The 121,896-nt window shown below is 49.0% G+C and overlaps 3 protein-coding genes and 1 long non-coding RNA gene across 7 annotated transcripts; 1 reads left to right on the forward strand and 3 right to left on the reverse strand.

Moving 5' to 3' along the window:
• Window positions 1-15,175: 15,175 nt before the first annotated feature.
• On the reverse strand, window positions 15,176-27,629 carry TBX21 (T-box transcription factor 21). The gene is made up of 6 exons (XM_014833801.3): window positions 26,900-27,629; window positions 19,256-19,410; window positions 18,575-18,696; window positions 17,794-17,952; window positions 17,604-17,665; window positions 15,176-17,362 (listed from the first exon to the last, which is right to left on the reverse strand). Exons 1-6 carry the CDS (start codon window positions 27,388-27,390, stop codon window positions 16,744-16,746), a joined length of 1,608 nt encoding a protein of 535 aa, XP_014689287.1. The 5' UTR covers window positions 27,391-27,629; the 3' UTR covers window positions 15,176-16,743.
• Window positions 27,630-47,976: 20,347 nt separating this feature from the next.
• Window positions 47,977-65,522, reverse strand: TBKBP1 (TBK1 binding protein 1). 4 transcript variants are annotated; one of them, XM_070483108.1, is made up of 10 exons: window positions 65,397-65,522; window positions 63,215-63,474; window positions 62,704-62,826; window positions 62,336-62,434; window positions 61,172-61,352; window positions 60,395-60,570; window positions 60,163-60,224; window positions 51,460-51,578; window positions 50,498-51,219; window positions 47,977-49,539 (listed from the first exon to the last, which is right to left on the reverse strand). In XM_070483108.1, exons 2-10 carry the CDS (start codon window positions 63,437-63,439, stop codon window positions 49,411-49,413), a joined length of 1,836 nt encoding a protein of 611 aa, XP_070339209.1. In that variant the 5' UTR covers window positions 63,440-63,474; window positions 65,397-65,522; the 3' UTR covers window positions 47,977-49,410. The 4 variants fall into 4 exon arrangements, with proteins under 4 accessions (XP_070339209.1, XP_070339208.1, XP_044601328.2 ...); XM_070483107.1 differs by having other exon boundaries at window positions 60,395-60,567; window positions 62,336-62,440; XM_044745393.2 differs by having other exon boundaries at window positions 62,336-62,440.
• Window positions 65,523-72,429: 6,907 nt separating this feature from the next.
• KPNB1 (karyopherin subunit beta 1) lies at window positions 72,430-99,613 on the reverse strand. The gene is made up of 22 exons (XM_044744434.2): window positions 99,176-99,613; window positions 99,016-99,074; window positions 96,688-96,870; window positions 93,174-93,374; window positions 92,075-92,227; window positions 90,200-90,259; window positions 89,485-89,574; window positions 89,017-89,127; window positions 88,123-88,224; window positions 85,879-86,103; window positions 84,854-85,045; window positions 83,958-84,088; window positions 82,688-82,835; window positions 82,283-82,354; window positions 79,877-80,021; window positions 78,628-78,710; window positions 78,111-78,218; window positions 77,521-77,664; window positions 77,303-77,408; window positions 76,551-76,665; window positions 75,745-75,906; window positions 72,430-74,614 (listed from the first exon to the last, which is right to left on the reverse strand). Coding segments are annotated over exons 1-22 (2,631 nt in total). The 5' UTR covers window positions 99,216-99,613; the 3' UTR covers window positions 72,430-74,613.
• Window positions 99,614-100,024: 411 nt separating this feature from the next.
• Window positions 100,025-121,207, forward strand: LOC106826545 (uncharacterized). Its single transcript, XR_011493811.1, has 2 exons — window positions 100,025-100,289; window positions 120,906-121,207. It is a non-coding gene; the product is annotated as an uncharacterized lncRNA (long non-coding RNA).
• The last annotated feature ends 689 nt before the right edge of the window (window positions 121,208-121,896 follow it).

The raw sequence follows: 121,896 nt of genomic DNA on the forward strand, positions 1-121,896 counted from the left end.
CATTTTTCTATCAAATCCCCAATAATTCCAATGCCATTTGGAATGTAGTCTGAACCCTAAAGTACAACAGCAGGTGGTTAAACCAGCTGATGCGTTTCCGTGAGGAAAAGTATCTCCCCAAATTGCAAAGAATGGTTTCTCACCGCTTTCCACACCACTTGGCCAGGTCCACCATTTAAATTCTGTTGCTTACAACATCCCACTTCTGGTACCAGTTCTGTATGGTCAAGATTCTTTTAGTTGCAAATAAAGCAATCTCACTCGAAGTAATTTAAAGAGGAGGGGCCTTATTGGTTCGTGGGATGGGAAAGGCAGGGGTATATTGGAAACAGGGACCAAACACTGCCCACTCTCTCTCTCTCTCTCTCAATTGTTGTGGTTTCATACTCTGTTTCAGCTTCATTAGCTTCCAAATTAGAATGGCTTTCTCTATGCAATTAGAGAAAATTGGCTACAAAGGGCATCCAGGATTGCATCTGACAACTCCATGACCAGAGAAGAAACCTCTTCCCAGTGAACTCAGCCATAAAAATCCTAGGAAGGGTCTTGATTGGTTTGTCTTGGGTCTCGTTCTCACCTTTCATCGAGGAGCATGAGATGCTGTGATTGACTTGTACTGGATGGTATGTGCATTCTTATAACTGTTACCAGAAGAAATGTGAGGGAAGAGGATGCTTACCTGAGAAAAAAAGAATAGCCACTGAAAGAATTTGATGAAAAGATTGAGTACAATGGCCAGATACAAGATAAATATATAGAAACCAATGACTCTTACCAATTAGAAAGTGCTAGTTAATAATATCTCATTTACAATTTTAAAAAATCTGTAACTGTAAGAATAAATCCAACAAGAAATGTTCAAGAAAACTATGAATCTTCAATGAAGAACATAAAACACAGTATGAATAAAAAAGTAAAGAGATGTTGGTCTTAGAATGACAATATTTTAATAGAGTGGATACCTCTCCCTAATTAATCTATAAATTGAACATAATCCCAATCAAAAGCCCAATGGGATTTTTAAAAGGGAATTTGAAGTGCTGAGCCTAAAGCTAATCTGGAAGAAAAGTCAAGAGTATAACCAAGATAATTAAAAAATAAATTAATTAAGTAATAAGGAAAGGGCTGCTACCAAATGTCAAAACATTAAACTATAGTAATTAAAAGTATATTATGGGGATGGTTCAGTTTCCAGATGGAGTAGATGGTTTCCAGATGATCTAGATGGAGTAGACATAATTTTCTCCATTCCTCCTGCTAAGTACAACTAGAAACCTTGGATCTTATACATAAAACAACTCAAGAAGGTTCTGAAAGGTGGCGAGGAGAAGGTGGGCCAGCATAAGGACCTTGGGACCAGAAAAATGACACAGTGGTGAGTTCTCTGGGTTTTCTTTTTGCCCCATACATCCCAGACTGGGTGCTGGAGAAGCCAGCAACCTGGAAACACAAACAAACAAACAAAAACCCTATGAAAGCCTGCTCTCTCTAGCTAAAAGATCAGGAAAAGGCATCTTAGCAATACAGAAAACTTTTGGACAATTGTCACTTTACTACAGCCAAACAGTACCAAAAAATCTGTGGTCTGCTCCCCATACATGCCAGCTAAAACCAAGTGGGGAGTCTACATCCATCCTTGCCAGGATGCAGGGAGGGAACTAACCCTCCCTCCCCCCAACCCACTGGAGTAATGTCAAGGAAAGGCTGAATAAGGAATCAGGACTTTCATCCCTACTGATGGTAGTCCCCACCATCACCCCCACAGTGTCAGTGGAGATGATGTGGAGAACCTGGACTTGACACTAAGGAGAGATGCCAACCCTTTCTTTGCCTGAGCAGTGTAAGAGGAAGCCAGCTAAAACAGAAGATTTAAATAAGATCCAGGATATCATAATACAATAACCCAAAATGTAGTAGAAAGTCACTGGTCTTATCAAGAACCAGGAAGTTCTCAAACTGAATGAAAAAAGAAAATCAATAGATGCCAACACAGGTGACTGGTATGTTAACACTGACAAAGATCTTAAGGCAGGCATGATAAAAATGCTTCAACAGGGGCCAGCCCTATGGCCGAGTAGTTAAATTCTCATGCTCCGCTTCAGTGGCCCAGGGTTTCACCGGTTCGAATCCTCGGCACAGACATGGCACCACTCATCAAGCCATGTTGAGGTGGCATCCCACATGTCACAACTAGAAAGACCCACAAGTAAAAATACACAACTATGTACCAGAGGGGGCTTTGTTGAGAAAAAGGAAAAAATAAAATCTTTAAAAAAAAGAATTCCTCAACAAACATGCTTAAAACAGATGAAAAAATAGGAAGTCTCATCAAAGAAATAGAAAGTTTCAGCAAAGAAATAAAAGACATAAAGAAGAACCAAATGGAAATTTTAGAACCAAAATATGATAGAAATAAAAAACCCTCAATGGATGCATTCAACAACAAAATGGAAGGAATAGAGGAAAAAATCAGTGAACTGGAAGATAGAAAAATAGAAACCACCAAACTCAACAACAGAGAGAAAATAGACTGAAAACAAAAATGAACAGAGCCTCAGGGACCTGTAGGACTATAACAGAAGATCCCGTCATCAGAGTCCTGAAAGAGGACAGAGTTGAAAAAGTACTCAGAGAAATAATGGTTGAAAATGTCCCACGTTTTGCAAAAGGCATAAACCTATAGATTCAAGAAGCTAAGTGAGGGGCTGGCCCCATGGTCCAGTGGTTGGGTTTGTGCACTTCACTTTGACAGCCTGGGGTTCACTGGTTCAGATCCTGGGCACGGACCTGTGCACCACTTGTCAAACCATGCTGTGGTGGCATCCCACATAGAGGAACTAGAATAACTTACAACTATCATATACAACTATGTACCGGGGCTTTGGGGAGAAAAAAAGAGGAAGATTGGCAACAGATGTTAGCTCAGGGCCAATCTTCAAAAAAAAAAAAAAAAAAGAAGCTAAGTGAACTACAAATAGGAAAACTCAAATAAATCCACACCAAGACATATCACAGTCAAACTTCTGAAAACTAGACAAAGAAAAAGCATTAAAAGCAGTGAAAGGGAAATGACATCTTTCCCATAGGGGAAAAACCATTCAAATGACCATGGATTTCTCATCAGGAGCCATGGAGGCCAGAAGGAAGTGGCATATTTTCCAAGTGCTGAAAGAAAAGAACTGTCATCCCAGAATCCCAAATTTAGCAAAAATATCCTTTAAGAATGAGGGGGGACATCAAGACGTTTTCAGATGAAGAAAAACTAAGAAACTTTGTTACCAGCAGACTTACCCTTAAAAAGATGACTAGGGGCCAGGCCAGTGGCGCAGTGGTTAAGTTTGCACATTCTGCTTCTTGGTGGCCTGGGGTTTGCTGGTTCGGATCCCGGGTGCAGACATGGCACTGCTGGCAAAAGCCATGCTGTGGTAGGCGTCCCATGTATAAAGTAGAGGAAGATGGGCATGGATGTTAGCTCAGGGCCAGTCTTCCTCAGCAAAAATAGGAGGACTGGCAGTAGTTAGCTCAGGGCTAATCTTCCTCAAAAAAAGAAAAAGATGACTAAAGGAAGTTTTCTAAACAGAAAGAAAACTACAAAAAGAAGAACATCAGGAAGGAAAGAAGAGCATGATAAACAAAACATGAGTAAGTTCGATAAACTTTCCCTCTCCTCTTGAGTTTTCTAAATTACATTTGATAGAGGAAGCAAAAATTGTAACACTGTCTGATGTGGTTCTAAATGAACATAGAGAAAATACTTAAGACTATACTAAAAATGGGGAGGGTAAAGGGACATAAAGGGAGGTAAGTTTTCTATATTTCATTCTAACTGGCAAAATGACAACACTAGTAGACTGTGATAAGATATACATAATATATAATGTAATAACTAGAGCAACTACTAAATAAACTATACAAAGATATACTCAAAAACACTATCAAAATGGAATTCTAATTCAAAATCAAAATGGAATTCTAAAATATGTCTAAGTAATCTACAAGAAGGTGGGAAAAAGAAAGCAGAGAAATGAGAAACAGAATAATTCTAAAACAAAAAATAAAATGGTAGACTTAATCCATAACATATCAGTAATTACATTAAATGTAAATGGTATAAATACACCAATTAAAAGACAGAGATTGGCAGAGAGGATGAAAAAATATGACCCAACTATATGCTATCTACAAGAAACACACTTCAAATATAACGCTATAGGCAGATTGAAGGTGAAAGGATAGAAAAAGATATATCATGCAAACATCCAAAGAAAGCTGGGGTGGCTATGTTCATATCATATAAAGTAGACTTCAAAGCAAAAAAATTACCAGAAACAGAGATAATGAAAGGGTCAATCTACTAAGAAAACATAACAATTCTGAATGTGTATGCACCAAAGAACAGAATACAAAATATGCAAATCAGAAACTGATATCACTGAAAGAAGATATAGACAAATCCAAAGTTATATTGGAGACTTCAACATCCCTCTCTCAACAATTGATAGAATGACTAGACAGAAAATCAGCAAGTATACAGAAGAATTTAACAATACAATCAACCAACAGGATAGAATTGACATTTATAGAACACTCCACTTGACAACAGCAGAATATACATTCTTTTCAAGTGCCCACAAAACATATACCAAGATAGACCACATCCTGAGTCATAAAACAAACTCAACAATTTTAAAAGAATTGAAATCGTACAGAGTGTGTTCTCTGATCACAGTGGAATCAAACTAGAAATCAATAATAGAAAGATAACAGGAAAATCTCCAAACACGTGGAAACTAAACAACACATATCTAAATAATCCTTGCATCAAAGAGGAAGTCTCAAAGAAAATTTTAAAAATACATTGACCTAAATGAAAACAAAAAGATAACATATCAAAGTTTATGGATGAAGCAGTGCTTAGAGAGAAATTTATAGAAAACAGGAAATGATTTAAATACACCAATTAAAAGACAGAGATTGGTAGAGGGAGTAAAAAAATATGATCCATCTGTATGTTGTCTACAAGAGACTCATTTTAGGTATAAGGACAGGAAGAGGTTGAGGTGAAAGGATGGAAAAGATATTTCATTCAAATATTAACCAAAAGAGAGCTGGGTGGCTATATTATTGTCAGACAAAGTAGACCTTAAATTTTTTACAAAGGTTGCAAGAGACAAAGAAGGGCATTATATATTGACAAAAGTTTCAGTGACAATAATAAACATATACACATCTAATGACAGAGCCTCCAAAATACATGAAGCAAAAATTCACAGAGAACAAGTTAGTGGGTAACCCCTTAGGGTTAAGGAAGGGGTGGGGTCTGGAAGGAAGTGAGTGTGGCTATAAAAAGGCATCATGAAAGATCCTGTGGTGATGAAAATATTCTGTCTCTTGATTGTATCAATGTCGATATCCAAGTCATGATATTGTATTATAGTTTTGCAAGTGTTACCAGTGGGAGAAGTGAGTAGAGGGTACGTGGAATCTCTCTGTATTATTTCTTAGAACTGCATGTGAATCTACAATTATCTCAAAGTAAAATGTTTCATTTAAAACATGTATTATTGGCATAGTAATAAACAAATAGATGAATAAAAGGCAGAAAATATCTAGAAAGATGGCCATATATATCTTGGAATTTGACATATGATAATGATGGCATTGCAAATAAGTGGGAAACTAATGGACTAGTCAAAAAACGGTGTTATGATGATGACTATTCATTATCTCTTCTTGTTGTTGTTGTTTTCTGTTTGTTTGTTTTTGGTGGGGTTTTTCTTGTTTGTTTTGATGATGAAGATTGGCCCTGAGCCAATATCTGATGCCAATCTTCCTCTTTTTGCTTGAGGAAGATTGTCCCTGGGCTAACATTGGTGACAATCTTTCCCCATTTTTGTATGTGGGACGCTGCCACAACATGGCTTGATGAGTGGTGTGTAGGTCCATGCCCAGGATCTGAACCTGTGAACCCCAGGCTGCTGAAGCAGAGTACATGAACTCAACCACTACACCACTGGGTCGGCCCCTATTCAGTATCTCTTATGTGCATATTTCCCTTGATGAGCTAGTGGGGAAGTGGGTGTATTGATTAGGATCAGTTAAGCTGCTGTAACAAAAAGACCTCAGAGTACAGTAGCTCAAGGAAAGAAATGCATTTCTTTTTCTTGGAGACCTCTAGATTCAGAGTAAGTGGGTGGCCCACGAGTGGGCACAAGTAGAGGCTATGTATTGTTCAGGTGTCCCAATCTTTGAAGATATGACACTAGTACCGGCCTGAATTTCATTTACAATTCCTTTCACTATAGTGTTGGTCAACGAGTTCTAGCTAGACAACCAGACAGGGTGTGCGTTCCAACGTGCATTCTAATGTAAAACAATGTGACCGTGCACTCCAGAATGTGATTCTAGAATTTGTAGAAAATGAAGGGGATGGAAAAACAAGTCAAATGATACCATGAAAAAGCAATTGGTCAGATCCAGAAAGTGGGATACTCCTCTACGGAACAGCTGATCTGGCTCCCTAGAAAGTGAATAGCATGAAAGAAAAGGCAGGGGACTGTACATTAAAAGACGTTTCAGGGGAGTGTAAGTGTAAGGTGTGGACTTTGGGAGCTGTGCAAACAAGTCAGTTGTGAAAGATATTTGAAGGGAGTTAGGTGTGAATGGGAGCAAGCGGATGTGAATAAGGACCATATTAGAAATTACTGTGGATTTTGTTAGGTGTGATAATGGCATCACGGTTATGTAAGAAACTGTCTTTATTTCTAAGAAATGCAGACTGAAATATTTGGAGGTGAAATCTCATGGTGTTCATAATTTACTTTAAAATATGTCTGAAAAAAATAGATGAAGCAATATGGCAAAATGTTAAGACTTGTCAAGTTTGGGGTACTTTTCGTATGTCTGAAAATTTGCATAATATAAAGTTTGAGAAGAATAAAGTTGTCAATGAGTCCAGCATCCAAGAAAGCCCTGGGTGATGCTGAGGGGCCACCTTGGAGTGTGCCCTCTGCCCCTGACAACCTGCTACCAGCTCCACAGGCTTGATTCCCATCTAGGTGAAGCTCACTCAGACTTCTCTCTTTTTAGAAGGCAACTCACTCTTCCTCCAAAGTCACAGCATCCATCCAAATGGATGCTTACCACGTTTTCACTGACTACAGCCCTAGGTTTCTCTGGCTGGTACTGAACATGAGACGCAGGCAGGCCCTGGCTATGACCCTCCCCTTCAGACTATGGTTGTGGTTCTCATCACCAACCCAGGAGCTTTGTTTGCTCTTTCTCACCTTTAACTCCGTGATCAGGAAATGGCCATAGCCTAAGCTTTTCAAGTTTTTGATACTTCTATGGAACCTGCACCATAACACTCCAGCAAAACCTAGGAATGGCAGGGTCAACCTTTTGATAAATCAGAAAATAACTTCCACAAGGGTAAAATGAGGATAGGGTCTCCCCACCCTAACCCACTCCTACACCTTTTCACTTTGTTTCGCAACAGTCTGATATTACTTTGGGATGAGCTGGATACACGTCATCCCACTATAGGTACAGAATGTGCAGCATCTTCTTCATCCTCTTACACTGATGTGATTTGCTTATTATGACTGGAAGGGATGTCTTAATTAGGGTTCTCTTCATCGTCCCAGGCTCTCCCTCCAAACTAAAGGGAAATTGTTGTTAGCACATGGGTGTGGCTCAGAGGACAAAGAGAGGAAGTTCAGTAGGACCTCAAGAGGAACTGGAACCAGGAAGTTCATTCTCACTCTCACTGTTGCTCTTGTTATCACTCACTCCCTCTCTGATATCTTATTACTGTATCTTTTTGTACATCTTCTTCTGCGGCTGTCTCCACAAACTGCATTCTCTGCATTTTCATATACTTGGCTGCCTTGCTGAACCACAGCTTACACAACCCGAACACAAGCAATACCCGAAATTAACCAGTGACTCTCAACCCCAATTCCTTCATGTGTCAACCTCCTTCAATCAGCTATGATGGGATATAGGGGTGGGGGCAGGGCCACATCATATAAACTTGACCTTCAGGGGCTTACGTCTGGAAAGGAGACGGTGTGGTCTGAGTCTTCATAAACGAGGAATATAGTCCAAAGACAAAGTATCTATTATTTTGCCCAAAAAGTGCTATAGTTCAACTACTCATTTAGCTGATTTCTAGCTAATAATCCCACATAACAGGTTGTCTCATTCGATTATCTTGCCATTTCAAGATCCAAAAGAAAATCCCATGGACTATTCAGCATCCTCGATGAAATAAAAGAAATCTGTTAGGAAAGAACTGAGATACAAAGATAATAGGCCGAGATGAGTGGGACATAGGTGAGATAAGACAAAACTGGAAAAGAAACTAAAATCCAATGGTAGAAATCAAACTCCTGATGAAGACTCTAAAGAGCACAACTGAATTGAGGGAAAACCAAATCAGTGTAGACAAAGACTATTCTGATTTGGTGTGTTTGGACGTGATTCAGCCACACATCTGTGCCACAGTGTCTCTTTTATCACATAAGGACGCTTGTCATACAAGGCTTTGAGCACAGGCAGCTGTGTTTCCTCAGCTATTTCCCGAGGCAATTCCTGTGTCCCTTTCCCTATTGGGAGGAACCATTGGTAATCCAGGTAGAAGTGACTCAAACAGGCTCAGTTTTGCTGAGTCCGAGAAAAGATTAAATTAGTGTTTAATATACTTTCACATCTTGATTCCAACAGTTAGATTTAAACCCAGCTATTTATAACTCTTGTGATTATCAACTCTTACAAAACAACATATTAAGACATAGCTATAACCATAGACACTCACAAAGTCATCTTATAAATTCTCGTACAGGTATTTAACCTTCTGATCACTGTCTCCTTAGAAATCAGTCTTCAGTCATCCCCAAGTTAATATTCCATTACTAAGATAAATTTGGAAATCTCTCCCAGAGTACAGAATATAAGTTTTAAAAGGTGAAAATAAAATACAGTTATGTACCACATAATGACGTTCAGATCAGTGACAGACTGCATATGTGACTGTGGCCCCATAAAATTAGTATGATATAGCCTAGATGTATAGTGGGCTATACCACCTAGGTTTGTGTGAGTACACTCTATGATGTTTGCACAATGATGAAATCGCCTGACACATTTCTCAGAACGTATTCGGATTGCTAAGCGACACACGACTGTAATAGGAAGAAAAACAGAGAGTAGAGATCAAGTCAAAGAATTACACATGTCCCTGAAAACTAAGTACTAACTAAATGAGAGGTAATCAGAGACAAAATTAAAACTTTCCTATAATGGGGGGGGGGAGAGACAATTTGTGAAGTTGGAAAGATTTACAAGTTTCCATTCAAAATCGATGAAGAGTATTCATTTTAAAATTTGTATATTGGTTACTGAAATGATAATATAATAATTTTCTTAACATATGGAACCACAGAAGCAAACAGAATAGCAGAGACAAAGGAAGCAGACAACACATGTCAACAAATTTTTGGAATATAGAAAGCAGATGGAGGAGTAGTATCTGATTAAGCGAGATGGTACAACAACCTAAAATGCAGCTACACTATGAAATGCCTACAAACAGGATTAACAATAAGTGAACTGATTTACCACCAAATAACCCTTTAGAGGCTCAGGACGTGGGAGTATTAGGCACAGTGAGAGGCAGAGTTGAGGCACGGTGCTGAAAATTGGTAGATTGGCTAAAAGTCTGAAATCACGGGTATCAAGATACTCATGATTGCTTCCCATGCTGAGTAACCAAGCAACCATCCCATTAGCACCACCAGCTAAAAGGACAGAGTGTTATTCTCTGAAGAAAATGAGAACAGACATGGGACTTGGGGATAGCAAAGACAGTGGCCAGGAGGGGTGAGGCAAAGCTGAAAGCAGAAAGTTTAAATAAAAGTTTGTAAAAGAAAAAGTTGGACCCCCGATTTCTCTTCTCATATCCCACTCCTAGAATGCTGTCAGTCAGGGAGAAATTCGGAAGTCTCCTTAGGAGAACTGAATAATATCTTAGGAGAAAAGACCTCTATATGCTCCTCTTAGGTTTCATTGTAAGGGTCCCAGCCTAATAAACCCGGGAGTATGGCAGCAAATATTTAACAACCAGCAATCTGAGAGGAAGTGTGCCCTCACTTATAGCATTTGCTGATTTCCATGGTATAAATATTCCCACAGACAATTTCAAGCTATGAGCATGATGTTGCTGAATGCAGAGTTGAGAAATATACGCACTTTCAGCCTTTGCAAGCTGGTACAAGCCATTTCCAGCACATCATTGCCAGTCCCCCCATGGGATCATGCTATCATATCGCCCTAAGGTGAAGCCCACCAGTTGATTAACCCCTCCTCATATACACACAAGAGCTTTCATGTAAACCATTAGTGTCTTGCTCTTTTTAAATTATTTTTATTTTTATGGTGCTTTCTTCTTAAACGTGAACAGTCAAGAGTCACCAAATAATGCCACAACTAGAAGGACCTGCAACTAGGATATATAACTATGTACCAGGGGGGATTTGGGGAGATAAAGCAGAAAAAAAAAAAAGAATCACCAAATATTTGAGCCAAGCCTCCAATATGAAAGAGAGAGTCTGAAATAAGCAGAGAAAGGAAGTTTAAAAAGAAGAGAGATATGGCAAGAAGCAAAAGAAAAACTCCCCCTTCCAACTAACATATTTAGAGATGTGAGAAGACATCTATAAAACAAGCAGAGGGTGCTATAGAAACATCTGGAGAACAGGAGAGAGTTCTTGGAATTAAAAACAAGATAGGAGAAATTTAAAAGTCAGTAGCAGAATCAGAAGATAAAGACTAGACTCTCTGAAAAATCATAAGAGAAAGAAAAAGGATTAATGTTAGGAAATAAAATTAGAGATCACCCAAGGATATCTATCATATGATTAAAAGAAGTTGGGAAAAAATAGAGAAAAGGGAAACTTTCTAAGAATAAAGAACAGAGTCTCTGAATTGATAGGGCTCAATGAGCACCCTAGAGTAATAAATGGGGTGGGGAGGGAGGCTTCAGGTGAAAGTATATAATCTGGAATGTTCAAAACACTTGGGACAAAGAGAGCATCTAAAAACCTAACACAAAGGATCATGAATCAAAATGGCATCAGACTTCATAAGAGCAATACTGAAAAGTAAAAGAAAATGGAAGAACGCCTTGAAATTTCCAAGAGAAAATTATTTCCAACTGAGGCTTTTATACCCAGTCAACCTATCACTCAGCTGTGCAAGTGAAACAAAGACATTTGCAGACATGTTAAAAATTCAGGGGACTGGCCCTGCAGCTGTGTCACTGGATTTGCATGCTCCAGTTGGGCGGCCCAGGGTTTCACGGGTTTGGATGCTGGACATGGACATGGTACTGCTCATCAAGCCATGCTGAAGCAATATCCTACATAGCAGAGCCAGAAGGACCCACAACTAGAATATACAGCTGGGGGGCTTTGGGTAGAAGAAGAAAAAGAGAGAGAGGAGAAGATTGGCAACAGATGCCAGCTCAGGTGCCAATCTTTAAAAAAAAAAATTCAGAAGTTTCACCTCATATGCACCAGAAACTCCTTCAGAAAAAAAAAAATCTTTCAGAAAAACAAGATAATGAACAAAGAAAGAAAAAGACATTTGATCCAGGAAACAGGAGATCCAACACAAGAAAGACATGAAGGAAATCTCCAGGCTGATGACGAAGAAAACATCCCAGGACAATGGCTAGGCAGCACATGCCATTTCTCCATCCAGAGGGGAAATTACTTCCCCTCCCCTTGTATACGGTCTGGCCTTGACCAACAGCATGTAGTGGGAGTGATGCTGTCCCAGATCCAGGCCCAGCCCTTAGAGGCCTGGAAGCTTCTGTCTCACTCTTTTGGATCCCTGAGCCAAGAACTTGACTATATTGCTGGAGAGAAAATCCCAGCCACAACTTGGCATTCCATATCTGTTGACTGCAGGTAACATCTGTGAAAGAAATTTTCCCCAAGTTACTCTTACGGGACTCCCATGGGTTAAAAGTCAAACATGACTTACGAACAAAGACCACCAAGCACACAAGAAGGCAAACCCACTATGAGTGAGGAGCAGAAGAAACAACATCTTTAGACAACGCCCCTACCACCACTCTCCACAAAGACAGCGGATGTTGGAAATGTCAAATATGAAACTCACAATGGCTGTGTGTAGAATGTGCACAAAAAGAAAGAATTAAATTATGTGAGAAAACGTATAACCGGAAATCATCAGGACTGCACAAATTGGAAAAAATAGAACTTATAGAAATGCAAAGCATAACTGAAAAAAACAATGCACATATATAAAATACTTATGAAAAGTACTTTGTAAGCTGTAAAAAAAAAAATCAGCATATTAGATACTATTGAAGGTAGGATTAAACTCAAAGATATATCCCAGGAATTTATCTAGAATGCAGCAAAGAGAGACTAGGAGAACAAAATATAATAGAGAGTTGCAAGACATGAATAAGGATAGAACAGGAGTGTCTGACATCCATCTGACTGGAGTCCCAAAGGGTGAAGTTGGAGAGAATGTAAAGAATTAATATTTGAAGAGATAATGACTCTTTCATCAATTTCAGAATTGATGAAAACCATGAATATACCAATCTAGGAAGTACAACATATCCCAAATATGATCCAGAAAAATAAATGCATACTTGTCACATCATAATGAATCTGTTGGACATCAACTATAAATAGAAGATCTGGAAAGCAGAAAGAAAAGGACAGATGGCCTACAAATGAGTGATAATGAGAGCAGCAGATTTCTTAACAACAGAAGCCAGAAGACAGTGGAATAACTTCTACAAAATAAGAAGAAATTACTACCTGCTTAAAACTGTTTACCCAGCAAAACTACTGCTCACTAATGAGGGGGAAAATAATAACCTTTCTCAGAAACAAGCACACGTGGAATTTACAAAGAGATCTTCTCTAAAAGAACTTATAAAGGATTTAGTCTACAAAGTAGGAAAATGATCCCAGAAAAAGTGTAATAAAAAAGGGAAAAGTGGACAAAAGAATGGTAACATAAAGGTAAGCCCAAATAAGTACTGTCTCAATAAAGTAATACAGGCTTCTAATCTTGGGCATTAAAAAAGAACCGAAATGTTCAAAGTCGGTAAATTGAGAGAGAAAACAATAGTAAATCAGAGGAGGAAAGATCAGAGCTAAGGTGATTAAAATTGTTTTATTGACCAGAAGAGTGGACGAAATACCATCCAACACAAAGATTTTGTTAGGTTAAATATGCATATTACAATTCATAGAGTAACTACTAAAATAACAGACATAAATGACAGAGATGGCAAACCAGCATAAGAGACAAAGTGGAATAAAGACATGGGACATCGTGCCCAAAACGCAAGAAACTAGCACTTGAAGTTCGGGCCACTGCAATAAGGTAAGAAGAAGAAATTATAAGCGCTAAGATTAGAAAGGAGGAAATAAAAATGTCATTATTTGAAATAATCTGATTAGCCATAGAGAAAATAATAAACTTATAGCAAACCACTAAAAAGTAATGAAAGAGTTAGGAAGGTGGCCAGATCTTATGATCAGCATACAAACATCGATTGTAATTCTGTATACCAGTAACAAACAATTAGGAAACATATTTTATAGAGGAAAAAAACTTGGTACCTAAGAATAAATCTCATAAAAAATGTACAAGACATATACCTATAAACTGTAAAACTTTACTGAAGGACCTTAAGGATGACCCAAATACATGAAGAAATAGTCCATGTTCATGCAGAGAAAGACAGTATAAAGATATACATATGCACTATATATACGTATATATACACATGCACACATATACTTTTTATAAAGTTCAAAATGGCTAAAACTGAATAAGATAATAAGTAGATATATAAAGTGCTAACAATTTTAAAAAAACAAGAAAAGGACAAACACAAAATTCAGGATACTAGTTATCTGTGAGGAAAGGCAGGATATGGGATGGGGTAACATGTAGCTAGCTATGATATCACTAGTGCTTTCATTCTTGAGTTGTGTGGTGGGTTAATGAGTGATCATTACATTTGTAAATAAATAGAAAATATTTTAAGTAAAGAATCCTAAGATGTGTTTTTAAATCCATTAGTTTGCTGCTTGACGAACACATAACTACAACAAAAATGAAACTAAGACATTATCCACTAAAAATGAGAAAATTTATCAGATGAATTCAAATAAAAACAAAGCACAAGTTAGAACATTAATGCCAGGCCATATAATATTTAAGGTAAAATGCATTACATTAACTAAAAACTGCATACATATATATATATAAATATATTCATATATATATGAATAAAATATATTCATATATATATGAATAAAATATATTCATATATATTCAGTAAAATAAATGTTATTTTGTTATACATATACATATTCAGTAAAAGGTACATTTAATAGTGAAGAAATAATAGTAATGAACATTTATGACATGGCATCAAAACACACGCAGCCACACTTCTGGGAAAAACGGTGGAGTATGGCTTGATCACAACACCCTTCACTTCATATCTAGTGAAGTGAACCAAAACCATTTAAAAATGGTGGGGGAGAAGAGTATTATAATTGTCAACAGCAGTTCCCCAAGAAAGGAAACAGGCCCCACTTAATACCATTACCTTCAGAGAGTGACAGCCAAAGGGTGGGCAGGGGGAGAAACAATCCAACTCTCCAAGGGCAACACCGCAGAATTCCTAAAGTCATTTACAAAACTATGAGCTTCCAAATCCAGAGAGGATGGAACCAAATCTGTCCCTATCTTTTCCTTCTTCTGACTAGACAGTGATGAAGATGACCTCTGGGCAGCGGCCGGTAAAGGAGGGATGTGAGCTGTGTAACAAAGTGCAGTTTTCCAGGCTTCAGACAGAACTGGGAGAATACGCCGAAGCCCACAGTGGGGCACCCCCATTAGAATGGGGTGTGCCCTGGGCCGGGCCGAGGCTCACACAGTCGTCCGACCCCTTCGCCTTTCCCACCAGCTCCCTTCGTAACCTGAGGGTGCTCTTTCATGAAAGGTTTCTTATCATGAAGAAAAACGTATCTTGAATTCAGCAATTCCCTTTATTCACTTGAGAGTTTTGGGAGTTTTGATGGTTTGTTTGATGTTTTTTTTTTTTCCGTATTATTAAATTCTGTTAAGTAAAATTCAATAGTTTTCACTAAGAAAAAGCATTTTCAGTATGACTCCAATTTTATGAAAGTATTCTTGTCTATCTATCTAACCCATCTAATGTTAATGATAATTATTGGTGGGTGGTAAGATCTGGGATAATTTATTGCTGTTTCTACACTTTTCTGCATTGCTTAAATTCTTTAAAAGAAGGACGTATCACACACAGTTCAGGTGTGTACAGAGAGAAGCAGAGCTGGAGCATGATAATGACAACAGTTTACACACTGAGCACTCACTGCTTATCAGACACTGTTCTCAACCCTCTACACATGTTAGGTTGAATCATATAAAATTGCCAATATTTGGCTGCTCTTAACCTACGAAAACAGCACTTTCATGGGGTCCAATTTATACTTACGCCTTTAATCCTGGAACAACCCTAAGACAAAAATGGAGAGCCAAAGCTGCTAGAAATGCAGAGAGATATCGAGCGCCATCCTTCCCCCCGAGAGCCCCCCCAACCCCGCCCTCTGGCCTTGCCCTCTCACCCCCTCCACAGGTCAGGGGGCACACACAGGCCCAGGGATGGTTCTCTATCCCAGGAGTCTGAAGAGCTGGCATCACCCATCAACAGGAGCACTAAGGCATGACTCGTGGCCTTGCTGTAACTCAGTTCATCCCAAGTGAAGCCGCTTCAGGTTTCCAGGTGTCGCAGGTTCTGTTCACGAGCCAGCAGAACAGCTTCAGCGCACTCGCATTTCCCAGTGGAGTCCCCACCCATGTCCCTCACCTGGGCACTGAAGCAGGACACGCTCAACAGTTTCATGTTTATTTTCAGAAAGTGATGAAGACAAAAGAAATATATCCAGACACCACTCTCCGTACAATAAATAGCCTCCCCCATTCCAAAAAAAGAAAAAAGAATCAGAAAAGAGTGTGCGCACAAACACACAACCCCCCCCCCAAGACTTTGCTTCTCAAGATGGGCAGCATCCCCCCTTCCCAGCCCCTTCCTCAGGACCCCACTGTCTCTGAGCGGGTGGGGCCCAGGCCAGCTGCCCAAAGTCCCTGGAGTCCTCCGCCTGACCCTGGCTGGCTGGCTGATAGAAAATCCATGTATCTTTATTTTCAGATCAGGGATTAACACAGACACAAACAAAAATGCTCAAAGTTACTCTATAAAGGAAGAGAGTTTCCAGTTCTAGGCCTTTGCCCCCTGACCCCCGCCCCTCAACTGCCCCAGAAGAGAGGAAGCTGGTTCCTGTCCAAGACCTCCTGTCCTCTGTTCTCTGTTCTCTGTTCTCCAGCTGGGAACCCACAGCCAGAAGCAGCACCAGGTAAATGACTGTAGTCAGGGCGAAGGAAAGAGAGGGACGCACCTCTCAGCTTTCCTTGTGGGCCAGGAAGCAGCAAGTGAACTCCAGAATCCTTCTTGGCCCCCCTCTTCCTCAACCAACTACGAAAGGAGAAGAGACAGAGGATGCGGGGGCCGCTCGGTCCTGAGTCTGTTGCCAAGTTAGTTGGTGTCCTGCAACCTAATAACAACGTTTCTGTCCTTTTCACATCATCTGCTCAATTGGGAAAATAGTTATAAAACTGGCCTTCAGTTTCCTTATTAAAAGGAGAAGGGGCCCCAGCAGGGGAGGAGCTGTCGCCGCTGGAAGGATAGGGGGACACACGCCTCCTCTTAGAGTCTCCTTCGCCCAGCCCTGAGTCACTGGACTCTGGCCGGATGGAGGTGATCTCAGTCCACAACAAGGGGAGGCCCTGGTCCTCTGGCCCCCGCCCCTCTGAAGCGCCAGGACCATGTTCCATGGGTAGAGTCCGCATGGGGTGAAACCAGCTGGCTGGGCCCATCTTGGGAGGGTACTGGGGGGCCACAGGCCAGCCAGCTCCAGGTGCCAGGACTTCTTGGCCTCGGTAGTAGGACATGGTGGGCCCGGGGGCAGAGGGCAGGAATGTAGGTTTCATGCTGACTGCTCGAAACTCGGCCTCATAGCTGTGGTCCCGGGGAGCCCCCAACCAGTAAGGCTGGGGAACCACATCCTTGGCCTGGCCAGGAAGGTCGGAGTAGAAACGGCTGGGAACAGGATACTGGTTGGGTAGGAGAGGAGAGTAGTGGTCTCCCCCAAGCAATTGACAGTTGGATCCAGGTGGGGAGGGGACGCTGGTGTCAACAGATGCATACATGCTAAAAAAGAATAGGAGGCAAGAACACAGGGGTGATGAGCAGAACCTGTCACCTATGAGCCTACCCGTTGCATATCCCTCCCCGGACTCAACTTCCCTGGCCTGCCCTCCAGCACACACCCCACCCTCTCCCATCCTCAGGGGCAAAGAGGGAACGTGCTGAGCACACGTCTAGAGTCCCAGTCTCAGGAGAGACCAAGAAGAGGCCTCTGCAAAAGTGAGTTGAACCCAGTGGCACTTACGACTCAAAGTTCTCCCGGAATCCTTTGGCAAAAGGGTTATTATCAATTTTCAGCTGAGTAATCTAGAGAGAGGGGAAACAGAGTCACCTGAGTCTGGCCTAGGGAACTTCCAAAATCGCTCCCAAGGGAGACTGGGGGCCACACACCCCCACCCCAGTCTCAGGCCCACATGGGACCGGGCAGCCCTCACCTCGGCATTCTGGTAGGCAGTCACAGCAATAAACTGGGTTTCTTGGAAAGTAAAGACATGCGTTTTGGAGGTAATGCAGGCCGGCTCTGGCTCTCCATCATTAATCTCCACAATGTGCAGCCGGGGCTGGTACTTATGGAGGGACTGGAGCACGATCATCTGAGAGAGAGAGCAAGACGGTTATGGGGGTGGGGAGGAGGGAATCCGAAGGATCCCCCACCCCCACCAAAGGCTGGCCCTCTGGCCAGGCTAGAAAGGACCCTGAAGTCATCAGGTCCATTCCCCTGCCCTGCCACCTGCCAGGTAACTGCTCCCAGGCCTTCAAACTCCTGTCCCCAGCCTCTTCACGGCACCAATTCTGTCTTCTTGCTCCGTTTCCTACCCCCAGATGTCCATTGTGGCCAAGGTATTAGCACAAACAGCTTTTCAGGGATAAGGATACTTGTAATAGGATTCCTCAACTTAGAGAAACTCTGCAACCATTCCTTGGGACCGCTGGTACCAACTTGACGCCTAGCACGGTACACAAGCGATAGCAGCTTGGGATTCAGTGAAGAAACTCCAAGGCTGGCTTAGCCCAGGTTGGCCTGAATGTGGCCCCCTGTCTGTCCCTGAGATTCAGATTCCTCCCACCTCATCCTCCCCACAAGGTAGGTAGAAAAGAACCAGAGTCAGAGAGGAAGGAAAACAACTCTTACAGAATAGAATCAGCCCTCGGGACCCCTCATGGCCTTGGGGCTGGGGAGGGGGGGCAGAGCTAGCCTGTGGGGAGGAGTCCCACCTGGGTCACATTGTTGGAGGCCCCCTTGTTGTTTGTGAGTTTTAGTTTCCCGAATGAAACTTCCTGGCGCATCCAGTGGGCTCCAGTGTTGGGCGAATCTGGGTGCACGTACTGGTGGTTTCCTGTGGAGAGTTAACCTCTTTGGCACACAGACCCCTGATGATGTGGGGCTTCTTTGCCTGTTCTGATGGAGATGTCAAAAAGAATGCAGGGAGAGGACCAGACAGGACAGGGCAAGGGGAGGTGTGGACAGAGGACTAAGCAGAAGACATGCTAGTGCAAAGTAGAAAAGAGATGACAAACAGAACAGAAGCCAGAAGTGGATGGATGGGGTGGGATGGGATGGAGGGAATGGGGTGGGATGGGGTGGGGAAATGGGATGGGGTGGGGTGGGATGGGATGGAAGGAATGGGGTGGGGTGGGATGGGATGGGGCGGGGGGATGGGATGGGGTGAGATGGGGTGGAGAGATGGGATGGGGTGGGGTGCGATAGGATGGAGGGGATAGGGTGGGATGGGGTGGGGTGGGATGGGATTGGGTGGGGTGAGATGGAATGAGAGAGATGAGATGGGGAATTAAATCCTGGGGTGGGGCAGGGACTTGGGGGTTCCTCCTGGATCCACCAGGGGGCGCCCAGCTTTGGAGAAAAAGAGTGCCTACCGCTCCCAAGGGGGCGCATACCTGGCATGTTGCCCTCGGCCTTTCCACACTGCACCCACTTGCCGCTCTGATATCGCCAGTGGTGCTGGTCCACCAAGACCATGTCCACAAACATCCGGTAATGGCTGGTGGGCTCCAGCCCGGCCACAGTAAATGACAGGAATGGGAACATTCGCCTGGGGAGGACACAGAGACCCCCCAACATTCATCAGCCCCCAGCCCCATGGACAGCCACCCCTTGTGCAAAAGCCATCAGTGGTGTGCTGGAGCCAGCTTCCACACACACAAGAGACAACCGAAAATGTTCAGGAGGTTTGCCAACCAGTCATTAAACACGGACATAATTAAAGATAAAATTATCTAAATTCACAATTAAATACATTATATTATAAACCAAGGAAGTAAATACTTAAAAGTCATCACTTCCCAATTCTTTTACTACATTTTACTATTATCTCTGCTCTTGAGGTTACTTCCTGCTATTGTACCTGTATGGTGGAAATACTAGATAATGTGAGCTACTGCATGTCTCTTCCCAACCCCATTCAGTGCCACCATGTAGGGAACTTGAAATCAGCCATCGTAGGAGTATTTACACCACAGAAATTAGCAAACATTATGAATCAGGGCTTTTTTAAATGTTTTTCTTTCAGAGAGTTAATTGCTGGACATCAGCTGCACATCACTGTCTCTAACCTAAGGAAGGAAGTGTGCTTCCTACGGAGGAGCAAAGCCACAAGCCAGCCCCCTACAGGCAGTTCCTAATAGGTCCTGCCTCAGTCCCCTGAGTCCTGGTCTGGCCTGAGTCCACCATCCATCCTCTCCACCATGGCTCTTACGGTGCTAACACACTCCTAGTCCCACGGCCTCCATTCAGGCTCTCCCTGACCCATCCTCCTGGGCCTGATGTCTGTAGTATGGCCTGCCCCAGGCCTGGGCCTTCAGAGAAGAAGCTAAAGTCCCAGGTGGAGCTTCCCATTCACCTGAAAGAGGACTCTCTTGAGCACAGTCCTCATGCACAAAGTCCTGCTTCCCAAGAAAAGCAGAGGAAGTTGAGGTTGGGGTGCTGCCTTATTGTGCCAGAGTAATAGATTCAGAGAAAGAAGTACTCCCATATCACAACCATCACCACCATCACTACAACCACCGCCTCCACCATCGCCACCCCCATCACTACAACCATCACCACCACCATCACCACCATCACTACAACCATCAGCACCACCATCGCCAGTCATCACTACAACCACCACCTCCACCATCAACATTACCATCACTACAACCATCACCACCACCATCGCCACCATCACTACAACCACCACCAGTCATCACTACAACCACCACCTCCACCATCACCACCACCATCACTACAACCACTGCCTCCACTATCAACACCACCATCACTACAACCATCACCACCACCATCGCCACCATCACTACAACCACTGCCTCCACCATCAACACCACCATCACCAGTCATCACTACCACCACCACCACCACCATCACTACAACCATCACTACCACCATCGCCACCATCACTACAACCACTGCCTCCACCATCACTACAACCATCACCACAACTATCACCACCCCCATCACCATCATCACCTCTACCAGCACCAGTGCCATCACCAGCTCCAATGGCTTGGCCTTTCTCTTCTAACCCAAGCAGGAAGAGCTTAGTTTTCAGGATGGCAGAGTCAACCCTTATCAGAATTACTCTTCATTCCCAAACACTTCTCCCCTCCTCCTACGAGAAGCAGGGCAGGATGGGAAGAAAGGCACTGGTCCATTTATCAGGAAACCTGGGAATGGGAGACTTCCTGGGGCCTAGCAACCCTTTTGGTGGATCCTGGTCCCCAGAGGGTCCCAGAGCAACACACCTAATAACCTTGGGAAGGTGTCCCAGGAGGGCACTATCACATTCCTGTCTTCCCCCAGACTCTCCTGGACTGAGAAAAAGAGACTTATTTGCCTTATGACCTTGGATAAGTTAATTCCCAAACCAAACCTCAGTTTCTTCACCAGTAAATGAAGATAATAACTCCTGTCTATCTTTCCTCTGAGAGCTGTTAAGAAGTTCAAAAGATGTGAAACTCAGCATACGCTCTCTCCTTCCCACTCCCATCCCATCTTCTCCCAGGCCCAGAGCTGTCAAAGCCCTCTGGCCTGGCTGAAGAATCCCAAGTAAGAGTTCACACTTCTGGGAGCCAGCCCTGTGGTGGAGCGGTTAAGTGTGCACACTTTACTTCAGCAGCCCGGGGTTCGCAGGTTTGGATCCTGGCCAAGGACCTAGCACCGCTTATCAAGCCATGCTGTGTCAGCATCCCACATAAAATAGAGGAAGATTGACACAGATGTTAGCTCAGGGCCAAGCTTCCTCACAAAAGAGAAGAGTTCTCACTTCTGGTTCCAGGCCCTGGGTCCCAGGGGCTCAGCAGGCCAGTCAACTCGAGAAATCAAAGGTTAGGGATGAGGCCTTGAGCAATGGAGGGTGGAGGAATGTTTTCAACCCATTTCTACCACCAACTCATTCTATGACAGTGTCATAGACAGTGTCATTCTATGACAGATCACTCACATGTTACCTATATCATAACAGGTTCCTAGCCAAACTTGACAAATCAAGGAAGAGAAGAAAACATATTCATTGAGCCTCTACTTATACAGCAGTCAGTTCACTGAACCAGTCCTTTGAGATAAAAACTGTTACTTCCAATTTTATACTTGAAGAAAATGAGGCTTGGAGAGGTTTGGTGACGGCTCCTTGGTGGGAGAGCGGAGCCGGGGTCTCCTGATGGCAGAGCGCATGCCATGGTCCCCACCCCCCACCCTGCCGCTTACCGCGGGAGAGGGAAATGGAGGAGACACAGGAAGAGGTTGGGAAAAGAGAGACGAGAAGGGAGGCCTCAATTTCACCCTAAAAGTCTAGAATCACCACCAGCTGGAATCCCAAAATAGCCCCTGATTTACATGACACCCAGCTGGGAAGGGACAGGGAGTACAGATGGGCCTGGGACCCCAGAAAGACCACTTACTGCTCTACCCTCAGAAGACAGGACCCAAACCCCAAAATGCTCTCCCGCCCCTACGTACCAACCCACCTTGAAATGATTCTCAGGGTCGTCATATATCCCTCCCCAATCCTGAACACTGCTGACATGCTCCAATTCACTGTCATTAAAAGTGCAAATTAAAAGGAGATGGTTTTGGGGCTGGCCCCGTGGCCGAGTGGTTAAGTTCATGCGCTCCGCTGCAGGCGGCCCAGTGTTTCGCTAGTTCGAATCCTGGGCGCGGACATGGCACTACTCATCAAACCACGCTGAGGCAGCGTCCCACATGCCACAACTAGAAGGACCCACAACGAAGAATACACAACTATGTACCGGGGGGCTTTGGGGAGAAAAAGGAAAAAATAAAATCTTTAAAAAAAAAAAAAAAAAAAGGAGATGGTTTTTGGGGCCAGCACAGTGGCACAGCAGTTAAGTGCATACGTTCTGCTTCGGCTGCCGGAGGTTCACCGGTTTGGATCCCAGGCGCAGACACGGCACCGCTTGGCACGCCATGCTGTGGCAGGCGTCCCACATATAAAGTAGAGGAAGATGGGCACGGATGTTAGCTCAGGGCCAGTCTTCCTCAGCAAAAAGAGGAGGACTGGCAGCAGATGTTAGCTCAGGGCTAATCTTCCTCAAAATAAATAAATAAAAATAAAATAAAAAAATAAAAGGAGACGGTTTTTGTCAGACATGTTGACAAAATATTTAAAAACTGATAATATCTAATGCTGATGAGCCTCCCGGAAAATGGGTCCTCTCAGGCACTATCAGTGGGGGGGTGTAAATTGGTCCCAGTTTCTAGGAGGGTATTTGGCAACGCCTTGCACCTATCAAAATGCAAAATGCGCTCGGGCATCCCAGGATCTCCTCTGCCCACCGCCCCAGACCACTTAATAGATATCAGACGGCCACCAGCTAACAGCCAAACAGAAAGCAAAGCAGTTTTCACCTGCTGCAGGAGAAATGAAGCCGGTCAGCCCTAAGAAAAGCTAAAAAAAAAAATGTTTTAAAAAGTCTAAAAAGTTCTTGGAGTTAGAACACGGAGAAAGGAAAACCACAATGGCTGTGAGGCCAGTGATCGAGGATCGAGGATCGAGGATCGCGTGGGACTGAATGGTTGTATCAACTCCTAACTTCACACATACAGACACAAATGCAAACTGAGCTCCTTAACAACGGAGCTACCCAAAGTTATCTTAATTATAATAATCAACTAATCACACTCAGAAAAGTGGGGATTGCCAGCAATTAATGCACACCCACACACCCACACTCACAGAGACACCGGCTCTCTCTTCCTCTACTGAGAATGTCTACCATCGACTCTCGTACGCCCGCCAACACATTCATAGCACACGTACACTGCCACGCAGAAACACAGCACAAGTCCAGGTGGGCACTATCGGGCACCCCAAGTCTCCACAAACGTACAGACTTGGACATCGAAAGTCTCTAGTCGGCCCACTGTCATTTTGTCCTCAATTTCCCCTCCCAGACCCATCTGAACTGCCTGGGTCAGTCTTTGGACTCAGGAATCACCCCCATGTGCCCCATCCCATTCCTGACCATGGGGGACAGCCAGGCTGTGTCACTTGTCCATACCAAGGGAGGAGTCTAGGGTGGGTGGGAGAGGAAGGATCTGGGAGAGAGTGAGTCAGCCCAGGGCAAAAGGCTGTGTGGCTGTGGGTGCGCCTGGGCTGGAAGGATTTTTCAAAAAGGAAGAAGGCCGTGGGTGATGTGGTGGTGACTGGCAGGTCACTGGAACCCCCGGAGGGACAGGCCAGCCCGCCAGAGCAGGAGGACAGAAAGGGAGCTGCTCTCTGAGCCCAAGTCTTGCTTTTCAGAAGCCAGTAACAGGAGGAAATGGCCGCCAACTTCCCAGATCACTGGAGCCCAAGCTGAGATATGGGGGTGATCTGGGGCCGGTGTGACTAAACTGGGGGTGATTTGTCCTCTCTCCTCTCTGCCCCAGCATGGGGCTCCTGAGGCCTGATCCAAGGGGAGGCAGCAAAGGAAATGGTGAGGGGCTACTGCCCCCTATCAACAGGGACCCCAAGGTGCCCGAAGTAGCCCCTCATGACGGATCGAAAGGGTGAGGATTGTAAAACACACACGCTTGTGAAACAATCAGGGAAATCTGATGATATTCGGGAATTTCTTTTCAGGTTTGCTAACATGTTTATTTTTAAAAAGCCATCTTTAGAGGTGCACAAGAGAAATATTTCAGACTGAAATGCTGTAGTGTCTAGGACTTACTAGGCACTTTATCACTAACAGAGCTGCAGAGCGGAGGGGTGGAAGTGAGTGGGGATAAAGAAGCAAGATGGGGTGAGCGTTGAGCTGGGTGATGGGGACGTGGAGGCCCGTCACCTCTCTCTCTTCACTTCTGTATATATTGGAATTTTTCATAATAAAACAAAGTAAATGCATGGATCTAAAAGGGAGACAGCACAACTCATCGAGAGAATTGTTCAGCAGGAACATAAAGGAAAGAAGGAGGCAGTGAGCGGAGAGGTGGAGATCCACACTCAGAGACGCAGGCCCCAGAGATACGGCCCTAAACAGCCTGTGCGCAGACCTGCAGCCAGCCCCGCGCCCACCAGATCCCTGAAGTTCTGGGTGGTGTTCCATCCACCCCATCCCTCGAGACTGGAGCGACAGGGCCCAGCAGCAGGCTGTGGGGAGACCCCGGCCAGGCCCCAGGATGAGAAGGCTTCCTGACCACACGACAGAGGGGAGGCCTGAGTTCAGGTCTGTTGTATGACTGAGCACAAGTCGTGAGATAGCCCTGCACCCCAATGCCCTCAGCTGTAAAATGGGGAGACAAATGCCTAGCGCACAGTGAAATAATGGAAGTGAAAGCTGCTGAATGCATCAAGGCCTTCGGACAGTACGGGTGGCGGTCTTAACTCCTGGCTGAGGAGGGGGCCAAGAAAGAAACCCAGGCAGACACCATCTGGGTTCTGGTACCAGTTCTGCCGGCAAGAAGTATGCTCTGTAGCATCAGAAGAGTCTCTTACCATCTCTGGGCTCGTTTCCCTATCTGTGCAGGGAGGGGACTGGACAGGATCTTCTGGGTCCCCTCCAATTCAGACATGATGGGACTAGAAGCCTGGGCTGTGCCTGGGTGTACCCAGAGGAGGCTAGGGCTGGGGGGACAGAGAGGATGTAGGAGGAGGTGAAGGCTGTGCCATCAAAGAAAATGCCAACTGTCCTGGGTTCATCCCAGGGAACGAGGAACAGCTTAGCCACTGGAAGGCGACTGCAGTTGGTGGACAGGCCCCTCAATCCCAGGCCACCCCACAGAAACCACTGAGAGGGAAGAAGTTTCCAGCAATGCCCAGAGTGAACGGCAACCCCCAGGCCCCACATGGCCTCTCTCTCCCTCCCAAGCCCCACGCTTGGAATCCACACTTCAACACTTCCTGAGTCCACTGATGACACAGCCCCTCCACAGAGGTCCTCCCTGGTCACCTGCCCATACTGGCCCCCAGCGGGAAGGGGAGGCGCGCATTCTCACACACCAGACACAGGCAGGGCCCACTCAGAGTGTTGCTTACTAAACAAATACCACACAAGTCAAGAGTTTCTCTTTCTTACCCCATGAAGGAGGCTCTCTCCGGAAGCAGCACCCTCAGCCCCAAACTCTATTCTACATGCACCGGGCTCAGGGGACCCTCATCCACCGAGCCATGGGGCTCCCCCTCGCAACTTCCCCCAGGCTGACTGGTGAATATCTGGACAGGGGTGTGGGCAGGCTTTCAGGGGACAGAGCTCGAAGGGTGCACAGTGTGGGACCGGCTGCCAGCTGGGACCTATGGGTTAGCTCCACCTGCTCAGGCCCATGAGCATCTGTGCCCTCAGGCAGGGGCCTGTGCCTGGAAGGGATCTGTGCCCCGACACACTTTACCATCCCCCAAACACACACACACACACACAAACACACACACACAAACACACACCAAGCATATGATCTCAAAGTACTACCGGAAGGGAAACTTGGCGACTCCTTCTCGGTGTCACCAAATCCCAGCCTTACCCTACCCCCAAAGCTGACCTGTGCACAGCAGCAGCACAGGCCGGGGAGAAGTGGGCACAGCCCCCGCCCCTGAGGGCTGGGGTACCGTCCGTCCCCACCCTGCAAGATTCTGCCCTCCCTTCCCTTTCCACACACACAGGGGCTAAGAGCCATCCTGCCCTGTCAGACTCACAGCCCACACTCCCCCTCCGCCCGCGGAGACCCCCGCTGAGGCAGAGCGCAGGGGCAGGGGCACACACCAATTCGGGGTGAACCACAGGCACCCCTCCCCTAACCCACGACAACTCTCATTGCGCCCACTCTCATCCACCCCCCTTTGGAGTTCTGCCTGTTGGTGTCAAGTCCTGGGAGTAAACAAACCCCGGAACCTTCCTGTCTTCACTACAACTCCCTCTCCCTCCGCCCAAAGCCGAAGCCCAAACTGTGTGGGACACGGAGACACTAGCAAAGTCTAGACAGAGAGAAAGAGAAAAAACACGTCCTTGTTCCGGGCGCCGGCGGGCGGGCGCGGCCCGAGGCTCCCACCTGCTGGCGGAGCCGCTCGCGCTCCCGGCGCGCCGCGCACTCACCGCCCCTGCTTGGTGATGATCATCTCCGTCTGGTGCTGATTAAACTTGGACCACAACAGGTGGTTGTTGAGCGCCACTCTCAGCTTCCCGGACACCTCCAGCCCCGCGGGCAGCGCATAGTCCTCGCGCGGCCCGGGGTAGAGGCCGGGGCGCGGGTCCGGGGCAGCGTAGCCGTCCCCCTGCTGGTAGCCCTCGGCGCCCGCCGTCGGCGGGAAGGGCTCGGCCGCGCCAGGAAAGACGGCGGCCTGAGGCCGGGGCGGGTAGGCGTAGGCTCCGAGGAAGCGACCCGGCGGGGCGGGCACCAAGGCGCCCCCGGCGTAGGGCGCCCCCAGGCCGGCGCCCCCGCGACGGTCGGCCGCGTCCTGCGAGCAGGGCTCCGAGTAGAAGTAGCGGTTCTGCGGGTCGGCGCCAGGCGCCCGGCCCTCGTCGCTCGCCGGCATCGGCTCGGTGCCCGTCAGCATGTCTCCGCAGCCCGGCTCCACGATGCCCATCCGGGGAGGGCTGGTACCTTCCCGTAGCCGTCGGGGACTGGCCCCTTTCCGCGCGGGGGTGGCCGAGAGGGTCGCGTGGGCCGAGGTGGGCGGGGGTGGGGCGGGGGCCCGGGGGCGGGGACCCCAGCGGAGCCCGGGGTCGGACGCCTGGGTCCTGCGCCCGCGTTTGGCGGGCGCGCGGCTGCTCCCGGGCTCCCTCTCCAGCGGGCCGCTGTCACTAGCATCGCGGCGCCTTTGCTGTGGCTTTATGAAGCTCTCCGGGTCCCCCCTCCCCCCCCAACCCCGCCACCTCGGCCCCGCCCCGCCTCACCCTGCCGCCTCGTGGCTAATACTCGGCAAATACCACACGGCCGGCAAGGACTGGAGGGCCCCGTGGTGGAGACGAGCGAGTCCCCGCGTGCCTCGTAGTTCGCGCTTAAAGATCTTAGCTTCTGAGGGAGTCAACCACTCTACCTGAAGCGCCAGCCTTTTTCTCTCCTCTGGACCCTCGTGGAAATTCCACCCCATCCTTGAAGGCTCAGCTCAAAGGTCCCCTCCTACAGGAAGCCTTCAGTGATGGCCGCGATGGGACTGGGGCCTTCTCAGAGCACCCGCAGGCTCAGAGCTGCTTCGACCATGAACATTCCACAGATATTCATTGATGTCTATTGTGTACTCGGGCCCTCTGCTAAGTTGGCTTTGCGTGAAGTGTTCGTGGTCTTTCGCCTGGCCAGAAGCCCAGGTGGGCTGTCTGATGCAATTTGTTCCTCCAGCCCCAGGGCAGACCTGGAACCGAGTGGGCCCCAGGAAGAGTTCCTTGAAGCGGATTGCAACCGCAACAGCGACCGATTTGCAGGGCTCTGGGCTGGGCCCACCAACAAAAGCTCCTGGACCTGGGCATGGCAGCGGGGGGCACTGAAGTACCCTGGGCAGCCGGGGCTCAGAGTCTCAGGACTGGCTCTCCTATCACTCAGGTATGTGTGACCTGGGCAAGTCACTTCTCCTGCCTGAAAGTCAGCCTCAAGAGTCTGTCTGCAGACTGGGGAAACAACCTGGTGTGCGAGGAGCTGAGAGCTTTCCATGAGAGGGGGTCCATGTGCAGCCCCCTCCCATCCATTATTATATCTGGACTGAAAAGCTGCTTTGAAGAGATTCGGAGCGCCTAACAGGAAGGAAACCCACCACATGTTCCGAAGGGCTGCGGCGGCTGATAGGACCACGGGAGCTTCTCTTTCTCTATTTTCCTTTTCTGTAGACTGATGAGGTTATATTCCTTTTATGATGAAAACAATCCTTTTTCCCCCCAATTGAAAATAGCATCATTGAGAGTATTCCTGTGTGTATAAAGATAAAACATACTCATATAGAAAATTTAAGCAGTAAAAGTAAAAATAGGACTGTATGAAACACCCCAAATTCCACCCCCCAAAGGCAAACAGGGTTAACATTTCAGTGGACACCGTTCCAGACGTCCGTCACTCCCTGCACACCGCCTCTGTGTCAGTCTTTGGCACACACATACACACAAATACACAATTTTATATAAACATTACACGTGCTGCTTTGTAATGTGTTTTTTTCACTCAACAAGGTGTCATGGAATTTTTTGCATGTCAATATACAGATAAAGATTTACATTCTAAGAGTGTTTTGAAAAAGACTGTCAGATTTTCGTTGTCTTAAAGGTTATCCTCTCCTGCCCCCGCACCCAGCCCTCCTCAGTTCTCCCCTGGGGGCTGGCCCCATCTCCACATCTCTGTCCCAGCCCAACAGGGCTTCACCCTTAGGGGCCCATGGGGACCCTCTGCTCCCAACTAGAGCTGAACCGAGAGGCAGGCTGGCAGGTGAAGGCGAAGCTGGAGACCCCAGGAGGCGGGCATGACCCAAGGAGGGTGGGAGGAGAGAGAATCAACGCCTCCCCTGAGGATGGAGAACAGATCCACGACAGCCCCAGAAGCGGGACTGGCCTCCCCACCTCTTTACCCACCCCCCCTCCCCCCACCTTAAGGAAGGGGAATTTTCTGCCTGTTGTTCCAAGCAGTGAGCATTGCTTGAAAGAGAGGATGACCTTGGAACTCTTAGCTACTTTTGGGGAAACATGAGTTATTTCAGTAAGACTCCCCCTGAATGACTGATTTCCCCAGGAGACATGAGACTGTTGAATGCTGAAACCTCTTTGGGGGGACGTTTTTGCTAAGTGCTTGGCTGTAGAAGGCCAAATGGAGTCTTGTTCCTCCTTCTTTCTCCCCGTCCTCTTTTCCATGCTAACCCTCAGGTCAGGTGCTCCATCCCCCTGCCTCTGAACATGGTGACCTGAGCTCCCACCTAGCTTCCCGGGGCAGGAAGGGTTATGAATCTCAGAATCTGGTGGACCTGGAGCCATGTCGCTGGAGGAAGAGGCTGGCTGGGGGCAGTCTCTCTGTAACCTCATGGGCTCCCTTAGAGAGTCTTATAGCCTGGTTATCAACCCCAGACTCCTCACCCCCCTCCCTCCAATTTCCTCCATCCAAAAAAGAAAGTGCTTGTGAAAAGTGGGGGCTGAGTGGCCCTGCTGTCACCACTGCCAGTCCCGCCCCTCTGCCAGCTTGGGTGAGAAGAAGAACCCTGGCAGTGACACCTCCTCCTCCTGTTGCCGCCTCACCCTCTTCCCAGGCCCCAGGGATGGAGAGGTAGGAAAGGAGGAGCAGGAGAGGAGGCCCCCTGGGATCCCCTCACTTCCCTGTCACTGCCCCTCCCAGCCCCTCTCTCATCCCAGCAACCCACTGAGCATCCAGAAAGCTGGCCCTGGCGGGGCGGGAGCAAAGGACCCGGTGTGTGTCTAGGATGAGGGAGTCAGGGTCTTTACAACGTCAGATGTTAGGAGACAGGCTGGGTGGGAAATGTGCGAATGAACAACTTACCAAGCTCATACACCCCATTCGTGGCACAGCCAGGGCTGGAACCCCGTCTCTTGACTCCTGATGCAGTGCTCTTCCCACATTTTGAGGGAGAACAACAATAATAAATGAAAAGTCATATGATCACATCGGAAAAAGTTCGGAAAATGGAAAATAAAATTGCCCCTAAATCCTCAGCCTGGACTCTGGTTTTCTTTGCCTTCTGGTCCTCTGTGTGCATTCAAGGCTTCTTTTCAAGCTGTTTCCCATCAAGACTCAAAATGAGATTCGCTCCCTGATGTCACGCAGCACCGGCCACACCTGTGGGTGGCAGACTGTGCTGGGAAGCTGCGACAATGTGGATTCCTGAGACCTGCCTCCAGAGACTCTGATTGCCAGGCCTGTGGTGGGTCCCCAGAGTCTGTGCATTTAAGAAGGACTCCAGGTGATGCTGGACCCCAGGGAGTCCATGCATCCCACTTTGCTCTTCTACCTCCAAGCCATGGCCCATCCTAAGAAAGTCCGTGTGCCCTGACCTTGCCCGCTGTGCTCTCCTCGGGGCAGGGAGGGAGGCTGACTGTCTGAGGATGGCTGCTATAGGCACTGAGATTTCTTATCGAAGCTCCAAGACCAGACAATTCTTCACCCCAAATCTAACAGCCACTTGGGTCCTCTCCTTCAAATGTGTGGAGTCCTGAGCTCCCCCAGGGACCTGGAAGGCTCCTGAACGAGCTCCTACTGCAGGTGCAGGAGGGCTGAGCAGCAAGGACGTGAGAGCGCTGGGGAGGGGCAGCTGCTGGTAGAGACCCGGAGCACAGGGGCACCAGCACCCTGGATTTCTGCCCTCCACCCTGCTGGGCACAGCCTGAGAGGCTGTAAGAGGGGAGATAAGCGAGAGAGAGGTGGGCAGTGTGTTGGGGATGAGGCAGGAAAGGAAAGAGAGAGCACAATGAGAGGCCTTGGCTGCATTTCTGAGAGATCTAGAGATGGAGACGGACAGGGACCACAAAGTGAGAAACCCGGAACGTGACTCAGTGAGAAAGTCTCAAGTCAGGCAAGACGGGGATGCAAGAAGAAGGGAGGAGATGGTCCAGTGAGAGGGAGGTCCACAGATGTCTCCACATCTGTACTGGGGGGTGGGGCACAAGGAAATGGGGTGGCTCCAACCATCACTAGCTGTGTGGCCCGTTCAAGTATCTTAACCTCTCTGGTTTCCTTGTCAGTAAATGGAGTAATAGACCTTCTACCAGGACGAATTGGGTCTCAAGTGAGGGGTGAGGTAAGAGCCGAGGGGTTTTGCCCCCAGGCAGGAACAGGGCAGAGGCATGGGCTGCCTCTTCTTTCCCCTCCTCCAGCTGCCTACATCTTCCCTTCCCTCTCTTTGCCATCCATTGGTTGCCACAAAAGATCCTTCAAATCCAGCCTCCACCCTCCACTCAGGGCCTTGGGCCAAAAGAGAACTTCTCTGACTTCTCCGTTTGTAAGACCACATCTCAGAAAGGACAGGCTCCAACCCCCCACCCCCACCCAGGCCCACACATATGGTTCACTGGAGACTCAAGTACTGAGGGCTGGGATGGGCCAGACCCTGGGGACTCTGGGCTCACAGAGATAAATTAGGCTCAGCCCCTGCCCGAAAAGAGCTCCTAGCAAGGTGACCCTGGGGCCAGAGTTCTCAAGCCCCACGGGGCCCCCTTGTCCCTAGGGTGTGGACCTGCAACAAACCAGCCTGTGCACAGACATCACCCACGTGTGTGCACACTCACCACACACAGCGCCACATGAGACTGTGATCCCGGCCCGGCACCGCACCCCCTTCTCTTATCCCACCTTCAGCCTGCCTGTGCTCCTTGGGCATCTGCCTCTGCTCACCCCCACCTCCCTGAACCCCTCCCCCTCTGGGCCCAGACTTCCAGGCCTTCAGAGAGTGCGGCCGGAACCATCAGATTAACAGCCAGGGAGGGCAGAAGGCGAGTGACAGGCACCTGTAGACCCCCTCCCCCATGACAGTTGCAGGAGTTCCGAGTGCCCAGCACCCAGCACCAGGCGGTCAGTGTGGGCTCAACCCAAGGTCAAGGGCTCCGGGTTCTCACCCCTAGGCTGGCTCACCCTTCCCTGCCCCACACTGCCCTCAAGGCTGGGCAGCCCTTACCCTTTGGCTCCAGGCATGCCTGGGTCCTCCTGCGTTCAGTCCTTCTCCCTCCATGGGCACCCTATCTCGGATCATCTCTCCTCTCTCAGGCTCTACTCGCTTTCAGCAGGCCCCAGCTCTTCACACAAGACCCACAGCCCCTTACACACCCACACCCACGCAGCACCCCACCCCCACCGTTCCCAGGCGAGGGCTCCTGCACCTTCCTGAAGGGACGTTAAGATATTGAGTACTTGGGCAACTCTGTAACCATGGGGGCATGCCAGTTTATCATGGGCAAGCCTGAACCTCAGCGAGGCCCAGGGGAGAGGCTGTATCCCCACCCCTTCCTGGGGAATCTCAGCAGACAGGCCCTTAATCTCAGGCAGGAAGCAGGGTCCGGTTATGTGGAGGGGGGTGGAACACGGGGGGAATACCCAGGGTTTGGGTAAAGGGAGTTGGGGTGGGGGGAGGGGGGAGGGAAGGAAAAGAGCTGAGTGGGATACAGGCTGAGAGATTAACCCTTCACAGCCAGGCTCCTCTCTGCTCCCCATCCTGTGCTCTTGGAGACTCCATAATTCCCTGGCACAATAAGGCTTTGCCAGGACAGGCCTCCCATGTAAGGCACCCCCAAGGCCTCTGGCCACAGGACAGCAAAACAGCCTTGGCTAGGGCCCCACTCTCTCCAAGGTCCTCTTCTGGTTTCCTGTGAGCCACATGTATCTCTGTTTGCCCCATGACTCTATTAGTCTCTCGGGGTTTCTGAATCTCTGTGTTTCTCTGCTGTTTGTCTGATTCTGTGTCTCTCAGGGCCCCTGTATTTCTGCCTGCATCACGGTGTGTCTTCTGTACATCCACCCCTCTCTCTGCGATCTGTAAAACCTCTGTGTGCTTGTCCGGAGTGGAGGGTCTGCACCTCCCTCTCTGTGTCTGTCTGCTGTCTCTGGGGCTCTGAGTCTGCTTAAGTCTCCGTATCTCCATGTCTCTCTCGCTCTGCGTCTTGAGCTATCTAGGTCTCAGTGTGCCTGCTGCATGTCTGTCTGTCTGTCTGGGACTGGGCCTCCATCTGTGAGTCTGCTCCAGGCCTGTCTGTCTCTGACCTGGGACCCTTTGGCTTGTCCATTCGGTTAACTTTGTGCGGTGGGGACGAGATGGGGCAGACTTATGGGCTGGACCAAGGATAGATGGATGAAGGGAGGAGGGAGAAAGGGGACACAGGCAGTAGTGGGGCAAAGAGATGTAGGGACAAACTCCCGTTCCTAAATGGTGCCTGAGGCCGGTGGACAGCCCTGGAAGACCAGGAGGCAGCACCGCCAAGCCAGTGGGCGAGGGAGGGAGTGACACGGCAGGCAACACGCCTGGTCAGTGGTGGGAGCAGAGTGGCACAGAAACTGAAACAGATGTCAAATGGGGAGGGCCCAGAAGCGAATGGAAAGACAGACGGGCAGCAGTGGGTTCTGATCCTGGCCCCACCACTAACCCCTGCGGACCTGGGGCTGGGTGCTTTCCGTCTCTGTGCCTCAGTCATCTGCTCTGTAAAATGGGACAGTCAGCAGAGAACATCCTCTAGAATTCTGTGAGAGAGCCAGGTGGGCAGAAGACCTCCCTAAACCCAGGGCAGGAGACTGGTGGCACCTTTGTCCCTTGAGGGGGTATCCCAAAGTCCCTTCCCAGTACCAAGATCCTCTGTGTCAATGCAGCCAGGGTCAGAACAGAGGGAAGATGGAAGTTAGATAGCAGGAAGGACTTCCTGCCACGCAGCAGGAGGGTGAAGAGGCCCCAGATTCTCCTCCCAGCGGTCCTCGAGGCCCCTCTGTTGGGGCTGGGGGTGGAGGGGCAGGGTGGGGGTGGGGGCTCAGCAGCTGGGTAATTAGCCATTGCTCTCAGGCCCTGGGGGAGGGGCCGGCTGGACTGAGAAACCAACGCAAAGTGACAGGGGCAGTTTTGACACGCGGTGGAGCTGACGGGCCCAGGGGGCCAGGGCTTTGGTTTGGGGGGGGTGGTGAAAATCCCATCAGATGATTAAAAAATAGGTCAGAGGGAAGAAGCTGCAGCCGGCACTGGGTCCGTGGTGAGAACGCCATGAAGCTTCCCCAGGGCTTCGGGCCACAATGGGGTGGGGGAGCTGAGGAGGGTTTGCAGGGGGCGGGTGAGCTAGCAGTGGGGACAAGAAAGCTGTGGGCCCAGCAGCTGGCCCTCTGTCTCCCTCAGCCTGTCTCGTGGGGACACTTTGGAATTCTACCTGCGGTCCACCTTCTGGCCTTCCTGTACCATCTTCCTCCTCAAAGGCAGGAAGATGCAGCTCGTCCTCTGCCCACCCCTACCCCACCCACAATATATACAGATTCTACCCCAGGAACACTGGGACTGTTGCCCCCACTGAAAACCCTTCTTACCTTCTAGCCTGAGGTCCTCCGGCTGCAAAGGCAGCTGGCTGACTTATTCTACATTTCTTGCCCATCTGAACAAATTCACCTACCACTGCACTGTCTTTGAAATCTTGCCAACTCTGCATCCTGCTTGAGGTCTGCCTTGGCCCTCCAGCTTGTTCTCAGAGATCCCTTTTCCCTCCTTCCCTCCTTTTCCTCCTTCTCAACTCCTGCCATGAAACATAATAGAGGCCTGGAAAAGGCAAAAGGCAGAGAACAAGGAGGTGTGAGGTAGGAGACCCAGCAGCCTGAGGCAGGTTGATGATCTCCAAGCACTTAGTAGATGGAGGCTAAGTGGCTGTGTCTGGATTGTACAGAACCCTGAGACACCTGGTGGTATTCCCTTTATTTAAGCAGTTTAGAGCCACCTCCCACCTTACCTACTTAATGGTGGGAAGTCCTTTCAGTTGTCTTCCCACAGCCCCTCATACTGCAGCTTAATCCAATTTCCTTTTCTGAGATCCCTGAAACCCATGGAGAGATCAGCACCTACAGCCTGGAGTGGAAGAGAGGCCCGGGACCTACACGCCATGCTCCGTTCCTCTCAAACTCCAGGCACAGGCAGAAATCAGGCAGCCAACCAGCGGCCGGAGCAGAGGGACAGACCAGGCATTAGCAGTGTCATCTCCAGGTGAGTGGACACCTGGGTCTCAGCCACTGCGATGGAGGGCACCCAAGGCCATGTTGGCACAGAAATGGATTGGCTAAATCTGACCTTGAGTTTAACCCCACTTACCACCCCAGACACAGATCCACTCTGACACACAAGTCTGAGATTTCCCCGGGAGCCTGTTGTCTGCTGCCCACCCCCCTCAGTTACCCAAGAAGTGTCACAAGGCGTCCTGCCAACCTCCTTCCACCAGGGCCATGGGCGGCTGGCACTCTGTGCAGGACCCTGAGACAGCCCCCGGACCTCTAGCCACAGGGGGCATGAAGCTGGTGTGCCGCCCATCTCTGCTCCCTCCCCATGCCTGCCTCCATTTCTTTCCAATCAGTGGCACCAGAACCTGACGTTTCTGTGGGTTGGGGAGGACTGGCTTTGGTCAGGTTAAGTCCTCAGCAACTGGACCAGCAGCTGGGAATCAAGATACTGGGCCATGGCCTTTGCATTTCACACACACACACACTGACCTGGGGTCACCACCCAAGGCTCAGGGCCCCAGGAATGGGCCGTGTACCAGGGTTCGCAGGCTCCCACTACCCTGGACATATTGCCAAGTCCAGCTTGTACTTGGTCTCATGCCTTGACTCCCAGTGAGTTTGGAAACTGGAAAAACCCGAGTTCTTCCTGATTCTCCCATTCGCCCTGCTGCTGCTGGGGGCACGGAGGAAGAGACCAGAGAACACCCCCAGGCAATTCACACCCTTGATTTCGTTAGACTGCACAATGCTGTGAGGTCACCTGGGCAGGGATCATGTTCCCCACTTTACAGACAAGGCAGAGAGAAGTTAAGTACCTTGTCAAGGTCACGCAGCTGATGCCCCAATGCTGGGCCCTTATGCTGGCACCATGCCCATGACCCCAAAGAGGATACTGTTGTTCTTCTCATTTTACAGATGAGCAAACTGATGCTCAGAGGGGTGACTCAGTTTCCCCAGGCTCTCAGTTATTTTTACCCGCTATCCCTCTCTCCTCATCAGGTGTCCCTCTCAACCCAATTCCACCTCAGAGTCCTTCCCCTTCCTCCAGAGAAAGGCAAGACCCTAATGCCTCCCCAGATCACCCAGTGAGCTTTCCCCTGTACTCTGGGAAGTCACTCCTGGTGTCCTGTTCTGTCTGATGACCCTGCAAAATTAAACTCCATTACTCAGCAAATACCATCCCAACCTATGGGGCAGGAGGGGTGGGAAGCAGGACTGAGGAACTGAAATGGGAGGGACTGGCTCAGAGGCACAGACACAGCCGGCTGGGCCGGGCATGCTGGCAGTGGAGGAAACCGGGTCCAGATGGGAAGAGCCCGGGAGTCCCGGCTTCCAGGTGCAGGGGTAGGGGGTAGGGACATTCCTCAGTTCTCTGAACTCCCTGCCCCTGGCAACCAGGCCCACCGCCTCACATCCAAGCTGGTAGGTGTTTCCATGTGAGTGGGGAGGGGGCCTGGATAGCTCTTAGAAATGGGGGAGGGACGTCACTGGGCATGCTCCCTGCCAAGCAATGCTGCCTCCCTCTCCCTGCCCACTCGGAGGTTCATTACACCTTCAGCTCTGCCCTCGCCCTCCCTCTTGCTTCTCACCTTGGCACCTGTGAGCCAGTGGCCAAGTGAGGGGCAGCAGAGCCAGCTGGAGCTTCCAGCTTCTCCGCCCCTCTCCGTGCCAACCTGACTGCCTATGGTTCTGGGGACCCCTGTATGCCCCGGCTACGGCAATAGCTCTGGGGGTACCATGCGGGAGCTTAAGAGTTCCCATTCTGTGCTGGGAGTGAGGAGCGGGGAAATAGAGCCATCCTCTGGCCCCATACTTGCCTCAAGATCTAAAGCCCCTGAACCTGCCATCTTTCTTTAAGGAACCCAGGAAGACTTCCAAAGAGATCATCTGAGGCAGAGTCCCTTCCTTGCTTGGGCTGTAATTTCTTCCTTGAGTCTAACCTTGATTCCTTGCAGAGGGGTGGAAGGGGGCAGAGATGAATCGCAGTTTCTTATAAACCTGGTGGCTTCTTGTTCCCCGATGACAATACAGCGGACGAGCTCTGTGGTTCTGGCTCTGAGTCAGGCCCCATCGCCCGGGCGTCCCCAGTGCCATCTCCCTCCGCCCCGCCCCAGACTGGAAAATGAGGCTCACGCTGCTGCCGGAGTCAGTGCTTCCCCTGCTTCCCCTCACGATCTCGCTTTCCCCTAAAGGGAGGTATTTCCTCGAAGCTGGGAAAAGTCAAGGGGGCAGAGACCTCACCAGCTACCGGGAGGGGAGGCGGAGGGTGGGCACCGGGCAGGGGGTGGGGGAGGGGCTACCCTGCCTTCCTGTCCCCCCTCCCCCCTTTCAGCCCAGCTCCCCAGTCCTGTTCTTCTAGTTCATCGGATGTGTGAGCGAGAGTGCGAGCGTGGCGTGTGCGTGTGTGTGCTTAACACATGTGTGTGATTGGTACTGGGGGTGAGTCCCCCTAGCCCCCAAAAGTGGAGGTGGGATGGAGGAGGCGAGGTGCTGTGCCTCTGGTGTGCTTATGAGTGACATGAATTTTTTTCCACACGTATGTTCTTCATATGTTCCTGTTCACATAAACTCTCCCTCCCTCCCAGAATCACGATTCTGGTCAGGACCCACCTCCCCACCTTGCAACCTGGGGCATGAAACAGATTCTTTCCCCTCCTTAAGTGAGAAGAAGCCCCCCCACACACACACACCCAAAGATTGGGGAATTCAGGAATCAGTGAAGAGGTGGGCACTTCCCATCTCAAAAAGCTGACCCCCAGCCCTCAGCTGGTGGGGGCGGGTCACAGATAAGTCGTACAGACCCTCGACCTTCCTGCCTGCTCAAAGGCTCAGAGAGACATGGACCCCAGCCATCAGAACGCCACTCTCAGACCCTGGATGAGGACTAGCGAGTTTGGGGAGGGTCTCACTCCTTGGGGAAATTGAATCTTGGGGAAGGGGTGGTTAGAAGGGCCTGAGTCAGCAATCTGAAAACCTCACGTGTGCCCACCCCAGCCTGGGGGCGGGCTGGGGAGAAGGAGGGAGCTGAAACAGAAAGAGAGATGGAGAGACGGAGAATGAAAGCAGGAGAGAGAGAAACTGAGACAATGGACAGTCAGAAAGAGAGCAGCGGGCAGAACCGGGGGCGGGGCAGGGCACGGGGAGCAGGGAGAACGGCGGTAATGGGGGTGCGGGCAGAAGGGGTCACAGGAATGGTCATCTTTTCCCTTTCATCACTAGCATCACAGATGCACAAAGGTCAGCGCTGAAAGAATCCCAGTCTCACGAAGGAGGCTTAGTGACAGTCACCAAAAGGGAAAACCAACCTGGGGTAGGACCCACCCTCCTGTCTCCCAGTCTGGGCTCATTTCCTAAGCCCCGAGGGAACGGGAGGACCAGGCTGCTGGGATGTCGAGGCACAGCGGGGCAGTCCCAGCATTCTCTGTGAGTGGGGTTGGGAGGTGACATGGGGGAAGGGGACGGGAGATTCGTCTTGATGTGTATTTGCATGGCAAGCGTACTTCTTCCTTTGAGATGTTACAGATCAATAAAAATAGCAAAACTTTCTAAAGGATGCTCTTACCCCACTTTACATAACATTGAGATGAGGGGATGGGACCTCCCCCCTTGGCACTTGCTACCACTGATGCACAGGAAGGAGGAGGTAGGAAAAGGGGCCAAGAGTGTTTTAATATCCAGAAGGAAAGAAGAAAGCCTCTCTCTCACCTGCCCCACCTCCACCCCGAACTCAGGATCACCTGAGTTCTGTCTTCCTGACTCTGGGAAGGATGGAGAGGTAGGCCCTGTCAAACTCCAGAACTGTCAAACTCTAGATGTCATTTACCAGGGCCTGGGGCCTGAGCATCCACATTTACAGCCTGCCTTCTGCCATCTACACCACTCCTGCCTGAAGGACCACCAGTGGAACTTGGCCCCGAGAGGGGAGGGGACTCCAGGTCCCGAGAGGGGAGGGGACAGCCATCTGGGAGGGAGGTGGGGGAATTCCAACTAAGGACTCTGGTACCAGGCCCAAGCACCAGCTGGGCTGTCAGGCTGCTACCCAGGCCCTGCCCATGGGACCCACTGTGCCCAGCCCACCCTCAGCAGCAGGTTGGCTCACTGGAGAAGTGGAGCTGGAAGAGGCAGATTGAAAGGAGACTCTTTGGGGGACCCAAGTGTCCTCAACCTCAGCTCCTCCCTACTTCAAGCTGGATGAGGCAACCTAGGAATAAGGTTACCCCCACCGGGGTGACCTCCCAGACCCCTGGGCTCACAGACATGTTAGAGTGCGGTGCCTGCAGTCCTGCCATCCAGAAACCACCATCCCAGCAAAACCCTCCAAAAGAAACCAGTTTCCATCTGTGCCTCCGACTCCTGAAGATCTGGGGGTCTAATAGGAGGGGCTTCCAACCCCCTTAGTCATCCTAGGAAGCCAAGCTGAATAGCAGTGACTGATATTAACCCAACCACAAGCCAATTTTGTGGTTTCAGTTGTTTTCAGAAGGAGCAGCAAAGCAGCGGCAGGAGGCCGTGGGCAGAGGAGTGGGCCGCCTCCAGGACCCCAGCCCTGCGGGGCACCGACGGGGCAGTGTGGGGGCACTCACCTCTGCCCTGGCACCACTCAGCCCAAGCTCAGGAAGGTCTGGAACCGCCTCCACCTGGCCGATTCACGTGGCAGGGTTGTAACAACTAGGAGCACCTCTCCCCATCCTCTCCAGTCCCCCTGGCAAGTTCACTGGTTAGGCTGGCTGCTTCCTGGATCCAGGCTGAGCCCTTTCCTTTTCTTTTTTTCTGTTCATTTTCTTTCTGTCTTTCCTTTCCTTTTCCTTTCTTTCCCTCCCTCCTTCCTTCCTTCTTTCTTCCCTTCCTCCCTCTTCTCTGTCCCGCCCCGCCCCTTTTCCTCCCATATATGTATATGGCAGGAATAATTCAGGAGCCACAGCAAAGAGAACAGAGGCTGCTGGAAGGTTCTCCAAATGTACATGGGCTGCCGGGCTCCAAACCAAAAACCACAGGCACCCAGGCCCGGTCTCCAGCTCCTTTAGCTGTGGCACCTACTGGCCCCCAATCCCCAAACCACATCTGTTCACCCCTCTCATGAGCTGGGAAAAGATCAGCATTAGCAATAGGGGCTACTTCTCGCAGAGTAGATTTTGGAAGAATCTCAGAAATATAGAATGCCAAAATGTCAGAGCCGAGAAGGAAATTAAAACCACTAGGTCAGTCCCTTCATTTTTTTTTTTCACACTGAGGAACAGAAGCTCTGAGAAGTGATGCCATGTTCCCAGAAGATGGTTAGGATGAGAGAGCCTCAGGCTCTAACCTTACCTCCCCTCACTGCCCCACCAGATGCAAATTCTCTCCTGTTCACACTTTCACTCCACCTCCTGACCAGACCCTGTCCTGATGACTAGGAGAAGAATAAGGTAACCAGGGACAGGCCAGGTGCAAGGAGGCAGGTACACAACATCAACAGCCAGGCAGAGAGAGGGAACGTGGGCATCTCCTTGTCCTCTTCCTCCGGGGAAGCCTGCCTGAATTAGCTATGGGCCTGTCACTCCCCAAACCCGGTGGCTGTGGCCATGGCAGGGAGAGAAAGGAGGGAGCAAGGGTGAGAAAGACATGAGTGAGTACCAGACATAGCTCGCAGCCCTGAGTGACAGGGAAGGAAGAGGAGAAGCGAGAAGGGCAGGAAGTGGGGTCTGGACAGGAGTAGGGGGTGAGAGAAGGTGGGGAAGGGGAGGCACTCCCATGGGGAAAGAAGCTGCCCTAATGAGTCACTGCTTCCCAGGTGCAGCCCTGCTAGGGGCTGCCCATTTGTGTTTAAGATTTGTCATGTGGGGGCCGGCCCCGTGGCCGAGTGGTTAAGTTTGTGCGCTCCACTTCAGCAGCCCAGGGTTTCGCTGGTTTGGATCCTGGGCGTGTACTTGGCACCGCTCATCAGACCATGCTGAGGCAGCGTCCCCCATAGCACAACCAGAGGCACTCACAACTAGAATATATAATTATGTGCTGGGGGGTTTTGGGGAGAAGAATAAGAAGAAGAAAAAAAAAGATTGGCCACAGTTGTTAGCTCAGGTGCCAATCTTTAAAAAAAAAAGATTCATCATGTGATTTCTACAAAGGACAATTGTGTGCATTGCCTCCCAATGTTCAACGCTGTCAGAGTGGCAGCTCAAGTTGGAGAGCTGGTTGTTAAACATTTACCAGCACACCACTGGATAATGGGGTCAGCCTCAAAGCCAGGAGCATATGCCTGTGTGTGCTTGTGGGACTTCACGCATGTGTCAGTGTGCACTATTCCTGGGGTCTGCATGGAGTCATGTGTGAATGCACAGCAGTCCTTGCCTATGACCCTGTGACACCTGGGACATACCCGTGTGGCACTGTATTCCTGGTTGTGTGAGACTGTGTGTGTGTATGCATTGCGTATTGGGAGGAGTGTGTGTCCGCAGGTGGGTGTCAGTGGGAGTCTGGTAAGTGAGGAAGGGTGTGTGTGTGTGAGTCACTGGGACCATCTGTGTGCTTTACACATCTAAGTGTGGGGCTAAGTGTAACAGGGTGAGTCTGGAGGACAGTGAGGGGGAGACCCACATGTGCCCACTGTGGGGGACTAGGGCAGTGCCTGAGACTGGAGACACACAAATCTCTGAGCTCCGAGGACTTGGGGGGTGGGTGGCTAAGGGCTCCTGTGCCAAGTCCTGCTCAATCCTTCCTCTGTCCTCAGGTTTAACCACCTGCCAGTCTGGGAGGGAATAGGATGCTGAGGCAAGCAAGGGGCTCTCTGATCCCTCAGGTAAGTTCGCTGTGTGTGCTGGGCACTCCAGAAAGGCCAGCACCAGGGGGCACTGTCCTCTGGCCTGCCCCTCACCATGCTTCGGGGTGAACTATCTCCTTGACACCATCGCCTGATCCTCCCCTCACCTCTCATCCACAGTTCGCTGTTACCGTCTGGGGCGGCGGGAGAGTTTAGCTCCTGCAGCACCCACAAGACCAAGAGCCCTAGGAAGGGGGAGGGACACGAGCGTTCAATCAGCCTCATCCACCTACTCACCTGTGGGCCGAAAGCCTGGGCTGGGCATCCCTCTGGAGCAGGGGGCTCTGGCAGGAATGACACGGGCTCCCTGTAGACCCCGGCCCTCTGCTGACCCCCTCTAGCTCCTCCACCCTATGGAATTTCGCTCCGCTATCCCCATTTCCCCCTGCAGGCCTCTCTCTCTCCAGGCACAGGGGAAAGGAGCCAGTCTCCCCTTGACCATAGCTGTTTCCTCTCCTCTCATCCCCTCCCTGGTCTGTGAGACCAGAAGAAGATAAACATGAAGATAGGACGGTGAGGGAGAGGGACCTGACGAGAGACAGGCTTTCTCGCCAGGGGTCTTTTTACTCTAATCCCTGACCCACGGTCTGGCTTGGGGACATATGCCTTCTGATACTGAACCCACCCTCATCCCTCCTCCCTGGAGACTTCAGGCCCCTGTCACCTGCAGTGGGTCGCAGTGCTCATCTCTCTACCTCTGGCCTGCACTGCCCCATGCCAGCCCGAACTCCGCAGCCTTAGAGGGAGGGATCTACTGTGGAAAACGGATGTCTCGGTTCATCTCACAAATGCGCCCCAGTGTCTTCACTGGAAGTTCTTCCTAAAGTCTAACCTAATGTTGCTTCTACTGTGGCCCTGCCCAGCACCTCACTGGCTAGAAGCCTGGCCTTCTTTCCATCTCAGTCAACCTTGCTCCTTCAGGTGAAGCTGGACTCTCAGGCAGAAAGAGAGCCAAGCTCCAAAAGCGAAAACAAAAGTCTTCGCTCATCCCCAGTGCTCGATCTACACGCCTCGTCAGCCCCTGCCCCCAGCCACCACAGAAACCCACAGGGCATTGGAGCTTTCATCCCAAAATGAGTCAGGGCCCCCCAGAGGGGTTGAGCTGGGGCACAGGAATTTCCCTTCATGCCAAGCAGGGGCTGTACTTGACATCGACCTCTGTCCAGCCTCCTTGACCCAAAGAGGCAAGATTGGCTCTCCCACCAGGAGAGGTCGGATTTCTTGTGGGCAAACCCAGCTGGCCCTGGAAACACCTTCTGCCTGGCCTCTTTTAACACCAAATTTTCTCTTTTAATACCAAATTTTCTCCCTAAGTTTGATGCTAAAGGGGGATCCATGGAGAGTGCCTAAGTATGGAGTTGGGGACAAGAAGTGCTGGAGCCTGCTGAGTTGTACTCTGTGCCTGCTGCACCTCATGCCCCACAGTAGCCCCCACATCTTCATTCCAAGGAAGTAATGGAAATAGAAGTGTCTCCCTAGGACTGTGGCCCCAGGGGACTCTCAAGCAGGTGCCAAGAGGCCACCTGCAAATCTCCTAGCTCCTTCTTTCTCCTCTTGCTCAAGAGAGCAGGAAGATTTTCCCAATGGGGAGAGAAGTGCTGGGAGTGGGCCCAGGGCCAGTGAGATGGCTGGCCAGGAGAGTGAAGGCAGCAGGTGGTCCAGCTGACCCCTGTGGAAGGTGGCATACTCCCCCGACCCTGCGCCCTGCACCGCATATATTCTCTCCCTCCAAAATAGCATCTCTGGAGGGGGAGAACTCAGCTCATCGTTCACTCCTTCCCACAGTGTGTTCACAGCTCTCTCGCTGTCTCTCGCGACCTGGTTTCCCTGCCAGGCCCTTCTGCTCTGCCTTCACCCTCTCCACCTCACTCTTCCAGGTCCCAGGACACCTCTGGCAGAGAGGAAGCCTCCCTCTCCTCGGCCCATCACGTTCGCCATCTCCCACCTCCAAGCTGGGGCTGCCGCATCATTCCTTACCTTCTTTGGGACAGAAGTAAATTCAATGCACAAAGATCAAGCACCAAAAGTGTTTGTGGGGGTCTGCGTGGTAGACACTGGGACAGGGGAGAAATATGTCAAATAGCACATATTTCTTTCTCCGAGGATCTCACAAGGGATTGGTCTGACCCTCGGGAACAACCTGCAGGTAAAGGTGGAGCGGAGACCTCTAACAGAGCTGGGAGTCCCCTCTCCATCCCACCCCATGGGCCTAGGGCCAGGGTTTCACACTAGACCCTGATCCTCTTCATGCCACTTCTGGAATCTACTCAGAAGCTCCCTTGCTATTGTTTGGACTATTCCTCACGCAGAATGTTCCTGTGAGTGGCTCCCAGGCTGGCAGGGGAAGTTTGGGCCATGTCCTGGGAAATGCCCAATCTGATGGGGTAGCAGGACACAGACTGAAGAAAACAACTCCCTAGTTGGGCAAAGCTGGGGTCACCACAGCTGGGAGGGGCCCCGGGGAGAGGGCTCCCAGAGGAGGGAAGGGTGGGTGAAGTAGGCCCCAAAGAAGGACAGGGGCAGGGCTGGGTGTTGGGGCCGAGAGAAGTGCGAGGCTGGGATGGGGAATCTGCCCAGTTGGAAGATGGAGGAGCACCAGTGGGTGAATTTCCCACCCCACCCCGCCCAGGGGCCAGCTGTTGGACTGGAAAGGCCTGACCTCCCGCCCCCAGCTGCAGGAGTGCTGGAGGCAAGGAAAGAGCCTAAAAGGCCCCCCCAGGGAACCACCTCTCCCCCTTGTTATTTCTGGCTCCATTTTTTGGTCAAGAAGGGTGTCAGTGGTAATGCAAATTAGGAGGTGTTGGAGGTGCTGGCCGACACCCATCCTGTCCCCCTCCCAGCCCTCCCCTCCCTCCCCCATGCCCACACTCACACAGCCGACTGGAACATCTGCGAGGTGCGCAGGGTGCTCTGGCCCTGGGCTGAGTTGGCATGGAGGGTGGGTGAAGCTGCTGGTTCTCGGGGGCTTCTCCCTCTGCCACAAGGACAGGGGACTCACTGAGAGGGCTCCAGCTGAGGCCCAGGTCCTCCCCGACCCCAGCCCCCTCCTGCCCTCGTCCTGTCAGGCCTCCCTGGGTCATTAACATCTGCACAGTCAATGCTCCAAACCAGAGCCTTCTCTTGCAGGCTGCCCATGGGAGGCAGCGCAGACTGGAGCCATCTCAACAGTACCCTCACGGCCTCTGCAGACGGTGTTAGCTCTCAAAAGGCACTTGGGCAGCCTGGGGCACAGACATCAGTGCCAAGAATTTCTCTGGAGTCAACATAGAGAAATTAGGGGAAGGGCAAGGATGGCACAGGGTGCAAGAGAATCACACACGTTTTCCCCACACTGTCTGGCCTCTGCCCCTGGACGCCTGGTCCCACCCCTTCCCAGTTAGGACCCCCTTGCCCTTGATGTTTCATCCTTGCGTCTGACCTCAATTCTTCCTGTGGTAGCCAAAGTTGTTCTGCTCTTGTCCTTGCTGAGGGAGGAATGGGACTGGGGGAGCTGTTCTGCTTCCCCCTACCCTATAAAGATGTGACTGAGTGAACCCCCACCCGCTCTGTTCTTCTTCATTAGTCCTAATCAGCGGGGTGAGGTGTTTCTCATTAACACGGCTGACTCACCAACACATCCCTCCTTTTTGTTAGCGATCAGCTTCTCCCCTGACACACACACACACACACACACACACTCCAGCAGCTTCTGAAAGGAGCTGTTGCTCTCCTTAGCTGATAGCCTGACACAGCCCACACCGGGACCAGGAGATGGGCAGGGGTCTCGAAGGCCTGGTAGCTCTGGCTGAGGAAATCCTGGCTGGGAGAGGGCAGGGCTGCAGGGTCCCCAGAGATGAAGCTGGGAGGCCCGAGGGGCAGCTGGTGGCTGGAGAGACTGAGAGCCGAAGAGCCGAAGCTGGAGAGATTGCTGGGTGTTGGCCTTTCATTGGGTACTTGGAGATGAAGCCATGGACGACTTGGTCTCGTCCATGAAGTGCTCCCGTCCCCTGCCACATCTGGCTCTGGGTCTGCAGTGATAAAAGTGTCTTCTCCAGCCTCAGTGGGGGTCTTCCCTCCACTTGGCTCCTGTGAGAGTCGTCTCACCCTCCTCACTTTCCCAGGAGCCTAGAGATCAAGACCCCTCTGACCCTACACTCTCTTGGCCCCTAGTGCCCCCGACAGGACTCCTACAGAGTAGTGAGCAGCCAGGGTCTTTATATCTGATCCCAGTGCTACTTGGGAGGGGAACGACAAGTGTTGACAGGGCTCGCCAGCCCCTCCCCAGCCCCCTCACTCCTCATGTCCTCTCCTTTGGGGGAGGCATTACATGAAAGGCTGTGGCTCTGGGGGACCTAGGCTGGAGGCACTCTAGTTTTTTCTCCCTCCCCTGCCTTTCCTCTCAGCCCCCAGCAACTTTCCACTCTGCACCTGAGCCCTTTCCCAGGTCCCCAGAAGTCAGGGAGACAAACTGCCGGACTCGCCTCCCTATGTCCCCAGTCTCCCCTCACCCCAGCGATAGGGGAAGGCCCAGGCTGTGGGATACTGGGGTTCCCTCCCACTTTCAGACAGGCCCAAGGACCAGAAGTGGTTACCTGGGTCATGCCCCTGCCTTTAGCTCACTCCCAGTTCATCCTTTGCCTTTTTACTCCATGGCTAGGATTCTTCTCTGCCTGTGTCCCTGTTCCACCCCTAATTCACTTAAGCCCTTCCAGCAAATGCTATCAGAGATCCAAACAGGACCCCGACCAGGAAACTTGGGTGCTGCCTTCCTCCATGGGAGTTGACTGAGGTGAGAGAGCACCAGGGGGCCCTGAACATCCATGTGCCAGAGGTTCCAGAACCTTCTTTCCCATGACTTGTGAAGTTATGTCCCACAGGAATGGCTCTCTCATCTTTCTTGGCACTCAGGATATGGCTGCAGATGGAATCAAGGTTGGATGAACTTTTAGAGGCCAGCTGTAGTTGTTAGCTCCAACAGAGGAGCAGAGGAGGCTGGGAAGTCTCTCTACGGGGGGCTGGACCTTGGCACTAAATGCGGAAGCGTGTTTGCCTTGGGTCTGGAGCTGAACCCCAGGCCTTCGATGAGCAATTGCCCTCGCCTTTTGTTTCTAAGTGAACCCTTGACCTGAGAGGGTCACACGGGAATGAAAGGCACCCAGAGTTGACGAATAAATAGCTCAGCCCCTTTCTGCAGACAGGAGGGCACATCCCTGGCTGGGGCAGAAGTCATGGGTTCATGACCTGGCTCTGACCTCTCAGGATATGGGACTTAGAGGCAGCCGTTGTGCCTGGAGCCCAGCTCCTCCCCTGCTCTCAGACCCATGAGGACATGGACCATGGATGTTCTTCCTCTGTGACACCCAGCCCGATTCCTGGTATGCAGAATTCATTTGATGAAGAAATAGCTGCTACTGATAAAGGAACCCCCAGGGCAACAGAACCTCTACCTGCCAGACCTGCTGGGAGAGAGAATGCAAGAAACCTTGACACCTGGTCAGGGCTGGGATGGCTGCTTTGTCCTGAAGACACCCTCTACTGCTCCATATCTGTTCTAAATAAACTCCATGTCACAAGTCATCTGTGGTCACTTGCACATCCGAGTCTCCAGAACCTCCTTGGAAGGTGGGCGCCCCATGTATCTCCTATGTGTCCAGTTCCCACCCTCCCATAGTTGTGGTTCCTGGAGTTTCCAAGACTCCCCCCCTACCAAAGGTTCTCTCCCCACCCAGGCACAGAGGGCACAGACAGAACACATATGGAACAGGTAAGTTTTATTTGGACTTTCAACTTTTTCAGAGAGCTCAGGGGCCCTCAACTCCCCTCTCCAGTCCCCCTTCCCCATTTCCCCTCCCAGGGGGAACACACAAGGTACAATGCCATGTGTCTCTGGAGTCCTTGGCCCCTTCCCCGCCTGACACACCCCTTCACTCCCCTGCGTAGAGGAGGAGGGGAGAGGTGTGAGGAGGTGCGGGGCCTGGAAGAGTTGGATCAGAATGGTACATGCACTGACAATAGCGTCCACTGCCACCCACCCAGGACTGAGACCCGGGAGAAGCTCACAGTGGAGGGGGTTGGAGTCATCGTGGGGCGCAGGCTCTTGCCGTAGGAAGCTCCCCAACTCAGCCCTGGGGACCCCCTGGCCTCCTGCTTACCCGTCCTTCTGAGGGAACGACTCTGAGGTAGATTGCACAGAGGGAATGTGGGTCGCTGGGGCGTGGGAAGGGGGTTAGCTCTTTTGAAGTTGATCTCCACAGCACCCTGGGCCCATCCTCAGGTTCTGGCCTAGGAGGCAGGGCTGATGACACCCACCCAGCTAACAGAGGCTGAGTCACACCCAGGCTCCAGGGCCCCTGCAGTGTCAGGGACCCAAGGGGAGTAAGGGTGGAGGGGAGCATCTGCCTTAACAATGTGTGCCTCGGTGCCGAGGCTCCAGGGGGAGGGCATGGGCCTGGGAGGCTGGCACAGACAGTCCCCTGGCCTGAGGGTCATGGTGCAGGCCCCCCGGCCCTCAGGGCAGCCTCATTAGGCTGGATCTTCCCAGTCCTCCAGGATCCTCCTCTCTTCTCCCACCCTCCCTACTCCCTAGGGTGGGCAGAAGGGGAGAACAGGGCTGGCCTGCAGGGAATGGCAAGAAACAAGACGCCTCCTTCCCCAGTGGAGGCCCACACCACAAGCCCCGAGCTGGCCACAGGACAGAGGAACCGGCATCAGTGTGAAGGGCAGGCCCTGGGACCCCACAGGGAAGTGTTCTCCAGACAGAGCACAGCTTGAATAAGACGGACATCGGGGGCGGGGCTGGGGCAGCTCCTGGAGTCCTCTGATACCCTCCCCCTCCCCCAGGCCCAATCACTACACACTTTCTTGGATCCAACCCTGTCTGAGAACCAAAAGGCAGAGGAAGAGGCTGGGGTGGGGTATGCCCCTCCCCATCCCAGCCCAGATCCCCACCTCCCAGCAGAACTCAGGGAGCTGGGGAGCCGCCTTGGCTGACCTCCTGGGAAGAGCCAGGGCTGAGTGGTGCCTGGACCAGGGAAGACGGCACGCACATTGACTCAGTAGCTAGTGGAGGTATCTGGGGGTCGTAAGGGGCTGGGGCCCCCCACGAGATTCATGCAGCATTCAAAGTGAGTGAGTGAGTGGGGATGATGGGAGAGGGCAGAGAAACAGCCAGTGGGTGGGGGAGGCACCCTAGATCTTGCTGTTCTCCAGGTGGGAGTCAATGTGTTTGATAAGGGCATCATCTGGGTACCCGACAGGGAAACCCAGCTGGCAGAGGGGGCAGCTGCGGATGTCAGAGCCCACTGTCTCCATCAGAAGCTGTGGAGAGAGGGGGAAGTCACTTTTGGTCCCCAATCCCACCGACGGTCCCCACATCCCAGCCTGTCCTATCCTGGGACCCAGGGCAGGAAGGGCTGCAGCATGCAGGAGTCTGGGCACCCTTTCTCCAGCACTACCCACTTCGTCCCCCCTCCCGGCCCACCTTCCACCAGCTCAGCGTCAACTCCCCCAACCCAGGGCATAAGGTCCCCAAGAGGTGTGTATGAGGAGGTGTGTATGCTCAGCCTGCCTGGGCATCTGCAGTAACGAGCCAAGACCCAGACATGTCCCAACAGTGACTAAGACACGGCTCCCAGATAACTCAAAGCAATGGATAGCCTCAAACAATGTACATCCCCGAAATACTTTTCTGTCTGGTTTGAGTATATTTTGGTCCTTCTAGGTGGCAAGGGTTAGCTCTGACATTCAGGAAACTCATTATTTCAGTGAAATGATAGAGCCTTGAGATAAGGTGTTTTCTGGGACGGACAGAAAAGAGTAGGGGCTGTGAGACCTGAGGGCAGGAACTACATGAACCGGCCTATCCCTGTGCCGAGGAGACCGCGGGCAGCATGGCCTGCATCACCAGTACAGCAGATGCTCACTACCAAGCCAGGCGCCATGCAGGGCTTTGGGCTCACTGCCTCCCTGGTAAGAGCCTTCTAACGAAAATAAATCCAATCATGGTCCTCATTTTGCAGATGAAAAAACTGAGGATCAGAGAAGATAAGTAACTTGCTCGAGGTCCCATAGCTACTAAGCGGTGGAGTCCGGAATCAAAGCCAGGACTCCCTCTGAAGACCACGCCCCTAAAGACGGCACTAAACAAGGTTCAATGGTGCAGGCCCCAGGTCACGCCAAAAGGCCTCGGGAGAGCGGGGAGAAGGCCCAACGCCCGCCCCAGGGAGGCAGGGCTGGCCACAGGGCCGGGCGTGGAGCGGGGCGGGGCGCCACTCACGTTGATGGACGGCCAGGACTGCGCGTGCTCGGCGTGGGCGTAGGCGGCGGGCGACTCCGGGACCGGGAAGCCAGCGCAGAAGGAGGCGCAGCGGATGGTGCCCGCCTCGGGGCTGGGCGGGCTGGCGGGCACGGCCCACTCCTCCTCCTCCGACGGCTGCTTCTCGAAGCGCAGCCGGATGCCCTCGAAGGCGCGCCGCGGGCTGAGGGGCCTGCCCGGGCCGTAGAGCTCGCCGCCGTAGGCCCGCGGCTTGGGCAGCGTGGCGGCCTCGGCCTGCAGCCAGGGCGGGGAGGCGCCCGTGTAGCCCGCGCCCTCGGCCATCTCGGAGTAGCTGCGCCGGCCCTGGAAGCCGGCCTTCACGTGGTGGCTGGGCGGCTTGGCGTAGGCGCGCTCGGCCAGCGTCCTCTCGCCCGGCGGCGGGGGCGGCGGCGGCCGGGGCTGCGGGGCCGGGCAGGCTGGGGGCCCCGGGGAGCGGCGCTGCGGGCTGGGGGTCTGGCACGGCGGCGGCACCGGCGAGCGGCGCTGCGGGACGGGCGACGGGCAGGAGGGCGAGGCCGGCGAGCGGCGCTGCTGGGGCGAGGGGCACGGGGGCCCGGGGGAGCGGCGCTGGGGGGCGGGGGACTGGCACGGAGGGCACGGGGGCGCCGCTCGGGCAGGCGGCGATGGTGAGGGGCACTGGGGGGCCGGGGAATGGCGCTGCGACAGCGGCGAGTGCCTCTGGCCTGGAGGAGAAGCAGGACGGGGTGGGGAGGAGACAAGACGTCAGAACTGGGGAGCCAGGGGCTTGCCGGGGACCCGTGCCCCCCCACCCCCACCACCACCCCCACCCCCGCTCTACTCCCAACGCGAGTTAAAAGGGACCAGGCACCAGGAAGGGAAGTGGAGGGTGGCCCAGGACGCAGGATGGTGGCCATAGCTGCCCCTCCCTCCGATCCGCTCGGGCCTCCCCTGACCCGGCTCACCGCCGCTCCGGGCCTGCTCCTGCAGCAGTGTCCTCAGGATCCTCCCCTGCAGCGAACTCAACTCCCGAAGCCGGCCCAGCTCTTCTGTCAGCTCTGTGTAAGCCAGCGCCAAATTCACCCTGAAGGACATCCCAGCCCCCTGGTCAAGGCTTGACCCCAGCCTGCCCTGACCCTGAGGTCAGAGGGCAAGGAGTGGGGAAGAGGAGGGAAGTGGGTTTACTGCCACAGCTGTGGAGGAAGAACCCAGCATCTGGCCCTCCCTTCCCTCCAGGGCCCTCCTACCCCAACTGGAGAAATTCTTTTGGGCTTTAAGGTCCACATCAAAGACCACCTCTTCCAGGGAGCCTCCCTCTCCTCCCAGTGAACCTTACCTGGGGCTAGGGCAGCGGGATAGGCTATGGGCTGGGGATAGGGAGCTCAGTGAGTCCAAGGGGTCCCTGAATGCATGTGTTCGCTGAGCCGTGTCTGTGGCCTGAACACATCGCATACGTATGTGTGTTTTTCTAATCTGTGCACAAGCTGTGGTGGGCAAACACGGATTCATCAAACAGCTGCACTGAATTTCTGGTAGCTTTTGTCACTGTGAGTTCTCTCAAAGAACTTGTACTAAAAGTGTAAGCGCAATCCGTGTGTTGGGAGCAGGGGTCCAGAAAAGTCCTCACCTCTGAAAGACTAGGGACCACCGTCGCACAGTCTATGAAGAGCCCCATTCGCTAAGTGGAGACATGGCTTCCTGAGGTGCCAGCTGGTAAAACCCGAACACAACTCCACCCAGCTCTGGGGCCGCTGCTCTCGCTTCCAGCTCAAAGCTGCTTCTGAGCTCCTTTCAGCCTTGCACCTCCCAGGATCTCCAGGGAGCCCTCAACAGTGAGATCTCTGTGCACCACCCACCTCCGGGGGGCACCCCTCGCAGTAAGCACGTATCAAAGGTTGCCTTGTTCTGGAACTTCACTAGGAGTTCCCTGAAGGTGGGGATTATATCATTGTATCATTTTCCCAGCACCTTGTCCAGGGCCTGGTAGCCAGTAGATGTTCGGTAAGTGAATAATGAATTGCGCCTCTCCATCCATTTTTCTTTCTTCTTCCCTTTCTTCCTCCCACTTCCTGCTCAGGCCTCCTGGGTACCCACCCTCACGAAGCTGGAACAGACTCAGCTTAGCAAAGATTTCACCCACTTCCTTTCTCTTTGGGTCACTTTAACCCAGAACCACCGAAGGTTATCACTCAGCATTGCCTCTCCCCTCTCTTCCACCCTGGCCTGCACACCTCCAGGAGCCCTGCCTGCCTTCACGTGAGGCTCTGCTGTGGCCTTAGGTCACTGTCTTCATCCCTGCTCTGGGCTTGGACAGAGCCTGAGAGGCAGGGGTTTTGGTTTCCTCGGGTCCCCCCACCCCCGCCCCCCATCAGCAAGTCCAGAAGGGACTCTGGAAGTTTGGGGAAGTTGGAGCTGGAGAGAAGTGGAAGGCAGAGGCTCAGCCACTCCAGATGGAGCTCCTCACAGGGGAAGCCCTCTTGCCCCAGCAGCTGTAGGGCCCTGGGCAAGAGTGAGAGGTGGGTGGGGGGTAGTTCTCCAGACCCTGAGGGCCTGTCCCCATCCCATGGTAATGGACATGTGAGATGGGATGTATGTGGATGGGAGGGAGTTAAGGGAGGTCAGTATGATGAGTGTGAAGAACCGGTGTGAGAGTGAGCGTGTGTATGTGTGTGTGTGTGTGACCCCGGAGGAGAGGAGGGGAAGTCGTGAGGTTAGGGCTTCAGAGGGCAGGAAAAGCCGAGGTGCAGAGGCTAGATGATGACTGAGCTCCCTCGCTCTCCGCTCACTGGCTGCCTCTTACTACTCCTGGGGCAGAGCTGGGCGTGGGGGAGACAGTGGACCCTCCTATAACAAAACTATTTTTAACCCATTTGGGTCAAAGCCAAATTATGGCAACAGGCTGAGATTCTAGGGGACGAGCCCTCTTCTTAGGAAGGGAGAGTGCTCACTCCCCATCTGAGGGTGGAGAGGGACGGCCCAAGCAGAGAGGAAGGAGTTCTTTTGGGAACCCTTGCTGAGGCCCTTGGCCCTCGATCCCCTCATATCTCAGCCCTTATGTTTGCTAAGTGTCCTGTGTTCCCCCACCTCATCTCATGGATCTGTGGGAAGAAATGGCATCTCCCCACTCAGACTGAGAGGTCCAGTCTGTGTGCCCACATTAAATTGAGGACTCCTCAGTGGAAAGCTCCCCTCTTCAGAATGAGGGCAATCTGAGGGCAGGAGCTGTGGCTCCCCCATCAGACTGGGAGCTTTCAGAGGATCATGCTAACCCCTCAGTGGTGGGGGCAGGAGGGGGCTCTGGGCAGGGCATTGTGTCCCCCTCTGACCAAGCAGCCACAGTTTCTCTCCCCATCTGCCTTCACTGCTGTATCTCAGGTGACAGATACAGGTCGTCGCTTTCACACGCCGCCTTGGAGATCTCACCTGCCACACTCAGTTCCCAGGCCCCTATCTCTCCCTTGCTTGCCTTCCTCTCCTTGTCAGGAGCTACCCCAGTTTCCACTGCCCAGCTCCTAGCACCCTCTTCACAGCAAAACAGACAAGGCAGCAGACAATGAAAAGAAGCAGCGCCATAGCCCAGACCGCCCAGCCCGCCTCCCAGCTCTGGCTGGGAGCGGGCGCCAGGTGGGCACTGGCCTCCTGGAGCTCCAGGCAGCTGTTACAAAGACCTCTAAGCCCCAAGCAAGTGATGGGACCTGACCTCCTGATGTCCCAAGGCCCTCTGGGACCTCCCCCTTCATCGGGTGTCTCTTCCCACCTCTAGATGCACAGGGCTGGGCTGCTAACTACACTAAGGACCTGAATGACTCACGTTAGAAAACAATGCCAATTCAGTGGAAAAAATCTCAACTTCACAACACAACCAAGAGTCGCACACGTGCACCTGAATACACATTCCATTTCCTGGCCCTCTGGCCCACACCTGAGTGCTATTTTCCACCATCGCGACTGTTTGGGAAGGATAGGTCAGGGGCACAGCAACAGGTGGCTGCCTTTGGGGGCTTATTTATTGCTTAAGTTATTGGGGAGAGTTTTGTCTGAGTCTCTCCAAACCTGGGAGGGACCCAGGGACAAAAGAATCACAGATAAGCTGTCTGAGCCCTTATCACAGCCCACTGATTGTGCTAAGAACTTTACTTAATCTTCACAACAACCCTTCAGTGTTGCCACTGTAATTATCTCCATGTCACAGATGAGAAAACTGAGGCTTACAGAGGTTAAGTCACTGGATCAAAGTCATAAAGGCTAGGGGTAGTGGAGTTGCTGGAATGGGAGCTCTGGCCTCCTGGCTCCAAAGTCCAGGCTACTGACCACTCAGCTATATACTGCATCCCAAAAGGATCAGGAAAGGGGGCAAAGGAGAGATGGAAGGCAGCAGAAGGGAAAGACGGTGAGAAGGAAGAGGCTGGGGACCTCGGAAGTGGCCTGGGAGCTCTGAGCGTCACCATCTCTGCCCTGGGAGGGGAGAAGAAGGTGCTAGACACATGTAGAACTTGAAGATCAGAGCTATTGAGAGGCTGGCTCAAGGTCACAGAGCAGTGGTGGCACGGTGTGGGGATTCAAACATGCTCTTGGCACCTCAGCCTGCTGAGTGCAATGGCAGAGCTGGCAGGAAGGAGGGCTCCCTCTGCTGCAAATCTTTCCACCCTTCACTGACTTATTCTTTCATTCATTCTTTCCACCGGTAATTCAGGGATCTCGGAAATGCATCTGGAAACAATAATTTTCACTGTTATTGATAGAGCAACCGAGATGACAAAGGTTAGAGACATAAGTATCCTCCTGTGTAAAAGGCCTCTTTCTGTTCCAAACCAGCTGGGAGACACATGGGCTTCCCAGGTCAGTGCCTTCGCCAGGGAAGTCCACTGGGTGCCCCGTGCTGCACTGGAGCCCCAGTGAGGATGCAGCCGGGTGGGAATTCAGGCCAGTGTTGGGTCATGGGATTAGAACTAGGGATGGGCTTGAGGTCAGGATTAAGGCTGGGTCAGGGTCAGATCAGGGCTGGGGTTGATAGCTCATTTCCTATCAGGATTGTGGGCAGAGGTAGGGTCAGGATGAGGGATAGGGTTAGAGTCAGGGATGGGATCAGTATTAGAGTTAGGACTGGCATCAGGATCAGAGCTGGTCCCGTGGTCAGAATCAGGGTAGACTGAGAATCAGGAGGCAAACAGACATCCAGCATTCCCAGCCCTTCCATCCTTGCCCATCACTGCCCCCAGCTGCCCCCAGCCACCTCACCCCTGTGGGGGAATTTAGGGACCAAACTTTCCACCACCCACAGGCACACCCAGCATCAGTCTTCCCACCCGACCCGCCCGACCCTCTGGGAGGGGACCTCAGGCACCGGGCCGTGGAGCGGACTTGAGGTTGCGGGCCGGGGAGAGGAGGAAGTCGCTTTGCAACAACCCAGTGCTCCACCACTTCCTTTCAGGCGCCTTGAGCCCCTTCACTCTCCTCGACCAGCTATGACTTGCGGTCCACAGAGCCCGGCTCTTCATGGCAGCCCCTGCCATGCTTCCAGCACAGCCAGATGTTCACTGTGTCTAGGTGGCTCCCCAGATGCAGCCGAACTGAGCAGCTCCCAGCGGGGCTGGGAACCAGAGTCCCCGTTTAGGAGGAGGCCACACATCCCAAGCTGCCCAGGACTGTCCCCGTTCACGCTAGTTGCCCCAGCATAAGTATTAATAGTGCCCCCTTTCACTTTCAAAAGGGATCAGGTTTGATCAGCAAATCATCTGGCGGCCCCTCATATAAGGGCCTCCTACGTGAAGAAGGACCTGCCCCAGAGAAATCCCACAGAGGCGCTTGCTGGGGACCTGCTTGGTATCTGCACTGAACTTCTCTGATTACTTAAGTTCTTCGTACCTCAGTTTGCTCAGCTGTAAAAGGGGACAGTACCTTCACCAGGGTTTTTTGTGAGAAATGAGATTTTGGAGGTAAATCGCCTCGCATAGTGTCTGGATGAGGAAATAGGGGAGTCCCTAGGAGACAGGTGGAGAAAGGGGGAAACCAGCCTGGATCCCTTTTTGGAGACACAGCTCGATGACTCTGGTTTAAGAACGAGGGGAGGATGTGGAGTTTCCCATCTAGGGAGAGGACGCGGTGCGAGCTGCTCTCTGCCTTCCTGGCAGGGAGAGGGTCACAGGCGGTTCAAAGCCCCCTGGTCCCTCAGACCACAATCAGGGGGGAGTGGTGGGCCCCAACTTTAGGGCCGCTCCCCACCGTCAGGGAGCCCCCAGGCTGCAAGTGCTGAGGGGTTAATTCCTGTGAGCTGGTGCCCAGGCTGAAGGAGATTTGAAAGAAAGGAAGTAGGGAGGGTGAGAAGCGTGAAGGGGGAGGCCCTGGGCCCGCTGGTTCTGGGGCAGGAGGCTAAGCTCAGGGTACATGGGGGTCTCCGACTTCCGTCCTGACCCACCCCACACTGCCCTTGACCTCTGTGCAGAGTTTCCATCCTCTCTCTCAAGTTCACACTTCTCCCCTACCACTAACCGCAGCCCACGCAGAGGCTTGTGGGCGGAGAGAGGGGGTTGGGGGTGGGCGGAAAAGGGCCCAAGCTGCAACACTGAGCCCCCCACGTTGGGGAAAAAGAAAGGCCTATAGTCTTCCCCCTCATCACTCGCACTGAGCCCCCATCATCTCACAGGGGGCTCACATCATGGATGGGCCCCCTCCCCTCTGAGCCTTCATTCCTCTTACTGAGCCCCCACCCACTCAGAGCCCTCAGCCCCCTCAGGGAGGCCCCCTCCACAATTTCCCCTCCACCCTCAGCACTGGCCACACCCTTAGAAGGGCCACACTCAAGAGCTGTGACTCTGGGCTGGGCCCAGAGGGGAGGGGGCTGGGGGTTCTGCACCTCTCACCTCGGCCGGGACCCTCCTGGGGTCCTTACCTCCCTGTGCACCCTCAGGAGCAGGGTGGTCTCCACTGCCACCTCATCCCTCATCATTGCCTTTGGCCCCTGAGTGACCCCAGTGGCTCTTCCTCTGGGGCAATTTGTCCCCCTGGGCACCGGCCACCAGGTTCTGGTCTGACCAAACAGCAGGGAAATCTTGCCCAGAGGTCAGACCTGGAGGGGGCAGTCTGGTCTAGTCCGGGCACCCATTTTCAGAGGAATATTGATAACCAGAGTTTATGGGCCAGGGGCTTGGATGGGAGGGTCTGGGGTTGCCCCCTCAGCACGGTAGCACCCCTGGAGGGGAATTAACAGAGAGAGGCAGGAGCAGTCTAAGGGAGGGTTTTTTTGTTTTTGTTTATTTTTTGAGGAAGATTAGCCTTGAGCTAACATCTGCTGCCAATCCTCCTCTTTTTGCTGAGGAAGACTGGCCCTGAGCTAACATCCGTGCCCATCTTCCTCCACTTTATATGTGGGACGCCTACCACAGCATGGCTTGCCAAGCAGTGCCATGTCCACACTCGGGATCCAAACTGGCAAACCCCAGGCCGCCAAACCAGAACGTGCACACTTAACCTCTGTGCCACCGGGCCAGCCCCTAAGGGAGGGTATTTTAACCCAGGACTCCCACAGTAAACCTGGCTTCCCTGGAGGTGTCCAACCGAGAAGGGTGAGCACCTTTCGGGGAGACACAAGACTCCCACATAGGAGCAGGCTGGACTCAGGAATTTCTGTGGGCCCCTCTTCTGCTTTCACACCCCCACATGGATAATCCAGCCCCTGCATTCCTCTCCTGGGAAAGCCCACATGTAACATTCCCACTAGCCTGGAGGGTCAGGCTGAAGTAGAAGGAAGAGGAGGGGCTGGTGGGGAAAGTGCTGAGAGCAGGTAACTGAGGCCTCCTCAGGTGGGAGGACAGGGGAGGGAGCCTCGGGAAGCAGCCTATTACCAAAAGGAGCTGAGTTTATAAGAAAATAAAACTACCGGGGGAGTGAGGACTTCCTCTGAGAACAAACTCTTGCCAAGCTGGGGCTGTCCAGAGATGCTTGGCCTGAAAGGAAGTGTGAGGCTGGGCAGGCTGGTTCCGGAGGCCCCGAACCACAGGGACAGAGGGGAAGAGCCGGGAGGTCATCTTTGGTAAGACCAGCTCAGGACAGCCTTGAGCAGAGCCCAGCTCCCTCTGGCCAAAGGGACTTGGTGAAGAGATCCCTTGGGGTGGGAAGGGAAAAGCTCTTCTGGCCAGATAGAGGCATGGATGGTGGGACCTCCAGAAGTACCTTCTAGGAGCGTTCTCTCACTCACTCACATCCAGCCTTGGCCTGTGGGATCTACCGCCCCTTCCCCGGCTCCCCCACCCTCATCACCTTCTGCTCACATCTCTCGGCAATGACTGCCTCTGAGCCTGTGAGGGAAATCTGGGCCCCGAGAGGTGAAGTCAATAAAGCTCAGCATCCCTGGAAGGGTCCCTGGGATTCAAAGCCTGGCTGTTCCAACTCCAGCCCTGCCAAAAATATCCTCTCTCTGGATTCAGCCAACTGGGGGAGCCTTGACTGCTGATCTTCTGAGAGGATGGGACTCTGACCCAAAAAGGGCCCTACAGTGTGACTTTTGAGGCAAGCTAGGATTCTAGAACATGCGTGTGCATGTATGTGTGTTCTGGATCTGGGCACATGGGCTATGATGGGCTCTGAGCCCCAGCTACAAGCTAGGGTGGACCCTTTCCACAGAGGCCTCCACCACCCCCCAGCAGCCTAGTGAGGGGTCCCACCCACAAGTCTCACAAACTGGGTTCTCACCCCCCCAGTTATCACAGCTCCACCCAGGCCCTCAGCCCAGGGTGCAGAGGGAGGCGAGGGGTATCCCAAACTGGCCAGAAGCTGGGAGGAAGGTGAGGAGGAAGCCTGCTGGGAGGAGGACCCCTGGGGTCCTGAGCTGGGTATGCTGTGTGACAGAGGGTTACTTCCTGCCCCTCTCTGGACCTCGGTCTCCCCCGAGTCTGTGCCACCCATCTCATCTTGGGGAGAAGGCTTAGGCGGAAGGCGGTTTGTGCTCTATTTCTCAGAAAGTGGGAGAGGATGAGTTCGGGTGCGGATGTGAGAGGCATCAGGCTGACTCTGCCAGGCTGCCGCTCGCCCTCTCCCTCGCTCCCCAGTGCTGCCCAGGGGCCCCCAGCTCAGGGTCCCCACTGACATAGCTTCCTCCCTACTTCCTGCTGCCCCTCTTTCCTGGCAGGACTCCCCAGGGACACCCCAGCAGAGCACATTCTAATTCCCACTCGCTGCTGTAAGAACTCAAGGAAACCCCTCCTCTCCTAAGCCCCAGCTTTCTGCCTCCTGAGACAGGAGATGAGGCACCACAAATCCCGAAAGACCATCTCCTCCCTCCTGGCCGGAGAGGAGAAGGTCACCCCAACTGGCTGGGCCTTGTTACTGGGACCGAAAACGGGGCCCCAGAGAGGCCCAGAAACTCACCAGGGGACACAGAACACAGCAGCCAAGCCTCTGAGGAAGTCTCTCTCAACCCCTGACATCGCGAGAGGACATGGGTGCCAGAGAAAAGCAAAAGGAACGTCCCAGGACCTGAGCACACCCAGAACCTCGCCTCCTTCCTGTGAAGGATGCAGGGCCACACAAGCAATGCAAACCCACAGCCCTGATGGCTTGGAAGAGAGGTCCCCGACAACGCAGCCGGGGAGAAGGGAACCAAAGGGGCGGTCTGGGAAATGCCCCCCTGGGGTGTGGAGGTTAAGAGGGGGAGGACTGTAGATGTGACTCACTGGTCATCTCCAACTCTCTTCACCCATGCCATGTCCCGCTCCGACTGGGTGGAGGCCAGATCCTAAGGGGGAAGATTGGGAGGTCAGACCCTTGCCAGGACTCCCCTGCTCCATGTGTGTACTCAGTAAGAAAGTCCTGAATTCTAAAGGTTGCTCCCAGCAGCCCCTGGATCTCTACAGGGCTCTGGAGGCGCCAGAGCAGGGGCCCGGGGTTGCCGACGCTGCTGCCTACCTGGGCCCGGGTCTCCTGCAACTGCTTCAGCTCCCCCTGGAGCCGCTCGCACTCGGCCTGCAGCTGCTCCTCCCGGAGCTGAGCGCCCCGGGCCTCTCCCTGGGCAGCCTCCAGAGCCTCTTCCAGCCGCCGCCGCTCCAGCTCACTCACGCTCGGTGTGGGGCCTGGCCAGCCTGCTAGCAGGGGACAGGACAACGTCAGGCTGGGTCCAGCCGCTGGGCACCCTCCACCGACGGCCAGAGCAGCACAGAGGGAAATGGGTGAGAAGTGCAGCATGAGGGATCCAAGAGAGACAGCCAGAGGACAGATAGCTCGGGTTAAGAGATACCTCTACCAAGGGCAGTGGCGAAGGATGGGCTGAGCTGCTTTTTCTAATCTCCCTGGAGGCTAGGGAAAAAATAAGGAGGCCTCTTGAAGGGCTTCCCTGGCCAGACACAAGTGTCTGAGGATCCTCAGAGGCAGCTCCTAATCACAACCTAAGACAGGCCGGGGACTCTGGCTGGGGGCACCCTCTGCTGGCCTATACAGGAATTGCATGAGGGAGCCAGAGAATGAGGGAGTTAAGAGGGGGAGGTCAGCGAGAGAAACTGGGGTAACAGTGGATGGGGTGAGGGACTAGTTGGTAAGAAGAAAAGGGGCGATTATAGGAGAAATTTAAGACATTATAATGGGATGTCGACTATCAATCCAAGAAGCTGGAGATGTCCAATGGTGTTGAAATGCGGGGTTGGCTGGGGGACTTTGGGGTAGGAAAATCAGGGCCCGCTGAGATCTCACCGTGACTCAAGCCAGGTCCCCCTCTCAGGGCCAAGTAGTGCAGGTCCAGATCAGCACAGGGTGGGGCAGGGGCCGGCGGGGGGCTCAGGCTGGGGAAGGCTGCATCCCGGAGGCTTTGCTGCTGCCGCAGCTGCTGCTCCAAACCACAGATCTGCCGCAGGTGGGTCTCCACCAGGGCCCGCTGTGGGAGGAGACAGAGGGTGAGGGTGTGCACAGGGCCAGGGTGCTCCTGTGAGCCCCCAAGCCCAGGACTTCCCCATGTCTGGGTAGCCATCACCCCCCAAACTGAGCACATGTCCCAGCTCCACTTTCCAAGTGGCCATGAGTGCGAGGTCTCCTCTCCCAGCAACTGCAATGCAGATGTTTCTGGCCACTGCCCCTTGCAAGGTAGAGTTAATGCCTCTTCCTGTCACTAACACACAGGGATCCTTATAAGAACCCTGTCCAGACACTGCCACCCCCTCAGAAGCATAAGAACTTCTATTTGCATATGTGACCTAACCACTCTGGGCTTCATCTACCTCATCTACAACATGGGGATAACCACACCTACCTCTCAGGTTTGTTATGACGATTAAAATGAGTAAATGTATCTAGACAGATAAGAATGGTGCCTGGCACACAGTAAGTGGCACATAAGAGTTTATGATGATTAAGGCAATGCATTTTTACACGAACACCCCACAATAGTTCTGCGAGGTTGTTATTTGCCCCGCTTCTCAGAGGAAGGATGGGGGCTAAGCGCCCTGACCTAGGTCACAGCCAGGAGTCGACAGAGACCCCGTCTCCTGATTCTGACACCTGCCCACCTGCTCACATTCGTGGTCTTACTCTGACTCAGAATCACACACATGCCAAGACCCACCGCATTCCCACAGACGCTTCTGGTCACCTCTGCCCTCACCTACAGCCTTCCGGGCACAGCGCTAAAGCATAGGGTTGACCCAGCATAAGACTCAAATATACAGAATGGGGTCACTCACATAGTCACCTCCTGTCACTGCATGGCCAGGATGTACACAGAGCCCCATTCACAAGACCAAATGGGCACTCACAGACACAAACAAACACAGAAGGGGACACCTCACAAGCACACACATGGGGTTGCACACAATCATACAACCAGGGTCACACCCCCAAGCACCCCAACTCTCTGGGCCTCACCATCTCCCCTAGCTCCGTCTCCAGGTCGTTCTTCTCCACGCAGAGTTTCTCATAAGCCTGGATCATCTCCCCGAGCTGTTCTTCCTGCTCCTTATTCTTCTGCAACTGGACGGGGCCCAGATCGAGTAGGGTGCATGCCACAGTCAGGCCCATCCTTGACTTGGGGGCTGAGCAGCTCCCTGCGCCTCCCACCCCGACTCCCAGCACCCAGTGGAGGGGCGGGAGGAGCTGCAGCCAGTTCTAAGGAAGACCACGGCCATCTCTGACCAAGGAAGGCCAGAGGCTGAGGGGGGGGGGGGTATCAGAAATTGACAAGAACAAGGAGCTCAGGGAGCTCACGTGGTCTGGGAGGCCTGCGAGAGACTCACCTCATGCTGGAACTGGTTGAGCTGTTGCTGCAGGCTGACCTTCTCCACCTCCAGCAGGGAGCCATCCTTGATTTCATACAGAGAGAAGCCATGCTCCTCTCCAAAGTCACTGATCAGTGGATACTGCGGGAGAGGCAGGCCCTCAGGAGAGCTAGTGCCCGGCTCCCTGCCCAGGCTTCCACCCACTGGGCCCCCACCCCACATCCTGCCTCAGAGTCCTCGCCTCTTCCTCCCCACTCCAGTGGGATCTGTACATCCCAATTCCCACGGGCCTGTAGGCATCTCCACCAACCAGATCTTTTTTAGATCCAAGAGATCCCTCCTGATCCCTTCCTGATTGGCACTGGACTCTCCAGAGTTCCCATCCAGAGCAGCCGCATCACTCGAGCTCTCAAGAGTGTGCACCCTGACCCCACCTTTGGATCCCCGGAATCTCTGCTGAATCCCCAGTTCCTGCCGCCCAGCACCCCCCCCACACACACAGCCAGACCCCTCATCTCCAGGTTCTGACCTTGATCTCGTAGACTTTGAGGCGCCGTCGGAGTGTGGCATTCTCCCTCTCCAGGCCCCCCAGCCGCTCCTTGATGTCTCCGTAGGCTGTGATGAGGGCAAAGTGGGAGGCGGAGCACATGTCCCCCCCCAGGGAGGGGTCTCCAGGGGCATCCAGCCACACCTCACTGGGCCCCAGGGCCTCCTGGGTCAGGATGCTGATGTCATCCTCAAACATGGACTCCATGGCAAGGGCCCGGGCTGCGGCCCCCCCTGGGCCTCCTGGGAGAGCAGGAGTAATAGTGGAGAGAGCAGCCTGGAGCTCGTCCCATTCCCCTCGTCCTGGCCTGAGGAGCCCTGTGGCCAGTTGAGATGTAGCCTGGTCCTGCCCCGTCTCCCACAGCCCCTCCCAGACAACTAAGGCCCATCTTCTCTTCTCTGCTATCTTTGCAGGAAGGGCTGGGACCAGGGGAAGACTTGAGGGGAGGCGTGACGACCAGTAGGGACAAATAAGTCAGGCCAGGAGTGAGGAAGGGATCCTTCCGGAACCCAGGGAGACCTGTGGACAGGAGAGGGCTGCTGGTCCTGCCTTCCCAGCGCTGGCTGGCTGGACGGGGCCTGCCTTGACTCACTCCTCAGCCCCTTCTCCACCCCAGGCCTCACTTCCCCAAATACCTCTCCACCAAGCTCCTCATCCCAGGCCTCTGGCACCCCTGGCCCCTCCCTAAGGAAGGCCCAGTGCTTCCGGGAGGGTCAGTCCCCTACTGTTAGCATGTCCTCTGCTGGGCCCCCACCCAACTTCCCAGCTTCCTCCTGCAGGATCCCAGAGTTCAGGAAAAGGAAGTGCCTCCCCCACACCGGGGCTGTGGCAACCCTCCAGGCCGTCCTCACCCTGACCCGCGACCCACAGGAAGTCCTGGCCTGAGTGTCAGAGGGAACACTGAGGGGAAGGGACCTCTGGGAGGCAACACAGACGGCAAGGGGGCTCTGAGAGAGGGCCTCGGAAGAATTCAGGAGCCGGACCCTGGGCCTGCACCCTGGGAAATGGGGAGCCCTGCAAGGGGGCAGGAATGACTCAGGGCTCCCGAAGGAGTAGGCGAGGGGGTGCGCGTGTACTTCTGCTGGCCCTGTTTATGAATGTGTGTCTGTGGCTGGCATGTGTGGGGGAGAGTGTGTGTGTCTGTGAATGAGTGTAGGTGTGTCACAGTCAATGAGTGCCTTGGCGGGGCTGCGTGGGGGCCGGGGATGGAGTTGGGAAGTGGCCGGGAGGCCGTGTGTGTGTGTGTGTGTGTGTGTGTGTGTGTGTGTGTGTGTTTGTGTGCGCGTGTGTGCGTGAGCGTGTGTGAAGGGTGGGCACGTTCGGGGCCGTGTGTCACGTGAGGCACTATGGGAATGTCCGAGGTGTGTGCGCGCTTGCCCGAACGTGTGCGCGTAAGAGAGGGGGCTCCTGAGGTGTGAGCTGAGACCTGGGGTCTGCTCACGGCCAGGCAGCGGGCGCCTGGGGTGGCGAGGGCTCAGGCCGAGGCCCTAACACCGTCCCCCACTAAGTGCCAGGGAAACGGGGGCCGGGGCTGAGTAAGGAGTGTGTGCCCGGGTGTGTAGGGCCGGCCCCACCTTTAACCCCTTCCTCCCCAGGCCCATGCCCTCCCCCCAACTCCGCCCGCCAGCGCTCACCACACCCCCCAGACCAGACCCCCTGCCTGCCACTTCGGGCCCAACCCCACTAGCGGGGGCTCCGTGCCCTGGGCCGCCCCGCCAAATGTTTCCGTCCTCGGCATTCTCCCCTCGGCCCGGGTGAGCGCCGTGGAAGGCGGATGGGGAGGGGGTGCCTCCTCGGCCCCGGGCCCCTTCTGCGGCCCCTTTAAGAGCCGCCCTTTAAACCCCTTTAGCTCGGCGGACAGAAATTGTCGCCCCTCCCCTCTCGGGGGCCAAGAGAGCGCAGCCCCCTCCCCGCCTCCGGCCGAGCCCCGGGCCCTGCGGCCGCCGTCCCCGGCCGGGGAAGGGGCTCCCGAGGCGGTGCGGCCTGAGCGGCGGCGGCGCGCGGGCGACGCGGGCACTGCGGGCGCCCGGCGCCGGACCCTTCCCCTCCCCGCCACGCTGGGCCAACTGCTGGCCGACCTCCCGCCCCCTCCCGCCCACCCGCGACCCCCGGGTGCCGGCCCGGGGCCGCTCCCTCCCCCCGCCCAGCCCCGCCGGGGACTCACGGCTGCTGCCGGTTCCTGCTTGTGATCGCAGCTTACCCCCTCCGCCTGCTCCCTCCCCAGACGGGCACCGGTGCCCCCACCCCCCTGGCACCGCGCTCTGCTCTCGCCCTGTCGCCGCCGCCGGGTCTCTCCCCACCCCCCACCCCTCCCCCCAGCCCCCCTTCCTCCCTCCCTCCCGCCCCGCTCCTCCTCCGCCGCCGCTGCCTCCTCCTCCTCCTCCTCCTCCTCCCCGGCTGCTCCGGGTTTCTCCAGCTGGGAAGGCGCCCCGGACCCCGCTGCCACCACCACCACGTGGCGAGGGGCGGCCGGCCCCCGCGGTGCGGCCCTGCATGGCGGCGCGCCCGGCGCCCCCCGGCTCCCCGCCGCCCGCGCCCCCTCCCCGCCGCCTCCCCAGCGCAGTGTGGCGTGGCGTGGTGCGCTGGGTGTCGGGGCGTCTGCGGACGCTGCGGGGCTCAGGCGGTGCTTGGGGTTTTGCTTTGGGGCTGTATATTTGGGGGAAAGTAAGGTTATTTATTTGGATTTTTTTTTTTGGTCTTTGCTCTTTTGAGAAGAAAAATATTAGACCTACTCTTCATTGCTCTTGGAGGAGGGGCATTGCTCTGAAAATAAATACACTAACCGCAGGGTCCAGTCGGAGAGATTAGAGTTAAATCTGTCACTTCTTCGGAAGTGAGAGTGAACTAAGGAGGTCAAAGGTTCATTTAGGACAGGGGACAGCTACCCTCGCCAAACACACACAATCCCCTCCCTCAACACACAGAAGCACTCACAGGCCAGCGACGTGAAGGATCAACGAATTCCACCCTTTCCACAAAGATTATTTGAGCACCTGCCAAACCCCTGGGCAAGACAGACAATTTTTTTTGCCACTTTCCCACTCTGTGACCTTGGGCAAGTTACTTAACCTCTCTAAATTAAGTTGAAGATAATTCCTGACCCCCTCAACCATGGAGGAAAAATGGGGTTCAGAACTAAAGGTGCTGTGAATCTTCAGGAGGTGTTTATAAGCCATTTTGATTATTCCCTGATGGATTAAAACACGTGGGTAGAGGGATGGTTAGCCTGACTACTGGAGGGAGTGATGGGGGAACTCTGGAGGACTCTAGCTAACTGCTGACCAGCTGCCCCTAGAATCAGGGAATAGGCTGAGGATGGGGCTTTTGGTAAGCTTAGCATTTAGCTGTGAATCTCCCCATTTAGAGGGAGGGTCTAGGCTGCTGGGAACCTAAATCTACCTCTCTAGGGGGAGGTGGGATGAATCTGGAAGGAGGGGAGGAGGAAAGAAGAGGTTTCTTGCTTGCTGTGAGCTTTGAGAAGCAGCAGCAGCTGCCATCTTGCCCCACTGTAGGGAGAAGATTGGACAGAGTGGTGAGCTGCTCCTCCCAGGAGAGCCAGCAGGGGCCGTGGACTTTTTCTCTTCAAAGAAATTCTCACTAGCTTCCTTCCTCCTTCTGCTGCTGGGTTCCTTTTCTAGCCCAGAGCAGGAGGGCAGGTCAGCTCCTTGCTCTCTGAGGCACTACCTTTCTCTGAGCCCTGTGGGACAACCCACCCGCCCTCTGGATATGAAGGGCCATCTGTTATCCCATGAATCCTGAGGGCTGGGGAGATGTCACTTTCCTTACTACTGCACAAGTTCTCTTCTGAAGCAGAAGAATAGGCCAAAGATTGGATGCTAGGCTAGAGGGCGTCAGATTGTTTCTCAGTGAGCTGGACCTGTGAAACTGACTAGCAAACCCTCCCTCACTGGAAAGGGCAGTGGGCCCAGGTACTGCCTGAGTGCACACTCTGCCGGATGAGGTGGCAGCCCCCACTGCTGCTGGGCTGTTCAGGGTACAGCCCTGAGTCACCAGGCGGAGCACAGCCCAGTGGTTCCTCCTGGGTTCTCCGCAGTTGGTGACAAAAGCCCAATAGAGATTAGACCTGGCTTAGGTGCCCCTAAAATACCACCCCCCCAATCTGGACCTGATCTCATCGCATTCCCTTTCTTCCTGGTTCTGTTGCTCATACAGGACAGACAGTTCTGAGAGCAAGAGGGACTGGATCCCAACCGTCGTCATATCCCCAGGTGCCCTGATGGTGCCTGCTCACTGTGCCTTTATTCACCAAAGGTTTCTTGAACACCTGTGATGTGCTGGCTGCTGAGAATACAGTGAGAAGCATGTCTCTGCAGGACAGACGTGTCTCTCTACCCCTCATGGAGCTTATATTCTAGCAGAGGAGTCAGACCAAAACAAAAGATTAATAAATGAAACAATTAAAAATTGTGATAAAGGGTAAAAGCACACAAGGGGCAGCAATAGAGAAGAATGGGTCAGGGGGAATCTGCCTTAGATAAATTAGTCAGGGAAGGTCTCTCTGATGAGATGATGTTTAAGCTAAATCTTAAAGGTAAGGAGTGTTCTTGGTCGAATGAATCAATGAATGAAGCAGTGTGACTGTAGATTAGTTACTACAGAGGTGAAGTAACTAATTGCACCTCTCTAGGCCTGTTTCCTCATCTGAGAAAGCCGGAGGTTGGTCTGAATTCCTTCTAAGAACCCATGATATTATCAGGGCGCATCATGGTGGAGACGAAAAAAAAAAGGTAACAACCAGGGGCATGGGGAAGGGGAAGTGAAGTAGGAACTCAGGTGGGAGAAGGAGAGGACGGAACATGGTACACAGCTGGTCAGGCAGGAGCTGTAAGACATTTCTAAATGGTGTTTAGTAGGAGAGGACCCGCCTCCAGTAGTTCCTGTTAGGAGAGGCAGCACAAAATAGGGCCCTGTCACCCTGCATGTTTCCTCCTTGGAAACCATCGGGGAGCGGCTGTCTCCCACTCCCGGGACCCTTGTTCTGGAGAAGGACTTTGTCTTTCCTGTCCCATTCTTGCCTGAAGAGAGTAGAAGGAGGTGGCGTTAGCAGCCGGTAAAGAGACTCAATCAAAATAGAACCCAAATGACTCAACTAGAACCAGGTGGGCAGGAAAACTAATTCAACACATGTGACAATGTAGGATCCGGTGCCACCTTAGCCCTCCAGTTCTGGACCTTAGAAAATTAGGGTTCAGTCTGGAGCCATCCTGGGACGCCAACTGCAGCTGCTGGTCGTCCATGGAATCGGAGGTTTGGGCAGTGGTGGGCAGACTCATCGCTTCACCAAGTCCGCAAATTCCTGTGGAGGTAATAAATGCACATCCTCTAATCAAATTAGCAAGGTTTGGGTGGGAATTTTTGTTTTTTAAATAACTATTTGTGCTTCCTATTCTCCACGACCATGTTCATTTCTGCTATCTCCCAAAGAGAATTTTTTAAAAGTTATCATATTGAATTTTTTAATACTTCCTATGTATTATTCATTAGAACGTGAGCTCCACAGGAAGATTTTATTTGCTCCATTCATTGCTGTAGCCCCAGTGCCCGTGTCTGGCACATACTCAATAATAGTTGTTGATCAATTAATTTAATTAATGCACGTGCGGGGCCCTGTGGCAAGAACTTTATATGCGTTGTCTTTCGTTGGGATCCCTATTTTACAGATGAGGAAGCTGAGGATCAGAAAAGTTGAAGAATTTGCCCAAGGTCATACTCAAAAGACTGCAATATTTTGAAGGGCAGAGCTCAGGAAATAAGAGGCATTCCTCATTGCTATGGAGAGCTTATTCATACAGAGCCATTTCTTAATTCTCTTTCCCTCAGGATGGCCACAGGCTGCCCCTCTGCGTCCAGAGCTGAGGCTGGATGCCAAAGCTGAGATGTACTTTCCTTTCAGACAAGAAGGTACATTTCACACTGAGGAGAGCTCAGCTCAGGAACTTATGGGCTGGGAGCACCTGGGAGAGGGAACAGCTCAGGCTTCATAGGCCTCCTGCCTGCGCTGCCCAGATCAGCTGACGGCGACAGGGTAATTCAGATGTGGAGCTTACTCAGCAGCCTGTGGCCTTTCTGGCCACCAGGCACCAACATCCTACCCTCCCCCAGCCCTGGCTCCTGAAAGCTTCTAGCTCAGAGGGAAAACGGGGCAGAAGTGCAGGGAGATGGTTCAGACTCCAATGGGGAGGAAAGTTGATGTTAGGGAAAACTGTCACCCCCATCCCTGAATTGAGAGTTCACAATTGACAAAAGGTTAACAATGGAGTTCATGATAGAATTAAGACCAAATAGCTTTGCTATTTAATTCCCAAAACCGTTCATCCAGGGCTCTCCCTGCTTGTCAACTATAAGCTTGCTGGGAGCAGAGGCTCATGGGCTCATCCTGTAACCCGCATGCTACACGGGTATGCAACAGCACATGGGACAAGCACAGGCTTGTCAGTTCTGCTTGCTAGCCCACGTCACTTTGGGTGAGGTCCTTAGACCCTCTGTGCTTGTATTTTCTCATCTGGAAAATGGGACTAAAATGGTGCCTCTGTTACAGTGTTGCTGAGGATTACCTTTATTACTCCACATAAGATGCTTATTACAAACCTGGCATCCGGTAAGTGCATAAAATGGACACCATATAATGACTAACTATTGACTAATCCTGTTCCCATTCCTGCAATTAACCCACGGTTAAGAGGCTTGCCTGAAGTCATCCAGCAAACAGAGGGATGAGCTAGGAGCCCAAGTCTCCTGAGGCCCTGCCATTTCCGGGTTTCTGGAGGCTCTGCCTTCAAGGGCTAAGTGATGCCATTCCAGAAACTCCCAGAGCTGTACTGACATGTCATTAGTTCAGCAAATATTTATTAAAGGTCTACTATATGTCAGGCACTGCTCTTGGCTGGGGACACAGTGGTAAATAAGACAGCCAAGGTCACCAAATTAGAGAGCTTACATTATAGTTGGGAAACTGGCAATAAATAAGTAAAATTTAAAATATACTTTTGGATAGTGCTGTGATGGAAAGGGGTGGTTTCTCATAAATATGTACACCGTGGACCCTTGTCTTGTGTCGCTAAGATGCCGTCACCATCTGTCTGGGTCAGACCTGAGAAAACCCTAGGTTTTGCTATCTGACAGACCTGGGTTTGAATTCCAGCTCCAAGTGACCTTGGGCCAATGAATCCTGAGTCGTTTAGCTCCTCCCTCATCCGCAAAACAGAAACAGTGACTGATATTAAGGTTGTTGTGAGAATTGACACAATGGAACATATAGAATTTCCTCAATGTTTTACTATTTCTCACTTCAGGCAGGTCAAGCTGGAACCCTTGATGAGGTCAGACAAAACTGTAACCTTGTTCCATATGTTCTTTTTAAGTGTTTGCTCAAGAGGAGGTATATGGGAATTGGGAGTTACCTGGTATATGCAATTGGGAGAACTGTTGAAAAGGAAAAAGAATTCCCTGGGAGCAGCGGTTCCTCCCTGCTGCTTGATAATCCACTGGGATCATTCTTCCCTCTAAGTACACCTTCAATGGAGAAACTTGGTCGATTGCCATCACTCAGGATTTAATGCAGTCTTATAAAAATCACGTTACCCTTTATAACCCAGTAATCTCCAAAATTGGGCATAGAAATATTAGAAGTTCTATTTATTTTTCATATAATTGCTTTTTAATATCTATTTTTGTGTCTTATGATTACACAATGAGTACAGTAGTACAGGTATATAATTTATCAACACATGGGGGTATGCATGATCAAAAAGTTCTTACTGACAGGCTGTGCAGTCAGAAAAGGTGAAAGGTAGGAAAATTAAGGTCAGCTCTCATTTTACTCGCCCAACATAAACTAAGGAAGTGCGTATTTCTATAAAGTAGCCTGCAGGCGCCACTATGCTAATAAGCAGCAGCGTGAAAAAAAGGACCCAGTTTTTTAAATTCCAAGTTAGTGTTCTTTTCTCTACAAGTTTCTGGCGAAAAAAGTGGAAGTAGAAATTAAATACATGCTGCAAACTAAGTAAAAAGCCAACCTTTGGAAGAGCCATTAAACAGACCAGATCATTAGCCTGGAAAATATGCACAAGACAGAGGACAAGCTGCAGCAGCTTCAGAATCTCTCCGACCGAGGGACCTCCTCGCGGAGGGCTTTGTCACTACCTCATCTGTAGGCAATTCGTTCTCCATTTATTTCCCATGGCACTACGTAGAGTCCATTCTTAAGACAGATGTGCCTCTCCCCAACTCACACGCACATCTGTCACCACCACACGCTCCAGCTTCTTTCAAACCATTCATTTCACCTCCAAGGAGGTGACACCATCTGGAACCAAAAATGAAGCAGCAAAATGTTGAAAATAAAAATAAAGCGGACTTTATTTAGAAGATAAAGGTGGTGGTATCAGTTTTGGTTAATAAAGTTGGGCTCGAGTGTTTTAACAGGTCTTTAATGCCATCACAGACTGGCATGCCAAGGGCATTCTGAATGCCAATTACAGACTGAAGTTTTGTTTCAAAAACCAAGATGCTATCAAAAGCTGATGGAATTTGGATTTCTCTTAAAGTCAGACTAACACACTTCTTAAATATAAGAGTGACTAGATTACTTGGTTCTGAAAGTGAAAACACTACACTGAGCACTTCCCCTCCCTTTCTCCACAAGTCCCTAAGGCAAAATTACAGTTGCCTCTGACAGCCAAAATTTCAACATTTCAACAAAGGGGAGCTGAGGGGAACTGGGAAAATGAAAAGCAAAATTAATAAATGTAATTGTAATTGATATAGGCAGCTGCCACTTGTGGCAAACCAAAGCCTAGTCCGATGCCCATTTTCTCCACATTTGCACCGACATCTTCCCAAGCAGACGGTAACTACATTCTTGAAGGAATGTGCCAAGACTAGGGTGGGGAAGGCGCAGACAATGAGTGGACAGAATGCATTTTGCATCCAGTTCCCTTAGGTGGTACAATTGATTAAGGACAAATACCCTGACTATGGAAAACCCACTAGCCAAAGGTAACTAGAAAAGAGGATTAAATGCATAACCAGTGCAGAATAACTGCGAGGCACCAAGACCACCATCCAACCAGCCCATTTTCCTCCTCTCCATCACTGAATGGATCTGGGAGAAAGCATTAATAACAGCACTTGTCAACTGCTTCCCTGGAACAAAACAAGACAAAACACACGGAAGGTTTTGTTTTCATTATGGTTCTCGGTGTACTTTATTCTCCTGCTGTCTAGCTAAGCAACCCACACAGGACAGAAATGGGTAGCACTGAGGAATGATCAGATTTTTTTCTCCCCAAAATTCCTGCCCCCTCCCTAAGCCCTGACCAACCTCTATCAGGAATGGTGAGTAGACCATCCTCTCCCTCAAGGAACGATTACAATTTAAACAAGGCATTAGAGGGCCAGGTCTCTTCTTAGTAGGGCTTAGGAGCTGGTGCAAGATCTTTATTCACAATGGAGCGTCTTTCCTTCCAACACCTGGATTTTTTTTTTGTACACTGGTTCATAGATCGGCACTTGACTTTGAACCTGGCACCAAAAGGCACAATATCTGATACCCTGTACAAGAGCTATTAGAGATGCTGCCATATGGATGGGCAAAACAGAGCCATTCCCACTTATGAATGGAAGGCTTGGACAGGCAGGGAAAAAGGAGGTGAAGAGAAAAACATAAGTCCCTATTTTTTGCTAGAATGGAAATGGAAGTGGGAATTTAAGGTCTTGTTATTTTTAAGCCTCCAAAGACCAGGAAGCAATTAAAAATCTTCCTTGGTGTTTTTGAAAGCAGCAAAAATTCCTAGTAACTGCAAAACCAAAAGGGGATCAAAGCTCACTGACATCCCTCCTTATTGCTGAAAGGTTCTAAAACCAAAATTCAGGGTGCTGAATTTGTAAAAGGGAAGATAATCAAGTCTGATTCATGGTTATCACAGCACATCACACTTTTAAAAAATATATTAAAGTGTGTGACCAGGGGAATGTTTGACACCATTTATTAATCTTCAACTTCAGTGGAAAAATATAACCTTTTCAAGTGCCATTTTCATCACAAGAGTTCTAGCATTATATATATATACTTTTATATATATATAGGTTTTTTTGTTGGTTGGTTTGGAAGTGCAGCAAGAGACCAATACCGCATTGTAGTTAATCAAATAAAAGAGAACAGAAGCCCAAGCAGTTTCCAAATGGTTCTTTTATCAGATTGTTCGAACAGTAAATTTATCCTTGTTTGCAATCCAAAATAGTTACCTGAAGTTTGCTCTGTGTGTGTGTGTGTTTACTTTTATTGTGTATTTGTTTTCTAAACTCTTTGGCACAATTTTCTGGGGGCATTCAGACTGCCACGATACATGTCAGGAGAGAACTTTTCTTTTGTGCTGCCAATTCTAAGCATTTAAATTTTGGTTTGTTTGGGTGTGGCTTTCTTTTGTTTTTGAAGTCTGCATTCTTTATTTGTAACAATTGTATTTTTATTTTTTTCTATATCCTCTAACTCCAGAGTTTTCTTTTTCTCCCCCCTCCCCCCCTCCCACTTCTACATTCACAGTTGAACCATATTATTAGGAAAGGCGTCTTGATGAAAAGATCAGGATGGGAGCTCTGACCATTCGTCAGTGTTTTCCCTAGAATTAAAAAAGAAAACAAAAAACAAAACCTAAAGAGCGTCTTTCCTTTTTTTTTTTTTTTTCTTACATCTCTTGTGCTGCATCAGTAGACAGAACTTCGGTTAGTTTTATGAAATGCAATGTCTAAACCCCTTTTATCTGGGAAAAAGAAACTGCAATGACTTGAAGTTGAGAATGTGGATACCGCCTCACTCACACACACTCATTCTCAGACTGGAAAGAATCCCTCAGCCTCCTTTTAGCCGGCACACATACAGTGTGGCAAAGGTACACCAAAGGTGGGCTTGAGACCCAGGCTCCATCTTTCTTACCAGTAGCAAAGGCCAGGCTGCCTTTTACAACAAAGCACCACAGCTGAACCCAGTCCCTCCTCCTCTCCCAAACCAGTCACTCCACTCTGCACCGGCCAAAAGGCAGAAAAGCTAGTTCTAGCTCTCTGCAGAGATAGCCTTCTTTTTTTAAGCAAGTAAATCCATCGTTTTTCTTTTCCAAAACGGCCGGCGTATGGTTTCCTACGAAGCCAGTGCTTACTTAGCTCACTCACAGCGCTGCTGTTGGCGGCTGCAGCTGCGGCTGCGGCTGTGGCAGGATTTTCAATGTGGTGTGTTTTCAAGCCTCACTCACTCATCCTCTCATTCCCAAACATTCAGCATCCGTGCACACTCCTCACTTCCGGGTTTTTCAAAAGATTGGAGATTTCCAGTGGGGGTCTCAGGTTATCATCCCAATGGTAACAGATCTAAAAACAGATGAAAAGAATGGTCAGTTTCTGAGATCACATCTAGCCAGTAAAGTCAAACACCTCTTTGATTGCTACAATTAAGTTCTCATAGGCCTGAACTAAATTTGTCAACTTTCCAAGCACTGATTATTCTTCTTCTCTTCCTATGTGCCATCTTTGTTGTTAGTGATGTCGAGTCAATCCCGACTCCTAGCAACCCCGTGGATAGCAGAGTGGAACGCTGCCTCGTCTTTTTGCACCATCCTTTCATCCTCCCGCACTATATCAGACAATGCTCCTCTGCCATTTATAGGATTTGTTTTGGAAATGGGTGGCCAGGTCCTTCTTCCTAGTCTGTCTTAGTCTGGAAGCTGCGGTGAAACCTGTCCACCACTGGGGACCCTGCTGGTATTTGAAATAGAGGTGCCAGTGCTTTCAGCATCACAGCAACATGCAGCTGCCTCAGTATAAGGATTGACAGATGGGCAGTGTGGTTCCCTGACTGGAAAATGAACTTGGGCCGTGGCTGTGAGAGTGCTGGATCTTAACCACTAGGCCACGAGGGCTGGCCATGTGCCAACTACCTGCTTTCATTAACACCTACATCAGAGGGTGGGAGGGAAACTAAAAAGACACAACTCAAAAGAGTCCATTTTACTGAGCTCTGTGGTGTAAGATAACTGGTATGTGAGAGGAAAGTAAATTAAAACTGCATTTCAAAGCAGGCTCAGACAGCTCTGGCTTCGGGTATCTTCTGTGGAGCTAGGCAACATCTAAAAGCACCGCAGTCAAGAAAGAAACGAGCATGAAGATGGGAATAGAGTGGAAAAGAGAATTATGGAAAAATGCCATTATTGATGACTTTATTAGGACCCAAAGTGATGTGGGGACTTCAGTGAATTCTTTTTACATAAGTTCTGTTCTTCATCACCATGAGGAATCAAACGTTTGGCTCAAGTCAAGATTGAGGGTGCCTGACCCTTCCACTGGTCCCAGGCTGAGGAACAAAGGCCTGGCTCAGAAGCACTTATTTGGGAAGGAGTACAAAACAAAACACCAGAAGAAAGGCAGCTCTCGTCAGAACAGTCTACAGAAAATGTACCTCTTCCCCAAGAAATCAGAAGGGGGCAGTAGAGACAAGTTCTTACCAAGCTTGGTTCTTCAGTTTCCTCAGTTCTTTTGTTGCCCATGTAGCGAGGGTTTTTGCTTTGTTAGTCTTCGATCTCCGTCCTTCAGTTAACAGTTCATGGATCATTGGCCTAGCTTCTACTAATTTCAGTACATCCTTCCCAAATGCTGTACACAAGTCCCTGGGCAAAACAAACAACTGAAAATGAGCTCCTGGCCCTCTACCAGTATCATATTTTGGGCTTTCCAAACCAGTGCTAAGCTAGCTGCGGGCTTCTGAGTATTCACCTAATTTTTAACCCTGGGAGAAACTTTAGAGATAAGTCAGTCTAACACCTGCCCTCAACAGATGAGAAAAATGAGGTCTGAAGAGACACAATGACTCACCTAAGCTTCTACAGCTAATTCATGGTAAAATCAGAATTAGAACAGCCAGGTCTTGGAGCTCAAGACCAATGTTCTTTCTTCTAATGATGCCTCAGAAACCCTCAGTAGGGAAGGCTAAACAGAGGCAATTTGTTGACCAACATCAAAATATGGGATGGACACGGATCTGCTGCTGCTTCTACACTCAGAACTAAAGAGTTTAGTGGGGGAGAAATTAGCAATCTAGATGGTCTGGAATGAGGCTAGAGCTAAAGTCTGAAATGAATTATCATTTATGAGAACTCAAAACAGGATACCAATGGTTCTATTAAAGAAAGAAATTTCTGTGCCGAAGAAGTGGGTAATTACCATCCAGGCTACTCTCAAAATTCCTTACTACACGTCCTCTCATTTCCCGTGAGAAGTTCTATTCAGCTGTTGGAAGCAGGGTATAACCTACCCTATCAGTCCAGCAGCACAAGCTACTACTCCGTCTGTATGATCCTCGTCTCCAGCAATGTGGTCAATGAAAGACAGAATAAATTCTACTCTGGGTTGCACCAGCATCACGTCCGCTATAAAAGAAAGAGAAGGTGTGATGAAGATGTCCCACCTTTGGCAGAATTACACCCCATTTCAAAACTTCCAAATACTCCACCCCCACGAGGCAGGTTTCAGGCTGGAGAACTAGCTGCATATAGTTATAAAGCAAATGATTCCTCCTCAGATTAAGATGTCATTCTTCAAGTCAACAGAAGAGGCAGACAGTCCTTTTCTTACAAGCAGATGTAACATAGAAGGAACAAATGGAACCTTTCCTCTAAGCCTGTGCTATCAAAGGAGTAAAGTACAAACGTTTCCCCAGTCAATAACAGAAATGTCAGGTGACAGAGGAAACCTAACCCCCCGATCTCTCCCTCCCGTTGCACTGGGGGCCCTCAACAACTGCCATTCCTGGTTGGTGTAGGTGCAGCCAGCACCAACAGCCTCGCTCGATCCCATCCCTTTCAGTGTTCAAGAAATGTGATACAAAGTAGCAGATGAAGGGGGAGCAGAATTAATGAAGTCTGTATCCTCCCCCAAAGCTACTCTCCTCCTTCTCCCCTTCCTGTAAGCAGTAGGTACTAGATTACAAATAAGCTTTCATAAGAATGAAGGAAACCGCCCATTTGGCTAAGTGCACTCTGGACTGAGTTGGGCTGTATACTCAACGGTGTACGTTCTCCTGGTCTCCCTTCAATCCCTGGACGATTCCGGTATAGGCTTCCAGGCAGCCTTCCCTCAGCTCATTCAGATAATCCACCATGTCATAGTCTGACTGTAAGAGACAACGAACAGAATCGCCATCAGACTGGGCACCTTTGGTTCTATGTTTGTCAAAAGTCCCGCTCCTCCAACCAGGGCTGGCCTTAAAGATAACTTAAGCTTACCTTGTCCACCTGGGCTTGGGAGGCCTGCTGAAGAGTATTCAGTACAACTTCTAGGTATTTTTTAAATTCTCCACCAATAGCAAGGGCAATATCACCAAACACTGACAGAATCTGCGGCTTCACAGATCTGTGGACATTCTCATTCTGACAAGGGGAAAAAAAAAAAAAAGGAAAACCAAATTAATAGAAGTCAAAATTTGTTCTGTCCAAAGACCTGAGAAATTTTTTTTTAAAATAATAAGCAACTAAGCAACTACTAATGCGCTGGGTATAGACCTTAAGGACACACACAAAAATTAACGGTGGTTCTCTCGAAGAGAGGGATTACATATTTACTTTTCCTTTGTACTTTACTCGTTCCCCACCCCGCCCCCACCCAAATTCCACGCATTGAGCATGCATTCCTTTAATTAACTTTACAACCTTACTTTAGAATCATCTTGTAAAAATGAACAATTCCCTTCTTTTTAAGCCCACAGCCAACAATCTGAGAACTTACAGCTCCCTGTCATGGATCTTGATGTTTAACCATCTTTCCAACCGCCAATTCCTTCAAATACCGGTGAATTAGATTGTGTGTACAGACTCACCCCCAAGTTCTCCAGCAGGAGCTGCATCACCTCATCACAGAAAGGCAAGATGTTGGATTGCAGGGCACGGCATAAGTCTCCCACTAAGCCCACAGCTGCCAGACAAACCTGCCAAGAATCAAGGAAATGATCTCCCAACAGAACAAGCTGCTGCAGGGCTAAGGCATTACTTTTACCTAGCTGCTGGTCCCTTACGGCTTGAACCTAAAGCCAAAGAAGAAAACATTCTCCTTCTGTAAGACTAGTTCATTCTAACAACCAACATGACAGAACGAGAACTAGGACTATCCGAAATATTAAGAAAGGACAGAAAAGACAATATTCACCAGAGATGGTGGTGACAAAAGCGGGTGGCTCTTAGGGTACTACTCTGGCACACCTAGTACGCACCTGTTTCTCACTGACTACTTCTAGTTCAGCCATGTAGGGCAACAAACAAAGGAGCCCGACACTGCACCACAATCACTAGCAGGTATGAACGAGGATATGAATGCACTAGTCTGAAAAGCAGGCCTACCTGGTACTCAGCGTAATTTTTCAATCCAATGCCCAGGAAGGGTTTAAAGGCCTCCATGTACTTTAGGAATTCACCACCCAACACTGTAAAGAAACAAACGATTAGCACCACAGGATTATCACAGAAGGGAGCAAAAATAACGACCCTAGCTCTCCCAAAATGTATTCACTGCACTCAACAGGCTGGGTGGAGTGAGAGTGACTTACTGATTTTATCATGAAGACGTTAAGGCTGCCTGGGATAAGCCGAATTCACAGCTGCCGGACGGGACTCCCTGAACGCCCTGGAGCCAGCACTATATCTCCAGAGTGGGATTTCTCTCTCACTGACACAACCGAGTGGTATGGCTCTCAAGGAACGTCAAGGTGACTTGTGAAGTGACTGAGCTAGCAATACTGCCTCTTGTCCACCTCATCTGATTGCAACATGTCCTCTCTGGAAGCCAGCTTCAAAACAGGGTCCGTAGGCAATTCCATCAAGGACTTACTTAAGAAGCCAGTCAGGAAAAGCAGACTGGGCTTCATATCAGAATCGGCCACTCCAGGAGACAAAATGAACTCTGTGCCCTATCAGGGTGGTCACATGCTGCCAGAGGAGTCAGACATATGCTCTTTACGTTAGATATAGGTCTGGTCCTCAGGTAATGGCCTTAGTAACATATCTTATAGGCCACCTCCGAAGAAGTGTTTCAGGTTTCTGAAGTGCTCCTTAACGGCTCTTTAAAGAGTCTCAAGTCAGACACGGCTTCCCCAAAGCAACTTTGCAAAGCCAGACTTGTTAACAACCAAAAAAATCAATCAACTCCTTGAACTCATTCAATGTTGCATTCCACCCCATACTAGGCACCAAGATGTGTCAACCCGAGTCCAAAGCCTTACAACCTGAACTAGGAGGAACCAAGTGCCAGGAAAGAAAATAGAAATCTTTGCTTCCTCCATCCTTGATAAAGAGCTAAACCTCAATAAAGTAGAGGCTTTCAAGAGGAAAGGAACCTGATAAACATGAGGTAGGTGATAAGTTTCCCCCCAAAAAAGGTTGCCAATCTGAGTTGCAAAGTGGCTCCCCATTTACTTCAAGGAGAGTGGCAAGGCAGTTATACACAAATTTACACTGATGTTCAGTCCGACTTGGAACTGGGTCATGCCCCAGTAAACGAGAAGACAGACCAAGCTTTCTGTGGTCAGAGTCTTCATTGCCACTGGAACTCTTGCATTCTGAAGACAGTCCCTGCCAACACTGGCTCACTGACCTTCCACCAGCGTGCTAACTGCCATCAGGGCATCCTCTTGCACTCCCCCAGACCCAGCTGTGCTTTGGAACATCCTTAATAGGGAGGCCATGACCACATCAGAGATCTGCAAGGCGTCTTGATGTTGCACTTTCCGGAGAACATTCTGTGAGATAAACAAGAGTTCTGGATCTAGATTCCAAACCCTCCAAGCAGAACACTAGACCTTTTTTAAAAAAAATCAATTAACTCGCTTGAAAAAAAATTCTTTTGGGAAAGGTCAAATTCACTTTTTTTTTTTTTTTTTTTTGCTGAGGAAGATTCACCCTGAGCTAACATCCATGCCAATCTTCCTCTATTTGGTATGTGAGTCACCACCACAGCATGGCCATCAATGAGTTGTGTAGGTCCACGCCCAGAAGTGAACCTGGGCTACTGAAGCAGAGCACACCAAACTTAACCACTAGGCCATGGGACCAGCCCCTCAAATTCATGTTTTGTGCTCAAAAGTTTTCATAGCCAAGGTGCTGGCCTGGTGGTGTAGTGGTTGGGTTCAAGCACTCCACTTTAGTGGCCCAGGGTTCACTGGTTTGGATCCTGGCTACAGACCTACACATCACTCATCAAGCCAGACTGTGGTGGCATCCCATATACAAAGTGGAGGAAGGCTGGCAAGGATGTTAGCTCAGTGACAATCTTCCTCAAGGGTGGGAAAAAAAAAGAGGAACACTGGTAACAGATGTTAGCTCAGGGCCAATCTTCCTCACTCACACACACACACACACACACACACACAGTTTCACAGGGGAAATCATCTGCAACAAAACACAAATTTTAATATCCCTTCTATTTCCCAATTCAGAACACACACAAGATGCTCTTCTATGGTGCAGAAAGTCATCTCCTCTGCATTTCATTTATGTCAGACAAATCCCTGTCAGTAGTGTCCATATTCCAGTCTTAGCAGAACAGCAGTTAAATTATTTCAGCCTTAAAGAAGGACATGTCAGGGCCAGCCCCATGGCTGAGTGGTTAAGTTTGCACACTCTGCTTCGGTGGCCCAGGGTTTCACCGGTTTGAATCCTGGGTACAGACATGGCACCGCTCATCAGGCCATGCTGAGGTGGCATCCCCCACGCCACAACTAGAAGGACTCACAACTAAAAATACACCACTATGTACCAGGGGGCTTTGGGGAAAAAAGGGAAAAATTAAAAAAAAAATTAAAATTAAAATTAAAAAAAAAAAAAGGACATGTCATATTAGAGTCCTTACATAAAACAAAAAAGCATTTCTTCCTATATCCTAACCCATTTACAGATGGTCAAGAAATAATCTTGATAAAATAAAGCCAGACTGATCCCTCCTAATTTAATATTCCTCAAACCTCCCTCCTTACCCATTACTTCGTTTCAACTAACGTTGCTGGATCATTCCTGTATGTGTCTGATGAATAAGGAAAGACCTCTTAACAGTCATGCTTTAAAAAATGAAGTTTGGGGGCTAGCCCCGTGGCCGAGTGGTTAAGTTCGTGCGCTCCGCTTGGGTGGCCCAGGGTTTCTGCGGTTCGGATCCTGGGCTCAGACATAGCACCACTCGTCAGGCCATGCTGAGGTGGTGCCCCACATAGCACAACCAGAGGCACTCACAACTAGAATACACAACTACGTACTGGGGGGCTTTGGGGAGAAGGAAAAAAAAAGAGAAACTTGGCAACAGATGTTAGCTTAGGTGTCAACCTAAAAAAAAGAAAACGAAGTTTGGAGTGAAAAAGAGGGGGTTCACAGGTAAGACGAGCTAGTTAGCATGACTCAACACTAAAATCTAGTACCTACCTAAGCAGCAGACAAGTTGCAGGGTTCTCTCATTCTTGGGTAAAAAAAGGAATACCTCCTCAGCCACTCCATGATTCCAGTCACGAGTGAGGAGTAATATTTTATTTTAATTTTCCCAGTCTCTCCTCAGAAAAAGTCTACTGTGAACACTAGGTACGATAAATGATGGAAATTATAATAAAGCTTCTAACAGCAACTGTTGTTTCAAAAGATGATGGTAGAAACTCAAGGCTATATTTTTAGCCAAGTGAACCATAGCTGGGAACCAAATCTGACTGGGCTAAGCCTGAACAACCAATGAAAACCAAAGACTAAAAGTTGCCAACACAATTCGCTGTGTAGCTGGAGAACCAGCACAAACCAAGCAGTTTCCTTCCCTACACTGTGCAAAACGCAAATTGCCTCTTTATAGACAGACAAGAAAGGAAGATGGGACATTACTCTCCCAATAAATCAGAGACCCAGGCCTTCTGAGAAGAGCTTCTCATCAGCATCATCTATACCATTTCAGAGTTCTCTGTGCACATGAACTTGTCAACCTGAGCTATGACTCTCTTCCCTGGAGCTATTAAGTGATATGGAAGCATCATACCTGAAGAGTTGCGCAGAGTAAAGACTGAAGGTCATTGAACTGGATCCTATCCGATGTGCTCTGGATATGTGACTACAAGGGAAAGAAGATCATCATGTTTTGAAAATAAACACCTTCTCAAAAGGCTCTCAACTCCCTCAATGCTTCCATTTTTGCTGGGTTTGCCAGGACCGCTAAATAGTCTTTACTGATGCTAATGTAGAAAAGCAAATAAAAAACTTATATATGTATGGGGTCTAACACACGAGTAAACTGTGGCGAGAGATGTAAATTTTAATTTGCAATGTTTTTTGTCTAAGCCTTCTATCTTTCTGAGAAAACATATACTCCAGCAGCAGACAGTAAGAGCAGCCTTGGACGCAGAGCCGTGCTGGGAGCGCTGTAGGCCAGGAGCGCAGGGCTCACCTCCATCTGCAGCACCTGCTGCAGCCGCTCCATGATGACCAGAGTGGTTTTCTGAACGGCGGGGTAACAATCCTTGGCACTGTTCTTAACAATTTCCATCAGAGATTCATATGCAGAACTCCTGAGATTGTTCTGGTGTCCATCAGGTCTGTAAGGAACACAGCAAAAATCTTAACGCCTCAACTGAGAGAGGAAAGAAGAGTTGTTATAATATAGACACTGTCTCACTGAAAATAAGAACCCAGAAATTGATGTGGTTGCAGACCTGGTTTGAGTTTGGCAACACAATACAGCCAGGAACCAAATTTTCCTTTGAGCCAATGGCTAACGTTCATTATGGTCTCCAGACCTGGTTAAACTTTAGAATGGCCTTTTTGAAAATTGCTAAAATTATAGGGAAAAAAATTAGTTTAAAGTGCTGAAGAACCCACGTGGACAATTGAAGAGGTTGCCTGAATAGCCAAGAAAAAGATGCTAATTTTCTTCATTCATCTGTGAGAGATGCCCTTCTAAACAATCTAGAAGATAGAAGCGGAGATGAACTAGTCAAGCAGGGAAGACTTTCTACCCAGCCCTCTTCCTAACGGTTTCTTTTAAGCATGGCTTCAGGTATAGCTCACAGAAAACCAAAATTAAAGGTGGTCCCCAACTTATAGCCCCCTAAAACTACATTCCAAAAGCTCATTTAGGGGCCAGCCCCGTGGGGTAGTGGTTAAGCCTGATGCACTCCGCTTTGGTGGCCCAGGTTCACAGGTTCGGATTTTGTCAAGCCAGGTGTGGCGGAGATGCACGTCAAAATAGAGGAAGATTGGCAACAGATGTTAGCTCAGAGCAAATCTTGCTCACCAAAAAAAAATCTCATTTATAAAACAACTGCATTTAATGTCAAGTGCTTTCTTCAATATCATAAATGGCAGTTAATGATTTGGTGTAGCAACTAAATCCATAATGAGAGCTACTATTTGTCTTACACCATAATCAGACACTCCTGTTAACTGCGGACACTGCAAAATGAAGGGACTTCTCTATATCAATTACTCTCTATAAGCAGAGAAATGAGACTATTTTCTGACTTCACTTCTAAACTGAACAATTCTAAGGTAGACAGTCTACGTTTCTTTTCTCTCTGTCCTTTAAACACATGATCTACTACAGGATTCTTTTAATTCTTCCTATTGCAATGTTCATGACTGGGTTAGACAGCCCTCACACGTAAGACAAAAGGAGTTGGATGCAAAGACACCACCCATTTCTGTGTAGTATCAGCTACCTGTCTGTGGTCTCCAGGAGCTTCTGAACTATGAGTTCAAAAGAAGAAGATAAGCAATAGGTAGCTGGTTCTTCCTGATCATCAGCTACGTCTGCAGCTTCATAAGCAGCTTCAGCCAGACTGGAGAAAGCCTTAAACCCAGACAGAGTTAATATTAGTCCTGAAAAGAAGGCTACCTACCTTAGCATTACCCCATTTCTCAAGATACTTTGGGCAGCGTTCCTTTCGAACTGATCTAAGAACAGATCAAGGCTAGAGAATCCTCAACTTTTTCTGTCAAGCTCATCTCAAGACAACCTAACGTTTTAGAGGTATCCTTAAAATTAAATGTTTATTTATTTATTTATATTTTGTTTGCCCTGCCCACAACTTTCTAAGCACGAGAGTACTTTCACCTATGACGAATGCCTGCCACTTCCCTGCTCCTTCCATTCACAGACAGGCTTCTGGCCCACTCCTTCCTCATCTGAACTTCCTCCCCACAGCCCCAAATGAACTCCATACAGCCTATACTGACTCAGCACTCAGGCCGCCTACATTCCTTCCCTCTTGCCCCTTCTCAGCAATGGTACTTTTTGTAGCCGGCAACTCTCTACCTTCATCAAAATTTCTTGTCCCCAAGCAACTGAAGAAAGAAAATCAAGTCCAGATAGTTTTCCCACTGGGTAGGCATGACTGTTCTAAATGGTTCAGGAACCAGTCACCATGAGTCAACAAGCTCCCACTGGCTAATGCAGTTGGCATCTCCCCTGTATTTTAATTGAAGAAATTAGAACGGGGATGCTATTCAGAAAAACCCTTCCAGTGAGGTAGACCCATGTCTCTCCTACACCTCCTACTTCCTTGCCAATGGCTCGGCCAGGCTCCTTATCTCAGCAGAGAAAAAAATCTCTTACCCAGCATACATTTGAAGCCACTCTGGGTTCAGCACTGAGGCCCTCAATCAGACACTGGAGCAGGGGAGTCAAGTAGACATCATTGATGGCAGCTTCAGGGAGCAGTTCACAAATTCTGCCCACAGTCCATGCAGTTGTATCTCGAACAACTACACTGGGGTCTTTCATTAATTCTATTAGGGTGGGCATAGCCTGAAAACACATTTATTGGCAAAGCAAAACAAAGATTAAAATTCAGGTTGACTAATACCTCAGAAGAGGGAATACTAATGGCTGGGTTTTAACTCAAAGCATCAAGATGGTTTTCTCATTTTAAAAGACATGCTTGTCAAATACCCAACAATATAATAAAAGTAAGTAAAGTGAAAACTAAAAAAGTCCTCTCTTCACCAAACCTCAGTATAGAGTTTTAGTAAGAGTTTGGTATGAGTGCTTTCAGCAGTCTTTACTCAATTACTCAGGTACAGCTCCCAGGATGCAGCTGTGCTGGCACTTGGCTACACCCTGAAAGGCTGCACTCTATATGCACAAAACTCAATTAGAATGGACTTTCGTGTCATCTATAACAGCAAAATAAATACAACACTTTCACTTTCATAAGACTGCGTTACGTAATTGTCATTTTGTCCTAAGGACAGAATATCACGCAACTAAAAATTATGCATTGAGTGAAAAAACAAGTTCTAAGACTTGTCGCAGTAAGATCTCCATCCGGCTGCACACACACGGGAAAAAGCTGCAAGGACAAATACCAAGAGTTAAGAATGTTATCCTTGGGCAATGGGATTAATGGTGACGTTTTCTTTTTGGCTTTTTCTGCATTTTTCAAAAGTCCCATGACTTTTGTAATAAAAAAAGGTTAAGAAATATGTTACCCCTCGTCGACGGCAAATAGCTATCTAGAAATAACCTTTGTGGATGACTATTTACAGCTTCGTTTCTAAAATAAAGGCACACTTTCAAGCAAAAAGTTTAAAGAAACAATAAATATCCCGTTTTCCACCCCAAAACTCCCTTAGCTTCACCTGTATAACTAGTGGTTTGAGCTGATTGGGCTCTGGTCCTTCCAAGATACAGCCAAAAGCCATCACTGCGGCATCCCGGTACCGCCAATCAGGATTCTTGATGTGTTCTTTGATGAAGGGGAGGACATGTGGGACAATGTCATCTTCACAGCAGGTGGCCAGGAGCATGAGGCATACCCCTGCTGCTTTGCAGGGGTTCCAGTCGTCATCATCATCATTTTCGTCCTGGTGAAACAAAGTGGCACTAGTTAAGTTTTTCACTTTAACTGAAAAGATCCTCTACTTACTCCCAAATGTCATTAGAACTTAAAACTTTGGGGGAGTAAATAAAATATAAAACCTTTAAATTTTCATCTCTTCCACAAAGATTCATCACAGCACAGCCTATTAAGTAAGACGCAGCTGGAGGAAGATCGCACTTCCTACCACACAAAGAGATGAGTAAACTTCAACTACATGCAACAAGGATGAACCCTGAACATACAGAGTAAAAGGCAGAACAAGAGTCTATGCTATATGGTTCTAGTTATATGAAGTTCAAAATCAATCAAAATTAATCTAGAGTTAACTGTGAGGAGTTAACACCTAAGACGACAACATGAGGGAGGATTCTGGTGTGCTATTAACTGCTGTATTTCAACAGAAAGTTAAACAAGGGCTCAGCCACTGCCGTAGTGCTTAAGTCTGCACGCTTCTCTTTGCGGGCCCGGGGTTCACGGGTTCAGATCCCTGGCATGGACCTACACATCGCTCATCAAGCCATGCTGAGGCGGCATCCCATGTAGAAAATAGAGGAAGATGAGCACAGATGTTAGCTCAGGGACAATCTTCTTCAAGCAAAAAGAGGAAGACTGGGACCAGATGTTAGCTTAGGGACAATCTTCCTCACTTCCCCCCCGCCAAAAAAGGATTCCATTCAGCTCTGCCCTGAAATTAGAATTCAAGGTATGTCTTCCTTATTGTGGCCACCCACACCACATAGTAACTTAAGGCAGGTTGCCTATGCAGTTTCAGAAAATTACATACCTGAAGAATGATTTGTTCCCAAACAAAAAAAGCACAACAAAAATATGCAAAAGTAAAGATACTAAGATCAAAAGATAAAAAACAGCAACTGTAGAAATGAAAGATGAGATGACAATTTAAGGGAACACCCAGTTCATTTCAAACCAAATACATCTCCACTTATCTTTTGAGATTGCTAAATTGAAAGTCATCTACTTTCCTAAAAACAAATTACATTCTTGTGTACAAAGAAATTTTGCAGTGCTCAAAGTTAGAACATTCTTTCCTCACAACACTGCCAACTCTCTGGTACTGCTTGGTACTACTTCACATGCATCAGAAGAGATGAGGTGACAAAAAGAACCTTCCCAAACACCATACCAAGAAAAACGGTGACGCATACAGTCAAAAGGAAACAATGGCAACCAACATACACTTCTAAGAAAAGAATTTCTATATTTACTCAGACCCACATCTTCAAGTTACTTTTACTTTGTCCTGAATCTTATTAATTGATGTTAATCATGAAGGATCAGAACTTTCTTTCATGAGTTGGAATCCTTCATTAGGATCCGAATAACTCTTATCTAATCTCATCAGCATTTTAGAAGCACATCTATATATACACCCACCGTGAACTCATAATATCCTAGATATCAGCAGATGGTCAACTGGCCTAAAACTAGCAAATCTCTCTTCCTACCTTTTCTTTTTTGAGGAAGATTCGCCCTGAGCTAACTACTACTAATCCTCCTCTTTTTGCTGAGGAAGCCTGGCCCTGAGCTAACATCCGTGCCCATTTTCCTCTACTTTATATGTGCCAAGCAGTGCCACGTCCACACCTGGGATCCAGGCTGGTGAACCCTGGGCCGTGGAGAAGCGGAACATGCGCACTGAACCATTGCGCCACCAGGCCGGCCCCTCTCCCTACCTTTTCTTTACTGCAACTTCTACAGCACGTCTCCTGTGTCAGTTCACACAATGTAGCACTCAGAAAATCAGAGCGGTATGTGTGGCTCATCCATGATCAAGACTGAAATGTTCAGATCCAGTTCTCCACAAACAACTCAGAGCCTAGAGGATCTTGCAGATCCAGCTCAGCTATTCTTGAGTCATCTATACGACAGACCATTAACCAGCTGAAGAGTTGCTCAGTTCCTTCACGGAAATGGTTCCACAGCAAACCAACCCTTCACAAGGTTTCACAGCTTACCTGGCTAGATACAGAAGGGAACTCACCTGTTTGGTTAGTGTCTGTGTGAGGATTGGAACCAGGTACTGCAATGCTCCCTTGGCATAAAACTTGCTGGTGTGCTCAGGGGGCCGTCCTTGCTCTGCTGCCTGAGGAGACACATAATGCAAATTCTGGACAGCAGCAAACAAGCTATGACACTAAAGGCACAAAATGAGAGCTGCCCAGGGGCCTGCACAGAAATATGTGGAGCAAATGGTAACGTCTGCTTTCATCTTTGGAGGTGCTCATTTTTTGGTCTACTTCAATGAAATTCTTTTAGGCCATACATATAACCTACCTTAAAGGACCAAGCCAACTTTAAGAATTACATTCTTTTTTCACAAGCTCAATTCATATTAAAAAGCCGTCATCTAAGTGACCTTTTGGATCAAGAGATGTACTAAATTTACATAAAGATGTCAAAAATAAGATTGTTTTTTAAAGTGCATAAAGACAATCAACGTTGGAAACCAAGCTTGAATTCAAAAATTCCAAGTGCAGAAGTTACCCCTTTCTCCATATCTAATTCCTTCACCAGAGTCAGTAAATTATCAATTATACATCCCATGCGTACACTAGGACTTCCAAAAGGAAATAACTCAGCATCAAACGTCACCTTGTTAAACTGTGACTGCCTACTGCCCCCTTGTGTTCACAGTACTAACATCAATATTCACAATAAATCATGCCTGACTAAAACATGAGATGCTTCATTACTGATCTACCTCCCTCATGACGGGCTTCGGCCAGCAGAAAAATCAAAATCTCTACAAATGGAGACATCCTCTAAGCCCAGTCAGAATAAAGCTTTCTCAGAGAGTAACAATATCCACAACGGAGATACATCCGAGAGCCCAGTCAGAACAGCTCTCCCCGTACCGACCCTCTCCCAGGCTCACCTCTGAAGCCTCAATGGCCAAATCCATTTCCTCATCACAGACATTGGACCAGAATTCTATCCCTTGCAGGGCCACCTCATCAATGTCACTTTTCATTGCTTCAATCGTGATCTTAAGAGAAAAAAACATGACATTCCAGGCCCCAAATAAGTGCTAGTTCAAGTTAGACCCCTCCTCTAACCACAGACATTCAAGTTTCAAAAATAGACATTTATGAAAGCTAGGTATTTATGAAATGAAAGGTAGAACCAGGAAACAGATTTTTAAAAGATGCTCTTTTTACCAGCACAAACACAGCACAAGTTTTCTTGGCAGAGTACTGACGGTCTTAAACAACACTCAGACTCAAGGAATTTCCCTGATTTCATAATATTAAGTAAAAAATTACAGAACCAGCAAAACAGCAACTAAGAATGACAGGTTGTGCAAATAGCTACACGCTCAAATACACACAACAGGAATACTCACTGCAAAGAGAGCGGGACCCATATACGTCTCCATGTACTGATAATACAAGGACATTATCTTCACCAGATTCTGTAAGGCAGCCACTCGTACCTTTCATAAAGAGCAGATTAAACAGTTTACTAGGTAGTTTTAATAACTATGCAATCTGACAAAGGTAAGTAACTCGTTCATTCAGATGGGTCAATGATCTAAAGGGTCAATCAAGGTACATTTGGGTAAGGTTATCACTACCCCCGATCCATTCCTTCCTTAGTTTTTCCACGATTCCTTCCTATTTATCATTCCTTTCCTTCTCTTTTTTACTTTAAAGGTGCCTATGGAACCCACAGCAGACTAAACTCACTAATGCCACTCAAACTGGATGTTTCTCCCACCTGCTTCAAGGGTCCAGTTTAGGTTACAGCAATAGCAAAGCTGTTTCAATGGCTACAACGGAAAACAATTACTTGAAAAACTCACAACAATCAAGTAGCAAGGTTGATCAAAAATCATTTCTCCCTTAACCCCCTTCAAGAGGAAGGCAACTTCCATTATGCTAACATTCCAAGTACTGTTTTTCTCTCTTCTCCAATATGTTGGAGAAAAATTATTAATAACAATATTAGTCAAGCCTTATTTCCAAAGTCACCTGATTCCCTACATTTCAAACTACTACGCTAGAGTTGGTATCCTAGGAAAAACGGCAGACAGATTTTTCCTACAACCTCATACTTACCCTCGTATCTGGACATTGTGTGGCTTCACAGACCACCTGCATAATAAAGTGCCTTTCGGACTTCAGGAAGAAGGAAAAAAAAAAGAATTAGAAGAGTATAAGCCATATATACAAAGACTGCTAGACTATCCCCCTTCAAGAAACACTCTCACTCCTTCAAGGATCCACCCAACCCTGGACCAATCAAGCAGCCTTTCCTTGACTTGGTAATGACACTATGAATGCTACAGAGAGTGTGCCCTCAGTGTCTACTATATGACCTGCTCTCTAAGGAGGTCCCTAATCTTTTAATCCCCCAAATGACCTTCAATAACAAGACTTCAGGGAGGCAGCAAATAAGAAAATGTAGGTCACAGGGTTTAAATAAAGATGGTTAAAAACCTACATTAGGAAAATCTGTTTTCTTGTATTTAAAATTCAGAAGAATTCAAAACATCTGCTTTACTTCAGAAACAAAATTTGCTTTGTGGGAGGTGGCAAATTCACATCAAATGTGGTAAAATACAGGAGAACAGAGCAATGAACTTTATTTGCTACTGTCCTAAGTCTTCTGAAACTAAAAAGGAAAAACTCTCTTTTCTAAGCAGTTGGAACCGCAGTTTACTTTGGCTTCTTAGATGTCCCCACTTTGTCCACTATACAGCCAAGAAATGGCAACAAGCCCAGCTAAAGCATCAACAAACATATACAAAAATACTTTCAGACCATATCATCCAGCAATTCCACTTCTGGGTATATATCCACAAGAACTGAAAGCAGGGTCTCAAATATACATTTGTACACCCACATTCACAGCAGCACTATTCACAATAGCCAGACGGTGGAAGGAAGCAACCCAAATGTCCGTTGACAGATGAATGGATAAACAAAATGTGGAATACACATACAATGGGATATTATTCAGCCTTAAAGGGGAAATCTTGACACATGCTAGAACATGCATGAACCCAAGATATTATGCTAAGCGAAACAGGCCAGTCACAAAAAGATACATCCAACACCGTATAATCAAACTCATAGGAATATAAAGTAGAAAGGTGGTGGCCAGGGACTGGGAAGGGGAAAATGGGGAGCTGTTTAATGGAAATTGCCTTTCAGTTTTGCAAGATGAATAAGTCCTGGAGATTGGTTGCCAAACAATGTGAATATACCTAACACTACTGAACAGTACACTTAAAACTGGTTAAGATGGTAAATTTTATGTTGTTAAAAGAAATTTTTTTAAGATTGGCACCTGAGCTAACATCTGTTACCAGTCTTTTTCTTCTTCTTCTCCTCCCCAAAGCCCCCCAGTATAGAGGTGTATATTCTAGTTGTAGGTCCTTCTGGTTGTGGCATGTGGGACACCACCTCAGCATGGCCAGATGAGTGGTGCCATGTCCATGCCCAGGATCCGAACTGGCAAAACCCTGGGCCAGCAAAGCGGAGCATGCGAACTTAACTGCTCGGCCACGGGGTTGGCCCCACACTGTACATTTTAACACAAATAAAATAAGTAAGTAATAGGCGGAAATACTTTCAGGCAACATAAACTTTATATATTAATTTTCAAAAGGCACCTTCCTAAGGAGGTGTAAAGCAACTCAGTTTCCATAACTTAAAAAAAAAAAAAAAAATCCCAAAGCATACCCACACTTTAGACTGCAAAAGGAAAAACCTAAGCTTAGTTTAGATCACATCATCCCCAAAACCTGATGAGAAACGGCAAATACTCACTCCAGGGCCATGTCTCGCATAACGCAAATCTTAACTAGAATGGAAATGAAAGCTTCTAAACAAAATGGTACTTCCTAAATCACAAACTTAAAAAACAACCTTTCCTTTAACTCAGTCCTCACTCTCTGAACCTACATCTTTTTGTCAAAAGACACTCACCTCTTTGTCAAAGTTTGCTTTGGTGAACTCCAATGAGTTCAGGAGTGCATTCGTAGCTGCTAGCTTCACATTATTACTAGGCTCTTCTTTCCTCATCCCCTGGATTATGGCAGTCAGAATCTCATTGGACTTATCCTGTAGCTGCTCTGGGTCCTGAAACAAGCAGAGAAGCGCAGTGAATATAATAATGAGTTCATGACTAATCAGCAGTCCCTTTAACTGTAAAATCCACTTGAGTGAGATCCACTCCTCTGATCTTTTCCCACACATTTCCATTTAGGGACAAACCACTTGCAAAATATCCCAGGGTCCGGTAGTCCAAAATCAAACAGAAACAAGTTAAACTCATCGGCTTCATCTCTGACTTCTTAGCATAATGACTCTGGGCATGAGGTAATGCTGGCTTTTTTTTTCCTTCTGTGCAAATGGAGATGGTAGTCTGGTGTTTTTTTTCCAGGCCATCTGTAGCAACTGAAGTAAAGCTTCAGAACATCTGAGGACCAAGGATAAACACCTGGGCACAACAGCTAGGGAGTCTAAGTCCAGGTGAAGTGCTGTGGACTTCTCTGCTTCATCAAGTCTGCGTATCAAAACAGACACCAAGAGTGGTAACCTCAGCAGCAGCAACAGTCCGAGGAGGGCTGCATTTAACATACTGTGTTGTGGTTCCAATGTCTAAACCAACTACAGCAAGGGCTGGCAAACTGTTTCTGTAACAGTAAATGAAAATGTAACACGGCATCCGTGGTACGCTGAGGATCTTGAGAAAGGGATCAAGTCAAGGATGCTCCAAGACAGAGAATATTCTCTTTCCAAAGTCCAGAATCTACGCCTCTCCAAACATATGGATCTCCATATTAAGTTTGTGACCCTCAAGTCTCTTTACTTTAGGGCATGATTAGCAATGTGAGAATGGCCAAGTTAACTATCCAAATAAACAAATAAAGCAGTCCTACTTCCAAAGCTTCCGCAGCACTTCCACTACTTCTGCAGTAGCTTGGTTTTCTTCATGACATGATAAAAAATAATCCTAATACCACGCATGTCACAACTACGGGGAATCAGAGATACACAATTAGATACGTCAAGCAGCACTTACTATATCTTGGCAAATGTAACCAATAGCTTCCAATGTCGACTCTTTCATGTGCTCTGTGCTGTTGGGGTTTGTGACGTTGGCCACCAGCTGAGGGATGAGTTCTGGCCACTGGTTCACTGGGATCTCTGCACAAGCAATACCAGCCACACACTGGGAGGCAGAACTAGGCCGGTAAGTTTCTGTGCCCAGAGTCTGCAAAACCTGTACACACACACGCACACAAAAACAAGATGAAAGACAGCAATTCCTAACGTTATTTGAACACATTTGCCTACTACTACACCTCTTATATCAGTCTCTGAATTATCTGTAACACAGAAAAGTAGAAAAAGGCATATACAGTATACATCAGCTGTCGAAAAAAGCCAGCCTCAGTACCAACACCAGCACAGTCAACATTGCCCCAGAGACTAGAAATGAAACCAACCATCCCCCACATCCAGATGGAATTCTCCAAAGCTAGACACATCACTTCAGTGTTCAACACAGTTAGGAGGGAGTAGCATTAAAAGGCAGAGGAGAGGTGACCAGCCCCACGGCCGAGCAGTTAAAGTTCCACGCACTTGACTTCAGCGGCCCAGGTATCGTGGGTTGGGATCCCCCCGTGTGGACCTACTGCACTCGTCAGCCATGCTGTGGAGGCATCCCACACACAAAGTAGAGGAAGACTGGCACAGACGTTAGCTGGCAAATCTTCCTCACACACACACAAAAGGGCAGAAATGAGCTGATAAAATGCACCTTCTAGGCTCCTTGGGGGTGGTATAAGGAAAGGATGCTCACAGTCTTGTTTTGTGGACAGAAAGCGTGGATGTCAGAATGAGGCTAACCCTGGGGCATTCGAGTCTGCTTCACAGTAGATCACTGTCTAACCAGATTCGAGAGAGAGATCTTCCCACTCATGAAACATGGAACAAACCTTCTTCCTTCCGGCCACTGACAATTTAGCACCCTGGGTGACTTTCACAGACAGGCCTTGGTCAAGTAACACCACTTAATGCAGATACAAAGTTACTAACGGTACCAACACCTAAGAACTAATCTTTATTTAACTTCCAATCTGAAAGGATTTGTTCTGTTTGCCCAAGAATCAAAAAACTGTTCCCTCCACCATCAACAGATACCAAGAATTAGTTAGATATGCCAATTAAAATGACACCTGCTTATCATTAAACATGCTTTGTTTGAAATGGTAATCATACAAGCATTTATGTAAGGGGCAAAAGCACAGGTACAGATAAAGGATGAAGCCACAACTCACCCAAGGTTAATCATTACCACAATCAGCTAATTCAGTAAATGAACTCACTAAGAATCACCAGTCCACCACTCAAATGGCAAACAGTTAACTGTTCCTGGCATGAACGCAGGACAAAGAGTAGCTGCCAGATATTCAGGCCAGCTCTGCTGACTGGGTCAGGTCACTTAGTATCCTGCTTTGTAGCTAATAATAATGAGCTCCCCATCTTTTTCCTTTATATGACGGATCATCATCCCTGCCTGGCCCCCACTCCTAACACTTCTACCCGATAACAAACAGTTCCAAGTGATTCTAAATGAAGGTTTTGCTCTCTAGGTCTACCAGAGCTAGAACGGACTTTAACAAAAGCCCTATGTCAAAGACATGGGGGGTGAGGGGTTGGGAATGAGATGAATTGTCCAAAAAGGCAGCAACTGAACAGTATTAACCCAAGTCTGACTAAGAGTTCCAGTCCAGGCTGCCTTGATACTACCCTACATCACCTCCTAGCACATGTGTGGACAGTACTGAACCCCATTCTACTTTTACCTTTTCTCTTTTTAATTGCTTCTAGAAGACCCTTAGGTAGTGTTACTTGAGTGATTCTGAGACTACAAACGTTCAACTCCTGAGTACTGAAAGTTATTTTTCTTAAAACTTGGGGTGACCCTAATGATAATACCCAATTATTGGAAATAAGAGGAATAAGAAACTAGCTCAACTGTGTCCAAGACTCAGATTTCAAAAAAGAAACAACCATCAGCACTTAGAAAATGTGCTAGATGTGCTATGAGAGGGAAAAAGGCCAAGATAATTGCTAACTTTTTTTTCATGCACAAGGGCTCAACAACGCCTATATAAATTCTTATCCAAACTAAAAATAACTTTGGTGTTAAGAGTGATGTGCCAAAAACCAAACCAACCAACAAAAAACCAGTCAATTACAGTTCCAGTCATGTCTTATCTCATTTACTATTGTGTAATTTAAGAAAGATGAGAAAATGAATGGGCACTATGAGCATCAAGAGTTCCAGTGACTGATAAAATAAACTCCATTTCTACCAAGTTACTGACGGAAGGATTAAAATGTTATTACATAAGCAGACCCAACGTGGATAGAAATAGCTCTACATACACTGAAGATTCAGAGTTGGCTTTCATCACCTAGTTCCCATGCAAGCACCTCCATGCAAGAGTGGAGAGGGAAGGAGGTCCATAACTAGAAAGAGAAGCTACTGCCTTAAGGGGAACTAATTTACTAAATGCTGACACCTAGAAAAAGGAAACAGCAAATACGACGTGGAGAACCATGACCTGCACAAGCACACACACAGGACTCCCCGACTGGCTTCCCCTCAAATACCAAGGACGAACTGATGACTGCACAGATGCTTGACTTACTACGCTCTGCGCCTTATCCGTGAAAGAGAAGCCACTGAAGAAGCTCATTAAAAAAAAAAGCACACATCTGTCCACATATTCTGAACCCTTCACTGTAGCTAGAATTATGGATCCCTAACCGAGCAAGAGTCACAAGAACTCGATAGTGCGGAGCAACAAGGGACATTCAATTTTCCTCAAAATTCATCAGCTCAACTCTTTAAACCCCTTGATAAAAAGCCAAATGTTTCTAAAGAAAGTTTTTCATAATTTGCTAAGTAGATAAAAGCACCATTAATGTCATAACCTTATTTCGCAAACTCTTCGGGCTTGAAAGGCCCAAGAGATCATTTAATTGCTCTTCTAACTCCGCACAGTGCCATGCCTAACCACCAAACGATGAAAATTATCTACAGCAGTTCAACAAGAGCTAGGTGCTGGGTGACTATGGAAGAATCACTTAGGGAGACAGTTTAAAAATTATCTCTGAGCCTCACTCCAAAAGGGAATCTCTGGAGGGAGTCTGGAAATACGTATTATTAACAAATTCTCTAAGTGATTCTGATAGTCCAAGACTGGGAACCACCAATTTGTCTACTACGCAAATTCACCAAAGATTCTACAAATTCTGGCATCTAACTAAAGTTTCCCAAACTGCTGCAGTCTATCTCAGTAATCTGAAAAGAATTCCAATGCATTAATGGGAACAGAAGAGCTGAACTGAGAAAGAAGATTTAAACCAAGTAGAATTTTTATCTTCAAGTGAAGCTTAGGTCCCAGAAATCTATCACACTATCACTCTATCCCTTTGTCATTTGTAAATGACCAAAAACTGACAAAGATGTTTCTTGTTCCCTAGACTAATATGACCAAAGGGAGATGAAAGTTACTTACATAATTCTTGACTTCCCGTCGAGCATTAGCATCAATAGCAAGCCACCTCTGCTGATACTGTGCCTTGATATCTGGATCTTTAGACGTCAACGAGTTCTTGATTTGTAGACCAGCTGCAACTCTGGCAACCTGACTGTTTCCTGGATTTGCCAGCACTCTGGACAGTTCCACAAGGAAAGTGGGCTGTTAGGAGAAGATGCACTTGTGAATGGAAATATCTCCTAGGAATTTCACCATTTGAGAATAGTTTATGGAGAACCAAAACACGGGAAAATCTAAATTTTTTAGGACATATAACATCTCAGAAAAATGCCCAAATATCTACTTCAAGACTCTTACGCAAATGTCACGTGGTATATAAGAAAGTCATCCACGTTCTCACGCAGCCTCAGTGTTTAACAAGGAGTTACAGATTTTCCTATCAACATCAAACCTTCACATTAGAGCCCTCAGGATTAAAGCAAGTTTGACCATCTGGTAGTCGGAGGATTCTTCTGTGTTCCTAGAACAGTGCCTAGTACTCAGTAAATATTTGTTAAATGAATGAGTATGTTACAACAGGGTAGAAAATAAAATTGTTTTCCTAAATTTAAAAATCTTAATCCAAAAAACAATGACACTCAGGGTGGCTTTTGATCACATGGAAGCAGGGAATCTTGTATAAGAGAGGGAAATACTTATAAACCTAAAACATGGACTTTGGAGGCTAGCTCTATTTTAGCTGTAAGTGTTCCGTAAGAGAGGAACAATGAAAAAAGATTTCTAACGGAAAATTGATAAATATTTAGAAACAGGGTAAAACCAAAAAGATAAAAATGTAAAGGAAAACAATTTTATATTTAATAGTCAACAAGCAATACACTAAAGGATCCTATACATTTTGTACTTGAGTTATCCACTAAACATAGTGGATTTCTGACAGCATACTTAATCTTTTGTAATGCACAGGTGCCCAAAACTACTCCCTTTGTTTAAAAATTCTAACACACACTCCTCTTCCCTGCAGAAAGCTCTGTCCAAGTGGAGAAGTTAACAGGAAAAATCAAAAGCAGATAGTTTCTTACCACTAACAAGTTCCGCAATCACAGCAGAAGATAATTCTTAAAAGTTTTATTAATTATGTGCCACTAAAGAACGTTAGGAAGATGTTAGGAAGAAGATAAAAGGCTTCTTGCAAATTAACAAAAGCAGAAATAAGCATATACCCTAAATGGAGGTCTTACCAGTCTATGCTAGGGGAAAAAAAATCTTTTCTATGAAAAGCTAAGGATAAAAAGGTTAGTACTGAAAACTAGCACATACAAAAGAAAAAAAAATCATTCAAAGCCAGTTTGTATAAAATAAGCCTCATCACCTTTTTTGCTTACATTACTTTGCCTAGATAACACAAAGGACCACGTTTAATCATAGTGTGGTTTAGATTTATACCTAATACTTTTAAAGGATGTCAAGTATCATCCACCCTTCCCTCTGTTCCCCATCCCCCCACAGGAGAGGGACACCAAAGAGAAACATTACTAGCATAGAGACTGTCTGAAAGAACCTATCGTATATTTTTATTCACAGATCCAGCCTCTGGTGGACTTCAATTTTTTTCTGTACCCCTTAAATTTGAAAATATGAAAAATGAGGAACTTTCCTCTGTGATTTCATCTGGAAAGAGGCCCGATCTCAAGGATGAGCCTCAGGGGGTTGTCTGGGTACAGATTAAGTGTCCACTCGATTGATGTTAAAAAAAAAAAAAAAAAAAAAAAAACCCAAAAATCCCGGGAAAGGAATAACCAAGCAGGAAAGGGAGAAATGCTGCTGGATCGGGCATTCGGGTGCCAGGCCTGGCCATGAGCACAGACCAAGGGATCTAGGAAACGGTAGCACTCTGGAAAGTACGTGGAGAGAATCAAGAATCACAGGGGCCACGGGACAGGAAAGAGAAGCTGGCCGGGGTCAGACCAGACGGGCAGCCGGGCTCCGAGCTTCCACATGGCCCTTAGGCCCGGCTCCCCCACCCCCACCCTTGCTGAACACGCAGCGCCGCGCAACCTAACTTCCCTTCCCTCCCTCTTTCTCCCTCGCGCCGCACCGCCGCCCTCAGGCCGCGCGGCGATTGGGCGGCGGTCACCCCGGCGCGCCGCGCCATTGGCCCGCTGCGGGGCCCGGGGCGGGACACACCCACCGGCTTCCCGATGGCGGGGTTAGGTTGGACCGGGCGGGGGGGAGGGGGACGGGATGGGGCGGGGTGGGTTCCCGAGGCCTGGGCCTCCGGGAGGGCGGGAAGGCCCGCACGCAGGGATGGGAGACGGCGGGATGGGGACGGCGGGCGGCACGCACCAGGTTCTCCACGGCCGCACGCTCCAGGAACTTCTGCGCCGCTTCCAGTTCCAGCCGATCTGGGGGAAGGAAAGTGGGAAAAGGGACAGGGTCAGAGGGCCCGAGGCCCCCCTCCCCCCACCCGGTCACCTCGGCGCGACCCCCGGCCCCCGCGTCCTACCGGGGGACACGGTCTTCTCGAGGATGGTGATCAGCTCCATGGCGGAGGGGGTGGCGGTGGCTCCTCCTAGGACGACGGCCCGGCCTCTCGGGCGGCGGCTCTCACTGGGGATGGGGGTTGGGGGTCGGGTGGGAAGGGAGGGTGGGGTGGGGGGCGGGGGTCACCACAAGCCCATTCACCGGCTCCCTCTTGGGGGTCGCCCCGGCTTCGCGGCCTTCCTCCTTGCCTTCCTTCCTCCCTCCTAATTTGCTGCTGGCGGCGGCGGCAGCTGCTCCTCGCACGGCGGGGGAGGGACCCCGGGGGCAGCTCGGAGCGCGGCTGGTGCTCGGGCGGCGGAGGGAGAAAGAAGGAAGGGAGGCGATAAGTGAACGGCGGCTCGCAGGGAGGGAGAGAGAGGAGGGAGGAAGGCGGAGGGATATTCGGGCCGGGCCTCTCCGCGGCGGCACCGCGCTGCACGCCGATTGGCTGGCGCCGTGGCCACGCGGAGTCCCCAATTGGCCGGGCGGGCAGCGTTGAAGGGCCGCCCTGCGCCGATTCGCCCGCCGCTTTCAAGGCCCGGGTTGGCTGGGCGGGCAGCGGAATGGGGCGTGCGGATTGGCCGAGGGGAGGGAGGTTGGGGTGGGGCAGGCGAGAGCCGGCCGCTGATTGGACTGGCCTGGTAAAGGCCCTGAGCTCAGACCGGCTGAGCGCTGGAAGGAGGCTGGACCGGAGGCGAGACTCTGAGCCCGCGTGATTGGCTGCGATCCTAGACGTTGATGGGATAGGGCGCCCGGGAGAACTGGGGAGAGGAGTTCGGGGTCGGGGCCGCGGGAAGGCGGGAGGCGCCCCGCCGCTTTCGGGGCCCGGCGCGGGGCACGCTGGGACGCCTCCGGGAAGGGGCGGAGCCGTGCGCGGGCTGCGGTTGGGGAAGCGCCGTCACCCGGAGGGGCGTGTTGGAGAAGGTTTCGCGGGCCCAAGCGGGGGAGGGGGGACCGTTAAAGCGCTGCACCGCGCCCACAGGAAGCTGCTTTAATGGTTAGGCCTACTCGGTACCAGGCTCTCGGCTGGGAAGGACCTTGAAGACCATGCGGTTCAACTTCCAATTTGCAGATGTGGAAACTGAAGCCCAGAGAGGGTATGCAACTTGTGCAAGGTTACACAGGCGGTTAGTGGCCTGGGCTGGACTGGACTCAAGCGCTCCTGACCGCCCTTGGCCTTAAACGCAGCTGCCTCTCCAAGGAGGTGAATGTTAATGCAGTTCTCTTAGATCTATTTATAGGGTTTGAGGCCTGTGCTGTTTTAAGGTCTAACTCACGTGGGATGGGCATTTGGATTCCTCTTAGACCACCCCCCATCCGTAGCTACCAGGTGCTTGAAGGAATAGAAATGTTTCATCCTGCGAAGGTGCCCCTATAGAGGCACAACCGTGAGCCAAAAAGAATGCGTACGGACATAAAGGATCGCGGTTCTTAGCCTTATTTAGTTCTGAGCCCTGGAGGAAGCTATTGAAGGCTTTTCCTGAGCAAAATGCACAGAAAGAAAATGTGCATACGGTTTGACTTCCCCTGACGTTGGTACATGGGCTCCCCGTGAAGAATTTCCTGAATTATTACGTTTTCATCCTGTTGATCTAGGGTTAATTGGATGTAGCTAGCGTATAGAGCTCTTTACCATGTAGCTTGAGCTTGTGGAATAATTGCCCTATTCTAGTCATACTAGGAGGAAGCCTGTCCTCTCGCAGAGGTTCCCCCCGAGAATTAGGAAAGCTGGGCCAGCTACCTTCAGTCCTTAAAAGAGACAGAAGGGGTCTTTCTCTGCTCGAGATCCCTTTGCAGTTCTGAAGCTGGAAGTGTGGGGACACCATTCCTCCCCTTATCCCGTGACTGGTTGATTTCCTACGGCTTAGCAGTCCTAACCGCAGCCTTTTGCTTCATCTATTAACTGAGGAAGAACTGCCCCGTGTGTGTAACTTTATGGGGAATCGATGAAGGTTAAGTGAGATGACATCCTTGAAAATCTTTGAATAGTCCTTATACGGATTACCCATGCTACAGATGATCCATAATTTTGTCTCACTCCAAGCCAGCTTCCCCTGCTCCCTAACAGTGTGCTGAGCCCCCCGCTCCGCTCAGCATCAGTCACAATGATCCCAGTGAGGGCAAATGGATGTTTAAAGTAGCTGGAATAAGATGCTGGGAAGATAAATATTTTGCAGCAAAGTTCCAGTCAAACATAAGATCCTTACCAAAAGCCGAATGAAGTGACTTTTTAGTTGAACTAGGTTACTACTGGTGCTGTCTAGTCCCTATCCAAAGCACTCAACACTAGCCTGTCCTCAGCAGGTGGTAGTGAGGCATCATAACGTATTTAGCATACACGCTCCAGAAACACGCCTGAGTTCGTCTCCCAGCTCTGCCTCTTAGCTTGTGTGACTGACTTTGCTTGTATGTAAAATCAGGCTAATAATTGTCCCTGTTTCATATAGGGCTTCTGCAAGGTCTTAAGTGAGTTAATTACATGTTAAGGACTAGGAACACTGCTTGGCATCTTATATATATATTGGCTATTATCTATTTAGTGTGTATTTTGTACTCACTGAGTGGTTCTTGGTCCTTAGCCTATTAGGGAAGAAAGCCTTTAATCAATTAATCTCACAAACAAATGTGAATTGTAAAAGTGACAGATGCCAGAGAATGACTCAGGGGACTTGGAAAGCTTACCTGAGAAAGGGAAGAGACTTATTCAGGTGGAGAAGGGAGGAACAGCATGTGCAAAAGCCCTGTGGTAGGTGGGAGCTTGGGGATTGTCAGGAACTGTAAGAGGGTCAGTACCCCCAAAACACAGAGAATGAGGGAATGAGATAAAGCTAGAGTGTTGAGTAGGAGAAAGACCATATGAAACCTTGTGTGCCATGCAAATGATTTTATCAGTATCCTAAGAGCAAAGGGCAGCTCTTCAAAGGTTTTGAGAAGGTTGGTGGTTGTAATGTGGAGATTAGGCTGGAAAAAGGGAAGCGTAGATGCAGGGAACCCAGTTAGGAGGCCATTGCAGTAACCCTGAAAAGAGATGATATTGTAGAAAGGAGAAGGGTAAAGGTAGTAGAAACAGGTATCAAAATTAATTGAACTTGGTAATTGATTGGCAGAAGAGGGAGGGGTCCCTGGTGCCTGCTGGATTTCTGGCTTGCACTGGGGAGTGGATGGTGATGCCATGTGCAGTGTTTCCCAGGTGGGAGGAATTGGAGGCCACATGGTTTAGTGGAACGGGGGGAGGTATGAGCTGTATTTCTTTTCTTTTCTTTTTTTTTTAAAAGATTTTATTTTTTCCTTTTTCCCCCAAAGCCCCCCGGTACATAGTTGTATATTCTTCATTGTGGGTCCTTCTAGTTGTGGCATGTGGGACGCTGCCTCAGCGTGGTTTGATGAGCAGTGCTATGTCTGCGCCCAGGATTCGAACCAACGAAACACTGGGCTGCCTGCAGCTGAGCACGCGAACTTAACCACTCGGCCACGGGGCCAGCCCCTCCGAGCTGTATTTCTTGAGTTGTGTATGGAGGATGCAGGTTTTAATATGTTTTCTCTATGACTTTTTGAATGTCAGGAATGTTCACGTCCAGTGAACAAATTCTGAAATTAAAAAGAAACACAGAGTTCTCTTACTCCGCCGCTTCCTGCTGTAGGAGCCTGAATGAGTTCCTTGACCTTTTGCGTCTGTGAAAGGGGAGCGTCTGTGCTGCACCATTGGGTGGTCTGAGCATAAACGGGAGCCCCTCCAAGGTGCTCGGTACAGGTGTCTCGTGCCCCGAGATGCTCACCATAGTCTGTGAAGCACGTGAATTCGTGATGGACGGATCAGTTGGCGATTCCCCACCCAGCCCCCCAACACCCCACAGCGCATACCTGTGAGAAGACTGGCTGCGAGGGGAGGCTGTGGCCCTGTGCCCCTTCCGCCCGAGCAGAGCCGGCCTCGGCCTCGCCAACACTGAGGAGGGGTGGAGGCAAATGTGACGTCTGGAGGACTGAGAGCCCCTGCTTGGTAGTGGGGCGAGCTTCATCGCTGTTTCCAACTTCCACACTTCTCCCAAATAGCTTAGGACAGAGAATGTTCGCAGAAAAGCGGCTGAGACGTGGCTCTTTGATCTTCAACCCTCAGAAGCAGAAAGACTGTGATCATCAAACAATTTTCTCATCTCCCCAGCCCTTCTCTTCACACTAGGCTCCTGCCTTCTTTCTGTTCCTAGAACACAGCATGATCTGTGTGTCTGGGGACCTTGGCGTTGGCTGTTCCTTCCTATTATTCCTACCTTGGTTGAGATGTCACTTCTTCAGAGAGGCCTTCCCTGACCACCCTATCTAAGGTCGTTTCCACAGATACTCTTTTTTTTATTTCTTGGCTGAGGAAGATTTGTCCTGAGCTAACATCCATTCCAATCTTCCTCTATCTTTTAGTATATGGGCTGCCAGCACAGCATGGCCGCTAATAGAGCAGTGCAGGTCCGCACCCAGGAACTGAACCCGGGCCGCTGAAACAGAGCGTGCTGAACTTAGCCACTAGGCCACGGGGACGGGCCCTCCACAGAATCTCTTTATGACAGGGCCTTATCCTATTATCTTCAGAACACTTCTCAATACCTGAAATTATCTTTTTTGTGCTGTCTGTCCCTGCCCCCACTAAAATGCAAGTTCCATGAGAGCAAGGATCTTGTCTGTCTTGTTTGTTGCTTAAAATTGTGCCTCACACATAGTGGGTGTGAAATATTTGTGAAATGGTTGAAGCGTACATAACTACACATGTGACATGTCCTTATGGCCTGCACGAAGTGACTGTCTAGCTTTGTTAAAGGCACTTTATAGCTTAATTCACCTTCTTTTCCAGTCTTATCCACACCAGCCCCCACAAGTACCTCTGCTGCAGTCAAGCCAACCGTCTCCCTGTGTCCTGCAGCGGTGCTCGTCCCTGTCCTGGCCTGTCCCCTGCCTAGAATTCCCTCCTTGTCCTTCTCTGTCTTCAAGGTTGTACTCTTGTTCATTTGTTCATTCAACTATGTTAACTTATTGGATGTCTCCCCCCACTAGGGCATTTCGAGTATAACATGAGAATATGATAAAGGCCATAAGAAAGGTACAAGTCAAATGCTGTCATGGAGCTAAAATTCGAGAGGACAAAGAGAGATTTCTTTTTTCCTTCCTTAGTTATGAGAACATTGGGTAGACGAGGGCGGATTTGAGGCGGACTTTGAGGGACTGGAGGGCTTTGCTGCGACACCCTCTCTGACCAGGGTGGCACAGGGTGACCTTGGGAATGCTTGTTTCATGCCTCTGTGTCTCAATTTCCTCTTCTGTAAAATAGGGGTAGTAATCCCACCGGGGGTTGGCTTCGTAAGTGTGAGAGCTGCAGGGTCACGCAGGCACTTAGAGGGGCTGGCCTCGCTTGGTTTAATGCTCTGCTGTCGCCATGTTGAAATGCTGGATGATTTTTTAACAAGGGGCTCTGCAAATCGTGTCCTGATCTTGCCTCGTAGGGTGATTGCGAAGTCCTCAGAAGTTAGCACGGGGGCCTGGCATCTGAGGAAGGTTCAGGAAGTGCTGGCTGTTATACTGTTGTTGTTATTGTCTGCACTCTTGTAACAGTGTAGCTCACAGTGTACCTCACAGTTCAGCATTTAAACAGCCAACAAATGTTTGCGAGTGCCTGCTCTGTAAAGGTCCCGGGTCGGTCACAAGGGTGGGCAGGACAGTATTTCCTGTCCTAGTCGAAGTTGTGAATAAACCAGATGTTTTGAACATACTAATTAGTAATAAGTAACAAAGAATATATGTCAAATGAAGAGTATAGGAATTTTGGAAAATAGATTTTGGGGCCCCACCTTCAGAGTCTTCCTGGTAGCTCTGGTGTGGGCCTTCAGAATCAGTGCCCCTGGTGGTTTTAATGAACAGCCACGGTTTGGGACCACTGACATTAACTCTAGGGAGACCATGTGGAATAGAGACAAAAAGCTTGGCACTGGAGTCAGTCAGACCAGGAAGGGTTCCTGTCCTGCCATCTGTTACTCTATTACCTTGCATAAGTTACTTTGCCTCTCAGTTTCCTCATCTGTAAACATTAAAACCATACTTTTAAGATCAAATTTTTTTTGGAAATTTTTTTTTTTTGAGGAAGATTAGCCCTGAGCTAACATCTGCTGCCAATCCTCCTCTTTTTGCTGAGGAAAACTGGCCCTGAGCTAACATCTGTGCCCATCTTCCTCTGCTTTATACGTGGGTTGCCTGCAACAGCATGGCTTGCCAAGCAGTGCCGTGTCCACACCGGGATCTGAACCGGCGAACCCCGGGCTGTCAAAGCGGAACGTGTGCACTTAAGTGCTGCGCCACCAGGCCGGCCCCTAAGATCAGATTTTAAAATGCTTGAAAAAGGGGCCAGCCCCATGGTCTAGCAGTTTAGTTCAGCATGCTCCACTTCAGTGGTGCAGGTTTGTTTCCTGGGTGCAGACCTACACCGCTTGTCAGCAGCCAACCTGTGGCGGCCTCCCACAAACAAAATAGAGGAAGATTGGCACAGATGTTAGCTCAGGGACAATCTTCCTCAGCAAAAAATAAAATACTTGAAAAAGCTGAACACATAGTGGACACTTAATTATGGGTTACTTCCTCTAGAGGGGGAGATGGTATCCCAGGAAGGGGCAGTCACAGAGGGCTTCCTGGAGGAGAGGATAATCCACTCCTACAGAGTATGATTTGAATGGGAGAAAGCCTTCTGATTATACACTTTAGCAACAGTCAAGATATTAGGTGATAATATTGGAGGAAAGCCAAGTCCCAAAATAATTGATGGGATTTAGTGGCTGATTAGGTACAGAGGAGAGGGAAGAATGACAAGTGAGTCCTAGGTCTGTATCTTAAGTGTTTGAGAGTGGGCCATTTTGAAAACAAGGTGCTGCATATGATTTCACTCATATGTGGAAAACAAACTCATGGATAAGGAGCACAGATCACTGGTTACCAGAGGGGAGGGGCTGGGGGGTTGGGCAAAAGCGGTAAAGGGGCACATATGTATGGTGATGGACAGAAACTAGAGTATTGGTGGTGAGCATGATGCAGTCTATACAGAAACTGGTATATAATAAGGTACACCTGAAATTACACAAAGTTATAAACCAATACAACCTCAATAAAATTTTTTTAAAATGTCAAAATAAAAATAAATAAGAAAAGGTGCAGGAAGGTGGGATAGAGGTTAGGGGAGAGGTTGTGAATCTAGTTTTAGAAACATTTGGTTTTTTGTGTTTGTTTTTGACTCTTTTTTTTTTTTGCTGAGGAAGATTTGCCCTGAGCTAACATCCGTTGCCAATCCTCCTCTTTTTTTTTTTTTTTTTTGATGTGGAAGATTGTCACTGAGCTAATATCTGTACCAATCTTTCTCTATTTTGTATGTGGGATGCCTCCACAGCATGGCTTGATGAGCAGTGTGTAGGTCTGCACCTGGGATCTGGACCCACTAACCCTGGACTGCTGAAGTGGAGCACACAAAGTTAACACTATGCCAGCAGGCTGGCCCTTTGTTTTTTGCTTGCTTGAGGAAGACCAGTCCGTAGCTGTGGCAGGCGGAAGCCAGCCCCGGGGGTCTAGTAGAAGGTTCAGCGCTCTCACCGCTCCGGCCGGCGTTCGTTTCCCGCTCAAGGAACCACATCGCTTGCCTGCCGGCTGTCATACTGAGGTGGCTGCGTGTTGCTGTGATGCTGAAAGCTCTGCCACCGGTGTTTCAAATACCAGCAGGGTCACCCGTGGTGGACAGTTTTCAGCGCAGCTTCCAGACCAGACCGACTAGGAAGAAGGGCCTGGACACCCACTTCTGTAAAAAGTGGCCACAAAAGCCCCATGAATGGCGGCGGAGCATTGTCTGATAGAGCGCCAGAAGGGGAGAGGGTGACGCAAAAAGCCCAGGCAGGGTTCTGCTCTGCTGCCCACAGGGTCACCAGGAGTCAGAATGGGCTCCAGGGCGCTAACAACAGAGTCGGAATAATGTTCCCCCAAAGATGCCCACGTGCTAATTCCCTGGACCTGAGAATGTGTTACTTTACGGGGCCAAAGGGACTTTGCAGATGTGGCTGAACTGAGAATTTTGAGATGGGGAGATTTGCTTGGATTATCTGGATGGGCCCGATAATCAAAAAGGTCCTTATAAGAGGGAGGGGGGAGAATGAGAGAGAAGGCAACGTGATGAGGCCGGAGAGAGATGGAACCAGGGAATGTCAGCAACCTCTGGAAACGAAAAGGCAAGGAACAGATTCTCCCCGAAAACCTCCAGAAGGAACACAGCTCTGCCAACCCATTTTATTTTTTTGGTTTTTTAAAATTTATTTGTTTTGTTGTTGTTGTTTTGAGGAAGATTAGCCCTGAGCTAACTGCTGCCAATCCTCTTTTTGCTGAGGAAGACTGGCCCTGAGCTAACATCCATGCCCATCTTCCTCTACTTTACATGTGGGATGCCTACCACAGCGTGGCTTGCCAAGCGGTGCCATGTCCGCACCCGGGATCCAAACCGGTGACCCCCGGGCTGCCAAAGCAGAACGTGCGCACTTAACCGCTGCGGCACCGGGCCGGCCCTGGTATTACTTTTCTGATCAGAAAAAATATTTTAAAAATTAATTTTTTAAAGTCAGGGGAAAGTGGTAGGGAGAAAGTTTGAAGAAGGATTTGTTAGTTCAAGGGCAAGGAGCCTGCAGCACCTGGCACCACCAAGCCTCTATGGGTACTTTTCTGAAAATAGGTGATGATTTTTTCTTGTTTCCCCTTCACCCCCTAAAAGCAGAAAGGGACTCAGTACTGGGGACACAGAAGGAAGAAGAAGAAGGGGAAAAGCAAGAATGTAGAGCAAAGCTTGCTGCACCCCGAGTTAGGAGGGCCTCAGAGACGTGATGGAAGTGGAGCAAATTATTTAATTCCTCGCACCCCGCCACCTCCCACGCTTGCCAGAGAGCCTGCACACACAGCAGACGCCCTCGGCCGTTTGCTCCTGTCATTCTTTCAATCCTCCTTTATTCCTTTTCTTCGTTCTTTTTCTAATTATCAAAGTCACATATACTCCTCAACGGAGAAATTTTGAAAGGCATCAAGAGTTAAAAAGCAGAAATCACCGGTTCCCAAATTATACCCACCATTTAAAATACTGGCATATTTTTCCCAACATAGTTCAATTTTAAATGAAAAGCGGAGTATTAGTGTGTAACACTTTTGGTCACCCTCCCCCAAAAATGTACTTTTAAGAGTTTTAAATTGGTTCAACTCTTTATCAGTTTGCGTTAAAAAACAGCATGAACTAAACATATTTAAACCGGCTCTGAATGGGTTTTCACGCTGGGAGTGCAAAGCAGAAGGAAGTGAAGCCTTTTCACTTTGACTTAAGTTTTTTAAAAAGTACCAATAGAATCAGCTAAAGATTGAAAATCACTGAAGTGTGCCCACTAGGTCGCAAAGCCGGAAGCTCCCTGAGGCCCGTCTTCCTGGCCAGCGGTGACGGAATCCTGTCCTCCGAGCCACTGCTCTCCTAATCTTCCTGTTCTTTCTCCCTTTCTTTCATTGAGTACACACTCACTCTCAGTGGTCTGCTTTGTTGTTTGGGGGAAAGCAAAGCTGTTTCCCTCCTGTGTGTCTCCTTTATCCTTACACTACCACCACACTCACAACACTTCTGACCCCAGATGTGTGGGGTTTTCCCCCACCAACAATTCTCTGACACCCGCCGAATGTTCTGCGATTTAACTCAAGTCTGACGTACTCCTTGGAGGGAGCGTCAGTTCCCACAGGTTAAGGGCGTAGTCCCCCGAGACTGCCCCCCACTTCAGATGCCAATACCGAGTAGTAGGCCACCAGGCTACCCCTATCTTCCGTCCTACATGGCTACACATTGGAGGTTCCCGTGACCCCGTCCATGGGATCCATTAATTTGCTAGAGTGGCCCACAGAACTCAGGGAAGCACTTCCTTAGAATTTACCAGTTTATTGAAGGACATGATAAAGGATGCAGGTGACCAGCCAAATGAAGAAACACAGAAGGCGAAGTCCGGGAGGGTCCTGAGTGCAGGAGCTTCTGTCCCCGTGATGCAGGGTCGATGAGCCGAGGAGTCGAAAGAAAGATTTCTTAGACTCTCAAGATCTGGCAGTAGTGCTCTTTTATTTAGAGAATAGTGTGGAATAGCATGGGGACAGGACCCATGGGCAGTCAGAGCTTCTGCTGCCGCCGCTTCTGCTGCCCCCGCTGGCATGGGGACAGGACCCATGGGCAGGCAGAGCTGGTGCGTGGGGACAGGACCCACGGGCGGTCAGAGCTCCTGCTGCTGCCCCCGCTGGCATGGGGACAGGACCCATGGACAGTCAGAGCTCCTGCTGCTGCCCCCGCTGGCATGGGGACAGGACCCATGGGCAGGCAGAGCTCCTGCTGCTGCCCCGAGTTGAGGGTTAGGGCTAATTTTATAACGCATGGGTACGTGACTTATTTTTACTGGAGAAAAGAAAAGATGATGTAAAAAGTCATTAAATGATTTCAGTGCAGATGGGGTCTGGTAATTGTGCGGTCATATAACTTTAGATACGAATCTGGCCATATAGATCGGCATGCAGGTGAGGATGCCCTGGGCTTCTCTCCCTGGGGCGGTCCTAATTCATACCATAAAAAAAGTCCACTGGGTCATATAGTTTGGCATGTAGGCCAGGTCACCTTGTGCTTCTCTAGCTGGGGCAGCCTTAATCCACATCACCCGTAGAGCTGGGGTGCAGCACTCCCCCCCCCCACCCCGGTTCATGGATGTGCTCACTCACCTGGAAGCTTCCCCAACCCCCTACTCTTGGGCTTTTAATAGAGGCTTCCTCATGTAGCCATGATCAGTTATTGGCTCCATTTCCAGCCCCTATCCCCTCTCCATGAGAAGGGGAGAGTGGAGCAGTGCTGAAAATTCCAAGCTTCTAATTATGGCTTGGTCTTTCTGGTGACCACCCTCCATCCAGGAGCCCACCAGAGTCGCCTCATTGGACAAAAGATGCTCCCAGTACTCTTATCACTTAGGGATTTACAGGGGTCTTAGGAGCTCTGTGCCAGGAACCAGGGGCAGAGACCAATATATATATTCTCTGTTATCTCACATTTGTGCACTTGGTGTGCACACACATATCTTTTTCTCCCGTTAGACTATAACTCAGTGCTTCTCAGCCTCAGCACTCTTCGTATTTTGGACCAAATACTTCTTTGTTGTGGGGGGAGGGGAGGCCGTTCTGTGCTTTGCAGGATTTTTTAGGAGAATCCTTGCCCTCTACCCACCAGACGCCAGCAGCACACCCCTCTCAAGTTGTGACAATCAAAGATATCTCCAGACTTTGCTAAACGTCCCCTGGTGGAAAAAAATCACTCCCTCACCCCCTGCAGTTGAGAAGCACCGCTAGGCTCCTCGAGGTCGGAGGCCACGTCTTGTAAATTCCTGTATCCCCTAAAATGCATCGCACATAGTAAGCATTTTTATCATCCAAACAGTGTCATTGCCTCATGAAAATAATAGCTAATATTTATAAAGCCCTTACTCTTTGTACTGTTCTAAGCTCTTTACTCGTATTAGCTCATTCAATCCTCACAGCATCCCTGTGAGATGGGTGCTGGTGTTATGCCCTTGCTACAGCTGAGAAATTAAAGACTCAAAAAGGTTAGATTAGTTGCTCAAGACCACTCACCTGGGAAGTGACACCTGGGATTTGAACCCTAACCCAGGCAGTCCAGCTGCAGGTTCTGGGCTCTCAACCATTTTCCTACCTACTGCTTTTTTTTTTAACTTCCTGGGAAAGATTTGTCCTAAGCTATCATCTGTGGCCACTCTTCTCTCTCTATTTTTTTCCCTCCCCAAAGCCCCAGTACATAGTTGTATATTTTAGTTGTAAGTCCTTCTGGTTCTTCTATGTGAGCTGCCACCACAGCATGGCTACTGACAGACAAGTGATGTGGTTCCTTGCCCAGGAACCAAACCTGGGCCACCAAAGCAGAGCGCGCTGAACTTTAACTGCTAGGCCAGCAGGGCTGGCTCTCTACTGCTTTTATTTACTTCTTTATTTTGCTGAGGAAGATTGTCCCTGAGCTAACATCCATGCCATTCTTCCTCTATGTTATATGCAGGATGCTGCCACAGGTAGGCTTGATAAGCAACGTGTATGTCCGCACCCGGGATCCGAACCCACAAAACCTGAGCCGGCAAAGCAGATCATGTGAACTTAACCACTACGCCACAGGGCCAGCCCTGCCATTGCTTTTAAATACAAAGAAAAACATCAACTCATGAAAAAAAAGCCAGACATTGTCCATCTGCCTACAGAATTTGCATAGGCGAACCACATGGTAAAAATAAAATTTCCTATTCTGCCTTTTTCACAAAATGTGATAGAGCAAATTACTTTGCCATGTTGCTAAAATCTTCTAAATTCTTCGAATGGCTAAATCGTATTCCATCAAGAGGACAGACAGTAAGCTAACAGAACCAGTTCGTTTTTATTGGGCATTTTGGTTGTTGCTAATATTTTTTTGAAGGAGAATTTACGTGCAATAAAGTGCACCCATTTTAAGGGTAGAGTTTGATAAGCTCTGACAAAAGTATAAATCTGTGCTACCACCAACACAATCAAGACATAGAATATCTTCCTCCCCTTCGTTCCTTTCCGCAGTGATGTGCTGAAGCTGGTCAGCATCCTGGCGCCAGCTCAGGAGAGCCAATTACATACGTCTCTTCTCAAATCTGTGTTTAGTCATGTCACATTAGTAGCTCACAAGTGGCCGTGGTGGGAGTGTCTACACCACGGAAATAAGGAAAGTGCCAGAAATTGGGCTTTTTTTTTTTTGAGAACTAGTTACCAGCACCACAACTTATGCCCCTTTGCAGTCAACCCTCCATCTGTCAACCACAGTCTGCTTTCTGACATTTTATTTTGCGTTTTTTAGAATTTTAGATAATTAAAATCATGTAGTATATAGTCTTTTGTGCCTAGCTTCTTTTGCTCAGCATACTTTGGAGATCCATCGACGATGCCACACATGTCAATAGTTCATTCCTTTTCGTTGTATTCCATTGTATGGATATACAACGTGGCCAGAGCCTTTATTGTGGTTTCACAGGAAGGAACGTGTGAGGCAGGGTCAGCAGGCTTAAGATTGACTAGTTTAATTTCATGGACTCTGCGGCATAGGAACTGTCCCTAATTATCTGGTCCTTTGGCCCTAGGGCAGAAGAAGTGACCTGAGAGTGAGAGCCGGTGAGAGCCTGATAAAGCAGGTGGTTGGGGAAAGGGCTTTCATTGGTTGGTTTGCATAGAAAAGGTGCACTGGCAGGTGGGTAGTTTATCTAAGAATTGGCTAGTCCTGGGAGAGGCAGTCTCTCCAGGGTCAGCAAGGACCCAAGATGTCAATGCATCAGGAAATATAGAAAATAAAAAAAAAACTATGAGTAATACACCTTCTTAAAAGGTTAATCTAGAAAAACTCTGAACTCAGGGATGCTAAGCCTAGCAGAGACAAGATACTGCACGGTATTGAAAAGCAGGGAATTAAGTAAAGACTGCATACCAAATGGTGAGACCTTCTGGCCCCCTTGTCACATGTGGCCCTAAGATTCTCCCAGCCAGGCTAATGCCCTCAATCACTAGGTTAGAGGACCTCTCACTGGGAAAACTTGACCAGCCCAAGAGGAAATACCTGTGGATACTGTATTAGTTTCTTAGGGTTGTTGTCACAAATTACCAAAAACTTGGTGGCTTAAAACAAAAGAAATTTATTCTCTCCCAGTTCTGGATGTCAGAAGTTGGAAATCAAGGTGTCAGCAGGGTGGGGTTCCCTCCGGGGCTCTAGGGAGCTTCCTTTCCTGGGCTCTTCCAGCTCCTGGTTGCGCCAGCTGCTCCTCGGTTTGTGGCTGTGTCGCCAATCTGCCTCCATCTTCACGTACTTTCACCTCCTCTCTCTGGGTCTCTCCTCTCTGTGTGTCTTATAGACAACTGTTATCGGATTTAAGGCCCATCCAGATAATCCAGGATGGTCTCCTCTCAAGACCCTTAATTACATTTGCAAAGACCCTTTTTCCAAATAAGGTCACATTCATAGGTTATGGGGATTAGGATGTGGATATATCTTTTTGAGGGCCAGCATTCAACCCACTGCAGGTACCAAGGCCTGAGAGTCCCCAGTGAAAGCTCCCTGTAGTGATGCCACCACTGTTTCATGAATGCAGAGCTTCCAGACAATTTTAGTGCCTCAGTCTTAACCATGAATGGACTGTCAAAGATCAACAGGAAGTTTAAGAAAGTTTCCAAAGTGAAAGACAAAGACCAAACAAATAAACAAGAAAAAGGGAAATTGGAGAATAGAGAAACAACACAGAGAACAGAACAAAACAAAATCTAAACTTAAAAAAAAAAAGATAAATATTCTCAGAGAGATATGAAGATGTTGCGTCTATGAAACAAGAACAGGAGGTTATAAAAAAAGAACATTGGGAATAAAACATGTCTTAAAAATATGATAACCAATAACAAGGGTTAGAAGATAAAATTGAAGAACTATCCTTAAAAAAATGGCTGGAGGGGGGCTGGCCCCGTGGCCGAGTGGTTAAGTTCACGCACTCCACTGCAGGCGGCCCAGTGTTTCGTTAGTTCGAATCCTGGGTGCGGACATGGCACTGCTCATCAGACCACGCTGAGGCAGCATCCCACATGCCACAACTAGAAGAACCCACAACGAAGAATACACAACTACGTACCGGGGGGCTTTGGGGAGAAAAAGGAAAAAATAAAATCTTTAAAAAAATAATAATAAAATAAAAAATTAAAAAAAAAAAAATGGCTGCAGGGGCTGGCCCCATGGCCGAGTGGTTGAGTTCGTGCGCTACACTGCAGGCGACACAGAGTTTCGTTGGTTCGAGTCCTGGGCGCGGACATGGCACAGCTCATCGAGCCATGCTGGGGCGGCGTCCCACGTGCCACAACTGGAAGGACCCACAAGGAAGAATATACAACTATGTACCAGGGGGCTTTGGGGAGAAAAAGGAAAAATAAAATCTTTAAAAAAAAAATGGCTGGAAAATAGGCATGAAAAGATTTTTAAAAGCTAGAGGTAGCCCAAAAGGACTAACATTCAACTAGGAAGAGTTACGAGAAATAGAACAGAGAAAAATAGAGGGAAAGTGATCATCAAAGGAATAATTCAAGAAATCATCTCAGAACTGAATGGCCTAGATCTCCAGAATGAGAGGCCCACCGAGGGCCCAACATAATGGATGAAAAAGAAATCACTATGTTTCAGATCATTGAGTAGAGAGGAAGGTTACTAAAACCTTCCAGAGAGAAAAAGCAGGTCACATTCGAAGGGACAACCATCAGAATGGCACCATGCTTCCCATCAGCCAGGCTGGAAGACAGTGAAGAAACGCTTTCAGATTATTTATGACCTATAATTTTACGAAATAGCCAAATTGTGAATTCAATAAAGTAAGCACATTTTCAGACATGTGAAGTCTTAAAAATTTTACTTCCTACCAGTGTACCCTTTCTCAGGAAACTATTGGAGGATGTGGTACACCAAAATGACAGAATAAACCAAGAAACAGGAAGACATGTGATTCTGGAAACAGGATATTCAACATAGGTGAGAAATGAAGAGAAGCCCCAAGATGATGATGAAGGGAAATCCCAGGGTGACAGATGGCCTGGCAGAAGGCCTAGAGAGTCATCAATCAAGATTGTACCAGGAGGACAGAAGGCTCCAGAAGGGATGTCTCCAAGAAATAAGATGAGAGGAACAGAGGAAAAATTGATACCTTCGGTGATGGTGGAGAATAAATTCATTATGGGGACGTGGAAAACTAAGCAAATAAAAACTGATTTGTCCTCATTAATAATTAACTCCAGGAAAAGTTTTTTAAAAAACTGAAAAAGAAACAAAGCTTCATCGTAGTAGACTAAATAGCTTGGCTGCGAATAATATTTACAGAGGTGTAATTGTGTAAACAGAGTATATGGAACTCCACCAACCCCAGCAGGCACAGGCTTTCCTGCTTGCAGACTACATTCCAGCCAGCAGGAGCTCTTTGTTCCAGCTATCCTGGGGCCCTTTTGGTTAAACAGGAATTGATTTAATTAAATTCAATTAGCTAATTAATATATTCATAAACTAAATTGTTGAATTAAAATATCAATAAGAAAAATGGGTCTAAGCAAAAGGCAGTGGATGAAAGTATACACACACGCACGTGCGTATTTTTTTCTTTTTATAGACTAAACACCTGGAAAAGATGGTCTGAAGCTTTCAACTTGTGTTCTGCTGATCTGAAAACTTTTGATTTACCCAGACAACGTAGCATAGTTTATACCCAACCTTCATCCCGTTATGGGGAAGTTAAGTTGTGTATATTTGAACCCAGCATATGTTAGACTGACCCTTAACACATTATATGGTAAATTTTTTCCTAATTCTCTTTTTATTTTTCCACGAGACTGTGAGCAATTCGAGGACAGGCTCTTGTTCTTTCCTCTGTAAGGTTCTGGCACCTAACACAGACCTTGGCTTTTTTTTTTTTTTTTAGTCTAAGATTTATTGAGTCTCCACAGAAACCAGTTTAAGATGACGAGCACATCCAATATTTGCAGAGCGTCCAGTTGCTCACACAGCACGGTCACGTCCCTCTGCCCCGCACCGAGGTTGGTGTTTTTACTGTCATCTCCTCCACCGTTTCATTGTGCAGAAAAGGACCTGGTTTCAGAGAGGGCCTTGCCCAAGGTCACACAAGGCAGCGTTGGAGCCTCTGGCAGAACCCGGGTCTCCAGTCTCCCAGTGATGCTTTTTTAAAAAAAACTTGAATTGTGGTTAAGAAAAAATTACCATCTTAACCATTTTTAAGTGTATAGTTCAGTAGTGTTAAGTGTATTCACACTGTGGTGCAACAGATCTCCAGAATTTTTTCATCTTGCAAAACTGAAACTCTGTATCCATTAACAACAACTCCCCATGTTCCCTCACCCCGGCCCTGGCAACCACTGCTCTGCTTCCTTCTCTACGAATTTGACTTCTCTGGACCCCTTATGTGACTGGCTTATTTCACTTAGCGTAACGTCCTCAAGATTCATCCATCTTGTAGCATGTGTCAGAATTTCCTTCCTCTTTAACACTGAATAATATTCCATTGTATGAATGTACCACATTTTGTTTATCCATTCATCCATCAATGGACACTTGGGTTGCTTCCACCTTCTGGCTATTGTGAATAATGCCGCTATGAACATGGGTGCACACATATTTCTTCGAGATCCTGCTTTCAGTTCTTCTGGATTTATACCCAGAAGTGGGATTTCAGTAATGATTTTTTTCTTTGATTTAAAAAAATTTTTTTTTTCCTTTTTCTCCCCAAAGTCCCCCAGTACATAGTTGTGTATTCTTCATTGTAGGTCCTTCCAGTTGTGGCATATGGGACGCTGCCTCAGCGTGGTTTGACGAGCAGTGCCATGTCCGCGCCCAGGATTCGAACCAATGAAACACTGGGCCGCCTGCAGCGGAGCGCACGAACTTAACCACTCGGCCACAGGGCCAGCCCCTCAGTAATGATTTTTTTTAATTCTCCATCTCATTCCAAAAATGATTGGAGGCCAATGTCCTCGCACCTTCATAAATATTTTTTTTACATGTTCTGAATCTTGAATGAATGAACGAAGGGGCCAGAATGGAACAGAGGAGACAATAGAAGGGAGTGGCCTAAAAGAAGCCTTTGACAGAAGAAAGCTTTTCACCTTTACCCTTGGGAAGTAGCTGCAAATAATTAACTTCAGATCCGTCAGAGACGGAGTGGAGTGGCCAACTCTTGTTTTCTCACCTACACTAAGGTCTCCAAAACCTTCCCAAAGTTATGTTCAAACAGAGTAAACCTTATCCATATGAAAAGGTCACAGAGGAGGGATACGGGATTCATAATACTTGGCCAGGTGCACAAACTCAGATATTCTGGGCCTGTCTCACGACCTCCGGAAAGGATCTAGGCAGAGTGGGGGCTGGTAGAATATGCTGATCATGTCAGTACTCAGCTCCAGACATTTATGCTAGATCTGACTCTTCATGAAAAGCTGGAAATCTGGATTTTTATGTGAAATATCATGATTTTTAGAAGCTGGTATTTAAATTTCAAAAAGATTTTAAAAGCATCGTGGAGGTCAAAGAGAAAATGCAAATTTTCAACCTCTGGTGTGTAGTTCTGTGGGGCATTTGTGGTAGTCAGTGACGTCTGGGGAAGAAGTGTATCTGGTTTGTTCCAGCAGAGCTGGGAAGAGGGTTGTGGTAAGGTGGCTTAAATCAAATGCCCACACGTGCGAAAGCTCTGCCCTTCTGCACTTGGGTGATGTTTTGTGTGCTGCAGGCTGATAGGAAATGGCCCAAAATGAACCATTAAGTTCTCCACGATAGTATATCCCTCCTGGTCAGATTGGAGAGCTAAACCCCAGGTTTTACATCCATTCTGTGAGATTTGACTGTGCCTACTTCACAGAACCATTGTAAAAATAAAACATCACGGTTCTGGAAAGGTGCTGAATTTTTCCTAAAATGTAATACAGGTGCTAATCGGGATAATTCTTCAGCCATGAGCAGCTCAGAGGAGTGTCATGTTTTTTGGAATGGTGGCAGCTTCTACCAGGGCTGACCTAGGAGATGCTGGGCCCAAGTCTGGCTGGAAGAAATCACGGGGAGAGAATGTCTTAGCAGTTCTGCTCCGGTGGGTTTGAGAAAGAGGCGGAAGACTGACCTTTTCTGAAGGCGGCGTTGGAGAGTCGGTGTGGCCTTGAGAAATACACACGGCCAGAAATGGTGTGATCCTGCTCCAAACAGCTGGGCTCACCCTTGGGCTTCATGAACCTCACACAGGAGGTTTCGACTGAAGTAAACTTATGACCTTTCCATCAGTTCCCTTGAGTAAGTTGGGGTTTTATAAACTATTTCATATTTCCACTTAGAAGGAGACTTGTATTGTATTGAGACTGACTTGTATTACTTAAGAAGGTAGCGCAGCTTACTGTGACTACTAATAATATTATAACATTAGTAGTATTCCTGTAATGCTTTATAACTTACAACCACCTTTCATGTATTCTTCTCATTTTGTCCCTTGGAAACTCTATCAGATAGCCATTATTATTCTCATTCTACAGATGAGGAAACTGATGGTTTCCCACATCCTTTCGCTAACGCTTAGTGTCTTTAATGTGGCCTAAGTCCCTCCCTCCTCTGGCCCTTGCCTACCTCTCCATCCTTCTTTCACCACTTTCCCAAGAGCTCTCCTTTGTCCAGCTATTTTGGATTTCTTTTTGTTCCTTAAATAGGTCAGGTTCTTTTCAGCCACAGGCCCATTGCACATGCTATGTCTTCTTCCTAGAACACGTTCTCTCTCCTCTCTGCCTGGCTAGCAGCTACTCATCTTGCAGGTCTCAGTTTAACATTTCTTCATGGAAGCAATTCCTTAACATCCAGGCTACAGTGGGCTCCTCTTATACTACTCTGTGCTCATTCAATATCTCTTGTTCCTGCTAGATTGTAAGCTGCATGAGGCAGAGACCAAATCTGGTTCTGCAGCCTCAGTGCCTAGTGCAATATCCTTTTGCCCTGAAAGCTTTTGTAGCCACTGTCTGCTGTCTGGATCCTACAGTAGAACTGAGGCACCAGAACCTTGCCCTCAAGTCCAGTGCTGTGGAGCATTTCTGACAAGCTTCTGACACTTCAACAACCACTCCTTTGATTTGTGACCAAAATGCACACCTCCCGCATCAGAAGTAGCAGGTTGTGAGGCTAGAGCACAGCACCACTGCGTCACATGCGATAACGACTAGAACAGGCAGGTGCTGGTCCCGCCTCTTATGTTGTTTCTGTGATGCTCACATCCCAGTGAGAACCTTTGCCCAGCATCCTATTTGAGGTGGTCAAGGGTGGGTCACAGATGACAGGGACATTTAAAGCTGCCCAGACTCTTCCTACCTGAGGTCGTTTCTTGGTCTGGTGCACACTCGGGTCATTGATAGGTAGATGGCACGTTTATTTTATTTGTTGGAAGCGGTGAGGTAAGTCACCAGATTAATGGTGCAGATGCAGGAGTGGAAGGGACACAGTTGCTCAGGTCGCGCAGCAGGCATTCAGCAGGTAAGCAGGCCCCGTGGGCGGAACTCACGGCCTCAGTTCAACAACCGCGGCAAGTTGAATTCCCTGCAGATCACAATCTACGAGAAGGGCACTTTCCCCCCACTTTTTTTAAAGCCACCTGCATCTCTCCTCACCAGTCTTTGTGAAATTCATCGCCATATAACTCCCTAAATCCAGTTGATGGTGACAACAACCAAAATGTGTAGCTAAACACCCAGGCAGCAGCGTATAGGGTTGCAAATGTTAGTTCCAAATATAGTGCAGTTCACATCTCCAGTGAGGAAAGAACATGGAGTGAATTCATTACACGAGCCACTTAAACTAATTGAGCCAGGAGCTTAAAGCCACATTCCTCAAATGTGTGCACTCCACAGAACTGGCATTTCACATCAGGCAGTCAGGCTGGAAAACGTTCAGGAACCAATGAGTCTAAACGAGGAAGAAACGCTTCTCAAGGTGTGCATTTGCCAACTGTTACTTTGCTCTCAAGCCATCTTTGGTGACGATGCTTCATGACTTAGAGCGTGACAGGAGGGTCGCAGGTCTGAGCCTGGCACACAAAGCTGTGTGAGAAGACTAAAAATGTGTGGCGCTGTTACAAGGGGGAGCAAGCAAAGAGGGCACAGTGTATCTTTATTACCAGAAATAATTGAATGCATAAACTAGATTATAAAAGCAGCTGGAAGAATACGTAGGCAGAATGTTCCCTAGACTTATCCAGTAGTCAGGATTGTCTTTGGGAGGTGGGTTTATAGGAAGGGATAGTCACTAGGTTTTTTTTTTTCCCTTCAAAATGAATATATATTACATTTGCGAACAGAAATTGAATTTAAAGTGGATGGGGTTAGTGACACAATTCCTTAGATGAATAGAAACTTGTTACTATGAGGTTGGTAAAGAAGAACAAATATTATGTAACTATTTTCTACCTCACACAAAAAGACACTTGCATATGCCGGATGTACTACAGGGTGGACTGGGGCCGGCCCGGTGGCTTAGTGGTTACGTTTGTGCTTTCCACTTCGGCAGCGCGGGGTTGGCAGGTTCACATCCAGGACACAGACCTACACACTGCTCACCAAGCCATGCTGTGGTGATATCCCACATACAAAAAAGAGGAAGATTGGCACAGATGTTAGCTCAGTGACAATCTTCCTCAAGCAGAAAGAGGAAGATTAGCAAAAGATGTTAGCTCAGGGGCAATCTTCCTCACCAAAAAAAAAAAAAAAAAAAGAGAGAGAACAGGGTGGACCAATAGAACTTTCCTCAGTGATGGATATGATCTCTGTGCTGTCCAACACAGTAGCCACCAGCCATATGTGGCTACTGAGCACTTGACATGTGACTAGTGCAACTGAGGAACTTAATTTTTTATTTAATTTCAACTTAAATAGCTACACTTATTTAATTTAAACTTAAGCAGCTCGTGGCTACTGTATTTGGACACACAGGTAAAACCTTCCATTTGCTGAAAATAAGAAATAACAGTGTCAGCAGGGGTATGAAGAGAAGACCAGATTTGGTAGTCAAGAGACCTTATGTAAGCCACGTACTGTTTTGCTGTCTCCAGTAGAGTCTGTGCACTCTGTGATCACTGTAAGAATGAAGGATGAGCCCGCACTTCTTTCCACTCGTAAAGGCCACAGCATTAGCTTCATCCTACCACACCGCTTCACATTCTTCCGACTTTCAAGAGCTCCACTGATGGAAGAGGGAACTGACCCGTGAGGAAAGCAACAGTCATCTCATCCATCCTCATTCATCTCAAATATGTTAAATGTTTGGTACTTTTTCTTATAAACTGTTTCTCTCCATCATCTTGTATTCTATGTTCTTGTCTTGAGACTTCTCCCATTAAACCATCATTTAGTATACTGTTTTCTTCGTCTCAACTTCTTCAGAAGTCTAATAAGCACCAAGAAGAGAGTATCCATAAGATTAGTATTTCAACCCCAATGATTGAAATTGCAGTGTAATAAACCTGCACAATTTGTCAAATTGATGATAAAGGTTATGGTTGGTTGAGGTGGGAGGGAGGTGGATGTCTCAGAGGACCACACTGGTATGGTCAGCCAAACCATGGCAAGACGTAATTTTTTTTTCTTCTGGGTTGTCATCTTAATTGGTGGATCGCATGTCTGCTGTCAGTTGCTGGCAACCTCCCTGAGAAAGCACAGGCTATGATAGTAAGCTATGTTCCTTCTCTGTTGCAAATTCCACCCCAATGTTGGAACCAAAGCTCAGCAGTGAAAGCTACAGCTGCCAGACACCAGGATGGAATCAGAGGAGCGATCAGAGTTCTTTACAAATGGCAGTAACAACCCAATCGACTTCCCTTTCTCTGAAACTGCCATCTATCACAATGTTTGCCATCAAACGTCCTAGTACAACGACCAATCCTGTCATTTGGTTTCCCGGGAAAGTAGTTGTTTGGCCCAATGTTTTACTAACACCAGGATCTCTTCTCTCATACTCTTGCATTTGAAACCAAACACCTTGACCACTTTGCATGCATCAGGGTTGCTACAAGAATGTATGGTCCATCTTGGGTGAGTATTTTT

This window comes from Equus asinus, chromosome 13 (assembly GCF_041296235.1).
Source record: "Equus asinus isolate D_3611 breed Donkey chromosome 13, EquAss-T2T_v2, whole genome shotgun sequence".
In the NCBI taxonomy this organism is placed as follows: Eukaryota; Metazoa; Chordata; class Mammalia; order Perissodactyla; family Equidae; genus Equus; species Equus asinus.

Excerpts from the sequence above, each read along its gene's own strand:
- TBKBP1 (XM_044745393.2), bottom strand. The coding sequence starts at position 63,439 with ATGGAGTCCATGTTTGAGGATGACATCAGCATCCTGACCCAGGAGGCC. Across the intron at positions 62,441-62,703 it reads TCAACCAGTTCCAGCATGAG|TTGCAGAAGAATAAGGAGCA; the intron begins GTGAGTCTCTCG and ends GGCCCCGTCCAG. Across the intron at positions 49,540-50,497 it reads AGTCCTGGCCGTCCATCAAC|CTTCTGATGGAGACAGTGGG; the intron begins GTGAGTGGCGCC and ends CTCTCTCCACAG.
- KPNB1 (XM_044744434.2), bottom strand. The coding sequence starts at position 99,215 with ATGGAGCTGATCACCATCCTCGAGAAGACCGTGTCCCCCG. Across the intron at positions 82,355-82,687 it reads AGCAGGTGCTGCAGATGGAG|TCACATATCCAGAGCACATC; the intron begins GTGAGCCCTGCG and ends TTTCCCTTGTAG. Across the intron at positions 78,711-79,876 it reads AGTTAGCACGCTGGTGGAAG|TGTTGGGTGGTGAATTCCTA; the intron begins GTCAGTGAGCCA and ends GTTTCTTTACAG.
- TBX21 (XM_014833801.3), bottom strand. The coding sequence starts at position 27,390 with ATGGGCATCGTGGAGCCGGGCTGCGGAGACATGCTGACGGGCACCGAG. Across the intron at positions 19,411-26,899 it reads ATCATCACCAAGCAGGGGCG|GCGAATGTTCCCATTCCTGT; the intron begins GTGAGTGCGCGG and ends TGTCCTCCCCAG. Across the intron at positions 17,953-18,574 it reads CCTCCAACAATGTGACCCAG|ATGATCGTGCTCCAGTCCCT; the intron begins GTGGGACTCCTC and ends TCTCTCTCTCAG.